Source organism: Larimichthys crocea, chromosome XIII (assembly GCF_000972845.2).
Source record: "Larimichthys crocea isolate SSNF chromosome XIII, L_crocea_2.0, whole genome shotgun sequence".
NCBI classification, from domain to species: domain Eukaryota; kingdom Metazoa; phylum Chordata; class Actinopteri; family Sciaenidae; genus Larimichthys; species Larimichthys crocea.
The window spans coordinates 36496557-36640112 of NC_040023.1; the positions used below are offsets into that span (position 1 = coordinate 36496557).

The 143556-nt window shown below is 42.4% G+C and overlaps 7 protein-coding genes and 2 long non-coding RNA genes across 13 annotated transcripts in view; 6 read left to right on the forward strand and 3 right to left on the reverse strand.

Annotated features, from left to right (window-relative positions):
- ctsk (cathepsin K) overlaps window positions 1-11539 on the forward strand; it is a 13490-nt gene extending 1951 nt beyond the window's left edge. Inside the window, exons 3-8 of the mRNA XM_019259752.2 lie at window positions 3029-3151; window positions 5537-5689; window positions 8248-8466; window positions 9371-9536; window positions 10471-10579; window positions 10765-11539. Coding sequence (XP_019115297.1) covers window positions 3029-3151; window positions 5537-5689; window positions 8248-8466; window positions 9371-9536; window positions 10471-10579; window positions 10765-10864 — 870 coding nt within the window. The 3' untranslated portion in view covers window positions 10865-11539. The remainder of the gene's footprint in view (window positions 1-3028; window positions 3152-5536; window positions 5690-8247; window positions 8467-9370; window positions 9537-10470; window positions 10580-10764) is intronic.
- LOC109138723 (uncharacterized) lies at window positions 7103-8241 on the reverse strand. The gene is made up of 2 exons (XR_002041998.2): window positions 7320-8241; window positions 7103-7287 (listed from the first exon to the last, which is right to left on the reverse strand). It is a non-coding gene; the product is annotated as an uncharacterized LOC109138723 (long non-coding RNA).
- A 1804-nt stretch (window positions 11540-13343) lies between the features above and the next one.
- Window positions 13344-23755, forward strand: ctss2.1 (cathepsin S, ortholog2, tandem duplicate 1). Its single transcript, XM_019259751.2, has 8 exons — window positions 13344-13482; window positions 15509-15633; window positions 15772-15894; window positions 18213-18365; window positions 19734-19958; window positions 21814-21979; window positions 22178-22280; window positions 23306-23755. The coding sequence occupies exons 1-8, from the start codon at window positions 13464-13466 to the stop codon at window positions 23403-23405; spliced, it is 1014 nt and encodes a 337-aa protein (XP_019115296.1). The 5' UTR covers window positions 13344-13463; the 3' UTR covers window positions 23406-23755.
- A 1294-nt stretch (window positions 23756-25049) lies between these two features.
- On the reverse strand, window positions 25050-41310 carry onecutl (one cut domain, family member, like). Of its 2 annotated transcripts, XM_027287346.1 has the most exons (4): window positions 41007-41310; window positions 38602-38729; window positions 36755-38167; window positions 25050-30312 (listed from the first exon to the last, which is right to left on the reverse strand). In XM_027287346.1, the coding sequence occupies exons 3-4, from the start codon at window positions 37791-37793 to the stop codon at window positions 30002-30004; spliced, it is 1350 nt and encodes a 449-aa protein (XP_027143147.1). In that variant the 5' UTR covers window positions 37794-38167; window positions 38602-38729; window positions 41007-41310; the 3' UTR covers window positions 25050-30001. The 2 variants fall into 2 exon arrangements, with proteins under 2 accessions (XP_027143147.1, XP_019115294.1); XM_019259749.2 differs by lacking the exon at window positions 41007-41310 and having other exon boundaries at window positions 38602-39151.
- Window positions 41311-62987: 21677 nt separating this feature from the next.
- Window positions 62988-70446, reverse strand: hormad1 (HORMA domain containing 1). Of its 3 annotated transcripts, none has more exons than XM_027286718.1 (16): window positions 70428-70445; window positions 69361-69408; window positions 68121-68265; window positions 67985-68048; window positions 67402-67438; window positions 67259-67279; window positions 67142-67168; window positions 66974-67041; window positions 66463-66617; window positions 65746-65903; window positions 65526-65591; window positions 65216-65276; window positions 64632-64684; window positions 64159-64242; window positions 63654-63707; window positions 62988-63382 (listed from the first exon to the last, which is right to left on the reverse strand). In XM_027286718.1, the coding sequence occupies exons 1-16, from the start codon at window positions 70428-70430 to the stop codon at window positions 63284-63286; spliced, it is 1143 nt and encodes a 380-aa protein (XP_027142519.1). In that variant the 5' UTR covers window positions 70431-70445; the 3' UTR covers window positions 62988-63283. The 3 variants fall into 3 exon arrangements, with proteins under 3 accessions (XP_027142519.1, XP_027142520.1, XP_027142521.1); XM_027286719.1 differs by lacking the exon at window positions 70428-70445 and adding an exon at window positions 69575-69635; XM_027286720.1 differs by lacking the exon at window positions 64159-64242 and having other exon boundaries at window positions 70428-70446.
- Window positions 70054-79285, forward strand: ensab (endosulfine alpha b). Its single transcript, XM_027286721.1, has 3 exons — window positions 70054-70300; window positions 73944-74066; window positions 75664-79285. Exons 1-3 carry the CDS (start codon window positions 70244-70246, stop codon window positions 75832-75834), a joined length of 351 nt encoding a protein of 116 aa, XP_027142522.1. The 5' UTR covers window positions 70054-70243; the 3' UTR covers window positions 75835-79285.
- Window positions 79286-80987: 1702 nt separating this feature from the next.
- mcl1b (MCL1 apoptosis regulator, BCL2 family member b) lies at window positions 80988-83070 on the forward strand. Its single transcript, XM_010737136.3, has 3 exons — window positions 80988-81683; window positions 81795-82045; window positions 82166-83070. Exons 1-3 carry the CDS (start codon window positions 81200-81202, stop codon window positions 82280-82282), a joined length of 852 nt encoding a protein of 283 aa, XP_010735438.1. The 5' UTR covers window positions 80988-81199; the 3' UTR covers window positions 82283-83070.
- Window positions 83071-87607: 4537 nt separating this feature from the next.
- LOC113747492 (uncharacterized) lies at window positions 87608-114282 on the forward strand. Of its 2 annotated transcripts, none has more exons than XR_003463658.1 (2): window positions 87608-88543; window positions 113137-114282. It is a non-coding gene; the product is annotated as an uncharacterized LOC113747492 (long non-coding RNA). The 2 variants fall into 2 exon arrangements; XR_003463659.1 differs by lacking the exon at window positions 87608-88543 and adding an exon at window positions 110703-111403.
- Window positions 114283-131340: 17058 nt separating this feature from the next.
- The window catches only part of tmod4 (tropomodulin 4 (muscle)), a 12986-nt gene continuing 770 nt past the window's right edge, over window positions 131341-143556 (forward strand). Inside the window, exons 1-8 of the mRNA XM_019270579.2 lie at window positions 131341-131494; window positions 137623-137799; window positions 138115-138271; window positions 139124-139243; window positions 142718-142810; window positions 143012-143142; window positions 143311-143418; window positions 143547-143556. The exon at window positions 143547-143556 is cut by the window's right edge and continues 134 nt beyond it. Of these exons, the coding sequence (XP_019126124.2) occupies window positions 137698-137799; window positions 138115-138271; window positions 139124-139243; window positions 142718-142810; window positions 143012-143142; window positions 143311-143418; window positions 143547-143556 (721 nt within the window). The 5' untranslated portion in view covers window positions 131341-131494; window positions 137623-137697. The remainder of the gene's footprint in view (window positions 131495-137622; window positions 137800-138114; window positions 138272-139123; window positions 139244-142717; window positions 142811-143011; window positions 143143-143310; window positions 143419-143546) is intronic.

Here is a 143556-nt window from a genome sequence, read left to right on the forward strand (position 1 = left end):
AAACTGTTCAGCATGTGGACGTCTTTGGGTTTGACTCACTGTCCGTCTCCAGCTGACTCAGTTGAACGACCAGTCAGTTCAGCGTCTCCTCTCTTTGTCTCTCTCTCAGCTGTCTCCAGTCTGTCGGTGGATATTTATTCAGGATGCAGAACTGTTTAGAGAACATTAAACAGAGCAGATGTTTACTGTGGGAGTTTGAAGCAGAGGTGGAAAAAGATTCTCTACTCAAGTAGCAATAAAATAAAAAAAACTTTGGTAAAAGCAGAAGTACTGATTTAACTTCTTTGCTCAAATAGAATTGGTACAGGCTCCTGGAGGTACTCTAAGGATAAAAGTAAAAAGTACTCCCTGACAGAGAGCTCATTTTGTCTCGTTACATCTTATTGATTAATTTAATAAATAAAGTCAATGCAAGTCTATCCTGAAAAGTTAAAAGTATATGTACAGATATTCAAATAAAAAGTCGGGTTAGAGGGTAAAAATAAATAAAAACTAACAGGTACCTGAAAAAACTAGTACAGTAACAAAGTGCTAGGTGGCGTTATTGTTCTGTCTGTTATTAAAATAGCCCATCATTTAATTTGATTTCAAAAATGAAATTAGAGGTGGGTGGTTTATTGTTAAGTGTAAAACCAGTCAGTCCAGATGGGAGAGAGTTTGCTGTCTTTAGTGTTTAGATCATTACGGAGGATGTAATTCACACACATAAGTCATTACTTAATAATAAAAACTATTTTTATCCATTTCATTATAAACTAGACTTTCAAAAGAGTGCTGACATAATAAAATGTTCAGATTGGTGATTTGGTAAATATACTTTAATTTACCGTATTTAAGTCGATAGTAGTTTATCGTCAGCATAGAGACTGATTTTGTCATTATTGGTATTTACTTTTCACCAAAGCGCCAAACAAAAAGGTGAATTAAAATCTATATATTTTATTCAACATACTCATATTATAGGCCTACTACTAACTTGTTTTCCATGGTAATTTTATTGCAGTGTAGGGAAGCTGATTGGAGATGACCAGAGGCAGGACTTTGTGTGATTTAGGACAATTAAAGCACTTTTTGGTTAAGGTTAGGGAAATATTATGGTTTCAGTCAAATGTTAATGAAGGAAAACATTTAGTATATCATCCTCCATACCACCCAAGTGGTAAATATAATTTGTAGGAGACAGGGTGGAGTAAAAAGGTGCTGTAATAGCTAACAGCAGCATGGTCGGATATGATAATACCATGTTTAAATCTTTCTGTTACTCAGTGTGGGACAAAAAGCCTGTAAATCTGTTACAGAAAGGATGATTAATAAACAAAAAGTTACTTAACCTGGTTCTACTTTTGTAACCTAGTTCTCGTATTGTTCTGTTCTATTACACATGAATGAATGAGGAGTAGAAATAAATGCAGTAATAGAGAAGAAGGTGGCTTCACCTTTGAGCATTATCCACGTGATGTCAACATATACACGTCAACTGATAGATATCATTTACCTCTCAAACCATTTATAGCTGAACATCTCTCAAAGACTTCTTTCTGGACTTGGTTCTGACAAAACCAGTCTCAGTGCTGACCGAGCGTTATCTAACATCATTAACTGTGAATCTTTAACACACGAATCATATCATGTTTTTCTTTCGTTATATCTCATTGGCTCTTTACTGTAAACACTGGTTGCTCTACTTCCTTGTTTTGGCCCAGAGGAATAAGACAGATGGAGTTAGAGAACAGAGAATCAAAAGTAAAGCAGGACATGCACAATGAGAATTTACACTGACTTCATCTCTGTCATCCTTAGCCAGTGATTCAGAAAAGTTCATTCCCAGAAGGCTTCAGACACACTTTTACCAAAACGACTTTGTCTGTTTATTTACACTGATTCAAGAAGTGGTGTGAAGGAATATTAAGCAGGGGTTTCCCACTGAAGTCACATCTGTACTTGGTTCTTAATTAAGCTCAGCCTTAGTTTTTACTGAACTGTATTGCATACAGCAGTCGGCAGGTGTCAAAAATTTCCAACAGTGGAAACTCCTTTGACCTTTCCACGTATTTTTCAGTTTCCTTCTCACTATAATTCCCAGTATCTTCTTTTTTTGTTCCGGTTTCTGTCTGTGAGGTAAGAAGGAAAATGTAGTTTAGTTGGTGTTAAACCACAAACTGAGCATCTGTTCTCCCTCCACTCTTCACCTCCGGCTAAAGGTCACCACTCCACAGCTGTGCATTGTGTTTGTGTCTCCGAGTACAGTACGTTACTATGTTTGATGTTCTTTTTATCTGCGTCTGCATGCATGTATTTATTTGAACGTGTACGTGTTCATATAATCCTCGGTGGTGTGTTATTTACGTTCCCGTGCAGCCGTCAGCAGAAACGAGAGCATCTCTTCGCTCTCTCTCTGATTTTAATCAGTATTCCTCCAACAGTTCCTCTAATTCAACCCTCCTTGAACTGACATCAGTGTAATAGAATCAAAGTCTCCTCGCATCATTTGCATTTTCTATTACTGGAATGGATACAAGTAATGATTATAATTATGCTAATGTGTGTTAGGACCACGAATACTAAACATAGCATGGATGTTTTTAGGTGCACTTAGCTGTATCTTATTCCCATATTATGACCAACATCAACAATTTGCATATGAACGAGAGACACTCTTTCCTAGCTCATAACAGACACATAGAGAGATGCAAACAGTCTAAAAAACAAAGGATGGAGCATTATTTTAACACAACTTGCAACTGCATTGGACTTTGCTGCATTGGCTGTAACATCGCTATGTGAACGTGCACTGGTTTAATTGGCCTAATTAATGAAATGGGGCTGTAACACAGACACGCTCCCTTTCCTTGCTAATTAAAACGTAAATTTGCCCTATTTGCCCAGATTCATTTCTTTTAGCTGTCAGGTGTTAGAGCAGGAAGGAAGGGAAGCAAAAGTTAAGGCTGAAATATCGGTGATCTGCATTCGTTATGACCTCCTTATGAAGCCCCATGTGATGGCTGTGATGTTTTCTTGTTTGACTCAGGATGAAGAAGGGATCCGCAGGGCCATCTGGCAGAAGAACATGCTGATGATCGAGGCCCACAACCAAGAGGCTGCACTGGGCATGCACTCCTACGAGATGGCGATGAACCACCTGGGCGACATGGTGAGTCTGAGGCGGTCATGCCACCACATCTTGACCTACGTAACGCCAGATTCCATGATATCAGCCCAACAACAGCCCAATACAACAGACACAGGGTGGTTTTATCTTATGTAGGGTGTCATAGTGGTAGACGTCAGACCCTGTTTGTAAGACTCTGAAAGAAAGGGCAGCATTTCATCATACGTTTGCCTTTTCTTGGATACTTCAGCTCATCTACAACACACAAACATTCTGTGATGTTTCCAATGGTCGCCATGGTTTTCGACATTTCTGCTCCAGCGAGACCTTTGCACACGAATTGGGAAAAGCCAAAAAAGAAAAGAGGAAAGGGACAAGACATGTTTATCACCAAATCATGGCACTATATTCAACTAATTTGGCATAGCGACCATATTGAAAGACATAAATGTAATGTTGTCCGATTCCATATGGCACATTGTGATCAATTAACAGCAAAACACACCGTAACCAACCACATTTAAGTTGCAGCGTGTTTCCAGTAGTTTCGAGGCCATTCATTTATCATTTGTTTTCTCCATGATACCATTGGCTCAGCTCAGCTGAAACACCAGACACTTGTCTGGGTTTAATGGAGTAAAACGTTACCAACTGTCATGGCTGGATTGCCATTCGCATGCCTCAGGCACAGATTTTCTCAGAATTCAAGCTGTGAATTACTTGTTCTTTTCATTTTTTAGTTATTTTCTTGGTTCAAGTATCACAAAATTCTGACTTTTATCTTCAAATGTCTTGTTTTCTTTCTGACCTGCAAAGAGATTCAATTCACTATCATGAATGAGCACTGTTCGACTTATGCTGTGGCTTCCATAGGAGCCCTATTTTTCGACGGTGGGTGCATACTGTGCACATAAATGAATGAGTTATTTCTCAATCATTCTTTGGGTTCTCCACCAACGATGCCAAGATGACGGTTGGGTCACACGACGACTCTCTACACCGAGCTACATCTAATCCTCACTTTTGAGAAGTTGGGACATTTTTGTCCACGAATGACTGAAACGTTTATTTGATTGAGAAAGCAGTTGCCAATTAATCTCCCGTCAATCGACTAAATGTTGCAGCTCTTGAAATCAATCAACAACGAGCCACTTTAAGCGTTTAAGTGTGAACGGACTCGCCGTGCGTCCGGAGCACTGAGACACAACCGTCATTAGTAACTGTAGCGGGACAATAATTGATCTCCTGTTAAGTGCATTCATTTGTCAAAATCCTGTTTCTTTTTTCCCGATGTAATGTCTTACATTATAACAAAACACAACAATACCATGGAGTGTGTCGTAAAACATCAGCTCCTTAGTGTCAGAGATTCATGTTTTCTACAACAGTTCTGAGGTTTAACTCCCGTCATCTCGTCATTTATTTTTTGCTGCAGCCAATTGAGGTAAAACTAAATGGAGGGGGGGTTGGTGTCTTTAAATCAGCTGCAGTCAGTGACATGTATGTCAATGCGGGTCATGAATGATGGCTGTTTTTGCATCAGGATGCCGGCTGTAACAAGCCGTACATCAAATACCGGAGCGCAAAAATTCATAAAATACAAGCATGCCAGTACTTGGGGCTCATTTATTAGTGACAGGAACATGCACACACATCTGAATTCTGGATAAATGGCCAATTTTTATGTTTATGTAGAAACAGGTGGCCTGAAAATGAAGGATGTGTTTCCATTTACATTTTTGACTGGAAGCAAGTTGAGTGAAATAAAAAGAAATGAACAGATGGTCTGTATTACTCAACGATCGTCCTGCTCGCAGACTGAGCCGTAATGCACTGGGGGATTCTGTTAATAATAAATATCACGATTTAAATGAAAAGAAAAACAAACAGACTATGACTGGCAGTTTCACTGTGACAGCATTGACTTATTTTAATTCCTCTTCCTCCTCTTTGTCCTTGTCTGCTTCTTCTTTCATGGCCCTGTTTGGTAAACCTTGTAGTTTCTTTCTTTCCCCTTTTTGGCCCCTTCTGGTGTCACTTTTTGAAATTTGTACAGTTCAGAAAAATGACATTTCACTTTGGAGTAAACTGTGTTAAACCGTCTATTCATGAAATACTTTTCATCCCCTGTCACCCCGCTGAATCAAATCCTCCCTCTCACATGTCTTCTTCCACTTGTTCTTGTCTTAAGTCTAAGAATAAATCCTCTCTGTCGCTCTTGACATGTTCCCGTCTGAAAACATTTCTGTCTCCTCAGATTATTCCAGGAACAGAGAGGTGTTGACCCTCAACTTCTGCAATTTGTTTCCCGTAATGTTCTTGAAACTCAATCTGCTGTTACATTGTTTTTTTAGTATCTGAATAAGAGAGTCAGAAACATCCCCGACCCCCAAACCATGGTGTTAAACTGTGTCTCTGTTCATGCAGACATCGGAGGAAGTGTCCCTGAAGATGACCGGCCTGCAGGTCCCGTTGACCCGTGAGCCCGCCTTCACCATGGATCTGGACGGCAAAGTGAACAAGCTTCCCAAATTTCTTGACTACCGCAAGAAGGGCATGGTGACTCCAGTGAAGAACCAGGTCAGAGGTCATGTTGCACACGTTTAGAAAAACACAATAATGATTCAACTTGTACGCCCACTTCATGAGAGCTGTGAAATCAATGAAATGACTTCTGATAAAGGATAAATCTCAACCTTATGTGACTTTTTCACATGATAAAATATCATAAAATACCATAATACATAAATCACTCGATGAAAGAAAGAGTGTCTGTTAGACAAAGCTTGTTACGCAGCATGTTTTCGTTTTACAAAAGAAATGAAACTTGTTGGTTTGGTGAAGTCACATCTGCTGAACTCCCTCGCCTCCAAATTAAAAGCAGTACAAAGCAAAATCTTACACGAGAAGTTCAAATGAAATCTATGGAGCAGGAAGTGAAAGTTTGTTTGGTGTTTTTGTCGTATTCCTGTCAATAGTTTTAGAGTAACTGAAGTAGAAGATGGGTTTAGACGTGCGAAGGAGTTTGTTTGAGGGGAAAAACTGTCTAAAAAAACTTTTTCTCAAACATAAAGCTTCAGTGATTTCTGTGGGGCAATGTGGCCGTCACAGGGAAAAAGCAAAAATAATGACATCAGCTGGGAACATAGAGAGAGCAAGAGACTCAAAGGAAATTCATAAAACATGATGAACATGATAGAAATACAGTTATTAGCAGATCAAAATAACCATGCACAAAGATTTAAAGATAATATGTTGATGTCTTACTTCATATTTTCACCCTTAATCTTCTTTAGATGTTATGAAATCCTTACAAATATAACTGGAACACGTCCGGGAGATACAAAGATCTCAAGAACAACATGTGTGATTATGTGACAACAAACAAACTAGAACATTCAGTAAAATAACTGAATAAATCCTCCAGTTTAGACCCAGTTAGAGCAGCCTGTCCTCACCCAACAGTTCCCACCATGAGCGAGCACTTGTCGACGGTGGCAAGGAAGATCTTCCATTATTAAAAGATAATTAGTGATTCTGAGTGTGTGAGACATTCAGGCTTCATTCAAGGTGTTTCATCTTTAGATTTACTGACTATAGAATGTGAATTTATTATGATCCGGGTCCAAATCTGACAACAGTTGACATGGTTTTAGAAGCAGTCGAACAAACTGAAGCCAGCTACAATAAAAACAATCTGTGGCTTGTGGGTGCATGTGGAGGGCGTAGTCGCCCTCTGGTGGATGAAATCAATCTGCAGGCGTAAACAGGATTTATGGAGCTTCTCCTCCAGCTTCCTGCTCTTCATGAATTATGCAGCAGACTGGCTGCATGCTTTGCATCCTAACAGCTCTGCTGCTTCCTCTCGTCCACTTCCTGAATAGTGTTTTGATGTTTTGTTTGTTGGAGGCCAAATTCTTTTTATACCGGAGCTGGAAGCCACATTGTAGAACATCCCCCCCAGTGAACTGATGTGATTATACATTTACAACCTTTTTTTAATTGGAGGAACGTCAGACTGTTTTCCTCCAGGAGGAGCAGAGGAGGCGTTCAAGGCCATGCAAGGGTTTAAACTCAGACACTGATGGAGTTTCACCGCTTCACGACTCAGAGAACATTTCCACGGCAGCTTCTATGAAACTCGAGAAGCTGCTCCGACATCCAGTGTGATGGTTTCCCTGTTGTTAACTGCACATTACAGCCGTGACACCTGATTCTGAACATGTAATTCTGGTTTTTCAAACCCAGCTGCAGGAATTTCTTCATTAGTGAGCTCCCATGTGGTGTTGGACTGACTCTGTTCCCTTTGCCACGTGTGCACAATTAAGGTTTTATTAACTTCAATAAGAATTGTTCCCACTTCACATCCCCTCAAACTCATCCTTAACTGTTAATAAGTGCATATTAAAGGATTTATTAACCATGATAATAATCTTATTGCCATATATTAATGCTGCATGGCGCGTGTTGTCATGCTGAAACAGAAACTGTTGGAGGAACACTGTTAACACTGAGAACTCCTCAAAACAAAAGAATGTAAAGAGCGATTTGTTTTATTTTATATTTAGAAAATGATCCTGCATTTGACAAGAGACAAAGATTATAGGGACAAATCTGTTAGTTTAAGTTTTGTTAGTTTGTGTCCAAACGTTTAAAACATTGAACATTCATATAGAAGTTATATTTTATAGTTTATTGTCCTGATGACGTTTTGCTGAGTTAAATTAAAACAGTATCAGTGTCACTGACATATTCCATGTTCATCATCCTCCCAGACTGCACCGCTCCAAACTGCTGATTTCAAATCATGACATCGTTTGATGACAAACAGAAAATCTCTTTTGAATCAAGGTTGTCGAAGTCTGCCACCCGGTGGACGAACAGGAGAAGATACAAAAACTAAAACTGCTTCTTATGTTTTATGTCTCGTTCATCGGTTTGATTTCCTCGAGGCCGGTGACAAGATGTTTCCATCTGTGACTAATCTGCCGGTTATTTTCTTGATTCATGCATCAATCATTTGCTCTGCTTGACTTACAAACAACCCAAATATATTCAGTTTACTGCAAATAAAAAGCAGCATCACCAAGCCTTCATCCACATGCATTAAGCTTAAATCTTTATCTCCCTCCTGACAGGGTTCTTGTGGTTCCTGTTGGGCCTTCAGCTCGGCCGGGGCTCTCGAGGGCCAGTTAGCCAAGAAGACAGGTCAGCTGCTGGACCTCAGTCCCCAGAACCTGGTGGACTGCGTCACCGAGAACGACGGCTGCGGAGGAGGATACATGACCAACGCCTTCAAGTACGTGCAGGAAAACGGAGGCATCGACTCCGAGGAGGCCTACCCGTACATCGGACAGGTGAGAAGAAATCTAGGAAATATCATTACCCCAGGATGAGTTCTTGTATTCGGTTCTGTCCTGTGAAGTGGAGCATCCACAGGAAGTGTCATGTGCCAACACTTGTGCCCTTTGCTGTGTTACATCCTGTTTTGTGGCCACAAACCGCAGTGACTCGCACTTTAAATATGTGTTTACACCTTCAGCTCCTCGAGTCACAGCACAAAAACAAGACCCTGTCCACAAGAGATGAAGTCTGGAAAGCTTGTTAAGCAAACAGGCAGATTTCATATTATATATATGGTGTTCATAATGATACTAAATACTCGGCAGTCTTGTGCACAGCGACTGTTCACCGCAGTCTTGCAGACACAGACTGAAACCAGAAAGGTTCCTCTCTGGGCTGTCAGGATGTCACACTTGGTCCAGTCACATGTTTCAACACACAAAGAAAAAAAAACAAAATCATAACCATTATTCCATGCTGACGACCTCAAAGCATCAGCAGATATGTGATTTAGGAGAAATGATGAGATTGAAACTCGCCCGCTGTCATACCGAGCGGACGCGGTTTCCTCTTCAGTCATCTGTAGTCTATAGTCTACAGACTGCAGCCTCACCCTTTGTTTGTATGCTGGGAATGTGCTGATCAAATGTGTCACGTGAAATTTGTGAATGAGGCACTAAAGTCACGTTATTCATTTGGGCCATATAACGTCATAAATTCCAGCTTGTGCCCAGACCCCCCAAAAAGCAGAAAGTTCTCACATTTGAGAACCTGGAATGTTGATTTATTGTCGCATCTTTACATTAAAATACATTTTCTTTTGTTGTTTAGAAGGTATTTGCATCATGACAGAGGAGAGCACACAGAAATCTGTATAGTATTTTAATTTTTCTTCCCGCCTCTTTGTTTTGTGTGCAGGATCAGCCGTGCCGCTACAATTCCTCAGGCATGGCAGCCCAGTGCAAACGCTTCGAGGAGGTCCCGGTGGGCGATGAGCACGCTCTGGCCATTGCGCTGTACAAAGTGGGTCCGGTATCCGTGGGCATCGACGCCACACTGAGCAGCTTCCAGTTCTACAGCAAAGGTCAGTGAACGGCTCAGACGTGACACTAACGTTCACAGATTGAATACTTGTTGTGCACATGCTAAATCCTCCTTGTTGGTGGTGTGTTCATGGAGGCCCAGATATTTAGGATTTATCTGCAGACTCTGGTCGCCTGCAGCTCCCCGTCTAACAGATCACTGCGGTCGCCCGTCTTGTTCCATTACTCCCTGATGAATTTCACGCTGATCCGCTGACAAAATGACCAAACTGACTGCCCTTCTTGTTTCGTAGATGCATTTTTGATGACAGACCGCGGTGACAGATACTTTCAAATTCAGGCCCGTAGGTTGGTTGCATTAGCAGTAACTTAATCCAGCTCTGACACAGTGTGAAGAGAGCAAGCGGCGAGGCTTTTATCAAGCAGATAATATTATGTTGGATTACATGCTTGTCTCCTGTGAGTCCCTCATGCTTAGGTGGGTAATTTGAGTACTGAGCGGGATGAGCGGCGGACTCTGCCACTACCAATACAAACTATAGAGAATTTCTTTGCCTGGCGTTATGGGAAGACGTAGTGTCCGTGACGTTTTCTGGTTTCTGAAGAGCTATTGTGAAGCTCAAAGTGTGGTGGCCATCTCGTCTATCCTGCCAAAAAAATAGGCAAAGATGTTGAGTTTTGGTGGAGCTATGGTGCGATGAATGAAGACAAGCCACCTGTAACTTCACCCACCTATCAATCAAAGCGGCCACTGTCTTGATTATGTGGCAATATGGAGATTGACTCGTTTTGGAGCAACCCTGGTTGGATGTTGGCTTCTCTTCAGAGGTTGCCACTTGTTTAAAACAGAATTCATGCTGGGAATTAAAACTGAAGCTGAACACATCAAACTGCCCTGAACGCACCATTGTACCTGCATGTTAGTTCAGTGCTGCACTTCCTCCTCCTCACTCTTCCTCTCCGTCATGTGCCCAGGTGTTTACTACGACAGCAACTGCAACAAAGACGACATCAATCACGCCGTGCTGGCAGTTGGATTTGGAGTGAGCGTCAAGGGCAAGAAGTACTGGATCGTCAAGAACAGGTGGGTCACGTCGCCCGTCTGAACGGCACCAGGTGGCTCATAAAGGCCACCGAAATGAAACGACCAGGTCGTCTGTTGGCGCGGCCGTGTCGATGACAAACTGATGAGCTGGAATGCTTTGTTTGACTCCCGGCGTTCGCTCAACCACTCTCTGTCGTCATCCTTTGTCTTTTCCCTCCTGACAGCTGGAGCGAGAGCTGGGGCAAACAAGGCTACATCCTGATGGCACGCAACCGTGACAACCTCTGCGGCATCGCCAACCTGGCCAGCTACCCCATCATGTGAGGAGACGAGCGCGTGGAGCTCAGAGGAACATGAGGGAGGACCAAGGGGGCTTTGCTTAAACTACTACACACAAAGAAACGTTCATTCCAACAATCACTACAAAACACAACAGATCTGACTTTGTTTATGGGGGTGTATATTTTTGAATTTGAACTTTTTGGAGTGACAAAAAGGGCTAAATGTTGTGGAGTCTTAAAAAATGTCTGAGGGCGTTTGGTTGTCTTGAAGTATCTGAAGCACTTTGCAGTCTTTTTTTGTTTTTGCCTCCACAGTGTGGTCTGCTCCATTAAGAAACACAATCCAGGGCGTGGTGCCGGTCGGTTTGGTGACAAGAGTGTCGCGTTAAATACAAACCCACAAGGCACAACCAACATTTCGCAGTGTTTTGCAGGTAGTGGGTGATAGTTTTAGTCCCTAGCTTTCTTTTTTTTTAAATACAGTTTGTGTGAAATGTTTAAATTCAGTGTGACGGGAAACATTGCTGGGCAATGGGAGCTCTTCCTTTCCTGTCGGTGCAGAGTCAGTTTAAAAAAACAAAATCGTAATCAGCGTTTCTCTCGATCGTCGTTGACTCATGTCGTCGTCGTCGTTGTTGTTGTTGTTGTTCTGTTCAGCACTTTTCTGATGATCAAACTGTAAACTCATGTTTTCTATGAAATTGAATAAAGATTTGATTTTGAATTTGAACGCTTCGTTTGGATTCTTCAAAGAAACGAGGTAGAAGCACCCAACAACGTTTCACTGGTGTGTCTGCTGGTTTCAACGAGCCTTCTCACACCACGAACAAGTTTAACTGACATCATCTGTAATAAGCTGTATTTAGTTAGTTTAGGGGAACTATTTGAACGCTTCACTTTGCTGAATTAAAGTCTAATAAATACTAAATAGTCTAAATCTAAATAATATAATTCAGCCTTCCTGACGTGAGAAGTTATGGGAATGAGTTTCTATCGTGTCCGGAAGATGACGCTGGAAAGCATTTGACTGTGGTTGAACTTTATTGCTGACCGACGCGACATTGTTTCACCATTGTTTTAGTAAGTCGTCATGTTTTTAATTCACATATTACGGTTTCTCTTTGAACACAGCTACATAAGATAGTGACACTTTATTTGGTATTCAGATCTTTAGAGTGTACGTACAACTCATGAACAAACCAAACAAACAATAATAAGCTGTTGAAATGTTACAAATACTCTACAACAACAGACGTTTTGGCCCCACCTTTGTGAAATGTAATGGTGTTGAACAAAATATCTTCTATTAGGTCCTTAAAATGTCAATTTACAAGATTCTAATTAATCAAAAATAATATTATAATGTACGATTCATAAGCTTTGTAAGAATAAATCTGATCTGATGCAGAAATTCCGCTTGTCGTCCAAATAGTATTGACGACTCATGTTTGTGTGGGGAGCAAAATGCAACGTCAGAATCTATTTCCAATCATCTGACGATGATTCAGCTTTTTTTTTTTTATGAAGTTATCTGCGTTCATATGCAGATATCTGTTTATAGAGATGAGCATCATCGTTCTGCATCGTGGACTGCAGAAGAAGGTTTTTCTATCTATATCTATGGATGGCTATACCACAAACACACAGAGTGCACAGTCTATCAAGAACTGTTAAATAATAGTTGTAGGTAAAACATATAATACAGTTCATATTCACAGCATTTCATATGAGTTTACCCACCCATCCGTCCGTCCAACACTTTGGTCCAGTGACCTCAACAACATCTGGCTTGCCGCCATGAAACGCGATGACCTCCTGACCTCTCCATCCAGCCTCCTGACAGGTCAAAGCTATCTCTTGACCTCCAATTTGATCCAGAACCAGAGCAGCACATCACAACACATCCGCTCCACCGCCACGGACGCCGAATCTTATCATTTTTTGCAGCGACCTCGCTGACCTCACATTACAGCGCTGCCATACCAAACCATCCCCCTTCTACACGAGAAGGATCTTAAATTTATGAAGCAGCCTGCAACATGTTCATCCTCCCTGCTGGAGGATTTCATTATTTATTTTATTTGTTTGTTTTTTTTGTTTTTTTTGCAGCAGCAGCCTCAGGAGGAAATTGTCAAATTTGCACACAGAATATTTCATAATTTCTCTCCCTGTTGCCAAAACATTTGCAGTGTTAAATCTTTCCCTGTTTTGTTGCTTCATTCAATAATTTAAAGGCTGTGAGGTGCATTTCACATCACAGCCTGCAGGCTGTGCTAGTGGGACTACTTCTATTTTATTTTATTTTATTTTATGTATTAGAATTTTATTGTTTTACTTTATTTAGCCAGATAAGTTAACAAATCCTCCCCCAGATGATTTTCTCTGATTCTCTGTTTTAGTTTTGATGCTTTCAGGTTTTAAAAAGTAGCTCAAATAAAAATAATAACTTTTATAAGCGCTTCTGTTTGTCACACGTTTATTTTACAGTGCATTCATTTTCTTTCTGTGAGAGGCAGGTTTTCAATTTCTAAAGAGGAAGAAGTGAGACCAGATCATGTGACATTTTCCTTTATGAATACTAACCAGGAAAACGCAGTGAGTGTGTGTGTGAGTGTGTGAGTGAGTTCAACACAGAAGCAGCGATGAGTCCGACAGACCAAAGTAAGTTTTTAACACTTTTCACCCAGAAATGAAAAACTGTGATCAGAAATATTTGTCTCTTTATATCAAACTCGACACATTAATAAGAGCAGAGTGTGTAATAATTATATTAAGAACAATAAGAAGCTTTAAGGCGGATTAGTTTTTAGTTTCGTTTTTGTGTTTTACAGGGATTTTCCTCTGCTGCAGGTGAAGCTCTGAGTTCATGTTTGAAACTTTATTACACCGAGCTGAGTCTCTGATATGACTTTAAGATCTAATAATTTATCTATGTGTTGAGTTGGTCGTTAAAAAGATGTTTAATATATTTATATATTATTATATATATATATATATATATATATATATATATATATATAATATATATCTCTCTAGATTATTGGTGTGTCTGAAGTGACCAAAGTTATCTAAGAGTTTCAGCTTCTGGTGAAAGATGATTTCTTTGATTTCTTGTAGTTTGATTATACTTTATTCCCTTCACATTAACTGTTGTTATGAACTCATTCAGGGGTCTATAGACAGACATTAGTGCAGTTTTTAGGGTTCAGGGTCTTACTCAGAGTCACCTGAGCAGTGGCACCTCTCCGTTCAGACTCCAGGCTGGATTTGAACTGGTTGATCTGGTTGATCTTGTCAGGCTGATGCATTTGATTCATTTCTGAGGTCGTTCATCATCAGGTGACACATGAGACGTCATAAAACATGAATGATATGTGACCTTTAGACTCAGCTTTGACATGAACTTCTCTTTGTTTCATGCTGACTCTCGAACACCTGCCGCTGTCTGAAGCTGTTGTAGCAACATGTTTTAGAATCACTTGATTAAACTGTAACTCATGTGTTTGGACACATTTCTTGCCTGTTCATTAGTTTCAGTTCTGGCTTTGTGACGGGGAGCTGTGCACAGTGTGATCGCTTTGTTTCATTTGTGGAAGTGATACTGAGACTGCTGCCGACCAGCAGACACAGTGTTATTTATGAATGTGACATCAGAACACACACATCTTTTTATGGGGATAAATTGATCTTAGGGTTCTGGTAAATTTCTGGAAACTTTCCATGGGAAGTTAAGCTTGGAAACTGAGAAACTAATTATGAAATTTATGGGAATTAACTGTAAACAAACATAAAAATAAACATTTAGTTTTGTCATCAGCAGACGTGCAAAATAAAATAATTTAAAAAGCATTTCAACAGATTTATTTGTGAGTAGAACTTTATCAAGTTTGAATTATTTTATGTAATCCACATGTGTCTTCAACAGTCTCTGTGTGCTCTGGGCTCTAAAGTGTGGTCCAGGTACAGAGATCACCTGTGCAGGTAGGGGGCGTGGCCTCAGTAGCCCTGCGGTAAGCAGTGTGCTATGTGCATGTGACTGAGGAAGTGTAGCTGCAGGATATCTGGTTGTTTTAGTCACGAGATGCTAAAATATATTTTCCCACAACTATATTTAAGTTCCCTGTTAAAAGGCCAAACTTCAACTTTGTAAATTCCCGGTTTATTCCCATAAATTCCAGTTAATCGATCTGTAAAAAAAACGACTTTGCATTGCATATCAGAACTTCTCAAACCTGAACATTCAGACGTGATGTTCTCGTTCATTTTAGACTCAGTTCAGTTTAAATATTGTTGATTTTTTTGCATCTTTAACTTAATCTTTAAGGTATTTGCTAAACTTTGAACCTTGTGGGTGTAAAAACGATGTCGATGTGTCGCTGCTGGCTTTTACCTCACTGACGCTGCACGCACCTGAAAACCACTTCCTGTTTTTACAGCAACCGTTGCTGATTCTTCTTCATCTTAGTTCCTCGTGCTTTGTTTCCAGAAAACATTTATTTAGATGCAAAGTTTTTAATCCAAGTTATGAAAATGAAAACGAGTTATGAGACGAGATATGAAGATTAAAAACCACAGCCGTGTCATCAAAGGTCAGACGACTTCCTGACTTGTCATGTGCTTCACGCCTGTGTGTGTGTGTGTGTGTGTGTGTGTGTGTGTGTGTGTGTGTGTGTGTGTGTGTGTGCAGGCCTGATGTTGGGGAGCCTGCTGCTCTTCTCACTGTGCGCCGGGGCGGCGGCGATGTTTGACAGAAAGCTGGACGTTCACTGGCTAATGTGGAAGAAGACGCACGGGAAGACGTACAAAAACGATGTATGTGATAAAAAAAACAAACAAACATGTAAATATGTACGAGTTTTGTTTTTATGTTTGTAGGCGCAAAACCCATATGTGAGATTTATCAATAACTTATACAGAGTTTGACCTCCTGCACTCTTTGTATGTCTTGAGGTGGAGGATGAGAGCCGCAGGGAGCTGTGGGAGAAAAACCTGGTGCTCATTACCATGCACAACCTGGAGGCTTCCATGGGATTTCACACCTACAAACTCAGCATGAACCACATGGGAGACCTGGTGAGACACTCGCTCGCTCAGTTCTTTCTTATTGATTTGCGATCGTCACTTTTATTCATCAATGGCCGCGGTATTAATAACGGTCGAAGGTCGGATGGATACACACTACATAAAGTATGACTAGTTTGGACTTTGAAGCTCAACAGCTAATCATTAGAGTGAAGTATAGTTGGGTGTATTTTTAGATATGCTGCCGTATATCTACTGGCAAGGTTGCAGGCATGTGACCCCCCCAAGAGGCCTCAAAGGCTCCATGTTTGCCTTCTGTCAGTGGGTTTGTGGGGATATGAAACATAAAGGTATACTTAGTATTAAACGGCTGGTAATAAATATTCATAGATCACCAATGCATCTTGAAATAATTCCTGAGACATCTTGTAATGTCAACGGGGTTGCAAGTGGCAACAGTACGGTCAATGGAAACCAAGTGATGGTGAAAGAATAGCTCAGATATTACGTCAGTTTTACACTTTCATAATTAGTAAGTATCTCACAGCAGGGCCATTTCTAGCTGTTTGGGGGGCCCTATGCAAGGGGCCCCTGTTTAGTCAAACTCTCGAACCCTTTCAGATAATCTGTGGTGATGCAACCGTTTGAAAACACGTTAGAGTCCGTTAATTAATGCAACAGATGCAGCATGTTCCTGAAAAATGTTCATCGTAAACTTTAAAAAAACAAGGTGACATAAAAACTCTCTCTGCACTGATCCAGAGCAGTAAAAAATAAATAAGTTAACTTATTAAATGAATAAAAATACAATGGACCAGTGTTCATATTAATGTGCAAACTGATTCAGGTAGTAAGAAACATTTACATGTTACACTGCAATCTGTTTCCGTGAACTCTGACGTTTGAGGCCACTGAATAAGATCAACAGATATCAGCAAAAGCTCTGATCTATTATTATTTTAATGTCATGATGCAGTTGTTAATGCTGCCTAACGTTACCCTCCTCACTTAGTTTTGCTTATGGGTGTGCCTGGCTGCAAAAATAAAGACAGGAACTTTTAATCATAGAGGCTGAACTTGCAGGTCGGGGGCCCCACGTGGTGGCAGGCCACATATAGCAAGAAACGGCCCTGGTCTCACAGTTTCTGTTTTTTTTTTTTCTTTCCATGAATCACGTGATCATCGAGAAAATGTGAAGAACAAAGCTACAAGAAGCCAAATGATGTCTGATCACCTGAGAGTCCAAAAAGTCCAATATTTTCTTTTTTTAGCTCCGATTTTGGTCTCCACCATCTCCTGTAGGAAACATCTGCAGCTGAATATGCAGCTTTGTTGCCCCAGCTAGTTACTAAGTGTGTGTACACATACGACACTCTGGTTTCACTGTGAGAGCAGCGAGGGTGAACAATCAGCTGAAACTCAGTATCGAGTTTCATGAAGCCAAGCGGCGCTGCAGATTCAAGCCGTAACTTTCCTCATCACCTCTTTCACATTGTCTTTGGATGCATAGTTATTATAAAACATGTTGATTAGAGACACTTTAACTTCCAGAACTTTCATAAAAAAGCTTGAGGAGATAAATTACAGCGAGTTGGCTTTAACCTCATGCAGAATGTAAATGAGTGAACGCTGAGCTTCATCTTTTTTCACCCTCTGGCTCTTCCACTGGTCAAACTTTACTTTGCTTGAGAAACTACAGTTTTGTGGCTCAGGCCTTTTTAGACTTCACTGAAGTAATGAGATGGTTTCTGCTCTCAGCTTGACCACTGATCCACAGCTCCTCCAGGACGCGTTCAGCACACTGCGAGTAGCCTACAGCGGTCCAACTTAATGAGTGACTAAAAGGACTCGGGCTACGTGCTGGAATATATAATATGAAGCTGCTGTTTGGTTTGCGTCCTTTAACCTGCTCTGCCTCGGTTTGTGTCAGAGATTCTTTGGGAATGTATTAGAAGTTTATTGATCTTTATTAACGGTGGAAGTTTTGCTCATAGGACAGAAACACAGGATGCAACATGTTTATCTGGTCGTTGGCTTCGCTGTTTACCGACAGGAAATCTGCGGAGTGCTGATAATCCTTCAGCTAGTTCACTCATCGTCCATGAGGTCACCCTACACGTTATCATAGGCCCAACTTAACATGTAGCACAATTTTATATGTAGTCCTGGGTCTGTGCTCCATCTCTGAGCTACGAGGAGCCCCTTGTGTTTACGCTTATTTATCATATTCGGTACCTTATGTGACTTTTCTAATGTTTAGACTGATTTGTGACATTAGATGATGAATTTTAGTCTGATTGGAATAAAAACTTTGTGAACTGAATGAAACTGTGCAGCTCTCTTCATCAGCTGTCACTGCTTCCTTCCAGACACCAGAGGAGATCATGCAGTCTTTTGCCACCCTCACTCCTCCCGCTGACATCCAGAGGGCACCATCTCCCTTTGCTGGGGCGTCGGGCGCCGCTGCACCGGACACCATGGACTGGAGAGAGAAGGGCTGTGTCACCAGCGTCAAGATGCAGGTAGAAAAATGAATAAATAATAATAATAAAATCAGGATTAATCAGTGCTGTTTGTGGTTAATCACTTCTGGTTGTGAAAGCTTCACACTGATGCAATCATCCCACTTGTCTCGTTTGCCACATTCCTCCTGTTCCTCCATCGTTGAATCAGTTCTCCTTCTCACCGGAAGGCTTCACCACAGCCGCCAAGTTTTGCAAGTTTGTTTGCCACATCCCTTTTGTTTTCGTGCTGAGGAGGAACGTTAGGATCATCAGCCTCTTTTTTAATAACTGAGCTTTCAAATGGACTTTTTCTACACAAACGTGTGATATCAGTATGATTTTTATCGTTATTATTGGAATTATAAAGTCGTGTTTGTGTTAGGACTGATTGTTAATACCCTTAATACTTATTAAGGCAGCTTAACTAAGACTAATACCCCCCTTAAAACACAATTCAGTCACTGTGACGTACACATATATAAAATGAATCCTCGTTTTGTCTTTATAATTTTATATTTTTGTCAGCTCGGTCCTGAAGATAAAACAGACATCAGAAGACATTTTTTTTGCATTCTGAGATGGAGCAATGTTGCTAATTTAAACTCTATATTTATCGTCAGGAATATTTACATTTATTTTTGGAGCAATATTCTGATTTTTGTTGATTTTGCAGGGACAATAAGACAATGCACGATACATTGTATTGTACCAGATATAGCTAAAAGCTCATTTTCATCTGTAGTCCCTGGGTGGAGGCCAGTAGTGATGCACAGTTACTGCAGAAGAGACGAAATAAAACACAATACTGAGCTCACGATACCAACAGAGCTCATTGTCCTTCAACTATGCTAAAAATAAATATAAATTGCATGTATATAGAAATAAGATTTAAATGACAATTGATTTGTCTCTTGCCGTTGCACAGGCAGATACCAAATGCGATGATCTTGTTGTGAAAAGTCAACAAGAAAAATGTGGTGTTTAGATTTTTAAAAATCTTCTTTCAAACTTTTCAAAGGAAGTTGATTTAAAATGCGCAGAAATAAAAAAATAAAAAGGTCTCATGGCTGCTTCAAGAGAGAAAAAAACAGATTTTCAATTTATTACAAACTCGTGTTGTGCTGATGAGTATCATTCAACCAGAGACAAACAAGTATTGATTCTGGAGTTCCTTCTGTTCTGTGCAACATGTTAAATATAATTGACAAACAAGAAGAAAATTCCCAAAGAGTCCGTCGACTTCTTTAACCTCTTCAACTCTTCGACCTCGTCTTCCTCCCGCCTAGTTACAAACTCGAGCTGCCAAACATGGAAATGTGGAAAAGTGTTTCATCTAACTTTGAAGCGGGTAAATGTATTTTTGCATCGTGTGTGTGTGTCATTCAGGGTGCTTGTGGCTCCTGCTGGGCCTTCAGTGCTGCAGGGGCCTTGGAGGGCCAGTTAGCCAAGACGACGGGGAAGCTGGTGGACCTCAGCCCCCAAAACCTGGTGGACTGTTCGACCAAATACGGCAACCACGGCTGCAACGGCGGCTTCATGCACAAAGCCTTCCAGTACGTCATCGACAACCACGGCATCGACTCCGATGCTGCGTACCCCTACACGGGAAGGGTGAGTAACTGGTTTAATAGGGGAGGGAATGGGAAAATCCATTAAACCCGGACTATAGGGAGTCTGTTTAGGACACGTGGGGACCGAGTTTTATCACTTTGCGCTTGTAGCTGGGTGAAAACAAGTGGAGAGCCATTAAAAACAGTAAGAAAAGGTCAGCTCTATAACCTGCATGCAGTGCGTTACATGACGTCTCGGATCTCTGGGATATTTACGAGCTCTTTGGATGTTAAATCACAATCCTCGCTCCCAAGGAAGAAATAACTTGAGATGGCACAACGTCAGAAGGACAAATCTGAATTCTCTGGTTTAAATTTGTTCCTTTGACAAACACATTTATGCAAACAAGACACCATCAGAGCACCACAGAGAGAAATCCTCCTTTGATTAGACAATCAACCCCAGCCGTGTAGGGAAGGTACTACCAACGACCAACAGGTGTTTGTAACTGTTTGAGTGCACCAGAGACCGGTGCTGTGAGAACATAAGTGTGTTCAGGTTGTCAGTTATTGCAAAAGTCAGTGTGCTGTGCAGTTGCATGCCACAACTTCAGTTTAAACTGGAGGCACATCAGTTTAAACATCAGTCTTTGTTTGCAGCTCCAGTTCTGGAGCTTTCCATCATATCAGTCTTTGTCATTGGAGGGAGGAAAAGTAACTTTAGGTGTTCAAATCATTTTTTTTCTGAGCACTAAATAGATTTTGAAGTCGAAAAAATTCAAATTTGGACATAAAATATAAAACCCGTTCCATGATTGCAGTGGATAACCAGAACCTGGTTCGCCTCAGTGGAATTTATTATTTATTTGGCAGCAGTATGACTGCAGCCATCCATTCCTGACATGCAATTAAACATAAAATAAAGCTGAACGCTCGAGTCTAGTTCGATCCTCCACAATGTGAGCTTGAGTTGAGTTTAATCATAAATCTATATTCATCTTTGTATATAGAAACTACCAGACCTGCAAAAATCTTTCTTGAAACTACACCTCCACATCTGAAGACATTAACTTGGACTGGGAACCTGTGACGGACATTTAAAGAACTAACAATAAAAAAAATCATGGAAAGATTAATTGATAATGAAATAATTGTCAGTTGCCATCCTAAAAACGGCATTTCCCGAGATGTGGTAACGTTGTCATTGTAAGTCACACATGATTGCTTATTCCCAATAAAAGAACGAAGATCTGCCAAAAATAAAAACTTGCTGAACAGACAACAGAGTGTTATCTTAGTTTACAGGAAATTAAAACACTGTTTTCTCAAGTTGAAACAGGAAATTCTTTGCAAACTCAGATTTACAGTTAAGAAATCCCTGTATGAGGCAACAACGTGGGTGTACGAGAAGTTAAGTCCGACCCTTCAGGCTGTAGACAGCAACACTCTTCTCACTTGTCTGTGGTCTGCTGTTAATGTCTCTTTGGAGCAACAATAAATTAATCGGAGCGGACAACGCGTTTGTCCTCCAGGCTTCATCTTGTTCGTTGTTGTTGGTGTTTGTGTGGAGGAGGAAGGAGGGCAGTTCTGAGCAGATCCGACAGACTGTTCCAGCCTCGCGGAGGTGTTGTGGCTCTAATTCACCCCGAAAAATACATAAAAACTCTGTGATGTGAAATATTCTGCTGATAAGCACAGCGACCAGCGTCTACTGTCTGAACTTTACTTTTCGGCTCACCTGCCAAGAGATGAATGTAAAAAAAAAAAATCAACTGCTGATCCGATAATAATAGGTTAATATTTCTCAGTCTGGTCGGTTAGTTCGGTTGTGCCTCGGGCCACACTGGAACACAGGAAGAATTTAGTATTCCTATTATGTTTCACATCAGTTTTAACCCCAGTTTCTCTTACAACAGTCACAAGAGTGCCGCTACAGCCCCAGGTTCCGTGCCGCCAACTGCTCCCAGTACAGCTTCCTGCCCGAGGGGGACGAGGGAGCGCTGAAGGAGGCTCTCGCCACTATTGGACCCATCTCAGTGGCGATTGATGCCAGACGGCCCAGATTTGCGTTCTACAGCAGCGGTAGGTTACACACCATCAGCTGAGCGCACTCACAGATCTACACGGGTGGATGTAAAATGGTTGTTTGTCAGTAATTTATACAAAAAGCTCAAGTTAAATCTTGTGTTTGCTGACTCCCTGTGTTTTAACTTCTCACCTTGGCTGCATTAGAATGCATGGAGATGAATTTGTAATTGTTTTGACCCCCTGCCATTCCAGGCGTGTACGATGACCCATCCTGCTCCCAGGATGTGAACCACGGCGTGCTGGCCGTGGGCTACGGCACGCTCAACGGACAAGACTACTGGCTGGTAAAGAACAGGTGAGACCCTGAAATCCACATCGAGTCCATACATACATGCACACGTATGTACATCATGTACTCACGTTTGCACCCTTTCTGGTCCCCTCTGTGGTGTGTACCGGCTGAAGGACACAGGGGGAAGTGAAACAGAGAAGTCAGCTCTGCAGGGTGTTCACTGTGACGAGCTGTTCTATTCCTGGTTTTTGGTATTTCGCTGACACCTTCTGCCTCTCGTGGTTGGTTAAACTCAGGCGTCACGACAAGAAACAGAGTCATTTCTGGTCACTTACTGCATGACAAACATGAACAACTTCCCATTTTTCTACTGCTGACTTGTTTTAGATGATTATATTCCTCTTTATGAAGGTCTCACCGTCCTTTAATTTAGAGGTTAAATACCTGAAACATTCGTAGATCATTGACTCTGTTGGTTTTAAAGGGCTAGATTGTTTTTTTAAAAGAGAGTTTCTGTCTTCTGTCTGTTTTAGATCCACCTTATGGCTGATAACATGCAGCTGTGATGGTGGGCGGGGTCGACCATATAAATACAGACAGGTTGAGTTGAGGACTGGACTTGAGGCCTTAACGTGTTTGCTTTTTTCATCCCACAGATGGAAAATAAAAATCTCAGTATCAGGAGACTTTAAGTTTCTGACCCCTAAAATGAAGAAAATCAACAAAACAAACAAACAAGGAGAAACTGTAATGCAGTTTCAGTACATAAACACAAACAAAAACATACATGCAATATATATCCACTTTTACGCCCTCTGCTTTAAGGACCCGTACATGTATTCAGATGCAAGTTGTACAGAAGAGAAACACAACAATCAGCAGTATGTCCATAATTTATGATGTACTCATGACCAAAAGGGCTCAGGGCCAGCGGCACATCCATTATGGATAACCTCTCAAAGTTTTCCAAGGAGGGAAAATAATATAAACCAAAAATCCTCCCTTAACAAGGATGCTGATGAATCACTGTCACAAAGTCTTTGGGCTATGCCTTTAATTATATTTCTGTTTTTCTGTTCATTGTTCAGCTGGGGAGTGAAATTTGGAGAAAACGGCTACATCCGGATGGCACGCAACAAGAACGACCAGTGTGGCATCGCTCTGTACGGCTGCTACCCCATCATGTAGCTGCAGAGGGAGCTGGATTCAATATACTGTAAAATTTATATTTCATTCTTATTTTTTTCTTATGTGTACAATCTTTTTACAGTTTTAACAATGGTTTTAACAGCTGCACTTTTTATTCTTTAAATACTACACTTTAGCATCAATGAACTTCGCCTTGTAGGACGGTGCGCTTGTTTGTGTCTCGACTGCATGTGAGTGTGTGTTTGAATCTATAATGAGGAGACAGATTTACTCTGTCACAGTGAGACATGCCAGGTCTGGATCGATAATCGATCAGTCCGATGTCGGCCTTTCAGTAAATATCAGATGTGTTGTGATGCAATAAAGCTGAAGATCTGATTTTTACACCACCGGTTTCGAGTTTGTCAGTCTGTTAAATCTGCCATGAAAACCGCCTGAAAGGATTCCATTGACTCTTTGGGAAATTGGCTTGTTGGTCAATTTAGCTTTTACATGTTACGACAGACAGGAATGCCAAAATCAATATCCGTGTCTCCGGTAAATATCTCTGTACCGTGCTCATGCTGATGTGGTAGCATGTAGCAGCTGCCTGCAGGCAAGCGTCATCGTCCTGAGACTTTTAGTATGACCCTCTCATCGAACACTGAGCTACTTTTCCAAAAAGAGAATTGAATCCTCAAAGCAATAACTGGAAAATGTTCTTTTATTTAGGTTTGTACGAACAAAATGCAAATTTAAGTGTCACAAAATTCACCTACAAACATCTCATCTATCATTTTAACCTTTGAACATGGCCACACTGTAAACCGGTTACTGTGAAATTCACAGTAACTAACTGGCAGCTGTTGACAAGTAACTTACTGAAAATATAATCACAGTAACTAACTGGCAGCTGTTGACAAGTAACTTACTGTAAATATAATCAGTAACTAACTGGCAGCTATTGACAAGTAACTACAGTATTTAGAGTAGTAATTTTCTACAGTACATCACTGTTTACTGTTAACTTCACAGTAACTCTATAATTACTGTAGTTTTTGACGGAATACACAGTATACTACTGTGAAATGGTTTACAGTAATTTACTGGGCACAAACACAGAAAATATATATAATATATATATTTAGCAAACAAACTTTCTCTGCAAGAAAGCAAATAAGTATTTTAGTATAACGATCTCTTTAAAAGCTGCTAACCAAAGAGAGTCAATTTTATGGGTTCACATTCTTCAATCAATATATCGATTGGAAGATTTACCGTCTAACATTTTGAAGGATTCTTGATCCTGAAAAGAGTAAAATAATGAATCATTTTGATCTCTTAAAAATGTTGCCTGTTCCAGCAGTGGTCCGCCATCAAGGATGTACAAGTTGATGGTGTATAAAATCTAAAAGTCAGAAGATCATCGTAGCACTGAAAGAGATAGATACTAAATATATGTAAATTTGTTGTGCAAAAAAAAAGAGTAACCAAAGCTTCTTGGGGTCGACTTTCAGGGGAATACGGCTGTTCACGAGGTTAATATCTCACATGTTTGTTGGCTGCGTACAATCTAAGGGTACAGTTTAAGACTGCAGTGCATTGGGTAACAGTCAGCGTTGGCCTTTTTGGAAAAACCCAGAGAGCTCTGCCCGCTAACACCTCCACGAGGTCAGAACAAAGTCAACCGAGCACAGTGTTGGGTTACAAATGAGTCATTTTTATTTTTTTAGTGCAACATCACAACAAACAATTTTCACATGAGGTATTCAAAGGGATTTTCTTTAGTTGTTGATACAAAATGTCCCACCATGATTGACGTTTAAAGTGTTGTGTATTTTTTTTTTCTTCTTAAAGCCTTTGGTTGGTTAGCCACATTCATTAGTAAGTCTAACACATGGACAAGAATGGCACGATAAAGCATGGTGGGTCGAGTCCAAGCTGAGGAAACTCAGACTCAGTCAAATATAATATTTCCCTCAGCTCTTCCCCGTTTAAAGCTTTTTGTATGGATTTCATTAATTCCTACTTACAACAGTGGGATCAAACAGTATTTCAACTACACTAAACATGTTGGAAAAAACAGGGGTGGGAGGGGTGGCTTACAAATGTGGAAAAATAGCTTCTGTCTCCTCCGACCTTTATTTTATTTTGGGATGAGTGCTTGATTCTTGGGCTTTTCTGTTACAGCATGTCACACGATTCTAGATTTCGGAAAAACAAGGAATAGGCAACGTTGATTACAGCAAGATCCTCCTTGCTTGGATTGTCACCTCCTTTTTTTTTTTTTTTTTTGGTCTTGAGAATGATTTTTATTTATATACAGAAAATGGATCAATGGGACACTCTAGCATACTGGATTTTTAAAGCTTTGGCTGGACGGGGGCCTCGTTCGGGGCTCCTGTTACGGATTGATTCCAGCACATTTGGTTTTTGAGTTAAAAGGCATGAAGAAGAAGACGGATGGACAGACAAGATAGATAGATAGTAGATAGATAGATAGATAGTTAGACAGACACCCTGACAGGATGGATTCTTTGGTTAAGGAATATCTTTGCCACACAACATCTCACACAGTTGAGGTAGATGGGTAAAGTCTTCATGTACACACAGGGGGTGAGGGCGAGGGCAAAGGGGGACAGACAGGGGGACACTGGGTTTACAGAGTCAAAAGACTTCCATCTGAAGACACTGCCTCATGTCAGTTTCTCAGTTCCAGCTCAACATAATACTGTTTTATGCAAACATAAATAATCAGCACGCGGAATCCCACTGGTGCTTTTATTTTTTGAATCCTCTGAGTGCTACGGTAGCTCTGATAGGGAACTGCTAAAACTACCCATGATACATAATGATTCAGCAGTTACCCATCAATCTTTGGTTGTTTTGTTGGTTTAAACATATCAAAAAACTTTTTTTTCTCTTTTTCTTTTTTTTTAATTCTGAAAGTAATATATCAGCTTTCAGTTATGCTATTTCATTATTTCCACTACCCTCAGAATTGCTCTGCGATGGCCTTGGCTTGTTTCAGGGTCAAGTTTCTATAAAAAGCCACTAGGGGGTGCCGCAGGCTAAGATGGCAATGCAGATCACCTGCAGCAGCAGCCGACTGAATTCACTCCTCCCTCTCTTCCTCCCTCCATCGCCTCTGTACAGAAAGGGAAGAGCTTCCCCGCTTGACAGGAGCAGAAGGTGGCTCAATACAAAAAGCTCTGTCTCCATTTTAGGCTCCCAGTCAGAGAGACAAAGAGAAACCTGAAAGGTGTCACCTCAGCTTTGATACAATGACAGTAGTGAGCAGGGGTCAGCAGAGGAGTCTCCAAGCTCTTTTATTTTTTATTCCCCCCCCCCCCCCCAACCACCACCACTCCTGTACAGACTCAACCGCACACACCCACCACCGCCCCCCTTTGCTCTCAGCATGCTTACAATTGTTGCTCATTAAAGTTTAATTCAGCTCCATGCCCTACTACTCCAACACCTCCTATTCCTCAAACAACCACCACCCCCCCACTCCCCAACACACACACACACACACACCACTACCACCATCCTCATTCTGGATGATTCAGCCTCCTCTCTGATCTCCCCCCGCCCCCTTTGAATGCCCCCTAAAGCCCACAGGTCTGGCCGAGAGCGGACCCCAGACCAGATACCCAGAGAGAAGACGGGATGAAAAAAGCCTCCCCTTTGAAGTCTGTGAAAAAGTCGATGGCCTCTTTCATGACCGCCCGTCTTTCAAGTGCACGCTGTGAAGGGGGCCCCGGCAATCCGCCCCCTTCCAACGTTAAAGACAGAGAAAGAAAAAGAGATAGGATGGAAAATGGCCAAGCAAGCCTCACCGCTCTTTGGCAGCATTTACACAGGGGTCAGAGAATCAGATCTTAGGTGATTTTCTCCTGATTTAGGCATCCACAATGCAAAACGCTGGCAAATCAAATCACTTGTGTTTGTGCAAGTTGTTAGGGGGAACCCTAAGAATCTCAAGAGAGTCTGGAAAAAAAAACGCCTCCAAGAACCCCATATACTCAGGAACTGACCCCTGTGCCCTGCAAGGGACAAGCCCTACAAGTCCCAGAAGCCTTGCAACAAAATCAAAGATTCTTACAAGATGAGGAATGAACTCTTAGACCCCTAGAAGTTCAGGGACAAAGTCTACAAGCCTAAGAGGCCTCATAACAAAATCAGATATCCTTAGAAGATGAGAAACAAATCAGAAGAACTCCAGAAGGCCAGGGACAAACCCTGAGACCCTAAAAAGGCCAGGAACAAATCCCTAAGTCCATCAGAACCTCTGGCAATAAACTCAAGATTTCCAGAAGATGAGGAACGCACCTTAACAACAGCAGAACACCAGGAACAAAGACCCAAGATCACCTGAAGATGAGTTTAACAATGGTTAAGGAACAAACCCTAAGAATCCCCCTTGGAACTGAGACAACTGGCAGAAGGGCTTGGCATGTGGGAGGACGGTGAGATCACACTGACTTGGACATAGACAGCAGTGTCTGCACTGCACTGGGGTGGAGGGGAGATGGGCGGAGGTCACAACCATGCATTTCCCCCAGGCAGACACACAAGTACGCATGTTTGCATGTGACCCTGAAGGACGCGCACTCTACGAGGCCTTCAAGACGGCGCTTTAAGTGGGGTCCCTGGACACTTTACACACTCCGTCAGATGGCATTGGTCTGAACACAACTTTACAAGCAACCTGTGAACCTATGGGATGCCACATCATAATCGTCATCATTATTATTATTATTATTGGTATTATTCATAGTATTATTAATTATAAATATTATCACAACATTCAAACAAGCTTTGGCCTTGGCATTAAGAGCTGACCGCAGAGACATTTGCAAGAGTAAAGAAATCCCCGTTATTCTACAAAAGGAAGAAAACAAAAAAACAAAGGCCAGGCCTTGAAGATAGAGAGAGATACGTAACATCACTGGGTGGGTTGGGCTGGATCGGGGGGTACTGGGTTTAGGGATTCAGGCCGTACATTCAGGGAGGCAATGTTAATCTTTGGTATTACGATGGGATTCTACAGCTAAAAGTGCCCATCAGAAAAAGTCTTCAGTTTCACACAGACATACAGAGCATCGTTAAATAAATACTTACAGTATATAGATAGCATAAATAAATAACCAAATAAATAGAGAGAAAAGAAAAAAGGTGAAAACAATAAATACACAAATGCAGTAATAAATACATTGATCAGATCAGCAAATTGCATTTGAAACGTTCTCGGTTTGATTTAAACTATTGGCTATAAGGAGGCATGTTAAAGCCGTTCCTTTGTGGACCAAAAAAATGACCTTGTACGTCACAGCGGGGCTGAAACAAACTGCCCCGCACTTCCAACGTGTTTCTATAAATAGAGCGATGTGCTTGAAATCTGTACAAAAAGGGCTGAAAGAATCACATTCCTCCATTTTTCTAGACATCTGTAAAAAAAAGATTTCGTAATGGAGCAGAGGTGTGTACAGTTGTCTGGAAATGAGTGAGAAAAAATACTACAATGTCACTATACATTGTGTCAGGTGTATCTCTTCCCCCGTTGGAGCCTTTGTGTTCAAAGGTTGTTTTTCATTTTTTCATTTTTCGTTTTTTTTTTTTTTTTTTGTTTTTCGTTTTTTTTTTTTTTTTTGGCTTGATTTGGAGTCAAAAAAATGGCCGTGGAGCTTTCATTTGGAAGCTCACTGAGTCTTAAAGCTAGACAGTTGCACACCGGCGAGTTCCTGTTCCTGCGTCCTGCTTGCGTTTATTGATTCTGTCCTGGCGTACGGCGAGATGCACTGCGGTTCACCCCCACCCCCAACCCCCGCCTTCGAAAACTCTGATTCATTCAAAGGCGGGGACCGTCTTCACGAAATACAGGGGGGAAAAAAGGCTCCTGTTGATGGTAAATGATTGACACCTGGGAGTCACGGACGCTTACAGAACCCTCGAGATAATTCCTGGCTCCGAACTTGGAACATCGCCATACAGTCCTGGGAACTATCACCATGGAAACACATGCTAAGAAAGGGGAATTAGGCTCTTCAGGAAAAAAAAATGGAAAGTTAAAAAAATGCCTTTTTTTCCTCTTTCACCATGATTCTTGAGGAAAAGCAGGACCATAAGAACATTGGGGAGGGGGGATTAACGTCTTTGGATGATGGTGAACACTTTTGATTAAGTTACACAATGGAGCTCTCCAGATGTGAGCAAACGGCACCTCTTGATTCTTCACGTTTGGAGAGATGACTATAGATTTGAAGGTACACCAAAATATGCTTTCTCCTGATTTGTAATACCCTCATTATCTCTAATCTAGATAATCAAAATAATGCAATGAGATGGTGTCTATGTAAGGGTGTGACTCTTCTTTGAGTCAAATCATCTTTTCACCCTTGACTATACAAGCAGGACCTCACGTCCTGCGATCATATCACTCTGGGTATCGCCCCCTTCTATTTCAAGGGAGCGATCGACTTTGGTTTGGGAAAATGCTTCATCTTCATAAAATCATCTATAATAGCTGGCTCCGTCGCTCCTTCTGATAACGAGGAGGACATTTATTACGGCTGATCTCTGCCTAGACCAGTCTATGTGCCCCCTTGCTCCCTCAGCGCCCTCCCCAACCGCACCTCCTTGGCGGTCCGTCATCATGCCGTGCTGCAGGACACTGCGGAGGAGGAAACGCTGGAGCCCGAGGAACCCGTGGAGGAAGGGCGGCCCTCGTCCGCCCACTTGTTGACGTTGCGTCGGCGGGCGTTCATGAAGAAGTTGCTGACGGTGGACAGCTCCAAGCCCAGCTGCTGGGAGATGGTGACCTGCAGCTCTTTGGTCGGGCGATGGTTCTCCCTGAAGATGGCCAGGAGCGTGCGCCGCTGCAGATCCGTGAACACCAGCCTGGTTCGCTTCGGGCCCTGGTTGCGCTCTAGCTTGCTCTGCTCCTGCTCCTTTCGCTTGCAGGCTGCAGGCAGATGGATAAAAGATAAATTAAAAAAAAGGAAAGGGGAAACAGGTTAGCTAACAGACTGGATGGCTAACTAGGACAAATGGATTAAGCTGAGGGAAAGTGGATTTGCTGAAAGAAAACAGATTAGCTAAGCAACTTTGATTAGTTAAAAGAGATGAATCAGCAACTTGTTTCATTGTGCAGTAAAGGAATCAAGATGTTCAACCCATCACATCTTATTGCCACTGAGCTGCTGTAGGCTGTTGGGATAAAACAGATAACTATATCCAGGCCAGAGCTCTTTGTGGTTTTCATTACGCTTACTCCCTTGTATATTTTTACATCTAATCAGACAAAATCTGGTGTCATCATTCGCTGTCTTCCAAAAAAAAATAATCACATTCAAGCACACACACACAACTGGTACAGGACCAGTAAACGCATCATTTTTAGCCCAAAAAGACGTGATTCCTGTAACTTATTTGTCATAAGAGATCAAATCTTTTTAAGAGTGCTAATGGACGTTGGCTTCTCGTCCGTGTCTGCTCTACATTTCAAACTGCAATTTACATTCAGTGGCATGAGAGAAAGCAGCACCGCAAAGGCCAAAGCAAAAGACAAACTCCAGAATGATTAAATCATTCGCTTACAGATTAGACGCGTGTGAATTTGATATTCAACCGATCGCCCAATATTCCGTATATCAGCATCTGTTATTCATACCGAGGTCCACAGAGTCAGAATTTCTCGCTAAATGAGCTCCGTGTCAGAGTTGGTCATATTCAAACTTTTTAAGCGGGCGATAGAGGTGATGAAGTCTTTTGATGTTTTGTTTTGTTTTAATGTCAGTCTTGCTTACACCAACCCCCAAAAAAAAAAAAGAAAACCTCAGGGCCCGGGTTAAACACCACTGTAACTGCGGCAGCCAGTCCAATTATATAATCAATATTTCCTCATGAAAAGTCTGAAATTTAAAAAAAAAAAAAAATTACCCTGCAAAAAAAAAAAAAAAAAAAAGAGAGGCAGTTTTGTTCAGTGAAGAGGAAAAATAGCCTGATGTGTGTGGGCTGCGAGCTCAGATCCATTCTGAGAATCAGACGAGCGTTTTTTGAATTCAGGCTGCGTGTTCCTCTGCATATCCATCGCTGAGCCTTTCACCTCTAACACGCTGTAATTCTGTATTTACAGGAAACACAACACCAACCTCTGCCTTTGTGTACCGAGCCAACTTCCCAACCCCCCCACCACCACCAACCAACCAACCACCACCACTCTCTCTCTCTCTTTCTCTGTCCATCTCCGTCCACTTCCTCTCTTCTTTTTTCCCTTAGTGGACACTTCAACATCATTAGTTTCTCATAAAAGTCATTTACATGTGGCGGCAGTGAGTGAGCAATAATCACTTTAGGGGGAACTAATTTATTTTCTGTTAAAGGCGGGTTACGTCAGGGGGGAGTGAAACGAGCAGAGTTGGCATTGCCCAGGGTGTTTAGAAGCCTTAAGTGAACTAAAACATATTTGGGAGAGTCGTGCAATTACCTAAATGCACACTTTTAAGAGGTTTCAATCAGCGCTGTGCGGTTGAGCGACTGTTTTGCTGATGGTATCAAATGCGTTTCTAAGTGTAAGCATTGGTGCATGTGCACACAACACACCAACACACACACACTAAGGGTGCAGATGCTGGACTTTTACCGAACGCTGGCCTGGAGGTCTGGAAACAAAGTGTTTTCTTTGTACGGTGCAATGGTAGTAGTAGTATTATTATACTGTTGTTTTATTTAGTATATCAATAAATCAGGACTTGTGATCATATTTGCGCAAAAAAATGTCAATTTATGTTTTTAAAAAAAGAATCGAATGTCTTATTTTCTGGCAAAAATGTGAAGAAATCCACCAAACGGCGAAATGTTTCCTGCTCATGTCAAGATTCTCCTCGAATGAATGTCTGTGTTTTGAAACAAGACACAAAAAAAGGCAGAACTCTGAACCAAAACCAAGAAAAACAACACTTGAAACAAGCTGGTTGGAATAATCCAAGGGGACATTTCTTCAACATAAACATTTTTACTCTGTTATTGACAAAAATGACTTGCTTAGATGGAGATATCAGCTCACGATAACCTTGATATCCCCAACACAGAGAGAGACACACAATCAAACCCACACAAACATACATTATATAAACCACAGATGCTGCCTTGCGCTCTCAAAACACCGCTGACAAGTTCAATTGATGGTTTGGCTTACATCTTCCCATTGAGAAACATCTCACACACACTGATGTTCAACTGTACGACCCGGCTCTTCACTCCTCAACACAACTCACAGCGGCAAATTTCTCTCATTAGCCCGGGTGCTTGAGAAATAAGTGTGACCTTACTGCCGTCTGTTCCACGCGAGTGCCATCGCAACAGCAGCATCGGAGCAGGGTGGGGGAGCCATGGGTGTTTGTGTACTGTCAGGCTTTGATTGCTCTGACATCCAGCTGAGTTTCTGAAACTTAAGTACTCAACTGGACATGAATAAATCTCGCCCCGTGATTTCCCCGCGCACGCCCTCCTCTAAAATCATTATCAGAAGGAAATGTTTTGACTCGGGGATGCACTCCTTGTCAACTTGAGATTACAGGTGCCTGTTAGCTTTTAGGCATCCAGAGCTCGTTTGCATTTCTGAGAGTTATCGAACCACGTCTCATTAAAATCTGAACAGGCCGAGATGTCAGCGGCATGTCAATATCACTACAAGTGCAATTTTTTTTTTTTTTTTTTCCAAAAAATGCTACATTTTTCACGGGCGTTACACCATCCGGACCATCAATATTTCTGAGTTGGGGGTTGGTGAGGTAGGTGGGGCTGCAGCAGCTATAGAGGGGTATACACAGCGGTGGTGCACTCTCAGCTCATGTAGTAATGAAAGGAATGACATGATAGTGCCGGCTAGCTTGCTTGTAGCGTTGGATTTATGGCTTGTTGGAGGAGTCAGGGTGTCCTGCCGCTCTCCTCCTCCTCCTCCTCCGTCTCGCCTCCTCCTCCATCCTCAGCCATCTCTCCCTTTACCGACGATCATAACGCCGACCATTAAGTAAATGCTTCCTTATGCTGTAATCATGTGTAAAAGGCTCACAATTACCATGCTATAAATCCCCGACGCCGGGGCGACTCCTACAGACATAAATATTCCCCTATAGGCTTCTTATGATCGTGGGAACAGCCCCTAATCATGATGTATGCCCCTGTCTCGTGTTGCTGAAACGTGATCGAAAGCCCTTTCCCTACCCCCCGGCGTCTCAACCTACACCCCCCCCCCCCCCTCCTCTCCCAGCCAAGAACACCCTCCCTCCACCCTCAACCCCCCAGCCCACCCCCTGCTGATTTCTTGGGCCAGGGGCTGATAGAAATTATTGATTAAATCTGTGCAGCTCAGACTCCTCGACCCACAGAGGCTGGTTAACCCCTTCAGCGCCGGAGTGGGGGTAGCTGCAAGAGCCAGATAAAAAAAAAAAAAAAACAAAAAAAAAACACAAAACAACAACCCCGTTGGTTTTAAGGTGCTGCACAGCTAAGGCCTACGTCAGCCTGCTCCACACAATTCCCCCTAATATGCAAATGGAAATCGGCTTTGACCTTTGAGCCTCGCAAGTAGAATGCGAACTGTACGCGGCAGCGAGAGCTGGACGAGGCTTTGTGGCTTTCATTACCGTGGGGGTGGTGCGGGCGCTGGAGCCGACACGTAAACCGCATTGACCTTTCTTATTCATTTAGACCTTTAGTCAAGGGCTTCGGCCATCATCTTTAAAGTTATAGTCTCTGATCCCCCACCACCACCACCACCACCACCACCTCCTCGCCACTCCTCGACTTTAAGTGTCGGAGCATGGCTGTGTGGTCTTTATCCTTCTTCTTCTTCTTCTTCTTCTCCTCTGACTAAATCCTGATTGCCTCCTCCACAGCCCGAGGTTGGGCTAGAGATGCATCTCATATACAGCGCAGTAATCCATAGAGTACACACACACACACACACACACAGAAAAATAAAAAAGATACTGCGGATAAATCCCAGGGATCACCTCCTCCGTGTTTAGCAAAACGTCTCAGCAGAAAGACAATTATTTGAAGAGACAAAATGGCAGCAACCACACTCCATAATTACCGAGCATCCATGCTCGCAGAGTGCTCTGCAGCACCTCCACACACACGGTTATGGAAATAACACAGCGCTGTTGGCTGACACTGAAGGGGGGCCTTCTATGTATTTAGGTGAGTGCTGCATTAAGGTGGATCATCTTAAAACTCGAGGCGTGAAGCAGAAGAGAGCACTCGATCTTCAGACGTGTGTGATGGGTTGGGTTGGGGGGGGGAGCACGGCACGGCACACGGGCACCGCGCATTCTAATTCCAGTCTCGATTCAGGCCGATGCGGGCCGAGGTGTGTGTGGGCAAGGCGTGCTGCTCTTTCCCATGGAAATCAATAGAGGCTTGTAATTAAACAAAAGGGGGGTTTGGCCAGGAGGGGGGAAAAAAACACACACACACACACACACACACACAACAACCCCCTTCGGAAAGTAGGTTATGTAGAAAAGTGCCGAGCTGTCCAAATTGTGGCTTTGCCAAGAACTAAATATGCAATTTCAGAGTGTGTGGGAGCAGAGAGAGAGAGAGAGAGAGAGGATTGTCAAACATTAGCACACTTCTCTGTGTAGGGACTTCAATTTTTTATGAGTCTGATTGATCGGCCTGTTCTGACTGACTCGTTAAAATGTTTGTTTGTTTGCAAAGGATGCCGCGAATAAAAGAAAAGGATGATTGATGATTACAAATCTGCTCAAATGAACAAAGGTGCTGTGTTTGTATGATGAGGAAGATTAGCTCTGTGACAGGAAGGAGGCGATTTGCATACAAAAGCAGGGCTGGGTTCATCAGACGACGTTTTCTGTCAAATTACAGAACAACACCCTCGAGATAACTAATCTTCAGATGAAGAGGTTTTCGGGGCGTGATTGCTGTAACGTTTTGCTGAATGGAGGATGTACACATGTGCTCTCAGAGCCAAACAATCAAAGATCAATAATTGTGAAGGGATTGCAAGAGTGCACAATCATTACCTATGAACCCTATTGTGTTGTTGGGCTTAATCAGTCGAGGTGCTGACAGAGAGCAAAAAAAAAAGCAGTGATCAACCGGGCAGGCTCAGCACACACGTACTGCTCGCAGACCCCCGCAGTGAGCAAGACCACTTGCAGACACACACACACACACACACACACACACACTCGCCCATGCTCGTCTCGTATTACTGTGTTCACTTGGATCTCTTTCTGTGCACCGTGTATCAGATGGGCCCCTCGGTCCCCACGGAGGGACAACACTGTAACACGGCACTGTACAGCGTGCTGCTGTCGCGTCTTCAATCCACATTCCCTGAAGAATATTAAATGTCAGGCAGCAGATTACAATGTGCCTTTCAAAATAAAATAGAATAAATCTACCGGGCCGGGCCTTCGACGACAAATTAATTTGAGTTTAGAAAATATCAAAAAAATATTGTTTTGTCTCAACAACAATCCAAAAAAACACAAAATTTACAATTCTATAAATCATAAAACTGCAGAAACAAGCTATGGAGAGAGAATTTTGATTACAAAACAGATTCAGTTAATTATAACTGATTCAGCACTGAGGATTACACGTTGAGCAATCACCTCTTGTTGTTTTTTTTTCCTTTCTCTCCCACACGTGAAGAATCTCACAAACCCTCTGCGAGGTTGCTGCCTTCTCTCCGAGCAGAGCAACATTTGTATTTAGCCTCAGCAGTAATTGCCTCGGTGACGACGTTGATAAAAGGCGTCTGGCGAAAGCTCAAGTCTCATTTGCATCAGCTACCTTTGCCAACTCAACTTCGGCCGTGCGCTGAGCAGATATAAATCACTGCTCGGATTAATCAATCGCTCCGGAGTGGCATATCTGCACAAATTATTTTGTGGGCTCAAAAGCGATTAAATCGCCAACCGATGCTCACGCTGATCTTCACGGTTCATTTAAGAGGAGGGCAAATGTCTGTGGCTTTTTTTTTTTTTTTATTGTAGCTACTGTACAAATCAATAGGAGCTGTTTGGGAGCAAAGTAAACAAAGGAATGGCACATATGGCCCTTTCTTGCTCAAACTGTCCTCAATGTGCTGCTAAGTTCTTATTATCCAGGCTGTTGAGACAATAGACAAACCAGGAGTACATTCACAGTGCTGTGAAGGAGGGAAACATCAGTATGATGCTTTTGCTTTTCCTCATGTCTCAACCTGAGCTGCATACTGATTGCTTGGAGAGGAGGATTTTTTTTTTGGAAGACATGGAGAAGGAAGGTGTTTGGGGAAAACAAGAGGAGAGAGTGTGTCTGTTTGTTGTTGTGGTTTCTGTATGAGTGTGAGAGAGCAGATAGAGAGCAAAGCCAGATCTTACCCTCCAGCCGAAGCGAGGCCATTCTTTGAAACTCGGGTTCCTGGAGCCAGCGGGACATCCTCTTAAAGGTCTCGCGGCCGGACTTGAGCTTGCCCCAGGGCTTGGGGTTCCTCAGGAGGTCAGACAGAGTGCCCTGTGACCTACACAGAACCCTCTCGGCAAAGATGGCCTGGGGGATGCTGTACCTCTTCAGCTCGGTGATGATCCTCTGGGCCACATCCCTGGTGTTGATCTCCTCCCCGCCGCCTCCTCCGCCGCCCGGCAGCATGCCCTCGCCGGGCGAGGACGAGGCGGACGATGAGGAGTGCAGGTGCTCGCCCATCTTGGAGGCCTGCTGGCTTGGGTGATGGTGGGGCTGGTAGTGCTGGCTGTAGATGTGAGGATGGTGGCTGGGGGCGTGCTGGTGAGCATCCATTTTGTTCAGCTGATGCCCCACTGACACATCGCCTCCTCCTAGGCCTGGTGGCGACATCTCACGGCCAAAATCCGATGTCCGGCAGAAGAGGCTCCCCCCGTGGACGTCGTAGCCACCGTGGAGCATCTGTCCACCGTTGCCATTTGGGCTGTTGCCCAAGCTGCCATAGCCGTGCATGGATGAGCCCAGGCCTGAACCCGTGGAGGGGGGCGACAGACTTTGGGACATGGCCAAGTCCTTGCCATAGGGGTTGTAGAAGTTGGTACTGAGGTGTGCCCGGTCCTCACGCATGAGGGTGAAGCTGCCGATGACATTGCTGACGGGGAGGCAGGGGTGGTGGTGATGGTGGTGGTGGAACTTGTCGTCAAAGGGCTGCAGGGGGGTCAGGGTGGTGTAGGTGCTGCCGGAGCTGGACGGGGAGTCGCCGCTGTAGCCCAGTGCGGACATGGAGTGGTCGAAGCCCGGTGGACGGGGCTCCGGCTCCAGGGACATGGAGGGGCCCCCGAGGGAAGGCCTGGGGAAAGCAGCTGAAAGGTCCCGCGAGTGCAGCATGGCTCTGCCGTCCTGGGTGTGAGCCAGATCAGAGTGGCTGTGGAGGGACATCTCCCCTAGACCCCCATCCATCTTCAGCTTCAGCAAATAAATTTCTCACCCCGTGTGTGTTGTTGTTGTTGCTCTTCTTCTTGTTATTGTTGTTCAGCAGCAGGGCTAACAGTCTGGAAGGTCTCTCGTTACACCAGACTATGGATTTATTGATTTGTGAATTAATTGATTTCCGGGCTTATGGGGTGTCTAATTAATTATCTGATAACGTTAAGTACTGTCTTCAAACTCCCTCAAACTCCCAGAAAACCAGTTTGCAAGAGCATCAGGAGCTTTAACTGCGATTTTTCCTCTTCTTCTCCTCACTTGTGCATCAACGCTCTGCGCTCTCTGTCTCTGTCTGTCTGTCTCTTTGGTGCTCAGCTGTGTTCCTCGGCAGAAGCCTCGCTTTGTGCCTGCGAGAGACAAGACAGGCGCTGTTATTTAAACTTTCATCGGCACAGAGGAGCCAAAGGAGAAACCAAAAAACAAAAAAAGAGACAGCCTAATAACAATAATTCACACTCGGAGCATGCTGAAAAATCACAATAATAAACGCACACACATCGTGGAGCTCAGCACAAACCGTGGATATCTGTGTTTAAACAAAAAAATAGAAATTAAAAATAAAATAATGTGTTTTTCCTTCTCGTGCAAAGTTGTGGATGCAGAAGTAGCGCGCACAGCGAAGCGCTTTGCATATGTGCATCACATCTCATGAATCCGAACGCGTTAACTAAACTATCAGACACGATGGCGACCCGCAGAGAAAAAAACACGGGACGTGGAAAGAGCTCAAAGACAACAAGAACAAAAAAAAAAAAAAGAGAGAGAGAAATATAAATCCTACCTTTTTATTCTCCACTTCTCAGAGCGCGTCCGCGGCTGTTGTCCGTCCTGTGCATCGTCTCCGATTGTGTCGCCGAGCAGCCTCTCTCTCTGCAGATTCACACAATTGGTCCGCTGCGCCCCGGGGTGCTACATTCACCAAAACCAAAAAAAAAACCATCTGCAGGTTTACGGACCACAAATCTCTCTCTCTCTCTTTCTCTCTCTCTCCGTGTCTGTCTGCGCTCTCTCCGTTTGTCTTTGTTTTCTCCACTCCAAAAAATCTCAGGGTCTAGCCTCGTTTTCTTTTCTCTCTCTTCCTTTTTTCCCCCCTCCACTAGCAGCAGCAGCAGCTCTCCTCTTTTTCTTTCATTATCTCGTGAGATTTTCCTCCTCCCTCTGCCTGCCACTTCATCGATCTCACCACCAACTCTTTCTCCTTCTCCTCCTCCTCCTCCTCCTCCTCCTCCCCTTTTTGCTCACATTGACTCTCTGCTTTCAGTGCGTCACGGCCTTAAAAATCTGACAGATGTGCGATGAAATTCCTACTCCAATTAACCCTTTCTCTCCGGGGGTGGGGGTTGAGGAGGGGATGGGAGGGGGGGTTGAAGGAGGAGGAGGAGGAGGTGGAGGGTAGGTGTGGAGGTGGAGATGCTCCCTTTCTCATAACCCCACAGGTTAAGCCTCCTTCAGATGATTGCATGCATGCACAACTTATGAATTATGTGCGCACGGCGCGCTCATCTCGTTGTGCTGCGCTCGGCTTGTTCATTGTTTCTGATCACAGGCTGCAGCTCCTGTCTATTACTCCTGAAATGATGCTGCTGCTGCTGCTGCTGCTGCTGGTGTCACTGTGAAAAATGATGTGGAACATGGAGATGGAATATACAGCTGGATGAAACCCAAACACCTCCTTCTATTATTATGATTTTATTTTTATTAGAAAGTTTTATTTCTAGTGTTCAGGGCTGGATTAGAGGCCTTGAGATTATTTTAAAGAAACGAATTAAGGCTGAATATGCAATTATGTAAATCGCCTCACTGACTTATTGACTCCAGGGGGGGAAAAAAAATCTATCCATTTACGCACGGCTGTGCGCCATCTCCACACCACCCAATCCTGCATTTATTTGAATTTATTTCAGCACCAAAACATCCAGAATTATTCTTTGCATTCACGCCCTGACTCGTCAACCTTTTCCTCAGGAATAAACGCTGTCAAGTGACGCTCCTGTTTAGTCCAGCTCTTAATCAGCACTCAGCTCGACAGCCGACGACACTTCAGCCTGGAAAGTCCCTCAACAAGATCAATGCGACCCCCTCTCTTTTTTTTTTCTCCTTCTTCTTCTTCCAGAAGACCCTCGACCTGCTGCTTCAGCTTCTGCTGCAGCACCGAGCAGGCCCCATGCATGCAGCCTGCGTGTACGCGTGCACAAGTGTCCACTGATTGCAATTTGGTGTAAATTGGTGATATGCGTCCCCCCCTTTTTTAATGTGCGTGTCCATTTATAAGATGCATAATTATACATCTGGTCTGCGTGATTCTGTGCGTGGCCTCAGAGAGGAACACGCACAGACAGACAGGAGCAGATAGAGAGGGAGAGAGAGAGAGAGGCAGAGCGCGCATACTAATCATATCTGTCTGTCAGTTTAATTTTCAGAGATGAGCAGTTCTGGCGTTTGGAAAACAGCGGAGCGGTGCACGGCGGTGTGGGACCGCCGGCTTCCCGGAGCAGATGCTGCCCTATCGATCCGCACCCGTGCGCCAGCCAGCACGGAGAGGAGAGGGATGCGTTGTATGGATGGCGAGTAGCTGGAGGTAAAAAAAAAAAAAAAAAAAGAAATGGTCAACGGCTGTAGAGCGAAAATAAAAGGTCCTTTTTTTTTTTTTGGAGGTCGGGGTGAAAGTTCACCTTCTGTGGCTGGAAAATCCGAGAAGCAAAGGGCTGACACTCGAGCTGTAAGCACCCACCTCCTCCTCCACCTCCTCCTCCTCCTCCTCCCAACTTTCTACAGTGCGGGCCTTGAGGGGAAACTGACACCCAGAGGGGCTGTTCTGGATCCAGGGTTTGTCAACATGGAGCTCAGCCACACAGAGCCACTTCTAATTTAACAGCAGAAAAAGAAGCATCCATCCCTGCGTAATGATCAGACATATACTTCCTCCTCCACCTCCTCCTCCTCCACCTCTCCAGTTTATCTGATGAATTTAACTGCGCAATAAGCTCCAAATGTTGGAGGCCAATTTCCATTTGAAGCATTTAGCCATCCGGAGTCACAGCAGCAGCAGCAGGATCAGCAACATTACAGCCAAAACATTTACATTTCAGCCATTTAGCTGATGCTCTCAGAGGGACTTACAGTGAGAGCAACAGCAGAAGCCTCCATTACCCAGCACAGGCCATAAATATACCGAGGAACACTCACATTCTCCTCATCCAAAGTGACTTTCAATGCGGCGCCTGTAGAATAAGCTTTTAATCTAAAGCCAATACGCAGTGTGTGTTTCTCAGATATTAACCATTTAAAGCTGATGCGCGCTCATCCTGAGGGACGAGCGTCAAATCCCGCATCGATGATATTACAAGCAGCACGATGGCGGAGAGGTTAAAGGTCAGAGGTGGACATTGGAGTGACCTTAAGGTGACCGTGCATGCGCCAGGATGAGGAAGCAAGCAGCTTTTATTTTGAAGGTGGATTCATAAATTCATATTTTTATTTTAAGATTTAAAATAAATAAATAAATGAATAAGCAGGAGTGTGTGTGCTGCTGGAAGGCCTGCACACACACACACACACACACACACACACACACACACACACACACACACACACACACACACACACACACACACACACACACACATCATTCATCCGGTACTTTAAAGGCTCTTTCCGCCTCCTCCCAATCTGCTGTTTAATCACCAATATAAATGATAACTGATGAGGCGCACGTGCGGGTTGCAGTTATTATTTATTTATTTTTTGATGAGATATTGACTTCATGTTTGCAGCAGAAGAAAAAATAAAAAATCTAAATGACGAGTTTTTATTTTTTACGCAGCGACAGAAAAAGAAGAAGAGAAATAATGAAATAAATCAATTATATTTTTAATTTATAAAAAAATATGACATCATGTTGAGAAAACAGATGATGATGGTTCACCACACACAACTGTACAGCACACATAAAGACAAAACACACGTTTCATTTCACACATTATTTATTATCACACATAATAACACACACACGTGATCTCTGACAGAGTTTACACAAAAAAACAACAACATAATTTTCATCAGTGCTCATGTTTGTTTGTTGTTATGTCACCACCGTCACCTGTTGTAGCCTCCAACTGGTTGTGTGTGTGTGTGGTGTGGTGTGTGCCAGACGTGTGTAACACAAATGATCTGATCGTGTTCAGTTAGATCAACTTGAGTGTATGTGTGATGCAGATATTACAGGTAACACCACACACACACACCACACACCACAGTCTTCTCTTAAATTGAATTTATTCCAAACTCACATCCGTTCACGTCAGACACTAAATCATGCTGATTCTTATTTTTTTAATATAAATATAAATTTATTTTTCTAAATTCAGAAGCCACCTTTTTTTTCCCGTCCCTTCAGAATAAACTTCACCCAGCAGTAAAAGTCCAAATGAAGTCCTGTTGCTCTCAGCGTCTCTAAAGTTGATTTATTTATTTTATATTTCATAATATATTCAATAAAGTTTGAGACTTTATGGCTCGTGGCAGCGCTTTGCTGCTCAGTCTGTCAGTTTGTGTGTTTTTTTCTTTCTTTTTTTCAAAATAAAAGCAGGAATAAAACTTTAAACTTGAGAAGATTTAAAGAAAACTTTATTTGTGCAGTGCAGGTGTGAAATGAAACTCCACAAACATGAACCATCTGCCGCACTTTTTACTATGAGTATGGTTTTTATTTACAGCTCAATTTTGTATTTAAAGTCACATTTTGTGGCTATAGTAGATAATAATAATAATATAATAATATTAAATAATTAAGAATAATACTAATACTCACACATTTATTATAGAACATGCAGTGCTAACATGAATATGTAAATAATATTTTGTTGTGTTTTACTGAAGAGACACAAATAAAAACATTTGCTAATGCAGCAGTAAATAAAAATAAAATAAAAAAATCTAGATTTGGGTTTAACAAATAAAATTATTAATAAATTATTTTATCATGAATTATTGGCTTTTGAACAGTCCCCTCATCTGAGATAAACACTCGCACATTATCTCATGACGTGTTTCTGTTTTTGTCTTCACGTCAACTATCTTTTTTTTATTTTTTTTATTTTATTTCTCTCCCACCTCTAACCAATCGATGAAATCAATTATTACCACGAGAGCTGGGCGTTACACAGATCACAATGTGAATAATCGATAACTGAATTAATTTGACCGGATTAGATCTGAGAGAGGAGGGGGTGAATAAAAAAAATGAACTAAATTAATAATAACAATAATGAGAGGAATTAGCATTAATGTAAAAAAAAAAACCGCAGCAGAGTGTGTGACACAAATATTCATAATTCTGAGTTTTAAAATGTTTTTTGGGATCTGATCTGTTGTGCAACATAAAAAATAAACTGATGAACATCTAATGAATCTTTTTCATGAACTCCAGATTTTTCTACATAACCTGCAGGCACATGTGTGTGTGTGTGTGAGTGAGTGTGTGTGTGTCCATGCAGGCCTGCTTTATCTGCATTAACAGCGTGTGGCCTGCTGCAAACACACACAGATTTCTCACAGGACACACTGTTGACTAACAGCAGCTCTGCAACGGGATTATTCTGACTTCACACTTTATGTCAGAGCAAAACAAATGATGAGATGTGTCATTTTATAAATCCACACATGGCAACTTATTTATTTTATTTCATAATTCAGAATGCACGCAGTGTCTTTGCTGCTGCTGCTGTAAACTTTGAGCTCCTCTGAGTGAATGATAATCACTTCTATTCGTCCATTATTTGCAGGTTTGGCTCGCAGTAATGATCGTGTACGCGCGCCGTGATGTGGAACTCCACCGACTTGTGCAGCGTGAATAATGTAGCTATCGATCATATCTGGATGAATGCAAATTCACCCTACGTCTAATTCACTGGATTCCACCTCCTCCTGTGCAGATGAGCCAATAATGCGCCACAGCAGCAGCAGCAGCAGCAATGCACTGAAGGTGTGTGTGTGTGTGTGTGTGTGTGTGTGTGCAGATACCTGATTTCACCTGCAAGAATCAAACATCACATGAGGGGAAATATTTTTGAATATTTTGTTTTGTTTGATGCTTTTCTGGAATAGATTAAAACGCTGCAGGGATTTTAATTCTTGCTATAATAAAAATAAAAGCTTGTATTCTTATTAAGTTAATTTAGACTTTGTGTGTGTGTGTGTGGGTGTGTGGGTGTGTGTGTGTGTGTGTGTGTGTGTGTGTGTGTGAACGCGCATCCAAACATGAGCATGCGCCAGCCCAGTATCGATCCGTGCATTTTTAAACAGCCTCCTTATTTGCCCTACAACTATTTTTCATATAAAATGTAAATATCTCCTGTCTGTAATTGGCCCCGCATTCTTTATGCAAATGAAATTATGTGGTGGCCCGAGCCGCGCGGGGAAAGGAAAAGTGTTTAATTTAAAAAAAAAAAAAAAAAAAAAGAGCTCAAGGGGCACAAAGGTCGATAAGTTCCAACTTATCTGGAGTTTTTATTTCTTTTCTCTCCTCTCTCTCTTTCAGCTCAGAGTCAGAGCTCATTAGAAGTTTGTTTTTTTAAAAGTTAAACAATTAGTTGTTTGCATCATTAGTCATACAGCAGCAGAAGTAATAATTCAAGTTCTGTGTTTTGGCTGCAGGGGTGGAACTTTTATTTTTTTTTTTTGCACAGGTGGATTTTAATGTGAAAATCCAGATGTGAAGTGAAGTTCACAGTCAGCTGAAGCTGCTGCAGGGATTCAGATTTTTATTTCCCTCAGCTCATATTCAGGATGTTTTTATGTTATTTTGCATTTAATTATATCTATGACACCCTTTTCCAACACTCTAATTAATCATTAAACATTAAACTGTTGAATCTGTTTTGTTGTTCGAAGGGATTTGAGGGTTAAAAGATCATAACCATGAATATAATTAGCATAATTGAGTCTCTGTTTGATTCCAAGCAGTTTTCTTATATAAACATTTGATCTGGGCAAAGTCAGTTTAAAAGATTGCTATTTTTAAATTAAAAAAAGGTGTAAATAAGCAAATAAATTAAGAAAAAAAAGCAGTTTTTGTCTGAAATCTTAAACATTTTTGTTGTTTTCTGATTTAAAACACGAGCAGCTGATTTTCACATTACAAACACACGTCATACTTATAAACATGACCAAGACGAGGCCTGTACAACACCGTGGCGTGCATGCGCTCCCAGGCCTGTGCTGTCAACACTGCAGGCTTCAGCTTCACCCTCACAACCAGCACGAGTCACCGAGGCTGCCACCAGATTACACAGCAAACTGCACGAGCTGCATCTAACTATACTTTCTCAGGTGTTTACTTTCTGCTCAGTCTGGTGAAACATCCCTCCTCCTCCTCCTCCTCCTTCTCCTCTTCCTCTTCCATGCAAAAAAAACAAACACAAACATGCAGACACACCCACTCAAAACGCTTCGACACAAACATACAAATAAACAAGTCTGCATCTTCCTGCATCTTCTCTTCCCTCCTCCTCCCTCGCCTGCATCCATCCATCCCTCCCTCCCTCCATCCCTTCTGCACCTTCCGGTCCCTCTCGGAATAAAAAAGAAAAAAACGCCTTTCTCGGAAAACCTTGGCGTGCATCTTGAGAAATCCCTCACCGCACGCTGCTTAACATGGTCACTCGCTGATAAAAATACAGTTTAAAGCAGCCTACATATTGATCACGCGCACACAAACACTGAGCTATTTTCTGCCCTGATAATGCATGCTTCTTTTTGCCTCGGCCTGTCAGCCTCACAGCATGTGTGTGTGTGTTTAAGTGAGGATGCAGGTGTGTGTGTGTGTGTGGGTGTGGGTGTAAGTGTGTGGGTGTAAGTGTGTGTGTCTCACAGCCGAAAAGTGTGTGTCAGTCTCTCCAGCCAGTCAGCCAGTGTAACTCGGTGGGGGATCAAAGGCAAAGCAGGGTTTCTCTCTTTTTCCTTCCTTGGTTTTCCAGTCGGTCCGCCCCCCCCCCCACTCCTCCACCTCCTCCTCATCCTCCTCCTCTTCCTCATCCTCCTCCTCCACTTGCATCTTGCATCCCTCTCTCCTCCTCTTCCCAATTATTCCCTGATTTTCCTTCCTCGGCTCGGCTGTTAAATCCACTCTGCATCCTTTTCCCTGATTCTCGGCCGTGGCTGCTGCTTCCTCTCCGTCCGTCCGAGGCGAGGCGAGGAGTGTGTGTGTGTGTGCAGCCTCGTCCGCCTCTCTTTCACTCCCTCTCCCTCTCTCTCTCTCTCTCTCTCCCTTCTCTCTTTAATCAGCATGTTAATAAGAAAGGTAACTAATCAATACATTCAATGGCCTGGCTTGGCGATTGATACCATCTCCATCCACCTCCCCCTCGCTCTCCGATGCTAAACACACACACAGGCTGACACACTCACACACAAACACACAGCTGGAGGATTGTCTTGGGTGCAGGGGGCCTCGGCGGTAATTTAGTCAAGTCACTTTATTTAGAAAGCACATTTTAAAAACACAGCGAAAAGTTGACCAGAGTGATGTAAAATCAACAATTTTCAAGGCAGCGTTTAAAAATCTGCTGTGTCAGAATAAGCAGCACGCTGCGTGGCGTGCAAATAGTGACGCAGGTCCAAATACAGAGGCGTGAAAATGGCCTCTGAGGCAGGACTTCTAACTGAGGTTGTCCCACAGTTCAGGGGACTGCAAAGGCTCGATTCCCTCTGCAAGCGAGATTGCCCACAAGACTGAATCCACAGTGCTGATCGCTTGTTGAAATGCCTAAAAAAACAACCCAGGTCTTCCAGATAAAGACATCTTGTGGACATGCAAAGACGCAGAAGCAAAGGTGGAGATAAGCATGATGCGCAAAGCCTTCTGAGTTAAGTGGATGGGTAAAAAAAAGTGTGAGGCTTCATGCATCATTTGAAGGATGAAAGCAACGACTGGATGAATTTTGTTCGTCTTGTTTCATCAAGTCTTCAGGACTTTTTAGTTCGTTCAGTCTCATGAACATGGAACATCCAACGGTTTTAGATCTGAAGACGAGCCCTAAAAGAAATTTGAGGAATTTCAAAGATCAGAGACGTACGAGGAGATCACTGAATTCCCATAAAACAAACAGTAAGATTTTAAAAATCAATTCTATTCTCCAGTGAAGAGATTCCAGCATGGCGGTAATGCGGCAAATCGAGCAGTAGCATATTGAGCAAGTTGTAGCCGTGACGAGGAAGAATGACTAATACCGACATATAAGGAACAACATATAACTGCATGCAATACTCTGTGCGATAAGAAGCAAAGGGTTGGATAACTTTCTCCAAAACGTGGAGCGAGAGGAAAGACTTGTCCACAGCTGAAGGAAACTGGATCAGACTGCCAAAACTGATTTTCCTCTCAAAGCTGAGACCAGACCAGAATCAAAAATGACAAGACGCCTTTTTGGCAGAAGATTTAACATTTATAACCAAGCCAACCTGTCAAGATTTCTAGTTATTTCGATGGTTGAGTCTCGAAGGCCAAAGTTCATTTTCTTTGCGCAAAATAAAATGACATGTCTCGAATGTTTGGGACAGAATTCTGGTTTGTACTTTTTCCCCTTTTTTCTCCTCTTTCGCTCTTCCTCCAGCCATCCAGGCCCCTAAATCCTCCCATTTGAACATTTCGGTTGCCAGTTGCTGTTAAAGGTATGTGGATATTTTGGCCAGGGAGGTCCATGCAGCCCTTTAGGGCAAGAGATAGTTTGGGAGTCACAAGGGAAGGGAATATTTAAGAGCTGAATACTCACAGCTTAGGGCTGCAAACAGAGAAACATCTTGCCTTGTACCAAAGCAAACATTTACTTTCTCTCTCTCTCTCTCCCCAATATTATTAATAGATAGCATGGAGGAAAATACACAAGCGCACACACAGACACATAAGTCCTCCCTCCTCGGGATATGGAACTCCAACAGACATGAAAACGCTCAGGCTCCTTCTGAGGAGGACATGAGAGGCATGGCACAGGATGAAGGGAAATCCTTCATACAGGAAGAACACAGGCAACAGCCGGAATGCAAGGTGGCCTTTCAGGGCCGACTGGATGGGTTTCTCCCCGTGACCCTCAACCCGACGCACACACACAAACGCACACAAAACCTCCCACCCCCTTCTGTGCTTTTTTTTTGCCTTCTGGTAACTTCTCTCAGTGCAGAGCTTACAGTGTGATGTAGATCCTTTTACATTTGTCTCCCAGTTTATATCCACCCCCCCTCCTCCCCTCTTCTTCTTCTTCTTTTCCTCCTCCTCCTCCTCCTCCTCCTCCTCCTCCTGCTTCTTCTTCTCTTTTGCCCTCCGTATCATTTTTCACTCGCACAGTGGAACAATCGATATGTAGAAAAGCGCCACGGTATCATGTATCATTGTGGAATATGTGATATAGATTATGGCCAGTTCATGTTTACAGTATTTTTCTTTTGTACTGTTCGGATCACAGATGGTTTGTGAGGAGCCGGCGTTCACCGAGGGTTTATTCTGCTTTCAGATCGAAGGATCATTTACAACAGGAGACTGTATATGTAAAAATATAATTTCTTTTATGAGGGGAGGTCTTGTCATGAGTCATACTTGAATAAAAAAGCTGTAAAATGTTCTGCTGGTACACCTCTAATCAGTTTGTAACCCACTTTTATAAATCTGTAGATATCTCATTAATAGGAATAAAACAGTTTCTTTCAAACATTTAATTTTATTCAATGAGAATGAACAATTCACACCTTTCTATTGACCCTAACATCTCAGTGCTGCGTATTTATTTTGACAGAACTATCACAATAAATTCCTCAGCTTCTTTTTTTTTTACGATTTAGTAAATTGCATATTTCAGTAGATTGCTTTGGTACTGCGACGAGGACCGTCACCGTGAAAAGACGACATCCTTCATCTTCAAATTTAGGCAATACGTTTTGGCCGATGACTATTTGAATAGCCCTTTTGTTTGTCAAATCAATATTTTCATATATGGTCAACGGCCCCTTTGAAATGACACGGGTGTGATAAATATTTCTCAAGGAATCTATTTTTTTTTTTTCAAACTCTGCGACCAAACATTATCTCCATAAAACTGACACGACAGCTGCTTTCCAATTTTATTTTGCCGTTATGAATGTCATAAACATGCATGCGGCTACAACGCGATTCACAGACTCGGCATTGATCACAGCCGAGTAGAACAAAGATGGTGGACAACGCTCCTCTCTCTGATATTGTTTTTTTATATTCCGGCTTTGCTCGTCTCCCCCACTACCACACCGAGAGCCGAGGTCCAGTTTCATTGCATTATCTGCATGTCCGGAGCGTCCCAAAGGGGCTGCAGAATGACCAGTGGCCCCGCTGACCCTCAGAGCTGCTGTCACCCTTCATCACCCCACTCTCCATCTTGGATGGTGTGGTCACCTAGCAACCAGGGCCAGGGTTCGCCGCTCATGGACCAGAGGCTATTGGGAAATCAATCGATACGCCTCGGCCCAACCTAGTGAGCTGCCTGCCTGGCTGGCTGGCTGACTCTCCCCCTCTCCCTCGCCTTCCCCTCCTTACACTCCTCCTCCTCCCCCTCTCCCTTGTTATGGCCAAATGAAGACGATGCAGTTCTCACTTTTCCACACCTCACTGTATGTGGATATCCTGTTACAGGATAAGAAATGCCTCTGCTTGCCAGGGGCTTGCAGCTCTCGAGGCTGATGTATCTGTCCTGTCAACCGGCCTTCATTTCCACCAATGTTTGGATTGAGAGGCGGAGAGACAGCAATTAATCAAATTTCAGAAGAGGATTTCTTTCCTATCGCAGTATCGGCCATGAAGAAGTGCTGACCAAAGATTACACCGGTGCACAATTGCAGCCCACCCCACCCCTCCACCACATTTATGAATTTCTTTCAGCACATTGAAGCACTCTGGTGTTTCTGAGAGCAATAACTCCACCACTCCAATCCTCCCTTGGCTCATCCTTTGGATAATTTCCACATGGGTCTATGTGAATCTAATTAGAAACCTATCAGACATGAACGCAAAGATCACTTTCATTAGCAGAACAATGATAAATGTTAAAGGGATTACAGAAACCCCAAAAATAAAAACTGAGATTTTTCTAAGCTCATAGAAATATCAAGAAGGTCAAATCTGTTTAGCAGGACCTCTATTTATTATGGAGGTTCCCCTCTGCAACCTTTACAATCAGGCTGGGGTCAGCAACCCTTGATCCCCTCCGACCACGTTGGGAGGATGGGCAAAATTCGATCACCTTAAACAGTTTAAGACAGAAGGCTCGGGGAAGAAGAAGAGGATGATGAAAGGATGGGGGATGAAAGAAGGTGGAGGAAGAAGAAAGGAGGGGAGGAGGAGGAGGAGAGGTTAGAACCGACAACAAACCAGTGCTAATCTGTTCTCCGATCAGAGCCATCAAACTGAACAGCTCAGCTAAAAAAAGGGGGGGAATCTGGCGGTCCATCTGGGTTACTGAGTGACCCTGTGTGCTCTTCTGCACTTTAGAGGAGAAATTTAAAAAATACCTTTAACCTTTGGTGCAGTCCAACAGATATTTTAAACTACAGTCATCTTTACCATTAACTGGATATTATTTATATCTTGCCACTTTATGTTCTTTATAATTTAATAATACGATTAACCGATTGACAGAAAACTAACTATTTTCATTTATCAAGCAAAATATTCTAAACACGCTCTGGTTGTTTGCTGGTTTTCTGTTTTAAATCATTGTAAATTGATGATTGTTGGAGATCGACTATTGGTCAGACCAGAAATCTGAAGATGGTTTAAAGTAAAGCTCTAGAAAACGAGAATTTGTCACTATTTTTTGGTGCTCTATGAAGTATTTGAAGGATTCGGGTTAGGGTAAACAAGCTGCAGCCCAATGTAAGAGAGCAATTGAGTATATCTGCCATTGATCAACAAGATCAAATCACTTGTGAGGTGCAAACACTGCACTGGATTGCATTAAACAGCAGATGCGCACCACACTTGATGCCAAACAACAACAGGCAGCTGCAGTGCCCCCGCCCTCTCCCCTCTCCAGATTAGGCTGACAGATTTCTTGACTTTTGTTGTTGTCCTCCACACAACTAAGAAGATGATGCTACCTCTGTTGTAGGGGTTTTGCCAGATCCCCAGATGGTCATCCAGCACGTGGCTGGAGGTGGGCCATGAAATGACCCCCCAGCTGGACACTGTGGCCAGGTCACTGATCTCTGAGTCTCCCCGGACCGCCCTCCTCCTTCTTCCTTTTTTGAGGCCAGCTGCCATCGCAGCAGTCCCATCCTAATGGTTTTGGATCCCCCCCCTCCTCCTCCTCTACGACCCCCACATCAGTGGCTAGCCAGGCCACAGGGAGTGTCCAGCTGCCCTCTACCCCTCCCCTCCATGAATCCACTGGCCTTTCACTGGACATAGGGGAGCCTGGGGGGGTGGGGGCAGAGTGTAAAAGGATGGGCTTGTCTGATTTGCACCCCCACCCCAGTAAAAGATAGGAAGAGGGGCAGATGAGAGCAATAGCCACGAGGGTGAACGATGGCCACAGAGGCATGACATTGACACGGACGAAAGAAAAGAACCTTTTAACCATAAAAGTGGAATAGTCGCCTCTGGAAATCGGAGGCGACAGTAAATGTGTTTGTGAGTGTCAGGGTGTCTCACTCATTGTCCCCATTACATGTCCCATGGAGTGCAGGGGAGAAGAGGGGGGACAGACAGAAAGTAGAGGGGCAGAGAGAGGCGGGGGGGCTTGATGCTTAAAAGCATTCTCAGTGACATACGCAGACATGCATCCACACGAAATACTGTTCGGTTGTGTGCAGCTAATGCGCTGCTGCTTCCAGAGAGACTGGTACAGTTGGATGACTTGGCATGGGCCCACCCGGCACAGGGGGAGGTACGCCTCTGCTGGGCTGGAGCCTGGCTGCCTACTGAGAAAGGGGGCTTCTGGGTTCGCTTGCCTGGAGTAATGTCGATAAATCAATAGGACACACGTCACTGCAGGCCCAGAGAAGCCACATGAAACTGTCATTGATCGGCATAAGGTGGAGTGTGTGTGTGTGTGTGGGAGGGAGGGCGGGGGGGAGGGAAGGGGGGAGGGATGGATGGAGGTGTTGGGATGGGATGGGAGGGGTGAGGCTATGGGGGAGGGAGAATCCAAACACAACAACCTAAGGTCACCCCCCCCCCCTTCTCCCTCTTCCTCCTGCTCCTCTTTCTTCCTCCTTCTCCCCTAACAATGAAGGCCGGTGCTTGGATAGAGTGTCAAAGGTCAGTGCAGTGACCAGTGGCCCCTGAACAACACTGCAGAGCCACGTGCCCATCAATAGCTCACTGTCACAGCTCACAAAACACAGAGTGCCTCTGGTGCTAGAGGACGACCGCTGTGTTGTCCACAGTGGTGCAGCTTGCCACTCGCCGACATGCTGCGTTAGTGCTCGTGTTTCACTCTGCTGTCATTCAAGTAAATCCATTGCGGTTTGTGATTTGACATTCATGACTGCTGCATCGATGACAATAGACAAGAATACACCAGTACAGAGGGGGGAACCCTCAAAGATATGAATGCGAGGCACTCAGGGTGTACGACACTTTCTGAAACCGCCATTTCCTCCTCTGCAGCAGTGTTGGCGACCACAGCAGCCTGATACAGGGCCAGTGACCGTAGCAAGAAGCCACAGCTGATTGCCTTTCCTCCCACTCTGTCTCTCGCACTCTCTCTCTCTCTCTCTCTCAATCCTGCGTTTTCAGCAGTAGTTTCGATTGGCGATCAATACGGCACATGATCAACACAGGCCTCAGATCATGATATCCATCCCCTTCACTTAGGGCCGACCCAGCTCCAGCGCCAAGGCTCTGGAGCCAACGAGCCTCTGGTTCAAAGCGGGTTGGAAGTTCAATGCCCACCACAGTCAGACAGACGGAGATTCAGTGATTGTCTGGGTGTCAAGTTCTCCTGACAGTCTGTCTGGCTCGGCCTGCTGGGTTTTGATCTGAAGAAAGCTTCGGTTCACCTCGAACCAGCAGCGCCGCTCCCTCCCTTCATTCCTCACTCCTTTTTTCTGTACGTACCCAGCTATATTTCTCCGCTCTTGTGCCTACAGTTGCTCATGGTGAGCTAATGGCCAGCACATTGATCATGCTTGCTCGACCTCCAAATTGGGGTCAACCACAAAAGAGGCCCCATCTCCACTGTCAGGAAACAACTGCCGATTTCTAACTGTCATCTGTGCATGTTTTTCTGAAAATAACCCAGAACCCAGACACCCGGATTTGCTGCAACCTAGTTTGCCTTCGAGCATCCTTCAACCCACAGCAGGGAAAAGGAGGAGGTCACCAAAATCCCCCCAGAATCCCCCTGGCCCTTGCTCCCATTTTTCACCTCTCTTTTCCAGCAAGCTATTAACCTTTATGTAATTTCTTTAATTGTGGAAGTTGACGCTGGGGCTGGAGCGCCACGTCACCTTTGCATTCATTTTCCCTGACACTTTCATTATCACAATAGGTATATGAAATAGACAGGTGCAAAATGCATGGCAGCCCTCTGTCCTTGCTCGGTCGGTTGCCATGGAAACGGCTGATAGAGTAGGTTATCGATCGCTGTGTCCAGTCCCCCCCCTCCGCACCCCCACCCCCTCACCCCCTGAACTGACTTTTTTTCTGCAGTGATGGGCGTGGATCAATAGCCTGTATATTGTATGCTTTTCTCGCCATTCGTCCTCCATAATAGCAAGAGAGAGAGAGAGAGAGGGAGAGAAGAATTGTAAAAAATGTGAGGAATAGTATTTAATGAGAAATGTGAAAAAAAGATGATGAAAATAAAAGAAAACCCTCTGGAATCTGGTGACATGTAAATACAGTAAATGTGTTTTTGTATTTTCAGCACAGGGGATCCCTTTTATTTTATGAATAAGAAAGAAAGAAAGAAAGAAAGAAAGAAAGAAAGAAAGAAAGAAAAGGGGCTTGCAGGGGGCCTCAGCATTCCTTCTGTCAGCCCTTTTCTTTTCTCTGGCACAGTCTTCATATGTACATGTCATGGCACATTTACCCACATATGTAAGTTTTAATATCAATTTATCTAAATCTTCTCTTTTTAATTCAAATAATTTTTTACAATCAACCATCACAGAGGGCCAATTCATGTCTTTTAAAAAAAAAACGGGACTGTGAATAGAGGAGCCGCCGCTCAGACCTGGGGGAGCTCGTTTAAATCTCGCCTGAGGGATCCCTCCAGCGAGGGGTCATGGTTGAAGTCATGGAGCAGCGGATTTAAAGGTGGGCACTCCTCAAGGTGTCTCTGTCGCCCCGAGGCACGGTCATCACAATTCCAAGAGAGAGGTGGAAATAAAAGTGCACTGAGGACACAAAGGCTTTTGGACACTTCTGGAGAAATTAGCCGGCCAGCTCACTGACGGTCAACAACCTTGGCTTAGCAGCGAACAGCCCCCACCTCCACACCCCGGTATACCCCTTCTAAACGACTTGATCCCATACATCACAATTCATCTCGCCATTTCTCCATACAGTATTGATATTACACTGACAAATGAATGTGAAACAGACAGTTTAGCTGTAATGATTCCTGGGGAGCAATCTTAAAAGCAGGAGAGCAAAAGAGAAAAGGATATTGCATACATTTTTACTCCAACCTGCCAAGCTGTCCATACATGCATCATCTCAGCACTCACATTCTTAGATTGTATAGCCATATTTACAGAAAATGGGGAAACACAACACATGTAGACTGAAGGTACCAAACTATATGGAGAGTCACATTGTCCATTTTTCTCTTTCAGCATCAGGCTGATATTATATACAGTCTTTCCCCCTACACACATATGTCAATATGTTTGGTCTTCACTGGGAGGAATGTGCCCTGAGGCTCCCATATAAAATTAGCAGACCATTCCCATGTTGGCTGCCTTTCATGCCCCCACTTGCAAAGCGGCCGACGCCACTGTATCAATAATTCAGCCACAATTTAGTTGTAGTTGGGCCACATGTTACGGGTCAGTTGTAACAGACGCTATATGCCATGGGATGCATCATCCGTCTGATGGGGCTCGTTGGATGTTTGTGGTCAAACGGCCCGATGTCCTACCATTATGGTTTCACTGTACAGGCCTATGTGTAATCCTGCTCTGCCGAGAGCTTTTCAATTTAATATGTGGTTTACAGGTTTTGGTGTGTATTTAAAATAGAACAGTGCATAATTCTCAGAGATATAGCAATAACCCAATGGCGACTTGAAGTGTCAGCTCACTCTAATAAGTTTTAAGATTCATGGTACATGCATGGAAAAGGGATTTTGTTTGCGTGTGCTGAAAAAATAGCCCCTATTAAAACATTTTGGAAAGGGGGGCACAGATTCTGGAAAAGAAAAAAAAATGTTGTGATAAATTTTTTAAAGTGCAATTTCAGTGCTTTAAGAACCACAAATGAAATTGGATTCAGCTAAATAGTTTAAAAATGTAGACAGGTATCTCAGAAATTGATAGGTCAAAACCTGGGCAAATAAAAAAATAAAGTGGTTCATTAAATCTTTTACAATTGGTTTAAAGCAGGTTTTTTTCTTTTCTGGTGCGGAGAAAGTGATGTGTGTTCTGCTCCAGTTCATTAATAATGATTAGAGGAGGACGAAAGGACAAAGAAATGACAGCACTATTTAAACATTTAAATAAGTACTGGCACTTTTGAGTCACCTATAACCGCCTCTATTCATACCAATATATATCTTGTAGTGTCAAGAGTTTCAACTTAATCAAACCATTCAAATTCAAACTCATTCAAATCTACAGTACAGTAGTAGTCAACACTTTTACATGTGTCTTTTTTCACATGCAGTGCAGAGCTAGCTGTATGTGGGGGCATGAAGTTGACAACAAATTGATACTTCACAACACAAGCTCATCCTAAACAACCACATGTGCGTTTTGAGGTTTCATCCTCCACAGCGGCCTCAAACAAGTCTTCAGGGATCATCTCCCCCGCACGCATCCCACCAACACTGCTGGATGTCTGCCCTCCCTGTCTTAAGCCAGCCTTGGGGTGGTGGAGCTGCTAATCTCACTGCTATGGCTAAAATGGAAATCCGCATGTATGTGCATGCTGGATGGGAAGAAGGGGCTGGGAGAGGAGAGAAAGTGGCTGCCCTTGCACCTTGGCGAGATGAAAAGCCCTCAAAGCCTAGAGAGGAGGAAAACACTGGCAGGGCAAAAGTCAAACTCCCAAGGCCGTCTGAGAGAGAGCAAGGAAAATATACCAAACTTTTTCTTCCCTCCGGCAGATTGTGTATGTGGTCAAACCGAAGACCTGGTGTGGAAACTCTGAGTTATTGTATATGAGATGTACATTCAGCGCCATTGCAAACTTCTGTGAAAAGCTTCCAGACTGCAGTGACCCGGTTCTGCGTTTCAAGAATGTCGAGTCTTTTTTAAGATTTCAGTGCTGTTTTATTTAAGTCTAAGTTATTGCATCATGTAGTACTTTTTATTTAAATTTGGTGAAGTTGATTATAGAAAAAAATGTTACTGTACATGGGCGATGCATCTGTTATAAGTTGTATGCTGTGTGCACCAAAAAAAATGAATTAATTATTATGGCTGGAAATTACATTATTTACACAGTATGATACGATAATAAAATTATGGTATATGTGAGATCGCAAGACAATCATCTCCTGATAAACACATGAATCTAGTACCATATTTATCACTGACAAAAAGATTTCAATGTTGTATAGACACAAAGTACACAAGTTTAAAGGTCCCTTAAAATGTATTTTCAATATCTGCTTCTCACCTAAAATTCAGAATCAGAAGCACTTTTATTAGCCAGATATCGACACATAGAAGTCAGACTTCCTTTTTACATTCCTCTCACAAAAATAATGCATAAAGCAAAAACAGATATTTATTCATATGTATATATTTGAAGTGGATAGGGCTCTGTTGAGAAAAGGTGAAGTTAGGTTTCTAAACGCACCAATCTGAATTTCCTAACCCTAACCACACTTACACAGAGCTAAAGAAGTTTGTTTTTTTAGCATTGAAACGTTATTAATTCATAACTGACAATATTGGACTCTATTGCTGATTTAATCACAAATAGTTAATGTCCTCAAAACTGTGTTATCCCTCATTGTTCCCTTTAGACATCTGACCTTCACCGTCCAGAATGATGCATGTGCAGAGTTTGACACCAGACGGCTGTTTTTATATTCATCTGCTGAAGGGGAGAAACTGTCTTTGTCCTCAGTTAAGACGTGTATGGGCGAGATGATTTTCTGACATAACAACTAGTTTGAAAAGCTGACCGCAGTCTAATATGAAACCTACAGAAATGTGATGTGGGAAAACACTGAGAATGGACGTTTCAGTGAAGAAGGAAACATCTTTGTCCATAAAAATATTTGCATACTCTGGATTCATAGGGGGAAAAAACACAGAGTATATGGAGCAGAGTATGTCTTGAGTGTCACTAAGTTTCTACAAGAAAGTGAGAAAGTTTAAGGTTCAAAGAAGGAAAAACCTTCCACCTTAGTATGACACGGGAACGTTTAGCAACACCCGGTATCGATACCATCTCACAGGACAAATCATGACATATCGCGTTATTGATTATTTGTCACACCCCTTTAGTAATTAAGGTTAAAGACAATAAGTGAAGATTCATTATTTGCTCATTCGTTTTCTGGCATACTTTGAATTATATATTTTTAATTTCCTTTAAATTCGTGTAGCTGGAATGAATCAGGATGTCATTAACTCACTTCTGTTTGGATAATTGCTGAAGACGGTATGGTCTTCTAGTCAAAACTGTCTCAATTTACCAAGTCAGTTATCACTGCAGCTTAAAATATAGATAATATAGATATAGATAAATAAAGGGAACTGATGAGATACTGTTTCTTTCCTAACAGAGCCCTCAGTGTACTATAACTAGAAAAACACCCTCACATTTTTAGTGCTTATTCTGTGCCACTCTCACAAATTACTTCATGAATACTTAACCACTAATTGCTTTAGTGTTCAAACTCCTAAAATTTCGAATTCATGCCTCAAGCTCTGGCAACGTTGACCATAATAATTTCTTTGTCCATTTTCTGTGGGATTTTTTTCTAGAAACTACAGTAAATTCACCCATTTACAACGATCAATACAGAGTCAGAGGGAGAGAAAAAAAAAATACACACTGCAGATGCCTGAACAGCTGATGCTGGAGGTTAAGTGTTCCTGAGTACACGTAGAGGTATGTGTGCTAAAAAAAGGAAAGAAAAAGCGTAAAGCACAGGAGTGATCTATGTCCTTAAGCACCTCGCTGTGCTTTGCTGGCATCTCTTGATGAGTTGTTGCTATGATTGGATGGAAAAACAAGTCTAAGTGATGTGGCCCTCCAGTCACCTGACCATCAGCGTGCCGTGTCTACCGTTGCCGGGGCCCCCAGTCTGCATGGCACTGGCGACGAATTGCGCAGGTATACGGCAGTCAGTAGTTATTCATCATCCATAATGTTAACGATTACAGCATGTCGATAACAAACCTAGGAGTTAAATGAGTTTGTGCACTCAGCTACGCCTGCGCGTCGGCGGTTCAAGGTCACTCCCTCCTGTCCCTGACAGGAGGGATGATTCCCAGGCCAGGCAGTGAGCACACACATCTTGACTCAAGGTCAAGTGTGGCACTATTTAGAACAAATAGATACATAAAACACTCAATCTTGTTGGGTGGGTTAAGTACGGGCCAGGACCTTGGGCTGGGATAAAGTTGGCCGGCAGCTCGTATATTTCGTCCTGTACTTGTATTTCAGCTTGACACTTTGTCACCCCACACTTCATCCCCCCCTCTCTACCCGCTTTAACGTTTCCAAGTCCCTCTTATGTGACTGAACGCAAAAAGTTAGCATTGATTTTTGTCATGTAAGAGCTCACCGGAGTGCAATGTGGACGGATCTCGAGCGTCTCAGGATGACAAACTGTGTTTATCATTCAGCCCGGTGGCCAGCTGAATTTAGACTCTGCAGCCTCCTTTAAGCTGCTCTGTCAAACATACCATGACCAAAGCTGCTATTCACCTATGGATAGTTGAAAAAAAAACAAAAACACAGAGGGCCTTTGTGTTTGAGCAAGAGCAGGACAAGGCTAGGGCGCGTGGCGAGAGGATACACTTGATTTGGAGTCAGTTAGCAGCTCATGCCTATCGTAATGGACAATGGGGCAAGGGCAAGTGTCTCCCTCCCCTTAGCTTTCCTCTCTCCCTCTCCCTGTCTCTTGGCGTGCTTCCCCCAGGAGACACGAGCCGGGGGCTGGGCGCTCTGATGGCCAAGCGTGACATTTAAACCCCTGCCCTGCGGTAGCTTTAGGGGGGCTTTGTGGAGGAGTTGGTGAGAGGGGGGGGGTGCAGAGAGGTCCATCTGAGCACAGAGAAAGAAAAAAGGGGGTACGGACAGAGGCTCACCCTATAAACCCCCTGTCCCTCGATGCACTACCCTCCCCACCCTCCCCTGCTTCCCCCTGCAGAAATCCTCAGTGTGTCAGTGCGGTGGGGGCCCCCATTGTGCGCGGGCCTGCCGCTGAAGAAAAGGGCCCTTTGGTGGTAAACAATTCAGCTGTCCACTCTGATCACAATGGGGGCACATCCCATTGCTTTGAGCATCTGTTTCGAGTAGGTATCGGTCCCCCTCGCCGCTCGGCAGCGCTGACCATACATACCCAGTGAGTGACTAAATCCCTGAATCTGCTGCCCCGCTACCACCTGCTCTCAGCCTCTCCCCTCCTTTTATCATTCCTTATTCGGATCAATACTGTTGACTCTGCTGCAGTGTCTCTCAAAAGACAAGTTGAATAGCCTCGTGTTGGCTGTTTAGGAGGATCGCATGCTTTTTAAATTGTGTACAGTGTGGAGGCCAACTGTATGAGCTGATTAAGGCATGCATGAGAAAGAAGATGCTTGTCATGACATGCGGCAGCAGGAGTTAATCTCTGAGGACCTCATTCTCGGTGCTCATTCCGTGGCTACTTATCGCCCCCTTGTGGTTGTTTAAGAAATTCCATCCCTGCTTGGAAATTCATCCACTGCTGTTAGTTACAGTCAGGTTCTTTTACTCTAGATTATACAGTGGTGGAAGAAGTATTCACAGCCTTAGGTAAAAAATAATAAACCGTACCACAGTGTATAAATGCTCCACCACAAGTAAAATATTCTGCAACAGTCTGCTCCAAACTCTCGGATCTTTTGAATCTAGGCTTAAAACTTAAATCATATTTAGCTCTTGACATCCTTTTTATGTATCTTTTATTTTGCTTTCTGCTTCTTTTGTGTCTCATTTTAATGCCTTTTTTCTGTCTCATGCACAGCACTTTGGCTGGCCATTGGCCGGTTGTTGAAAGGTGGCACACCAATAAAACGTACCTTACCTCATCAGCAAAACGTACGTCAGCGTTAAAACTGAAAGTACTCAATAAAGCACAATGGACGTTTCATGGAGTGTTGTATTATGATATTATTAAATATTTATACGTTAAGATCTAAGTAGAATTTTGATGTTGAGATGGAGATTTTATCTTTGTTATTATTTGGATAATGTTAGTCTATAAAAATGCATCATATTTGATGATTTGATGAGAAGAGTCACATAATCTGCAAAGTCAAGTAAAATAAATCAGCAAACTATAGCTGTGAAACAATGTGGTTGAATAAAATGTATAATATCACCCCCAGAGCTAAAGACATAAGAAGAAGTATAAAAAGTAAACTTACCTCAAACTCAAATGCAGCTCTTAGTTACTTCTAACCTCTGGTAACATACAGTGTGTTGATGTTTTATGTATGTTCATGAAACAGTGCGAGAAGGTTCAAACCTCTTGGACATTTATTATAAATTCATTTAATCCATGCTCTATATTCTTCCCAGAAAATATTTGAATGACATATTTTCTGGATTTCCTCCAACACCTGATTCCAAAGGGTTAACAGTGAGCGAGTGTGCTCTGCTGGGGAAGCGCTAATCAGCTCGGAAACATTTGCTGCCCTTCTGGCAAGGTCAAAGGGGTCACGGTCCCTGGGCTGGATGTCCACTCCATCCCTCGCTCCTCCCCCCTCCTAGTGTAAAGCCCAGCCCCCCCTTGGGGCCTATAGGCCCTGCAGGCACAATCACCGCACCGCGACTATAGGCTCACAGAAGCTGGCTTTAATCTATACGGAGCCCAGGGATGGACTGCGGCTGTCTGTCCATCAGTCTGGCAGTGTGTCTTGCCTCGACCGTAACCGGGGCGGCCCTGGACCTAAGCTATCGACTCAGACGGGCCGAACCTAGATTTCTGATTGGTCTTCAGAGGCGTCCAGCGGGCCCCCTCCTGCTGTTTGGCCAACTGATTGATCTGTTAACACTGGCCGCTGGACGTGTGTCCCTGAATTTAATTTCAGAATTCATTTCTGGGAGACGTGTGTGTACAGAAATGATGTAGAGTCCCACGACAAGAGTGAAGGATTGAGCATGGACGCGAAATAAAATTGCAATTTAGATTCCTCACCCCCGCCAACCACCACTATCATTAGATATTTGGAACGTGCTTGATGGTAACGCTTAAAACATGTTCTTATGTTATCTTTTCATTTTCAACTCAGATGTGATGGAAAGTCTTTGTGTCCCTCAAGTGTCGAGACAACTTCTCAATATATGTTTTTCCCTTTTTTATTTTCCATGCCATTGGATACATTTTGCCTTTTGGGTGCTATTTATCGGTTCATTTCTGTGATATAGTGTTGTTGTAATGTCTGTAAGCAGAAATACTGGTTATCTACAATACATGACTAAACCTGCAAAGGTGCCTTTACCCTCATTGCATTTCATCACTTATCAATACCCAGAGAACCGCCCGTTGCTGTCAAAATAATAAAAAAAAGTGTTGAAAAATGCCACTGGAGTCGAGCTGTGAGGGGTTAGGTAACCCTGATTCATTTCACAGCTCATAAAGCGCGTCAATTCTCTGGTGTGTGGGTATTGTCCACCATGGATTCCCCAGTCCATTCTGCTTTTTTTTTACACTTCTCTGTTATCAGAAATAGCCATAAAAAACACAGAGACAATGAAATAAATGTGGTGGCCAAGACAATGCCCGTGTAGGAAGTAAGGGCTGATTTGATGGAGTCTCTACTCCTACTACTCCCCCCCCTGGCCTGCTGCAGACACACAGAGGTGGGGGCTGCTGCTTGGATATGCATCACAAAGGCTTCCTGCAGTATTGATCCGCACTGGGTTAAGGCAGTCTATCAGCAAATGTCCCTCTCTCTGGGAAAAACAATAGGAGATTAAAAACACACAGCTTGCCGGGCGGGAGGCTGCTGATGGGCCCTTATCTGGGCCCAAAGGTCACTGTGTACAGATATAATCCACTTTCACTTAACAGCTTCATTTAAAGCACCTCACATGCAAATGGTGGCATTTCTAGGTCTTTTTTTTTTTTCAAGAGGTAGGTGAAGTTGTCTTTCCAAGAGGCTTTTTACTGACAGGAAGCTGAAACTGTTAAATCTTTCAACTGTAGAAGACGACTGTATTTCCTCTTTACAGACCGTAAAGCGGGCACAGGTGTCTGATGGAAACAGCTGCCGAGCGTCACGGCTGCATTTTTTGCACTTAACAATAAATTCACTTCATTCCAGCCCACGGGCGCCGTACTTAAAGAAAGATTACGTTTTAAAAATCAAAAATCGCACACACAGAAATGCATAAACACATTCATATCGCAGAAAACCTACACTCAAAATGTGTGAAGTCTCCTGCAGCATTATGCTGGATCTTCTGCACATTTATACGAGGTTCCTCATAACTGCCTGTTAACAGCTAATAAGAATATGACTCATAAAATCCAGGCGTGCACCACAGCATCCTCACACATGACTGCATGCTTTTATGTTTTTATACCTCGAGAAGACACTAACAGACACGTTTCTTCTTCTCTATCATCCATTAGTTCATGAGTAAAACGATGGCCAGGACATTTGACCTATATTTCATATAAAAAAGTCACGATGCAGTAAATAAAACCAAATCGTCTGTATAGATTTATAATTAAAATGATATTGACTTTATCTGCACCTGGTCTGACAGACACGCCTTGTACTTTCATATAAAAGTGTCATAAACTGCAACACCAGACGACACTGGGTGTATTTCTTTTTTATTATATTCAAGTATGAAATCCTTTTTTTGTAAACAGGTAACTCAGAATGGCAACAATAAAACAAACATAATCAACTTAAATACTTAAAACAAATACATTTAACGGTTTTCTAACTTCAAACATGTGAGTTCACATTTTAGATCTGCATTCAAACAAACAGTTATATCACCCCCGCAGAATTCGTGCTAAAAGGAGGTGAATTCCCTTTTTAAAAAAGAGATTTTTTAAAAACATCAGTGGAAATCGATGCAGCGGCAGCAGCGTTGAGGTGTGAGGTCAGAAGCGCTCTTTGGGCTCGCTGAATTTGCGTTTCTTCTTCGGCGCCGAGGGGGAGGACGGAGTTTCCTGGCTGTTGGGGATGTCATACTGCGAGACCTGAAAACGGCAGAAGAGACGACCACAGAATGAAGTCTGCTGACAGAAACACACCAGCCTGAGAAACCAAAGTGATCAGCACTGACTCATGTGTGAAACAGAGTTCCCACACGTTTTTTTCCACTTCAAAAGTCGTCCTGAACCTTCTGTGAACATGCTTCTGACTTTAAAGTACGTAGAGTAACAAGTGTTTGTTTATTTTCTGGCTGTCTCGATAACTTCATATTTATATATTTAATTATTTAGCTTGGTTTGAAAAGGAGTTTCTCACCGTTTTGTCTTTCATAGTTCTCGGTTTCTTGTTGTTCACAGTTATGTTTGTCTCCTGTACGTACACACACACACACACACACACACACACACACACACACACACCAAAGCAGACATAAGAGAGAATCATCCGCCCTGCTACTGCTATTCTCTTTTTATTGTTTTCAACATCATTTTCACTCATTTATCTGCTACTTTTACATACACAACACTCAGTTGTATGTCAATGCATCATAAATGATTTACGATAACCTGAGTGAGCTCATATTTAATTGACAAAAAAACCTCGCTAAGATGTCTGGCTTACCCCATTAATAAAACACTTGCTGCCTCAAAGAAACATGCAACTGTTATGAACTCAAAGGAGCATTGTGGGTTCACATTCTGCCGCTCGGTTAACTAACACGGTAAAGAGAGCCAATCACAGAGAGTAAAGGTCTCAGGTCATCTAGCTGTTAACAGAGCACTGAGGAAGAGGCTGTTGAGTTTTAAAGTGGCTGACTGACCGTAGTGGACCCGATGATCCGTCCACTCCTGGTCCTCTTCAGTCCCACCTCCATGTCGGAGGTCCTCTTCACCAGAGTGTCCATCTGAGAGGGGAGGGGGGGGGGACAGATGGTCCGTAACGCCACCGCGCCCATTAAGTGCACTCAAAGTGGCCCTTTGGCTTCGTGTTTACACAGAAACGGTCACTGGGCTTCTTCTGGACTCGTAAGAAAACCCTGAATGTTGTTTTGAACGCTTTGAACTTCGTCTGTACATCGGTAGTTAAACCAACCATCAATTTATTGTTTAACAGTTGAGAAGAAGTGTTGAATCCCCGTGTGCCCAGATGAAAAACTGATTTTTCTCTTTCTTTTATGATTCTTTACCACCAATTTTAAAGAGGCAACAGGTTATGTCTTAATGTATAAATCAACCTTCAACCTTCTGCAGCAGAAGCTTGAGCTTTTCTCTGTGTTCTTCATGTCACACCTACCTCTGTGACTTCCTCACAACTCTCGATCTTCTCTTGACAGCTCAACTGGATCTCTTGAATTTAGAAAAAAAAAAAATCTGAATTATTCTTTGTAGATAATGAGGATGTGTAAGTTTCAGTGTGTCAGATTTAGAGGTTTCTATTTAGAGAATATGACAGAAATGATGTTTTCTTTAGTGTTTAATCACCTGAAAATGAGAATCTTTATGTTTTTGTTACCTTAGAATGAAACTTATATCTACAGATTCCACAGCTTCCGAAAAATGTGCATTTTTTATATCTACAGATTCCACAGCTTCCGAAAAATGTGCATTTTTTGCACATTTTTGCAGCCGCTCTAGTTTTTTCTTCAGCTACACCGCTGGATTCCACTAAATCCTACACAGTGACCTTCTAACAGTGAAGTTCTAACAGCAAATGTTGCAGCCTCTTCTGAATGTCATTCTCAGTGTTATTACAGTTCATCCACCAGCCTTGAGTGACGTTTAACATGTTTAGGAAAGAACACTTGCAGTCACACAGACAGGCTGGTAAAGTTGACTGTGTACACAGCTGAAGTGAAACGGGGTGAGTGGAGGATTTACCGGTGTTGTCCAGGTCCGTGCTCTCGTTGTCAGGCTTCTCCACGTCTTCAATCACATGACTCTGCAGATTAAAACACGTTATCAGGAACGCCGCGCTCATACAGCGTCTACATACTGACAACAACAGCACACTGCTTTTGATAACACACACGTCTGACCTGCGTGTGCAATATTTAAACATTTCCCAATTCAGCTGTCAATAACGAAGCTTACATCACACCTTGCACTTATCTTAAACATATTGATGTGGAGCATATTTTCCTGCTTTTCCATGATCCTGCTCTGTGTAAACAAATGTTTGTGTGCTGACCTGTGACAGGTCGCCCTCCTCCATATGCAGAACCCACTTCTCCGTCATGTTAACGCTCTCCTCCACCTGCAGACATTTTGCAACATGCACAGCTGTCAATCAAAAAGCGGCTTGCAGAACTGCTGACTGCAGTGAACCTTGTTGGTAAGCAGACAAAGGGCAAATACATTGAGGTGATGAGTTCTAACATATTTATGAGCGCACGCTTCCTTTCATTCACCTGCTCCAGTCTCTGTCTCTCTGTGGCCATGTCCAGCTTCAGAGTGTGGAAGGGAGTAACCACCTCGCCCATGTTGAGCTTCACCGGCTCCCTCTCAAATATTATGGTGTTGCTGTCGGCCTCCTTGAAGCCTGGCGGTTGGTAGTCCTGAGGAGTGACTGGGAAACAGACAGAGAGCAGACGTAATGAGCAAAATAAAAAGCTAACAGCGGTTATGTTGAGCACAAACATCCTGGCCTTGGTCTCTGCAGCCTAACACTTTAAATCCTGTACACAAAGGCTGATAACTGTGCAGCCACATGTGGAACTCTGTTAACTTATAAATCAAACAAAAAGTCTAAAAATGTGAAGAGAAATTGCCAATATATAAACTGTGGCCTAAACATGGAGATATAAAAGAAAATAAAGACCTTTTAATGTCCCCCCATTTATATTTAAAATACAGACGTCTCTTTTAAAAGTGTCTCCAGTTGCATTTGCACATTGTGGCTGTATGAGTGTTTTTAAATGCCGTCTTTCTGCATTGTGTCACCTTTTGAAACCGGTTTAACCAACCTGCTCTGCCAAACTGCCAATCAGCGACACGCTGAACCTTTAATTAAACACTTAAGTCACAAACAAAATATGACACCAATGCAGGTGCACTCATGTTTAAAGTCTCTGAAATATTTCTATGTTGTGCTTGCAGGAAATAATAACTGTGTGTGTGTGTGTTACCATCGTCATAGTAAGCCAGCTTCATGTTGAGGCAGACGTTGTCTGGCAGAGGACCCAGGTTCTGCATCAGAGTGTAGAGCTTCCTCACCAACAAGACGCTGGCCTTCTTGGTGTTTCCGCATGACATCGACACCTTCTTGTCGTTTTTGCTGACTCTGAAGAAGAAAAGACGCCGGATGAAAAATATATTCAGGGATTTTGGTACGTTTTGGGTTAGAAACACACTTTACGGGTGTTTTACAGCCTGTTTATGACGGAAATGACCTGTTAAATGCTGCCGGGCCACAGTTCTGCAGTCGCTGAATGAAATATGACCTTTTGAAGTGTGCCAGGTCTGTCATTCAAACGACTGAGTCACTGTTATACAGAAAATCAAGTTTCTTCCTGCAGTGTGAGTTTAAAGCCAACTTGATGACGATGATTCACACTTGAATTTCTCTTCCGTCTGTTTGCTGCCCTGAGGTCTGCTCATTCTCTCATGAACTTATCAGAAGTGTCAAGTCAAATAAACCTCTCTATGTCCATCTGCGCTCCTTCTGCAGTGTACTGGATCCTGAACTGGTAAAACTCAGTCACTTTCTGAAAGACAAGGGAAGACAGATGTTCTGTATCCGATATTACCAGCTAGTTATCTGTAGACTAATCATCAACAATGGTGAAAAGACGACCTGCTCATTACCTGGGGACTCTCTGCGTCAGTGTAGATCTAAAAAAGAAGGACAAAACATCAGAACCAGAGATATTTCTTTCAGGCCTGATAGAAAACAATAAAGTCAAAGATGAACAAAATACTCACAGACATAATAACTGTCCGCAGCTGGTGGGGAAAAAAACATTTGAGCACATTAGTTATGAAAGATACTTAGCAGGTTCGGTCTAATTTTTAATGACTCCATCAGACATGATGTATAACAAATATTCTGATTGAATATGACTCACATATTTCTTCTGGATGGCCTCAAAGCAGCCCTGCATCCTGCAAAGGAACACAAAGTCAGTGACACATACATCGATGTGTTAACTGTTGAGTGTATTGCATATGATGACATGATATGAAAGGACAAATCACTGCCTTTTGGATCGTTGAAACTGCAATCGTAAAATTACTTTTTTTTTTTTAATTTGTATAAATTCTGGGATTTATCAATGATTTCCAACAACTTTGACTTTGATTCATTTTTATTTTTTGTGCTGTGTCAGATTTTTTTTGTTGTTGTTTCATCCCATTCCTAAAACTGCTATAAAAACACTAGATATTTATATTATATTTAAATGTATATTTCCAGCTTTCACTTATTATTTGTTAGTTAAATCTGTATTTTCTCAAATCTTATTCTTTTGTTCTTGAAATGTGTTATTAGGTGATGTCTGAATAAATCATACCATCTCAGTTATCATCAAAGATATCGTACAGTTATGTATCACAACTTTCTGAACATGCATTTATTCTTGGCTGAAGATGAACAGTGGGTGTTTTAACATGTTAACATTACACTTGAACAGTATGTTGATGGTCATTTACCACTGAACAATCTGACTTGCACCAGGACAGTTGCGCTCCTCTTTTAGGATCATCACTTTTTGATCTGTAGGAAGAAAAACAGACAGGTAAGATTCTAATAAAATAAATATATAAAAGTTTCCATGTATCATCGCACCTTCAACATATTTGCTCCCGTAGGCTTTCTCTGGGAAAAGACCCCGGAGGTACGTGATGCCGGACACTGCTATGGCCAGAAGCTTCTTTATTACCATCAAGGACTGCTGCTCGGACAGAACCTGATTCGGCAACAGCTGAGTGTCCTGCACGAGTGAAACAAATGGATCACAGACTGAGTAAAGAAATCAACCAACAGCTGCAGCTGAACAAGCGAGCCTACAACATGACATGTAAAATACTCTCACAGTTACTTTCTCTCTTGAATATGAGATAACAACCAAGATATTAATAATTAGAAGGTTCCATTATATGATTTTTGATGATGTTCATACACCTAAATATTTTGTGGATCATCCTTTTACAAAGTCTGAATATTAAAAAAGATTTATAAGATTAATATTTGGCAAAAATTTAAATATTTCAGTCCTGTTGTGACATGACAAGAATATGATAATTAGCTCCAGTGAAACACAAAATGATTATTATTATGTTTTCTGTATCTAATCTGAACTTTATATGTAATCTGAATATGCAGAGTAACTAACTCAGGTACACACATTTATAAAGCTTACAACTAGATTTGAAACGTAGCATAAAATGGAAATAAACATAGATTATCTAGTTATAATTACTAACATGATACAGCATAGATCAGGGATGTCCAAAGTCCAGCCTGGGGGCCAATCACAGCCCGCGGTCAGCTTAATTTTTATAATATATTACTTTTTTTGTTTACATAACGAAGCATTTGAACCTGTAACGACATAACTGCTGGTGTTATATATCTGTAGATACATGATGTGACACAAAAATATGACTTTCTGAATTATTTTTGGTAAAGATAAGAGATGTTTTAAACTTAAATGTTAACACACTTTGCATCACTCATAATAAATCATGTTTAAAATGAACACGAGGTTCAGATTTGTATCAACTTCATGCAAGTTTAATTTATTCTTTGTTATCTGACTTCAGGTGTTTGTTTTTAGATTTGCTCACACCTGAACGGCTTAGATTTGAGACAAAATTGTTACAGAATTTGTATGTAACTTTTATTTTTTTATTTTATTAATCTCCTTAAAGTTAAAAGTTTGGACACCCCTGTCACAGATAAACATACATAAGTCTTAATAAAACACGATACATTTGTACTAGCCGCATTATTATATCACATTATATCTTACCGTGTCCGTTAACATCACAAAAACACTTAAAACTAAGCTCATCTGTAAATTTACCTGTGAACTTCTCACTTGTTGTAGACATGCCATTGCAGGAAATAAAAGCTGCAATAAAAGAAAATAGAAAGATTATGTGAAGTTGCCCCAAACATTGCTTTGGCTTAGTTTAGTAGCAACTCCAACTCGCTTGGTTGACGAGTTAGCTGCTAGTTACAAAGCTCTTTATAAACAGTTACTAATAAAACCTTGTTGATAATAAGCTCGTACTTACATGGCAGGAATAAAATATTATTTAACTAAAACAATTAAACAGTATTAACTGTTTTTCTTTTTAAGCTAGGCGTTAACGGGGGGAAAAAAAAACAACTTTTCCCGCCAATTGTTAAATTAGCCAATCACAGAGCGAGAAGCCGTTCGTACCGCTAAGAAAAAAATAAACAAAAAAAATATCTGCCTCTCTTAAACTACTTTGTTTCATTCAAACATTACTATAACAAAGAGTTTATCTAATTAAAAATTTGATTAAAAAACATATATGTATCTTTTGTGCTGCGTTCAGGTGCTTCGTGTTGTTGATGCAGTGCGGGTCTCTTATAGCGTACGCTCATTGGACGACGGGCTTGTCAATCAGAGAAGAACCGCGCGGTCGCTGGCGTCTCATTGGTTCTACGAGGAGCGTACTCGCTCGCCTATTGGTTACTGTATATGTCGCTCAGGAGTAGAGGCGGAGGGCGCCGCCCCCCTCCTCCTCCTCCTCGGCTCGGTGATGTCACATCTCGTTAACGCCATTTTTGTTGGGGAGCAGCAGTCGTGTCCAGAGAAGAAGGAGGAGGATTAGCTTCAAGCACAGGTACATGAACCCGCCGTGCCTCGTCTATTCGTCTCTTTGAAATCGTCCCGGCGGAACGTGACACCTGCTCTCTCTCTCTCTCGCGCAACAATGTCGACGGAGCACCTGGACTCGGACACTCAGGTGGACTACGAGGACGAAAAACAGGTGGGTTTGATAGCCTGAGAGTGGCTAACAGCAGCTAGCACAAGTGGAGTGTGTGTTTGTGTGTGTGTGTGTGTGTACACAGCGCTGCACCAAGCCAAGCGAAGGCAGGGCAGACATGTAGCCCCACCATGAGCTGCTCTCCCCGGGTCTTATCGTGGCTGTCCCCCCTCTGTCACTTCTGTTTTGTCCCCTGCCTCCTTGTGTCATTGGCTGCTGAGCCCACAGCAGCTCGGGGCCTCATTGGTCTGTCCTGCAGGGAGGAAGGAGGGAGGAGGGAGGGAGGGGGGTCTCCAAACATGACAGTCTCCATATAAAGACTTGCATGCATTAAGGAGAAATTAGCACTGGCATGTGTTGAGATCTTCCTCCACCTCCTCCACCTCCTCCACCTCCTGACAGTGACAACAACTGCAGTGTGACAGTGCTTTCCATACGGTGCCACAACAACAACGGCAACACTTGGATCAATGCTTCAGCTGTAACATCTGCTGACAGCAGTGTGCGTGCATCCGGAGTGGATTTGTTTTTCGCGGCTCTGGAGGCCCAACGCTCGGTTCTGGAACCACGATATCCGATTGATTGATTGAAGTGTTTATTTCGAATGTGCAAAACGTTTAAACGTAGACGAAGAAGAATAACTCCCACCCCTTCTCTTTAAATTATGAGTCACAATACCAAGCTTCCCTGCAACTTGTTTAAATATTCCTGATACTTATAGATAACTAGAATATATCCCTGTATTACAAACTAAAATAAAACCTGCACATACACCAAATACAATGCACACATGCACGAAGAGAACAATAAACAAAACAAAGGAGACGATAACCTCATAATCCTTAGTGCTACCCAACAAACATAGTGTCTTTGTACCTTGCTTCAGCTCCATGGTCAACCTGTTCCATGGTCTCACCCCACTAACTGAAACATATACAAAATAAAAACATGTCATGACGTTTGATCGCCTCACCACGGTGCACACGGTGATTCAGAGGCAAACTGAAGCTGTTGTTTACTGCTCCTCATACTCAACTACTTTAGGAAGAATTTAGGGAGTAATCTGATTCAGCTGCTTTTAGATACCAAGACCACTGGTTCTCAAACTGTGGTACGAGTACCACTGATGATACTTGACTTACTACTTGACTTGTAATCTCTTAAATTATTATTATTATGTTTTTGAAGATGAAATGAAATAATATCAAACATATCAAGTGATCTACAACATTTTGAAATTAAACTACAGGGATCGCAACAAATGCAATTTTAAAATAAGTTTTTTTATTTCTTGAAATATCTTGTTTCAATATCAGCCTGACACACATTTACGCATACACTCATGATTAGTTAAAATGTGACGTGAGAGGGTAAAACACTGCGACTGTGGCTCCAAACAGGAAGCATCAGGAGAACCCCTCCAACACCAAATGTTCTTTTTAGGAATAAATCTCCCTGTTGCATAAACTGCCTGTAGCTGAACAGGGTCAGCCTATGCTGCTGGATTTTAATGTCCATCATGATGGTGGTACTTGGAGAGACAAATGTTTTCTGAGGTGGTACACAGTAACGCTGATCTAGACTATAAAAATCCACAATGCAAGCAGCAGAATGGAGCATAAGTGATTATTTCTGTACGAATAATGTCCCGTACCTGCTCGTGATTGGCTGACTTCTCTTCTCCAACAGACATTAAGTTGCAGTGAACAGATCATGTGTAATGTCTTTGTACAAACACGGTGTTACACATGTAGTTACTGTCACATCAGGGGCCTGACCCCAAAATCAAAACACTGCCGTTGAAGCAGTGGTTCTCAAACTTTTTCAGGTCCATCCCACAATTTTAAATTGCTTATTAACAATGACGAGGGAAGACACTAATAAAGAAAGGATCAAAGTTGAGTTTTAGTCAAATACAGTTCAGCCACAGAGCATTAAAAAGTGTTTGTTTGTTTTTCCCTACATGAATCAGAGTTATCCAACTTTGTTTCACCCCTGATCATCCTTTAATCTGTAAACCTGCAAGTCTGCAGCAGTAAAACACAATATATCATTAAAGCTTCTGCACAGCATATGCTGATTAAAACCCGTTAATGTAAATAAAAGCCCAAAGATGACATAATCACAACTTGGGTGATGTATTGCAAACGCTACATCACCCAAGGGAAAGCCAGGTGGAGTAATAAATCACTCCCCTGCTCGGTGAGTTTCTGTTTGGACACAGATGTAAGAGCAGAGTGTGGACACCTCGCATCATGATCTCCATCTGAAATCATCAGCCACCTCCTAGCCTGAACCCACATAACTTTTATTTTTGTGATTTTTTTTTTTTAATATGTGATCCAGCTCCAGCGAGGCACAGGAATGTTTAGTCAAACTCTGAAGCTCCCTGCAGCGAGCCGAGGGGGATCCACACGGTTTCAAGCAGATCTCCAGGCTGCACGGAGAATGTGTTCTTGGATTCTGCAGTTTCCCCGCATTGGCGCCGAATATAGTAGCTCATAAATTTCTCGTCATGAACTCAAGTGAATCAGCACACTTGGTGCCACACGTCCCCTCCCCTCCTTCTCCTGTGGGAATCTGTTCACCGGCTTCTGTGTCCTGAGTCACATTTTATCCCTGCCCCAGCAAGCTTTGCAGGCTGACTGCCCTATCTTGTCAGCGTGCTGGAAGTAGGTCTGTAAGCAGGTGCACAAACGGCCTCTTGGAGTTTGTCCACTTCAGTCTTGCATGAACGTCACACCTACTATTTCCTCAGAGAGGACACGCAGTAAAAACACACTGTGTACACAAGCAAAGGTGTGCCCTCGTGGCCCAAATAACTGGCCTCAATGTCTACCTGAACGACAGGTATCTGACCAGTCTGGCTAGTGTTAGTCATGGAGGTGAGCGCGTCCTGGTGTCGTAAGAGTGTTTAAGCTTCTTGACCTCAATTCCCAGAATATTTCTAAAATAGCAGAAAATCAGGATATTTAATGTAAACGTTATCTATGTCAGCCACGGCAGCGTTACGTCCACGTTAACTGAAAATAACAGCATGTACGAACCTGTGATTTAACAACCGAGCTCACGGCGCTCAAAGCGAAGATTGAGAATTCAGCCGTGAGCATAAATCCTGCCTGAAATCCTCTAATGTGCAGGACTTTATTGCTTAAGAGCGATAATTTAACATAAGTAGATCTGCTTAAGAGGGCTTGTATAGACTTGCTACAGACAGTTCATTTTCATCGACTAGTTTCAGCTTTAACAGACGTGTCCGCGGCGACACGATGGCTTGGGTTGTGAGCAGGGTAACCTAATAAAAATCATCGTTTTAGGATCTCTGTTTGTGCCCGGCCTTCTGGAGTTATTTCCTCTCTGGCATGACGGTGATATGAGAGACTGTAATAGAAGAACATTCATGCAGTGACTCACACTCATCATAAAGTATGTTCAGTTCCCACCAGTCATAGTCATCGACAGTGTTTACCACAGTACAGTTCAGGACAGTGAGTTTCTGAGCGATTCTGGAATAGTCCAGTGATTGTAAATGAGTGGCTGTCACACAAGCAGCTGTTTGATTTGAGATGTATCAGCTGACTCTTTGAAGGGGTTCTGTTTTCAGCAAAGGAGGGGTGTTTACATCAATTTTTTCTCGTCTCCGCAGGACTCCCAGGAGAAGAATGCGAACCCGGTGAAAGCAGAGGAGGCCAAGCTGAAGGCCAAGTACCCCGGCCTGGGCCAGAAGCCCGGCGGCTCAGACTTCTTGATGAAGAGACTACAGAAAGGGGTAGGTGATCACAACAAACCCCACAATCCCTTTCTGTTTACACATAAACAAACACATCGCAGTCACTGAAAAATCAACTTGGAAAGCAGCTACTTCAGTCGTACCTCCATGGAAGCATCGTGTTGAGATACGTAGGTTGATTTGTGTCATCTGAAACGTGACTGACAAGAGAGCGAGGGCTTCTGTCCACAGCTGCAACAATCCTGTGAGGCTAAATCCACCAAAGCTGAACCACTGCAGACCAGAATGCAATGCAGCCCACATCGGTGGCATGTGAAGTCCAACGGACAGTTTGACGGATTATTTTTTATTTGTAATTTGAACAGCAGGAGCACAACACACACACACACACATCTCTCCTCGCTCGCTTTGTGCTCGTCTGGAACAAACTGTTGCTCTCTCCACCTACACGTTAATGTATATGTTACAGAGAACTTCCACCTCTAGAGAGCGGTGAAAGTCATTCTGGGGAAATCACTGACTAGGAGTAGGAGTGTGTGAGGCCGGCAGAGAGGAAATCTGAAAAGTAAAATTGCAGCGTTTAATCATGAGAACTCCCAGAATGAACATCAGAGACTGCTGAGATCAAAACGCTGCAGAATGTGAGAGTTACCTAACGTTTTGTTTGTTTCATATCTATCTTAGATTCCTTTCTAATGAGAATCCAGTTCAAGAGACACAAGGGACAAAATCTACCTTCCTCGTTAACGTGAAAATATAAATAATTCCAGGAATGAATTACTAAAAACAACTTGACTTGACTGAAGCACACAGGATGCTCCTTGGCCATGCTCCTCCAGCTGCTCTGCGATCATGCGCTCACAATGATTATTTGCCGCACATTGTTTTTATCGCGGACAAATGTAGCACTCAGGAAGGTCACTGTAGAAGAAGAAAGCATAAGAAGCCACACACCCCAATGCTCTGTTACATTTAAAGTGAAAGTAAATGTGTGTGTGTTCATTGTTCTTCTCATCTTTAGATTAATAATAAAGTTTATTTATAGGGATGAACGAATGGGAGGTTCTTATAATGAAATCAGTTTAAAAGCCTTTTGATAAAAGTCTGTTTTCAGAAGTACAGAAGCCCTGAACATTTTATTTCCTCAGTTTTCTCGTGATAATGAGTTAATGTCATTTGTTCTCATCTCGATTTATTTATGTTGAAATAATAAATGTTATAATAAACATCATTCATTTAAGATCTTGAGAGAACAAAAGGACAGGATAACATTTATTACTTTGACGTACTGACATAAATCACTTGATGTCAAGAAAACAAATGAAATGAACTGCTCAGGGCTTCCGTACAGAAGTGAAGAGATACTTATTTTGTTTGGAAGCAGTCAGAATAGTTGGTTTGGTTCGAGGGTACCACATGTCAACGAGCCTAACTAAGGCTACTGAAGCCAGGAATCCATCACACATGCACAGAACACGGACTGTCTTCATCTCTTAGACTAGGATTGTGTCTTGTTCCACTTCCAGGAGGAACGTTTGTGGGGACTGATTCCTTTTTAAATGCACCTATGAGCATGTGAGTGTTTGAAGACATGCCCACACTTCTTTAATGATCTCTTTTTTTGTCCCTCACACAGCAAAAGTACTTCGACTCGGGCGACTACAACATGGCCAAGGCCAAGATGAAGAACAAGCAGCTTCCCGTGGCAGGGCCCGACAAGAACCTGGTGACCGGCGACCACATTCCCACGCCACAGGACCTGCCCCAGAGGAAGTCCTCCTTGGTGACGAGCAAGCTAGCCGGCTAGCCTCCACCATCCGAGAAGCACCCTCGCGCCCCTCTCCTGGGGCTCCCGGCAAACGTCCCTCCTCCTCCTCCTCCTCCTCTTCCTCCTTCTCCTCCTCACCCATGTCCCCAATATGTCCCCTCCCTCCCTCTCTTCCCTTGTCATCCCCAGGCACCACTGGCTTTAACATGTCGGGCAGAGTTGTATAAGTTAAAAAAAACTACATTTGCTTGTATGTGGGTGGAGCGGGGGTGGGAAGGGACGGAGGTTTTTAGGGGCGACCCGCGAGGTCACCGCCTTCTCTGCCTTCTCACCACGCACAGCTCTGCCCCTCCCTCCCTCCCTGCGCACTCTGCTCTACCGCCTCCCTTATGTCTTGGTTTTTCGGTGTTCCAAGATGCATCACAGTAGGTGTGTGTCATCGTGGCAGGGGTTGGATGGGGTGAGTTAATGCACTTTGTAGTCTGTATAGTACGCTTTGTTTTGTTTTTTTGCATCCGAATGACACCAAAATAATGTGTGAGGGAGTTAGGAACCATGATCGCAGTGCGCTGTTTGATTCTTTCTTTATGTTCCCTATCGATGCTGGTGGCTGGCTTCGGCGGGAGGGGTGGGAAGACGTATGTGAAGAATCGCTTGCATACCAAATGTGTGGGGGCGGCTGCCTGGCGAGTTGTTTAGCAGTCACAGACATCAGATGGGGGAAGTGAACGGAGGCTTCCTTTCGTCTCGTCCTTTTTGTCGAACAAAAAACCCGACGTCATCCACTGCCGCTCGGGGATTCGAACCGCCGCTCTTTCCGCTCATGTCGCTTTAATTCTCGACCCCCTTCGCTCCTGTTCTCTCTAAATATGCTGCATGATTGTAACATGTAACAAAATTTAAAAAAAAAAAAAAGAAGTTTAACATGTTTTCTAAAACGGGAGAGGGGCATCTGCTTAGTGATAGGAGGAATCAAAACAAACACACCAAGCCCTGAAAAACGTCCACACTCACACTTCCTTCCCTCCTTTCCTGTTTGCTGTCCTGACAATCCATGTACACACACACACACAGACACACACACACACACACACACATATGCTCCAGTTAGGGGCCCAGGGCAAGAGCCAGCTGAGTATATCCTTGTATTATTTTTAATGGCTGGGAACTCGGCCAATCTCTGAGTTTAGTCTTAGTTTGGTTGATGTTGAGTCGCGTCGAGACGTGTGTTTACTATGAGCCTAAAAGATTTGTGGGGTGGGATTGAAGCACCCCGCGTAGAGTATATGCTTCTGTAAATAATACTCAAACGAGCACGTAATTCGTGATAAGCTTGGCGCTTTGAGGACCAGAGCAGCGAACATGCTCGAGAGAGAAACGGCAGTGCTGAATCGACTCGCTCGGGATTACATTCTGGGATTTTCTGGCTTGGAAGTCGTGCGCGCTTTTAGTAACCGAGCCAAATGTCACACTGTGGCTATCAGGGCTCAGAGACTGCGGGGACGCTTGTCTTTCCGATGTGACTGTTAACCATCGAATCATCTGGCTCACGTTGCGACGCGATAAGCTGCGATTTGACCGCCGTCCCAGACATCTCACCTCCCGGCACATCTTCAGAACACAGATCCAGACGCCGCTATAGCATCTCAGTGTCACACTGTGACCAATCACATTGAAAAGACAAAAGCAGCCACAGTCATAGCCTTCATAGTCGTGCCTCTTCATGACACGTGCAGTGCAATTATTCAGACGTTTGGGACCGGAGAAGAATTCTTCTTCTAGCTGCTTGTTTAAAAAGAACATTGATTTCTCATGTTTTTGTGGGAGGTTGTTTGTTTTCTCAAACACTTTCAGAATATCAGTCAGACGTAGTGGTTCCCTCGACATGTCGCCCTCTTAAACACTAACTTTAGTAAAAGAATACTACGACCTGAGCTGGAGTATAGATCTGCTTCTACTCCCAGTGCCCTATAGAGCAACCTTTAATTTCTTCAGCAGACTGACTCACTACACAGACTGACCTTTGATCTCAGGGGTGTCGGAGGGTAAACAGCAGGCAACCTGATAACCACAGGTGTCAGCCCAAGCTCCCAAGATCGTCATCACGGGCTTAAAGTGGGACACTGCGTGCCTGCAGGATGCACTCACTCCCAACACTTGGCAAAGCAGAGAGAGAGAGATTTTTATAACACATGGTGAGGGGGCAAAGTGTGAGCCTGCGCTCTGCTGCTCTCGTCTCCACCTGTTTGTTAATGTGGTGGTGGTGGTGGTGGGGGCCTCAAAAGGCGCGATCAACAGAATCCGCAGACTTCTTTCGAATGTCGGCACATTGGAGAATCTGAACTGGACGCCGGCGCTCGCTGAGAATCAGCCTCCTTGTATAAAACTGCTTCAGGGAACCTTCACAAACGCACACTCCACCATGTAGGCTAAGTGATAGGGTGCATGCACCATCACATTCTCAACCTCACTTGTTTTGTTTTTTTGTTTTGTTTTTCTTCTTTTCATTGAGACTTTAAAAATGTGTCAAATCTGCAGTGGGCGAGAGAGAACTGACCTGTATGTGTGTGTGTGCTCGTTATGGTGTCGTATGAATGCACTGCTTCTCTCTGTTCCAGCCATTGTAAATAGACTTCAACAGGAAAGGGATCTTTGTGTTGTTTCCCACCTGCTTTTCACTCTTTTCATAGCCCGAGCTATTTTCTGATTCAATGGTTCCTCTCTCCTTTCAGTTTAACACTACTTCTGCTCTATCGTATTGAACTGCAGAGGCTATGTGAATCTGTATCATATGAAAATATGTGTAAATGCTGCTGATTCAGTCAAAGACAAATCTAAAGAGACGATACCCTGGAAAGAACACCTGTCCTCTTGATTCTACCTGTCCGACTCTCTTCTCCCGCGAGCGTCTCGAGTTGCAGAGCCGTCTGAGCTCCCGTGGCAAAGTCCATTCATTTGAGACGATCGTAAACCTCCACTGCTAAATTTAGATGGCAAACAGTTTGAATTGGATCCGGCCAGAGCTCAAAAGAAAAGTCCGGAGCGCCACGTGAACTGACCATTTGGCATCGTTTTGTGTTGAAACGCACCACAGTTTCCTGTTTTTTTTTGTGTGTGTGTTTTAAAAAAAGAAATGTATGAAACATCAGTGGACAGGAGTTCTCTCGAACGCTGCTTGATGTTTGGGCTTTTTGCGTGAGGGTGTCAGAGAGGGCGTCTCTCATCCAGCTACGATGAACACGTGCCAGAATGTATAAAGAAACGACAGGCTGTGTGCTCTGAAGTACTTTTTGTGCTGCTTTTACCTTAATCTTGTTTTTTCTTGTTGTTTTGCAACTAAATGTTTCTTTTTTTCGTTTGTATGTTTGATTGATTGATTGATTTTTCTTTTTTTTCTTGTGTTCTCTTATTGCATAATTGATATATTTCATCCTGGCCCAAGATAACTGCAGGGAAATCAGAGGCACCCTTGCTTCCAAGGAAAAAAAAACAAACTAAATAAGGGTTTACATGATGAAGAGGATGAGTGGAGAACACAGGAATGATTTTAAGACTTCAGAAAGTACCGGAGTACGTGGAATGTTTCAGTTGTGTGGGAGTAGGTGAGAGGATTTTTGTCAGTATTTGAAATAAACTTTTACATTAATAAGATTTCTGTGATTTTTAGTTGATGTCACGTGTCGGTGACAACACCCTGCACACACATGGACTCACGGGAAAACGTTTCAAGTGTAAATAAACACACACACACACACACACACACACACACACAAAAGGGAGCACGACCTCCTCCTGAACACTAGGGGGAGGCACTATCATTAGTTTGGAAGGAGCAGGTGGAAAGTTCCGGATATTTCTTCACATTCTCTCCCCAAATAATGGAATTTTTTTATTTTATGTAATGAACATAAAAATATTCCACAGGAACACAGACTGTTCTTCATATTTATTCTTTATTAGACTGGAATTAGAATGACAGCAGCTCAGGTGTTCATCAGAACTATTAAATAACTAACTAATGTGAACATAATACACATTTAGTGTGTGTGTATATATATATAAAGATTGATAGATTGATGACTATTTATTCCCGAAGGGAAATTAGGTCATCATAGAATAGAATCCTGAGGTAGAAAAAATAAGAACAGAATGGGACAAGGACACTTAAAAAAGATAAACAGGTGGATGAGGTGCAGTGACAAGATGATGGTAGTACTGATGACATGATGGAAATGTTATTGTTAATAACAGTATATAATAACAATATAAAATACCCTCATGTGAAATCATAAATGTTGACTGTATCAGTGATATATCCATTTTTTTGGTGATTTACTACAGTAAATCAATTTATTCTTATTTATTCAGCATATCATAGCATACCATAGATGATATAACACACATAATACACGTTTTGTGTATATAAATATACATATAAAACATGATAGATAAGATAGATCTATAGAGATAGATAAGATAGATAGATAGATAGATAGTAGACACAATGATATGATATGATATACAGTATATGTATATACAATCATAATAAATACTTGCTATACAAGATATACATTACTATAATATACTATTAATATAATAGATGTATAGAATTGTAAAATATGATATATAATATAAGATGGTTCAGAGTAGGACATATGAGTATCAAACGTTTTGTGTATTATCAAATTATATAATATAAAACACAATAGATAGATAGTATATGTTACAGTATTATATATGCACAATAAATACCTACTATAAATAATATACTATTAATATAAACAATTATTTATTATATAAACAATATTAAATATTCTATAGTAAATAGAATACTGTATAAATGTATGAAGTATCAGAAACGTTTTGTGTTTATAAATACCTATACATATAAAACATTATTACTATTATTCATTGTAATAGTATTTTTATTGGCGTCATTATCATGATTAATGCTTCCGGTCGTCATGGAAAAACACAAATATATAATATTTTAAAAAATGACACAGACCAGTGTGAGTCAGTAGATAAATAAATATTTATTTTTTATTATTTTTTATTTTTTTGCTTTTGAACGGTCTCCAACTCTGTTTTGGTTTATTTCTTTTTTTTAAATTTTATTTTGAAAACAAACAAACAAACAAACAAGTTTGTTTCGGGGGGAAGTGGAGTGACGTCGCGGTGACGCCCGTACGTCATCACGCAGTGGGTTAGAGCGGGCGTGCCGTGCCTCGCGCTTCACTTCCCTCCCTGCAATGGAGTCAGAGTGACCTGTCGCAGCTGCCGCTCACACCCGGGCCAGCGTCTTTACTCTTTATTCTTTACTCTAACTTTCCTCTGTTTCCTTCACGACTTCACCGGAACCTTTACAAAGCTTTTTAAGAAAGAAGAAAAGAAGAACCGCGCCATGATGAACGTCTTCCAGAACCGGCCCTTCAACCTGACGAACGGAGTCATGAGCTGCATCTGCCCTCAAAATGGAGTCCTGGAGGGAGGCCCGCTCTGCCGCGTCGAGACGCCGCTCACCATGCCCGCCTCTCTGGACTCTCACAGCGGGAACGTGTCGTCGAACGGCGGCCAGAGCCGACCCAAAATCCTGGACGTTAACCCCGCGAAAGGATACAAGCCCAAACACGTCTTCGACAGCGGGGACACCGACGAGCAGGAAGGCTCGCTGCCGTGCACCCCGGAGCTGGAGTCGGACACCGAGCTGGACGTGTCCCCGGCCGGGAACGAAGCTTTGGATAACGAAACCACGCAGCTGATTAGCTCGTTCCTCAGACACTATACTGGACTTTCAACGCGGAGGTGGAACCAGAAAAACGAACCTCTTGCTACCATGAAGAGAGTCGTGGATGGTCTTTTGGAGAAGCACAGATACGCGTACAATGGTGAGTGTGTTATACAATAGGAGACACCTCACAGAGACATCACCTGTGTTTGATTAAACTCCCATAGAAGTCACCTTGAACGACTGTTTTTATTTCATTTTCTCCACACAGGTATGATCACAAAGCTGTCACTAGACGACAGAGGGGACGATGCCAGCTTCGTCAGCGCCGTAGCCAAGAGCCTGTTCGGGGACGGGACCACCAACTGGGGTCGCGTGGTCAGCCTGGTCGCCTTCGGCGCGGTGGTGTCCCAGTACCTGAAGGAGAAGAGCCGGGAGAACTGCGTGGAGCAGGTGGCGAAGGAGATCTCCACGTACCTGTTGACGGAGCAGCGAGACTGGCTGGTCAAGAACAACTCCTGGGTGAGTTTTTTTGTTTTTATGACTAATGGCTGAATGATTGGGGATGTTGCGTAACAAGCTCTCGTTGTGTAAGGGGCCTACGTGTCCCTCAGAGCCTCATGTGTATATTTTTCTTTTCAGGACGGATTCGTGGAGTTCTTTCGAGTAGCAGACCCGGAGTCGACGGTGAGGAACACACTCATGGCCTTTGCTGGATTTGCTGGTATCGGGGCAACACTGGCCCTGTTGATCAGGTGAATTTACCGGACTCAGAGACTTTTTTTTTTCTCTTCTTCTACTCCTGGTCAAATATTTTTTTTTGACTTCACACGAAGGGACACTTTGTGGCACACCTGTGGCGCACACGTCCTGTTTGTCTGTCTTCTGGGCTCCCCATCCATCCATCCATCCACCGACCCACCTGCAAAATAAGTCAAATCTCGCTGTTGATGTACATGGAAAGACTTTTTAAAAAAGCAGCAGCGACACAATTAGGTTTTTATTTAATTCACAAAGAATTTATTTTTCTAATAATAAATGTAAATGTGTATGTATGTATGCAAATTAGTCGCTTTAGACGGTCAGTTGATCTGATTTTAGGTTGATTGTGGGTATGTATTACACTTGTGCGTTATTATATCATAGTTTCAAAAGGTGGTGATGGTGTTTGTAGGCACGGGCCAGGTCAAAGCAGAAATGGAGAGCTTTCCATAATGGATCTTTTTGTGTGGACTTTGCAACCAGAGAGGAGGAGGAGGAGGAGGGGTGGATTTGCATTGGCTCTACTTCCGATGGAAGAGAGGCGACCACATGCATTTGGGACTGTTTGGCTGGAAAGTTTGAGGCTGTTTTTTGGAGGAAGTTTGAACACGGACTCTCTTTGATGGCGTTACTGGAGGATGAAGTTTGTGTTGCTTGACTGCAGCAAAGCTGACTGCGTGGCGAATGATTCGGATCCATCGGAGAGAACGCGGGTCTGTGAAAGTAAAGTACAGGCGTACAGAGTTGTAAGATTCATACGAAATAAAACAGAAATATAAATCACATTGGTTTTGACCTTTTGCTATGGTCTGTCCGTGAGGTGGAAGGACAGATGTCACGTCTACACTCACTCTGCTTCTGACTCGTCTCGCTCTAAAACTAAAAGTTTTAACGCCTCTGCACCCGTCGACCTGTTTGATGTTTATTCACACCACAACCCCCAAAGACTGCGATGGCTGCTATTTCCTAGAAATTTCGACGAGCGCCTCCTTCGCACTCAGCTGCATCCGCAGTTTTTTTTTTTGCAGTGTTGCAGTGTTAGCGTTTTTATCTGCAAAGCGCTCATGCACAACAGCTGGATGCACCAGCAAAGATTGTGAAACTGGGGTAAAAAACAGTTCACAACATCCTCAAAATTGCATAACATTGTCTACTTCCTGTGTTTGAGCTCCCTAGAAACTGATGACTTAATCAAATCCATCACATTTGATTGGGTATTCACCACCTGACACGAAGTCACAGCCATTTTCTCTTTTTAACGCACCTACACCTTTTTGATACGGTTGCAGTCAGAAAAGTCTGCTGGACTACAGCTGCAGCCTGAATAAAGTCCTCTGAATGAAATCTTAGCACACATGAAGCCTGCAGCGGGGGGAATCCTTGGTGATGATGTGCGGCTGCGCCCTTGTTTGTTCAGATCCTCCCGTTGTCTCGGGTTACAGGACAAACACAACACTCGTCCCAGGTCTTAGGAGGAAATGGAGTCGAGCCTCTCTCCATGGTGACGATCCACAGCAGACCTCCCCGCGTCCTCTCCTGCCACCACCCTGGTTACCCCCTGCACACGGTTCATTGTGAAGAACAGGCCGTACGGCTACACAATGGGGAATTGAGGCTGAGGCAATTTCATAGAGCAGTTTGCAGCATACTCAAGTGTATTTTTTTTGGGGGGGGGGGTGCAGAAAACAGCCAGCACTGCAGTGTCTTGGGGCTGAATATGCAAAGTGCACTCAGTCTTTGAACAGCCTTGATGTTGGAGTCTAGATTATTGAAGCAATACATTATTTAAGTGTGTGTGTGTGTGTTTCCCTTTTCTAAATTAAATTAATGTTCTTACTTAACAGATCCACCTGTTTGCAGACGTGTGTTAATGTTGGCTTGAAGCGGTGGACACATCAGAGTCCAGCGTGTCGAGATATGCAAATAACAACAGCAGCAGAGAGGGATGTGATATTTTAAACACACAGGAGCCTCGGCTAAACCAAACATGCAGTTATTGACTAAAAGAAATGCTTCAAATGTTCTAAATTCTGCAGCCTGAGCGGAGCTGAAAAAGAAACTGTCGGTGGTCGAGCTAATAACACAGGCTGGGTTGTGTTCTCACCGTGGTTACGACCTCTGCGGTTCGATGGTCACTTATCATTCACGGGCAAAGAAACGAGCTGATGAGGAAGCAGGCTGCAGAAAGTCAAAACTTGCAGAGCTCGCTCAAACTCTCCAGTTTTATTGCACATTTTTCACATTTTTTTTTCCCCCCCAGTTGTTGCTGAAATTATCTGTTGTGGTCGAACAAACTTCAGCTTCAGTGCAGCTGGAACAAACAGGAAAAAAAAAGAGCCCAAGCAGGTGAACACATTCCTGTCAGGGGATAGTTTAAGGAGTGGTTGAAACTATTGTCTACTCACATACTTTCAGATAAGTGAGTATTGATTATATTCAGCCAGATCATTGCCCAACCCAGGAACAAAGTGTGAGTCAGGACTAAGTTTAGCTCTGCTCAGGTAACCTGTGGATTTAGTGTGTGTCTGTTCAGAAACTTGAACACTTGTTAGGTTTTAGGTAATGAGAGTCTGGTGCTCTGTTGACCTTTTTTGGGACTTTCTACTGGCTCCAAACGAGGAAGTTTTTCTTTACACACATTTTCAAACTTTGCAAAATAGTTCAGATTGGTTTCAGAATCGTTGAAACGTTTCATAATGTTTCATTGCTCAAAGTTTTTTTTGTTTTACTTCATGCAGAAGCTTTCCACATAAGCCAGCCGTTTGCAGTTTGTAACCTGATCTCAGAGGCACGGCCTGTTCTCGGCTCGAGCATTGGTCGTGAGCCTCTTCACTTCCCCGTAGCAACAGACCGCCCACTCCTTTTTAAAAAAAGCAACAGTTTCTGGGAAGTCATATGACGCACAAAGTTTATCTTTAACAGGAGTACTACTTGCTGCAGTTACTCGTTAGAAGCTGTGAATACTCAGAATTAATGCCCCTGAGATGCAGAGATAGGCCTTCTTCTTCGCAGTTTGAAGCGTGTAAAAGGGAAATACAGTTTGAAGAGAGCACGCTCTGCACGTCTCACCACCAAACAACAGAAAAAGAACAAGTACTGAGAAAGTTTCTAGGGCTGCTGCACTGCCAAAGAATTACAGACTTGTAGTCGTTTTGAGCTGCAGGAAGAGTCTTTAATTAAATCTTTGTCTGCAGTCTTTGCTCTGCAGTTTTAAATATATAGAACTTGTTTATATATGTGTGCAGGAGAGCCCGAGGGGAGGGTGAGGGTGTCTGCTCAACTCTTCCCCTATAAGCAGATGAGACTGTACAAAACACGTCTAAATGTGTCTCAGGACATTTCTGTAAATAAACATGTAAATCCTATTTCTGGTTCAATGTTGCCCCCCTTCTCCACCCCTGTTTGGTGCCAAGCACTACACTTCCCAGAGTCACCATGCAGTGCAGCTTTTATCTTCACTTTGAGTAGGTTTGGTTCTGCAGTTAGACATGTAAAACCATCACATCCTTCTTTATGGAAGACACTTCTGTCGGACTACAGGAGCCACATTCATAAAACTTTATGCAAAAAGTGGACGTTTGCATATGCAGTGCACGCTGGTTCCAAAATAATAATAAAAAAAACCTACAAACACATCCTTGTTCCTTGTTGGTCCTGCAGTCCTCCCACTTATTCCTACAAATATCTATAAATGGACATCAGCGCATTTTCCTGTTTTTAATCTACGTCGGATGTAAAGCAGCCTTCTCTCAATGGTCCCGTTTTGAATTGATAAGCTCTGTATGTGTTGACGCATAACACATGAACATATGTAATCCTGCTTTAAATTTATATGTAGCACTTGTGGAGTTGTTTTGAGAGAAACTTTGTTTCACATAAAGAAGTACTTGAGGTATGACAAAGAAAAACACTTTAATTAATCAGATGTATAATAAAATAAACTTGTATAGGTTAAATCTAAAACCTTTTTACAGTGTCCTTTTTGCAGTACTTTACTCCTTGCACAAGAAGTCGTTGCGTAGCAGGCAAACGTTCAGAAGTGTTCACATAATCAGATGACGGGTCGAAGGCCTCTTGTTCACCAACGCCTCAGTCTAAACTCTGAACATTAAGTTCTTGGTGGTGCAATGAAACCTCTGTGGATGGATCATTGATCAGATTTAATCCACTGGGTGATGTGTCATGTTCCTTTCTGAGTTGAGTCATTCTGTCTTTGAAACTTTATTCTTTGATCGATGACCACAGTGCAGTATTAATAGGCAGCTCATCCACGGTGGCAGTTGTGACATGCACTATCAGCTCTGTACTGCTGCATGCGATCGCTGACCTTCACTTTGTTTAAATTGTGATCATAAATTCTGATAAATGCTAACTCAAAGAAAGACACCTTGAACTTTTATTCTTCACTGTTCCAACTTGGATGACGTGCTTCACTAAGAGCAGTTTCATGTGCGCATACAAGCATCATCTGTGACCTATCATGTACAAATTACACTAACAAGTAGTCAGGTCAACGCAGGTGTTTCCAGGTCCTGTTCCATTTATCGCAGCAGAGAATTTCCAGTGAACCAACACGCACCACAGCAGCACCCTGACTCTGTTTGACCTGAATGGAACTGAACCAACTAGTATCATTGGTAACACCTGTGTTTCCCCCTACTGTTTCATGTCAAAATGGCTTTACTGTACAGGTTTATGTTTCAGTCAAAAGCCAGGCATTTCCCCATACTAAAGAAGGTAGTAGTCTAAGAGTTGCAGGGTACATGCGGAAAGATCGAGGCTTGCTCAACTGTTAATGAGGCAAAAAAGGGTAATAAGGGCTGAAAGTTTAGGAAGGGTCAGTTTGATCAAAGTAATGGATTCATGGTTGAAACATCCAGCTTCTGCTCATGTCAAAGCAAACTTGAACAACTGATTGAAACAATGACAGTTGAACGACGCCTGGCTCTGCCCCCTGTTCGATCCAGACACCTCTCGTCGTGTTTCCCGTTGATGTAACACTCAAAAACCTCCTGAAGACCTCCAGCTCTTCAGAGAGTCTCCAACACTACCAACAACTTCTTCTCCTTTGGGCTTTTCCCTTCAGGGGTCGCCACAGCGAATCAGTTGCCTCCATCTAACCCTGTCTTCTGCATCCTCTTCTCTCACACCAGCTACCTTCATGTCCTCTTTTACTGCATCCATAAACCTCCTCTTTGGTCTTCCTCTTCAAAACTCAGCATCCTTCTACCAATATATTCACTATCTCTCCTTTGGACATGTCTGAACCATCTCAGTCTGGCCTCTCTGACTTTATCTCCAAAACCTCTAACACATGCTGTCCCTCTGATGTACTCATTCCTGATCCTTTCCATCTTGGTCACTCCCAAAGAGAACCTCAACTAGACATGCTAAATCCTAAAAGTACTTATTGCTGCATGTCATAGTCGCACTGTACCTTGATTGTTTCCCTTTTTTTGTAAGTCACTTTGGATCAAAGCTTCCGCTAAAAATGTAAATGTGAGTCCTATGAAAAATAGTGTAACAATATCTTAATCAAAAGCTTGGGAGCCACTAAAGTTATAGCGTACAATTTGTGCTTCCAGAAGTTTGTGCAAAAGTCAGACCCTGGCAGATCTGTTGTGTACTTGTCTGAGCACAGATGTCTGTTGAGATGTTTTTGCTGAAACCACAAAGGGATGTTTATTCAGAGGTTCTTTTATCTGTCTACATGTCTTGTCTATACAGGGAATGAAATTATTATAAATCTTACAATATTTTAAGAAGATTTCTGATATTGCACGTCACCTGGGCAGCTTGAATTGTATATTATTACATATTATATTTGATTTACCAAATTTTTATGAACATGTGTGAACATTGGCTGCTGTGAGACGGGCATTACGTGTAATTTCTTTGCTCAAGCAGAAGTTGTTCTAACTGCCTGCGCTCTCTCTCTCAGCACACAGTGTACTCTGACGCAGGTCATTGACCCTGCATTAGGTCATTGGAGGCTTTCCATGTTTTGTTTCACAGAGGAAAGAACAGTTTAGTAACAAGGAAAGCATTGAGTCTGAAAAAAGGGGAGTGATGTTCCCAGCAAGATTCTCATCTTATAATAGACGGGACGGAAGTAGCAGGATAAATACTGTGCCCTGCAGTGTTTACATGACACTCCTGGCTTCAGTTCAGTTAACTCCTCACCTGATCATGACTTGACATGCAAGTATTTGTCTTCTTCGTTTCTCCTTTTGTGGTCTTCATTAATTCAGCTTGCAGGTGAGAATGAAAGTGAAAGGGCAAAATAAAAAGAAGAGCAAATAAGACTTCTTAACTCACAGGTGCAAAAGGTACAAATGATCCGTCTGTTCACTCACAGACAAAAAGAGAAAGAGCTTCTGTTGAATGTAAAATGTAAGTGAAAGCTCCAGAAAAAACTGGATCTTGACGTAAGATTTCTGTTTGTTTGTAGTTTTGCAACTCTGTGTGTTAAAGTGTGAAGTAACTGACTTACTGTCAGGTTTCTATAGTAACCTGATTTCCTAAAAGTGACAAGAAAGGGGGCGTGTCTGGATCAACTTGTTAAGGGGTAAAAAGTTTCCCCTGTTGCCCAGTATCATGCAATGCAAGACCCCATGAGGGCCTGATGTCCTAGGGCTGTTGCCCAACTTGCCCAGTTGGCAATTCAGGCTTAGCAAAGGGAGTTAAAGAGTCCCTACTGCTGTTATTTTTCTGCTGAAGAAACCTGATTTCTTGGAAACGTTAAAGCTTAAAATAGTTTATTACAGTATAGTGGCAGCGGTGTGGTGGCGCAAAAACAAACATCACCATTTGCACAAGCTAAAATGAAAACTTAAGTCTAGACAAGGTGAACAGCAGACTGAAGCTTGACTCTGTAACTACTCCTGTCCTGTTTTCTTATTACAACCTCGGGCACATAGGCGTCACCCAGATTTTTCCTGTCGCCCCGGCTGATGGTCATAATAGCAATAATTCTCTGCTTTGAGTGGTTTGTCACGAAGGAAGATGGCAGTGTTTTTATTTTATTTTGTACCTTCAATAAGGGAACAGAGGCAGACTCACAACAGAGAGTGTCTAATATAACCCTACAATTCTGTGGTTTATCAGCAGAGCTATAGTCTAGACCACCTTTGTCGAGTCCAAGACCAGGACTAGTTGAGACCGAATTAAGGCTGAGTCCTATGAGGTTCAAGTCTATGTCAAGTCTGAGTTCAAAGAGCTTTGAGTCAAGTCAAAACTGAGTACAGAGAGTCAAGTCAGAGTGAGAAAGGAAAGAAACCTCTTCAAGACCACTTACTTGCCCGTTTTATAATTTTTGTGACTCTTGAGACGGTATATCTTCTATTTCAAGATGATTGATCAAGTGCAGTGAAACACCATTGTAGGATCACGTTAGGCCATATTCTTTACTTTAGTGTGGCTATTTCACTTCATATCATACTGACCACTCCCTAAAGATGAAACCGCATGTAACCCCAACCCAAGAAGGGTGTTGTACTGTATTCATGATGCTCAAAAAGAAACCGTAGTGTAACCGCAATGTCACATTAGGCAATGCTTTTTACTCAAGCACGGAGAGGACCTCTAACTAAAAGTGAAACGAAACTGAAGTTCAATTTGACGTGTTCATTGACTCAGAAAGAAAACATTTATTTCTTGACTCGGTTGAGACCCCCTTTGGCAAAGTCTGAGAAAAGCATGAGTGCAATAACCAATGAATCCAAGCCAAAACTCGAGTTCTGAAGCAGTGTTTATCAGTGAAGTGTACACAGACAGAGCGATATCCACATTATGAAATGTCAGTACTGACTGCACAGCATTATTATTAACTATGATGAACTGGCCGTGGATCATTCAGGTCTTCTACGTCATCCTGAGCAGTTCTCGTGCATTATGTCCTTGTTGTTGAATGTGTAGTTGTCATGACTGCTTTGATGTAGGATATAAATTATCCTTGTTGCTTTATTTGAATATTAAAACAAAAACATCAATGTAATGTAACATTTAGTGTGAATTCATATCATGAGTAGGTCCATCAGCAACGACTTTGAAACCAAATCGTGAAAGGCACTTTGAGTACTTGGCTGTTTGCAACTTTAATTCATGGAATTGTCATTGTATTATTGGTTTTGAAGATTTTCCATAATACAATGGCAAATTTCCATCATGTAGACCTTGTAATAATGGTAGCAGGTATCTGATATGACTCTAGATTTTGGTTTGAGACATTTGAGTGGCTGGAATATTCATGTAGATTACATGGCAATTCAAACGCAAGCTCTTCCTTCTTTCACATCCTTCCATCCTTGTTTAGCGATCACATGCAAGAAATAATTCTTTATTTAACCTACATTTTCAGAAAAAGAGAACAGAGTCTCTAAAAGTCGCCAACAGTCCTGCTCAGGCCAAACACTCTGACCCAAAAAAAATAGAATTTCAAAGCCTCAAACCTTTCACGTCAAAGGTTTGCCCACTGTGGTTGAGGTAAAATAAAAGTCCTGACGAGCATGGAACCACAGGTTTGACAGTAACTAGGTTAATGCATTGCCAGTAAATGGGTTATGATTTTGTGCCTTAATCCAATTTCTCTCAACAACCGGGCTTCTTCAGCACATGTAAAGGTACCAATGAGCTCATTCAACCTTCAAAGTTGATTGAAAAACAGAAATCTAAAACCTGCAGACAACCAAAGTAAGGATTCCTGTTCCAACCTTTCCGACACATTGTGTCCTTTTGTTGACGACATGCTTGTTGGGGAAATACGAAACCATGAAACTGGGTGACAAACATGTGAGAAGTAGGTCACCCATTTCCTTGTCAGTCACTGAACCGACATGAACTGTGACAGATTATGTATATGTACTTGCTTTGGAGCCTGTGCGTCGTGTTTGCAGAAGCATCGTGACTTCGCTGTAAGGCGTCTCTTTCCATTGACCTTTGCTATTCGGGGGTCAAACTGTGGCAGGCCCGGGCTTGTCTGAACTCAGTTCTCCAAGGTGTGATGTTGTTGTGTCTGGATAAACCCTCAGGTGGGTGGAGGGTCAGATGGTCAGTGTTAGTTACAGCTTGTTTGCCCCCTTTCACCTTTTGTTCGGAGAGCTTTGCCGAGCATTGATGCTGGTTTGTTGATGTCTACAGCCTCCGACATTTCACACAACAATCTGTTGAGCTCAAGGGTCAAAAGCCATTGAACCCAAGCTGAATGGGAAGCATTGTTTCTTAAAAAAAACAACAACAGTGCTGCTGATAGTCATCCGTTATGTGGTCATTTTGGAGAAGCTCAGCATGCGGCTCCACGTAATTCATATGACCGATTATCACTTCGCCATTGCCAACTCGGAGTCATGCATCTTTGGATCACGTGTTTTAGCCACGATGCTGGCTGAATGGGTGAGTGTGTTGAAATCCTGGATTTAGCTGGAGGGTGACACGAGAAGATATGATCTCATCACCAGCAGGATAATTATACCCCCTCGTCTTCCCTCATCTGAAGCTGGGATCAGCACTTGGTCAGCAAAAAAGAAACGCAGACCCTTGTGAAATGAATCATGGGGATCAAAAAGTCACTATTCAGGCAAAACCACAAATTCTTAGATGGTAAGGCAAAAGTGCTGGTGGGGGAACAAACATGATGACTCATACCCCAATAATTCGGCTAAAATGACTAATCAGACCAAGCTGGTCGAGACTCTTCTAGTCTGTGTAGTTACTGATCAAAGTTGGGAGATAAAGGACTTTGTCCAGGCACTGTAGTAGCAAGCATAAGCATGCCAGCTTCACTTTGTAACATGGACACAGCATTTTTAATCTGCTGTCTGAATATAGTAGTATAGTATAGTCTGAATAAGTTTTTTGGAGTCAGGTAAGCCTTCAGATTCAAGGATCTTCCTGTATTGTACTTCATTATCTCATTAGTACCTGAAGCTACAGTCAGTGCAGACCCCTGCCTTATTTTAACACAGGGCTGTTTGTTGGTCTGGAACAAGGCTAGTGTAAAATATTCATGGTTCTTCATATGAAGTGGAAAGAAAAGCAGGAATGTGTCTTTAGTTCCTATGTGTACTTACCTCGTACCATGAATTCCTGATACTGTTTTTCTATATGTTTAAATGGAAAAACTTTTTTGCTTAACCACAGATAGTAAATGTTAAATGCACAGTGTAATTGCATAAAAATAATGACATCATGTGCCTTAACTTATGAGACTTACAGACTTAACAAATGAAACAAACAAGTGCTTTTTCTCCTTGTGTCTTCTTGTCTTAATGTTACTCCACCCTTTGTGCGAAGCAATAACATTACTCAAAACGATACTCAATCAAATAACCTCTCATGATTCTTTCTTCTCTCTTATTTCTAAAGTGATGTTGATCATTTCAGAATGGAAAGCAGCCCCACCTTTGCTACAGCAGTACATACAATAATACCACTTGGAAACGCTAATGTTAAGTGTACTCCGAATCGAGATGTCAGTAACGGTAAGAGACATTGGCTTTTTGACTCAATAACACACTGTTTCTCCATCCACAATTTGAGTTGGATTTTTTCCCCTTTTCTTACACCATCTATTCATTATTTCGGTATAGTCACATGAGAATCTGTGGGTATTTCTCATTATTTCGGTATAGTCACATGAGAATCTGTGGGTATTTCCTTACCACTGTAGACAGGAAAACCAAAACTAAACCCAAAGAAAACAAATAACAAATGGTACAAAAAACAGCATAGAAGTTTCTAATTATATGGCAATATAGTGTAGACAAGTTTGACTTGTTGCACATACAAATTTGCTGTGCGGGTGATTTAGCAAAAGGTAGGCTAATGTTATTCACAGCAGCAGTGCCCGAGGGAAGATCTCACAAACACATATACAATATTAAGGTCAAGTCTTATTTAACCTATAAATCCTTTTTCTCTGTACCTGCTGATGTCTAGTTATTCAAGAGTTTGCTTAGCTGCTTCATTCATTACATCTAAGTGGGACAAACTGTGTTAATAGATTAGCTCGATCTCGTTAACCTGACCCGTTGACAGTCACACGAAGTTCAAGAAGGGATTTTCACGTTAGGCATCACTTTGTTTTTAGCACATAGTGTGACTGCTCTTTGGCGTAGATAGAAAATGTTGATATTTCCAGGGCTACACCGAGCATCAGACACAGTCAACACGGAAAATGACATTCATTTAACGTGTGGTGTGATCACACCTACGGTTTGTTTTCTTTGATCCAAACTAGAGTTGAAAAGTTGACTTGTTCCTACTTGTGTTTTTCAGTTCACACTCAGAAACCACATGGAAATAAATCTCTGTAAACAAAAGACTCAATAATCTGTTTTTGTTTTTTTAAATGCGATTTCATACATCACGTAGCCAACCACATTTGCTCACTGGCGTAATGTAACCTTTTAAATGCATTGTGTTTATTCTCTCCATCTCCATTTTTACATTGATTGTACTGTACTTGTATTGTAGAGGCCAAGTCACTAGACTCGAGCTAAGATAAGAGTGGCCTTCAGAGATCTGGTAAACTCCATGGCGAATTTCACGGCGTGTAGAAGAGTCCCAGTAGTTGCTCTCCACTCCATGGAGAAATCGCAGCTGTTCTTGTCGGACAACTATTTAACTATGTAGCCTGCTTACTCATGGTAGAAGCACATAGCAAGTTAACAAACTCTGGTGGGCAAAACGATCCATTGGTGGAGCGCAATTGCTATGAACCAGTGTGGAGAACGGGTCCTACTGGGCAATGTCACGAAAAGCCATGCCCAGTAGGATTCAGGGGTAATGTAAGTAAAAGGCACGTTCTGGCAGCACTAGAACCAAATCCACAGAATCCCTGTTGTTATTTCATGAGAACACATGTAGGTCGTGTTACTTTTTAACTAGTATCCTAACTGTACCCTTCTTCTTGCAACGGTGTAGTTTTTTTTTACAGCTGGTGAGAATTGCATTTGGACTGTTGAGACATGTTATGGTTCTTTTAGGTACTTTCTTAAAACCATTTTCTGCAACGTTTATAGTAATACACAGGCGCACCCGGGAGCTCCCCAGTTAAACCACAGTCTGTTGGAGGAATCTGATGGGCTGTCCCAGATACAAGTACATTTCACCAAACCGACACTAGCTCAGCGCAGGCTGTTCAACAACGTGTGGGTGTAATCTGCAGACCATAAAAATGACCTGTTGTCAGAATATTAGGTGTTGTCCTGGCTTTGATAAATGTTTTACTAAGCAGATGAAATGACTGTTTACAGTGTGTGGTTCCCCTTTCGCCTGCCTCAGACCGTACCAACAAATCTATAAAATACGTTAATTAGGGGCTTTTCTATACGCCTTGCTATTGTTTTGTCTCTCCGTGCTTTTCTGTGAATTTGGGTCATGGCTGAAGTCTTTCATCCTCCCCCATGGATGACGATAGGGGGGGATTACAGCACAGACAAAATAAGCGCTCAGCTGATAACCAAAGACACAAAGAGGCCTGCCAGCTCCAGCCTGACGCCTTCGTGTTACCAGAAAGAAAAGCTGTTGGTTAAAGTGTTGATCCCCGTGTTGTTAGTCTGTCATTTCACGGAGACAAAGAAAAGGTTGTGTTACAAAAAGATAATAACCTCAAAGTCTGCCATGAATCTGATGGATTTTCAGAATTATACTAAATATTGTGTGACATTTCATACAGTTAGTCACTGGCCTAATCCAGTATTTTATTATCTAAATCCTGCTCTGCTAGAATTCAATCAAAGTCCCTTAAAACCAGCAAAGAGGTTTAGTCTAACAAAGGGTCCAATGGACAGCCAACATGCTGTTTTTGTAAGTTCCTTTGAGCAACATCTTAAAGGATAAGTCATCTTTACTTTTCTTATTGTCAACAAAGCTCATGAACGGAACAAAACCAACAATTATTTGATCCCACAAACCCTCACCTGTGCAGCCAAAGCCTGAGCTCAGCCTCCGCTGTACCACAGTGCTTCATTGTTGCATTAAAAAATAAAGAGTCACACTGTTGCATTGGGTGACATGTTCCTTTACGACCATGAACACACTGTTACTCACTCTATTATGAAATGGGAATTAATCAGGTAACAGTGGTGATTAAGACTGAAATAACACTCCATGACTGTCCCATGACGATGAGCAACAAAGGAGTCTTCAAGAGTCATTATGAATGTTCTCTATCATATTAAGGCAAACGCCTTTGTTTGAGATGTCGTCAACTTGACAACATTAACCTGCCTGATTTCCAACCTTAAAGAAAATCATTTATCTTTATGTGTTAACATTACAATATATTATGTGGTTTGGTTGATAAGTCATAAAGATGTCATTAAATGTTCTTTGTCATGTCAGACTCATGCACACTCCCTTCAAGTGCTGCCATTAATCCACAACAGCTGAAAATAACCTCCAACAAATGCTAACGGTGTTACTATGATCCATTTTTAAAGATGTATAGCTGCAGCAGAAACCAGTGAGTATTTATGGATTGACTAACACATTGTTGATTGTGATGTTTTATGGGATTTGTAGGCAAAAAGAAAAATATATTCTGTACACATTGTACACCTGATGTTACATTAGCCAAATGCTGGAGTTGAATAGAAAAGTAATTTCGCGGATGGACTCTAACCTCTGTTTTAATAACCGCTCTGCAATAACAACAGTAATTTATTGGTTCATTGTGTCAAATTTTAATTGAATCGAAAAGGAGTTAATGATTCATATTTCCCCATGATACTTACCGTACAAACACTGAGAAAATTACCAGACTTCCTTTAATTTTATGATGAATTCTGTGAAGTGCTTATATTTAACACACAGCAGGTGTGATTAACTGGTGCCCCCCCCGCCCTGGGACAAACATAGAAAACCGTTGGCTTGAATCTGATATAGGGAATTTTTTTTATTTGTCTAAATGAAGCGGAAGTTCATCAAGTGTGTTTGTCATATCAACAGGGCGTGTGGGGATCAAACTCCCTGAGAAATGGCTGCGTGGGCGTTGAAGATAAGGCAGTTATGATGGATCGGTATCAGATAACTAATTGGATCACTGATATGCTTCTTGGTGTTTTGGGCTCTGTTGTCTTAGCTTTCCAAAAATATCAGTTTTCTAACGAAGGCCTCTGTCTGATGGGAAAACCAGTCCTAATGTACAAAAGTTCATTATGCAGTAGATTTGATGTGACATAATAGCACCTGCGTGTTTTCAAAAGCACCAGAAGCACTTGACTAGTTTATGTAACTTGTGTGCATAATGAACAGTAATGAAAGTCCCTGCCAGCTGCCAAGTACTATCCGGTGTACAGTATCATGAAATGTGCATATATACATGCATGCCCATGTTTGCCATGGGCCATATACAGTGTCATCTGATCTGAGTCTGTTTGTGCAGGAGCTGTTTGCATTTCAGTGTTTACTTACAGCGAGCGAAGGTGCGTCCGTCCGTCTTTAGAGACACATCACAAGTGTTTCCTCAAGCTGCTGCACACATGATTCTTATTTAATAATTCAGGACATCGGGTGCATTGAGTTGATTTAGCATCATCACTAATGCACTTACTCAATGTTCCCAGAGTTCATGTCTCCATCTTGTATGAGGAAGCAGGAAGTCAAAGAAAAAATGAAAAAAGCCTCGTTAGCCGGGTGATGGAGAACATGTTTGGCACCCACGTGTTATTTTTTAGACTCTTCTAGGGGAAAATGGAAAGATCGGAATGATTTTCCGCATGACTAACATAACTGGTTCTTATCACAAGTGTCACAAGTTGCAGCAGTGGAATGGAAAACAGGAAAAAAAAGGTTCCACATTTAAACTTCAGACTATGTAATTGATTTTTAAACTTGTTTTGTTCTTTAATTCGTTTTTAGCTCGCTACTTGCATGATTCAATTCTTCAAACCGACACAATAACCTTTGAGAACGAGGTGGAAACACCTTCAGAATGGTGGTCTGTGACGCTCACATGACCTGTTGTGTTTTGTTTCATCACTTTTTATGTTTGCATGAGTCAAAAACTTCACATAGCAACAACAACACAAGACATAGCAGCCAGCTAATATCACTGACTTAGGCCAGTAAGCTGAGCCTGGCGTCTGTCTTTCAGCCTTTTTATTTCTGGTCAGTCCCCGATTTACTCTGGCTCCAGTTGCCCACCCAGCGGACCTTAAAACACCCCGCCCGGCGCTCTGAGCTCAGTCTAGGCGGCCTGGCTAATGAACGGAGCTAACATTAGCTAACAGTGGCTACAGTTGGCACACAGTGTTGATTTTAAAGGGATAGTTTGACATTTTGGGAAATATACTTGTTCACTGACTGGAGCCAGGAGGCGCTTAGCTTAGCATAAAGCAGGGGTCCCCAAACTTTTTTCGGTGCGGGCCACATCAACTTGCCTTTCTGTAATGGGGAGCCGGGGTCAGTCTATAACCGGAAATGATATCAGTCCCACCAGGATTTCACAGGCCTTTTTTTAAATAGTTGCAGCCTAAATCCCTGATGTTGCATGAAGTTTTCAAAAAAATTTGTGGTGAAAGTTGCTTTTTACATTTTTGTTGCGATTTTGTTATGGGAGGAAGTGAAAGTTGCGATAAGTTGTGATTCGACAGTCGCGGAGAGGGCGCAGCGAAGTCCACAGCCCCGGGAAGTGATGAGGTCCGGGCAGGAGGGCGCTGTAAAGCTCGCAGCCGGAGCCGTGAGCCACCTTCACCCCCAAGCCTTTCCAAGTCGACCCAGAGCCGGTCGCGGCGCACCGCCACGGAGGAAACGTGCCCGGTGGAGGCCAGCCAGCGCCGGGGAGAGGTCCCCCGAGTTGAATCCCCCGGGCAGACTGCACGGAAGTTGATCACGCGCAAAGTCACGTCGGAATATACCATTGTGTGAGGGGATGAAAATTAGCTAGTACTGTAAATAGTTCATAAATAAGGTAGATTTTAATTAGAATGCCAAGCTTAATCATTAAGTGTGGATATTTTATAATAGGAAAATGCAATTTAGAAAAATAGGCCATGTTTAGAGGGATTGTTTGGGATCGTTAAGTGGGCCACTCCAATTGTTTAGGCGGGCCGGATGTGGCCCGCGGGCCGTAGTTTGGAGACCCCTGGCATAAAGACTGAAAGCAGTGGGAAACAGAGCCTGGCCCTGTCCAAAGTTGATACAGCCATAAAAACTCACTAAAATTCCAAGTATACAGGTATATTGTTTGCTTAATCTCTCATTTTAATTACCACAAGGTGTGTTTTTATGAGGGGTTATATATCTATCACTATTTCTTGGCAGTGACTTCTTCATGACTCTCACCATGAGATTGAAAATGCATCCATTTGTTGTTTTTACACCTTATGAATAAAGTGTTAGTGAGCTTTAGAGGTTCTGGTAGGTGTGTTCTGTCAGGGTTTCCATCTTTATACGAAGCTAAGCTAAGTTAACCACCCGCTGACTCCACCATAAAAAACGAGCCTCGAGTTTGTAACGGTGGTTACACGGGAGGCACGAACTGGTGCTGTAGCTTCACCGCCAACATCACAGAGGCACCTTCAAAGGGGCAGCTGATACACTGTACAAACGCTGCCTGCTGATTTTGCTCTTTTAATATTTGATGGCAGAAACGAGGCAGCGAAACTCAACCCCAGCGGAGTCGCCTCAGGGGCTGCAAGCTAATACTGTCATAACATTTGTTTTATCTGGGAACGTTGGTGGGTTTTTTGAGAAAGTTTTACTCAGTCTGACAGAGTCATAGGTAGTAAATAAACTCCTACCTGACACCAACACAGGAAACTGAGTATTTACTGGTTAAAGTGCAATGCATGGCGGAAACGGGCTATAAACAACAACCTCCCACTCATGACTACACGTGAGTAAATAGACTGTTCCCCCCAAACAGACACACACACACACACACACACACAGAAAGACTGAAATTCAAGGACACAGGAAGAGAATATCACACCTCATTAAAGAGTGATGTCGTTCCTCCATTCTGCTCAGCTGTTTTAACATTTTACGACGAGAAACAAGTGTTCAAATCCCACGATGCAAACTATTTAGCATCTAGATACCCAACTATAGGATTGTGGGATGATGTTTCTGATCCAACATGTCTATTTTATGTGAGTGTACACAATACAGTTTGACCTCAGTTGTTGCTGACTGCATGCATATCTCTGATAACTGTTTGATAGCTTATCTGACCTCTGTGAGAGACAAACTGCTGCTGCTGTGCCTGCGTTTGATGTCGAATGTGCTGCACGCTGCATTTTCAGCCGCTCTGAATGAACACCACGCTTCCTGTAAGCCCAACTTAAATCCCTCCGCACAGGGACTGCTGATACTTGTCACCGCTTGTCTTCCTGCTTTAATTTTGATGAGCAGATGAGCCGATTAGAGCTGGAACACATTCCTGCATGAGCTAATGTGAAACCGAAACAATCCAGAAAGAATTCCCGGTTTATTGTGCGTCATTTATTGATTCGGATTACCGTGGACTTACCCAAGAAAAGTGAGGTTTTCAGGGAATCACCACTAATGTTTGGACAATGGGACAGATTATCATTAACCAAGTTATTTCGAGGTAAAACTGAAAATAAATCAAGCAATAACCCAACAGCAAGTACACTAGGCCAAAGTTAAAGGTATAGTTTGGGTTATTTGTAGAGGGATTGGATGAACTTCTTACCCATAGTCAGTGTGTTACCTACAGTGGATGGCCGTTGGCAAACCCCCATTTTGGAGAAGCGGACACAGTATGGAAGCTGCAGCCACCTAAAAAACAAACATCAGTCTAAGTGTAGGCTGTATTTTTAATAACTTCACTGCTTCATGTTGCTGGCAGACAACCCTTTCCATCAAGAAATGGTAGCGTTTATATCGAACTGCTCCATTCATTGACAAAATCTGTCATTTGTACCAGTCCATCCATCTTCCATAACCGCTTATCCTTATCCAGGGTACTGGAGCCAATCTCGGCTGACATTGGTTCATCACGGGACAATTTAGCGTCACCTATTAACCTGCACGTCTTTGGACTGTGGGACACGCAGACAGGCCCCAGCCGGGTGGAGGATTCGAACCAGGAACCGTCTTGCTGTGACACGACATTGCTAACCACTAAGATATGTTTGTATCGATACCGCCGTCCACAACAGTGCATTTCTAAGCTTCCCTGCTGATCCACCTGTCTGCTTCTCCAAACCGCCGTCTACTGTAGGTAACAGACTGACTATTGATAAGTTTCTCATGCAACCCCACTTCAAAGAAGCCAAACTATTCCTTTAATACATCCGTGGTGAAGTGTGACGAATAGTTTGAGTAATAATTTTACAGTTCTTCTTTGTATTCTCTTCTCCTGGTGAACGTGGTGGTTTGTTTGTCTGATTGTCTGACTGTGTGTCTGAGCAGTCAAGTTAGTGAATATAACTGTTTTGTTATTGATGGACACAAAACTGCAGAACCAGAATTATCCCATAGAGCTGAAATGAAGTGGTTTGCATGCTTGTGTTTTTGTGCTGTAAACCTGTGTCGTGTCCTTTGTCCTGTCCTCTCTGTGCCCTTTCTTTTCTTAAATTCTCTCCCATGTTCATACAGCTATTAATCTTGGTCTTGTTGACATCGGCTCATTTTACTCTGCAGCAACATGAGCTGATGTTGTGTATCATTTGAACCGTATCTGCAGACGAGGACAAAGATCTTTTCTGACCAATGAAATGTCCAAAGTTCATCAGCCCGTCGAGGAGAATGGCTTTTGTTTTATGTGACATATTTTGTGATCAACTCTCCATTGATTACGGTTTGTTGGTCAACAAAAACTCTGCCTCCAGCCAAAACATCCCGGTTTCACAGTGCGACTTGAGGAAATAGGTGTGAACTGACACTTCATCAGGTTCTGGCGATGAAACATGATAGGCGTGAGATAGACGGGAAAAAGTGTTCCTGAGGGAACAGTCCCACGTGACGACATGGTGTAACATGCACTGATTAATAATAGAGATAAGTCAGTTCTCAGGCCAGAGACAACATGTGATTCAAGACGCCCACTCAAGGTCAAGGAAAAACTCATGCCTTTATATCCCCACATGTCTATTTCTGTTGTTTTCTTGTTTCCCCTTTCCTTGTCACATTGGTTTATGTACAGAACAGCTTACATGACCTGTTTGTGTTGGCAGAGTTTGCATGAGTTGAACTTCACTGAGCAAACATTTTGTCACATAATCCTTCATTTGCATTGCAGATGCACAATGAAGTTCAAAAGTTTATGGTCAGAATTTTAAACCACCATTGGGCACCTAAACAGAAAGCTTGGAGTTATTGTGACTGGAAAATATTAGAATTTACTTGCAAATAGGCATCAATGTGCATTTAATTCAATGAAATGAACAACAAAATTGTTAGCGTCATCAAATAATTCACTGGAGCCAGAAACTGTTTGGCATTTTGGCGTGTAAATGGACGGTACTGTCAGTCGTTTGGACGATCCGTCACATTGGGCCAGACTGAAATATCGGATATGCAGTCAATCGTGGTCTCCAGAGGATGAATCCAACTACCTCTTGGTGATCTCCTGACTTGACCTGTAATGCTGGTTTAAATGTGTTGTTTTTGAGTGAAATGTCTCAACAACATTTGGATCGATTGCCATCAAATTTTACACACATTCATGTTCCCTTCAGGATGAATCAAGTCACTTTTTGCTACGTGCTCCAATAACAGTTGCCGTTGGGCAGAATACTCTATATATAATTGGTCATATCTTCTTATTTTTAGTTGTTTGTGGTGTTGGTAATGTAGGAATTAAAGTTTGTTGCTGTTTGGAGATATTCTCTGCCTCTTCTAAATATCTGAAATCCAATCCGTGAATGGACAGCTAAGTAGCTGTCCCTGCTGGTGCGATGACAAATGTCAGTGTCATCTGTGTCCTGGACTTCACCTGGCAAGCTCAGGTGGTCACATACATGGGGGGGCCTGAAGTGCACACAAACTGCACTGCATTAGCTCAGTGATCCGAGATGTTGTCAGGCTTCGCTGACGTCCAGCCATGCCCTTGTGAGTCCAGAAAAACAAGAGCTTAGCGCAAAGGAATGCAGAGAGCACTCCAATGGACCCTGAAGGGGCTCCAACGCTTACATAAAGAGAGTTTGAGTTTCAGTTTGCACTCCTCCCCGGTCTTTAAAGTTTGTTCTCTCTTGATCATGCTGGTTTTTCTACTGTATCTTTTATTAAAGAATCACACACAAGTATTAGAGGAAAGCAAACTACTTGAACGAATGACATGAAACACAACTAAACCTGAGGTACAGACCCTGAATCTGTTTAGAGAGCAGGATGTGGTGCAAAAATTATAGAAAAGAAATCAATTTCTTGCAGATGACCTGAGGTAGGAATACAAATGAGTCCTCTTTCTGTGTCTGGAAGAACATTTTCTGCCCCCAGCAGTAAAAACAAACAAACAAAAAGATCATTTATGTGGTTGGTTTGGTAACACTCTGTGCCGAAGCCATGTCTCAAGAATAAGGCATGCGCCTCAGGCTGCCAACATGTAAATACAATGCATTTAAGACGATTTGTTTACTGAATGTAGATCTGTCACTCAGGTTTCAGTCATTTCCTCATCGTGGCCTCGAGTCATATCCAGAAGAGCATGTTTTTCTGACAGCTTTCCTGTCTGACTTTGTGCCTTATCAGCCCCCACAGAAAATTTCCCATCCTTTACCTGCGAAATAAAACCAAACCATCACACCTTCAGTGTTTTGACTGAAAGACTGGCCAGCTTTTGCCTCCCACACAACATCTGACTTAATTAAAGGCTCTGACAGTGGAGTCTGTGGACCGGGGAAATGCACGTCTGAGGCTGTGTTGGCAGTCTGTCCCACATTCTTTCGCTACTCGCCCACGCTCTTAAAGAAACAGTGCTCTCAAGTTTCGTGTATTGCAGCCTTACACTCCTACACAAGTTTCGGTCCTTGACTTTGATGATTAGATCTGTCTTAAATTTATATTCCACCCAAAATGAGTCCCTTTAATATGATACACTGAAACCTAGCTGTTAGAAGGTTTTTTGTCAGGTGTAGTCAGAGATATGACAAGACCTCTGACTGGAATCCTTCAGAATAAAAGCTTAATCTCCACGAATGTCAGCTGAATTAAATAAAAACAAATGAGCGGAGCCACGCTCAGACTCGATGATACGGTGTGTCGTGATCATTCCAGACAGATGCACAGTGTAAACCGTGAATCGCAGGACAAATGCACTGTGAAGCATTCAAACACAATGGTTCGTTTTTGGAGCGTGTCGGTGTCCTCGAATTCCTTTTTGCACTGTGGCTCTTTCTTTGTAAATGGAAAGAACAAAGGGACAAAAAACACACAAACAGAATATGATGAGAATGTGTCAGTTCACTTCTGCATACTGTTTTTAACTGGTAATGCCTGTATCAGTCTAAGGATCCATCAGCTGTTGTTTCATGTAGATTTAGTCTCTGTGGTCAGCAGATATCCCGACATCGATAACAAGTTGAAGCATTAGTCTGGGATCAAGGTAGCTTCAGGTTGCAGTGGCAGGATGAGCTGCAGCATTTTGTATTTTATTTTGAATTTCCCTCAAAGAGGCAGCGAGCTCAAAAACTCGATTTTGACTTTTATTGAAATGACTGTTGGGACAGTCAAAGCTGTTTTCACTGTTACACAGTCTGGAGATTTAAATGGACACTGACGTATCTTATCATGCAATGAGTATAGTTTTGTATAAAGGTCAAACATGACTTGGCCTGGCGTGGTAATAAAGTTTAACTTTACTGCTTCATGTTTCATATGTGGCTTATCGCGGCCAGCCGTGTGGTCGGGCTGTTGCCATGACGCAGACTGACGTTTCCATAGAGCCGCGATGCTGCAGCGCTGCAAGATTTACATTTAACTACAAAACGTCCGTCAGCTGTTCATAATATATGCGTCTGTGTGAGGTGTCCCAGCATGCATTAAGACTTGCTATCTGAGAATGATAAAAAAAAACATATTAGCTCATCTGTATGAACCGATATCTGCATATGAAGACAATAAATTAATTAATGAATTAATAAAAACCTGCTGGAAAATAGTGCCTTGCATGGTCACACACTAAATAGTCTCTAAAAACATCTGAAAACAAGAAATGCAGCAACAGATTTATATTATTATTCCATTTATATTAATGGACTGTCCAGTTTGACAGTTTAATTTGCTGAATAACCATCACGCTGCCTGGAGGAAGACTTGAAAATGACCATAAACTTATGAGAAAACTGTTTACTGAGCTAATAAATCAGTGAGGGGGGGGAAGTAGGGTCATTTCCCCATATGACTCCATGCAAGCAGACCTAATTGTTGCAGCCACTGGAGGATTAGGAAGAATTCAAATTCAAGAGACACAAAAAGTTGGTGTCAGACTCTTCGCTCTGATTTATTTGCCAGGACGAAGCAGATTTGAACAGTGGAGCCCATCCACTCTCTGTCTTTATATAGTGGAGCTTCAGTCAGGTGGTGTTCATGTGAAATGAAACTCTTAAAGATTCCTCAGTTCTAATCTGTGGTGATGTTATTCTGTGTCACTGAACTTTGTCCAGACTTTCTCCCCCCCTCTTCCTCCTCCTCCCCTCGGTATATCTGATTAGCCAGCGATGAAGAATTCAGCCAAATCTCGTCGAGTCAGACAAACACAGGAAACGGCTGACCCTTTAGTTTCATTTGACTGAGCGAAAGAAAAAAAAAAAGCTAACCTGACTCATCTGGCTGAGTTTCATTTCTGTTGCTGTGACACAGAACAAAAATTGAATGAATTTAAACTTCCCACTATTGTCTTCTGTTCCTGTTTTCTGACCTTTGATTGTCATCGTCATGATCATCTGCTTTTCCACAGAACAGCACAGCACTTTGGACGACTTTGTCACGCTGACAAGTTTCCATATTCATCCCTCATTTCACCGATAAACTCCCAAACACTGATGTCATTGACTGCGTGTGTTGCTAGGCTGTTTGCTCTTTTCCTTTTTTTTTTTTTTACCCCTGGCTGTCGATCAGCTGACTGTGTTTGCTTCCTCCTAAAGCAAATTTGCTCCAGCGACGTGTTTGAAAGTCAGCTTCACAAGAGCAGGCTTGTCTTTGGCAAAGTCATATACCTGTAAACACACGTCAGCCCCGCAGTTTCCCCCCTTTCATCTCTGCACGCCAAAAACAGCGCTGCACTCTGCTTTTTGCTTTTAAATTCCAGTTTTGCTTCTTCACTCTGCAGAGAGCTGCACCAGTTCGACTTTTAAGTACAGCGAGCGGAGGGAAGTTTGTGGCTGTGTTTGGGAGGAATGGTTGGAATGAGGATCAGTACACAGGCAAGGCGTCGATTCAAAAGCCAAGAGAGAGAAAAAAAAGTCCTGGGAACATTGAGTACTATACTAATATAACTCATATGAGGGCGTGTGCGGCTGGGACTAATGTAAAGGGGGATTGTGTGTTTGTTTGGAGGCTATTCGAGGGCCTGCATGGTTAAACAGGAAGAGCGAGGGCTTTTTACTTCAGCTGCGATTCATTAAAGCTTTTCAGCCTTGGCCTTTGTCCCTCGCTTTGAATAGCAAGGTAGACTCTGAAGCACTCGCCCTGAAAAAGACAATAGAAAGCCAACAATCAACAGCTGGCAACGCAACTGCCGTTAGCCGTCTCCCTCTCTCGAGTCAAGATCCAACCTGCTCTTCTCATTAGAGTCACCCACAGTTTGGTTTTTCCAGTTTTCCTTTTGTTTTGGGTACACAGGAAGGCGTGTGTGTGTGTGTGTGTGTGTGTGTGTGTGTGTGTGTGTGTGTGTGTGTGTGTGTGTGTGTGTGTGTGTGTGTGTGTGCAGTAACTCATGTGCAATGTGAGGCAACAGCCGGTTTACAGCAGAGCCCCAGTCAATAATATTCCCACGCATTTCTCTGGAAAAGGAGCCTTGTAAGCAAGTCTGCTCCGTCGAGATAAACAAAGTCAGCTGAGGCGGAGTGCAGCTCCGCGCATCGCAGCACGTCAGCCTGCAGTTTAGGCCGTGTTTACTTCCAGGATTAACTTCATCTTCAGCTCAAGACGTTTGAATACATCCACGAAAATATGTAAACTCGGAGTGTGCAGAGGTACACCTGCCGACGGGCTGGGCTTGAGGTGCTTGCACTTTAGTTTAGTGTTTAGTTTGAAGTTCTTTTGCTTTTTGCATGCAGTTCACACAAAAACACTTATGAGGCTTATGTAATACAGCCTTAGTGCAGCAGTGTGTCGTTATTAGTTGTGCCACAGAGACACATCCCATGTAAACTTGCAAACACGTGATTTCATATCAATTTGTGCACAAAGAGGTGAAATTATAGAAAAGCCTGAAACAAGAATACAAATCTGTGCGACAGAACTTCTTTTAGACTTCTTTCCTCTTTTATGAATCATATCACGTTGCCTTGTTGCCCTTTGGAGGATCCTGACCCATCATATAACAATATATCAGTCACAGAGAACAGTTTACTGCTTTACAGTGGTGGGAAGTCATAGCTAATAAAAGTGCTCAGTTAACTGCATGTTTGTTACAAAGAACCATAGTCCTTGGCAGACACTTTAAATGTAAACAGATTAAATATTATTATTATTTACAGATCGTGATAGCCAGCCAGATCTTTTCCATCAAGAAAAGTCTTCGGTGTCGTCCTTCGTGGCCGCCGTTGTCGCTTTCAAACGAACAGTCGCCTTCTCCATGTTTTCACACCCAGGAGGACGTGGACGGATTTCTATGAACCGCTGTGATTGGTCCAGCCTCAAGCGCATAACTTGAAGCCTGGCAAGATGGGTTTGTCGTGTGGTTTCGGGATCTTGCCAGTCCAGCTGTCTCGCAAAGTAAAACCGCCTGTGTTCACACTGGTAAATTTAAGGAAGTAAATCTTTCAGCGCTGATTCTCTGCCCTATCATTTGATTACATGAATTAACCATCAAAGAACAATTGATCTAAAAAGAAACTTTAATTAAATACTAAATTGTTTCCTGGCAATAAAGCAGGTCTAGACCTTTATAATGTTATTTACAGATATCCAACAATTCCCACCACGAGCAAGCAAGAGCAAGCACTTGGTGACAGTGGCAGAAACCTTGAGCAGATCCCTACTTATCTTATATTTAACCGAGTTCATATCATCATATTTCTTTATAAATTAAAATATATTCATGACTTCTTAAGCAATAATTGGAGTTAATGTTAAAAACAAAAGCTTCACATTTTGTTTTAAGTGTTGCTGGACTCTCTCATGACAAATCTCTCAAAGAAAATGATGATGTCTTCATCCCGACGCTCAGAGTGGCAAACCTTTAAGTACCAAGTAAAACAAAGTTTGCTTTTAGGTTTAACTCCCTCTGAACCACAACAGTTTGGAAAAACACTTGCATCACTGCTGACGCTGCTTCACGATGCTCAGCCACTTCTTTCGGAAACATGTTCATGCTGCACTTGTGGGTGAAACTTAATAGCCTTAACCAAAAAAAGTCTCACATCCCACCTCAGCATCGTCTTTTTCTCAGCATGGGGATAAATCGTGCTGAGGAAGCGGTCCGTGCAGGTTTCTTTACGAATGTGCATGTGACTGATGCTAACACAAGGTATTCTCTAGAAGTCTGAATAGGCTGATTTCCAACACTAACACTATCCTGATCTTTTGCAAGACAAGATTTTCTAATTATAATAATGTGGTGGTAGCCATACCAACACGGAGTCAGACTTCAAAGTGCTGACTCACACTTGGCTGCATACCACCCCAATGCATGTCTGAGCTCACAGTTTACAGTTAAGCAAAAAGAGCCACATCGTCAGCAAAGAGTAGAGAATAATGCTGCAGCTCAGTTGTTTTACTCGGCCGCACAGGCTGAGCTCAAACTACTCTAATGATTTCCTCTTGTGCAGCTTCCAGACTGACCCACACACTGAATGTTCCCACGTTAACTCATGAAAGCACCAAGGAAGAGGAACTAGAGGAAATGGTTTCTATCCCAAGTTCAGAAGCTACATGTGTGGTGTGAGCTCTCCAGGGAGCCCGAGAAGCATGACTTAACCATAAAATTAAATTATGCAGAAAACGTGCAGAGTTTTAAAATAAAAGAACAAAATCCCAACTCAAAGGAGGTTATATCATTATGAAAACAGAATTAAAATGAAAGAATGTGTCATTTCAGAGGTAAAACAGTGAGTGTACTGGACTGTTGAAAGATGTTTCGATTTAGGCGCCACAGAAAGTGTTGGGGTGGAGCGCCTGCCTGGTTAGTGGCCCATATCAGCTGGTGCTTTATCGGAAAGTACCTAAATGTTGCGGCAGTTTAAAAAAACCTGTGCACAGAAAACTGCCACCAAGAAGAGATTGTTGACCTACTCTGACCTCGGTTTACTGATAAATTTGACTGAGTGCAACTGAGAGTGTTGCAGCTGTGGCCTGATAGACGGCCTGCTATTATCAAAGGTGTGTCTCTTCCTGTCAAGTCGAAATAAATTCAATAAAAAGAACGAGGCAGGAAAGGGAGTTGAAGGGCTATAAAAAGTGTCTTTGTATTTAGCTTGTTTTGGTTTTCTCGCCATCTTTTGTTGCTTAGCGCTCGTCGCTGTGGGGCCTTCGCAACGGAGTTCCCAAAAGATCCCCTGCAAACTCAAAACAGTTTGTGCACCGTGGTGACGTCCATTTCCTTTGAAACGAAAAAACTGTTGCAGCTAGAAAAATATTAAACAAACCACAACTTACTACTTCCTGTTTATGAGAAGATTTCCCTGAGACAGAGGCACCGTTATCATTTTTGCATCACAATAGTGCCATAGTCCAACATGCCCAGCAGGGTTCTCTTAAGGGAAATCTTAAATGTAAATTAGACACAATGGATGCATCTGCAAGACTTTCATTCGTGGACAGGGGAAGTAAGTAATAGGCTCATGTATGCACCATGTGGGAGGGGGGCAGGGCTGGCATTCAGGTGTGAGGAGCACCAGGTGAGTTGATTGACACAGCTGAAACCGGTTGTCCAATCACTTTTTTCCTTTCTTAATGCAGCAGTGAACTGGACCTGAGCAACAGAAGCCAGGTCGCTGCAGCCGTCGGTCTGAGCTGAACTTTCTGTTTCTATATTTGGAAGCCGTGTGCACAAGATGCTGAGCAGCTGGGAGCACACAAAAGATATTTATTTACTGTATTAAACTGTGCAAATTCTGCAAAGTGCAAACCCACAGTGGCAGCGAAACCTGCCACACAACAACAGCTAGAAAGATTACTAGAGTTCAGTGTAATGAGGTAAAATCAGTGGCTGCAGCTCATAGAAAATATAGATTTATGAGAATATAACACAATAACATGTAAAATATTTCAAACTAACCACTCTGGGTAAATAATAATTTCCCAATGTCCTCCTGAAACATCTAACTTCTGCACGTAATCATTTTAAGTCCTTGTAAGGACCTGCGGACACAAGTCTTTCCTTTGGAAAATAATAATGATGACATCAGCCTTTACTCACTGTGATTAATATCTCCGTTTGTCTCAGGCAGTTTATTTTCTAACTCCCTGCCCGTTGTGTCACTGCAGCTGTCTCTGACAGCTGAGAGAGGATCACTGCTCGGGATGACAACATGTGCTCTAAAATAAAAAAAGGCTTCATGAGTAATTGAGATTGCACAACAAGTTAAAGACCACTTGTGTGAATTATTGGCTGTCATCCCGTGTCCCTTTAACCTATATTTAGACAGGGAAGGGTTTTTGCTGAGTACTTCTGCTTCTGTCTGGTGTTTTCTTCTTTTTTTATATTCACATTTAGCCCACACAGCAAATACAAAAAGCAGCTCCGGTGGGTGAGGAAGTTTGGCATTAATGTGTCTTTTCCGGTTCCAGTTCTCGCACTTAATTTTGGACTGTTTGAAGCATTTTCACCAAAAATAGGTTGGTTTGAAATGCAAAAGTTGGTTGGTTGGTTTCCAAAATAAATAGCAGGTTTTCCTTGACCTGAAGTGACAAATGAGGTGTGTGTCTCAAATTATAAAGGCCCTTGTACAATGACTGTACTTCCACCTTCCACCTAAAACTTGTGGAAATGCAGGTTAATTCGCTAGATAACACCAAAGTTCCAAGAGTCTTGAATGCTAATTCATGTCTTGTTCAAGGGCACCTGGTCAGAAGCTGTTGCATATTAAAGGCGTGATCAATCTCATTGCTCATTGATATAGAACACGTTTCACTAAAAAACCCACAAATGTTGGCACAACAAGAGAAGTCAGTGAGTGAGGAGGTTGGGAATTTGGGAACTCGCACTTAAATTTGGACTGTTTGAAGCAGAAAATAAGTCTGTTTAAACTGCAAAAAGTTGGTTCCCGAAAATAAAAATAGGTTTTTGTTTTTTACCTGAATTGAGAGACAAAGTAAGCCTGTCATATTCTACAGGTCAATGACCGTTGATGATGCATCCTCTGATTATATCATTTACACCTAAAACTGGTGGCAGGTTAAACAAGTTAGTTCACATATCTGGGAATTCCTGGCAAGCACAATCAATCTGATCGCTTCCTATAGACCACATTTCAGTCAAAGTAGTACTGCAAGAAGAAAAGTCAGTAAGTGAGGAGGTTTTGAAGGATTTTGACCAAAAACAAGCAAAAGATGGTTCCCAAAAAAAAGCTTTTTTTTTCTTGACCTGAAGTGAGAAACAATGTTTCTGCAGGTCATTGTACATTGACCATTTTGTGTAAAAGTGTCTTGGTCATGTGCATCTGGTCAGAAGCTGTTGCATATTCGAGACATCCAGGAGTTCTTGGCAAGCAGCATCAATCTTATTGCTTTATACAGACCACGTGCAGAAGAAGAAAAGTTAAGTGATTGTCAAATTTTATGGCAATCAAATATTTGCTGAGATCGCCCATCAAAGTGGTGAACTGGCTGACATTGCCAGATCCATGTCGCTTGCATGGCGTCGGTTGTTTGTTCAAACCTCTAATGCCCGGATATTTGCCTTCCAAGATGGTCATTTAGTCGGATAAGGTGATCATAAAGTCATAAACTCCTCCTGTGACTTGGCCTGAAGACATGGCAGACTTTATGTTGGACTCTGACCAATCATCGCTCGCCATCTTTCAGGAATTGCATGATATAGTAGGTAACAGACTTCACCAACTCGGTCTTTCCTCTTTCACTTTGCTGTGTTTTGCCCTTCATGTATCTCCAGAATGCATCTGAGGAATTTGAGGTATGGCGTCCTCGAAGTCTCTCATAATGAGCACTTGTTTTGTTGAATGACACACCTGCTGTAGCGCAGTTCCAAACCTGAAGTCCTCGAAGCTTCGTCTGAGGGTAGATTTGTATTGTCAAGGTCAACGGTGAGGTCAGGAAGGAAGAAAGTGTTCAGGAGCCTCTGATGTCTTATGCTGTATTATTTATTGACTCTTTGCCAAGCAGAATTAGAGACACTCTCAAAGTTCATCAGAAGTGCCTGAGTTGGTCTCACATTCTGCCCAACTCATCCTGGTGGATCGACTTTAAACCCCAAGATAACACCACAAATACTACACTCCCAGAATTAGTCACAGAGAATGTCTTTACCCATGGAGGTGTTATTGTCAGCATGTTCTAGTCTGGAGACACAGATGTCTGTTTACGCAGATTGGAACGTCAACGACAAACTTTCTATTATGTCTATGAAGGCAGCAACAGGTCTCTGTGACCCTGGACACCACAGTGTTGAGATAGACTGGCACCCAGTCAAAGACAAACAATACATACTGCCGAGGACCTCAAGGCCCACACGTGACCTTGTGTAACATTTTGCAGTAACACCTACAGGAAAATTCAATGCAAAGCTCTGTATATAAATGCATTCATAAGTGTGTCAGCTGTATTGATTGAGGGAAACTATGTATGTACACACTGTATGTCAGTTTGCACATGCATCCATGCACAGAAATGTCAACTCCAAGCTTCTTCTTCTTTTATTTTTTAAGGAAATGTAATGTTTGTCTGTCTGTGTTTGCTTTGATTGCTCGTAGTTCAGTTGTTCTAAGCCTAATGTTGGGATCAATTCTCCATACCAGACTCATTTCTGCACACACCCTTGTTGGAAGAACATTTCAAACATGACCACGCCAAGTGTAATTTGGCTGTAGTCTAACTAAAGCAGCAGCAGAGACAAGAACAGATTAAACAGTGAAGGCGCGATGTGTTGATTTACAACGCCAGGCCGAGAAGCTGACAAAACAAAAGTGTATTTTACATACTGTAAGGAGTGACAGCGGGTCAGGGTTGGTGCTTCAAACCCGGATGTTTACAAGCCTGATCAGCTTGATAACTGATTGGCAGCGGCGCATTTCTTTTTAGTGTGGCTGCACCAAAATGGGTGCCAGTATTTTAAATGAAAACACACCTAACATCTTATCTGCCTGGTCAAAGTGTCGGCGTGGTGAATCATTTCTGTTTTTTTACTGTTTTAAAAACAAACACTATGCATGGCTCCAGTGTGTGATCAGCTTCTGACCAAAACAACTCTCAAAGGAAATAAAATGCACATTAAAAAAAACTTTGAGCATTTAAATAGTGAAACAGTGTTCTGCAGGTGTTCAGTCCATAAGTCAAACTTTATTTCTTTAACACTTTTCATACAAACAAAACATAACACACATTCTGCACACAATAAAATAACCCCAATAAACGCTATCTTATCATTCTGTAGGCAACAGGTTAAAAAAATAAATAAGTAAATGACTAATTATAATAAAAACAGACTAGCTGCAGGGCTGTTCTTCTACAGATGTGGACCACAGTAAACATCGATGCATGATGATGATGATTGTTTGTAATAACAGTTTGTTCTTTGTGTTTCCTGACTTCTGCAGCTGCTGCGACGTAATGTGAGAGTGGAATGAAAAGCTTTTCCCGGAAGGAAGTCATCTCGTCTTGGAAAATACACAAAGACCGTCGACCATCAGCGACCGAACACTGTGCTTCTCTTAACACTCTGCGACGTTCCGCATGTTATTCTTTTCTGGGGTTTTTTTTTGTTAGCGTGCACTTCAGTAATGTTTTATCCTGCCGTGCACTGAGCACCTCCGTTAAATCATTTGTGATTACAGAGTCTCTCACTTATCCTTAGTGGTGTCTAACCATGCAAAGTGTTTTATTTGCTTAGTCTTGAGATATCTGTCTTCAGATTTCAGCCTACATCCCAACATAACGTCCCTGCAAGAGCCAATTAAATGGCTGTTTGTCTTCATCCTCGGCCAGGAGCACAGTGAAACCAAAGTTTCTAGCTGTTCTTTCAAATTTTCTTTATATCTGCCAAAGTAAAGCAAAAACAAACAACAATAAAAAACGCCTTCAGATTGAGCGAGTTGATCTCAGTGAGAAAGAAAAGTCTTGATTCTTGTGGAAAAGAACATCTTCCCGTCTGTCTTTGATTGAAATGATCGGTGAACTAAACGAGCTGTTTGCATGGATGAGTTGTCTCCTCCTCCATCCTGCTTCAGGCTTCATAATCAGTTCACCATCATGTGTCTTTGTTATGAACAGGAGGCACCACACAGTAAGTCAATATTGGACTTTTAATGTGAAACAGTATCCTGATTACTCTGAATAGTTCCTACTGATTAAATAGTTCCTCTGAAACTTGACAGCGGTTGAGTTTTGGATGCCGTGAGCTGCAAAAAAACCCAGAAAAAATTAAGTTTTAAAGACGGATATTTATAAAACTGAAACTCTCAGCGTGGTTCAATCTGATTAGTTTTAGGTAGGAGGCCAACAAAATTAGCTTTTATTCATTTCCCCCCACACCTGCAAGACTTTCCAAGACGAATGCGGAAACTGAATTTCCGTGACGCGTTTTATTGTTTTACACACTGTTCAGCCAGCTCCTCATATCCGAATGCAAATGTTCTTTTTTTCATGCACAACTGATAAGTCAGTGGTTATTTCCTTCATGCACAGTACATTGTGGTACAGATTGTGCTTAAGGCTATGTGAATAAAACATTACATTGTAACATTTTCAATGTTAAATGAGCTTTATAGTTTAAAAAAATGGATTGAAGGGAGATTCTTGACTTCGTTTCCTCAAAATTGTGAATTTTTTTATCTGAAATTCTCAATTTGGGTTATAATTTTATTGCACTTGTTGACAACAAATGTCTAATTGTTCTTTAAAGGTGCAGTGTGTAAGATTTGGGGCCTTTATTTTCAGAAAAAGGCAGACATGGAATATAATATTCATAACTATGTTTCCATGCATGTGTAATCACCTGAAAATAAGAATCTTTTTGTTTTTGTTACTTAAAAAATTATCCATTTATATCTACAGTGGGAGCGGGTCCTCTTTTCATCACCGTGTTTCTACAGTAACCCAGAACAGACAAACTAAATAGTGACTCCTTTTCAAGTGTTGTTTCTCCTTTAATACTAGGAAGGTGAGGGTGATGTGAGGAGACTGCAATTACACAACTAGATACAACTAAATCCTACACACTGGACCTTTTTAAATTTGCACATGGTCAGTCTGTTCTTTATATAAAATACATACCGACAATGTCAATCAAAGTAAAAGTCATGATCCCGACTTGTGTTTTTTTGTTCACAAAGAGGAACAAATAAGCTAGAAGACTTGCACTTTACAAAGTTATATATATTTGTATTATTGTTGATTTAAATGTAAAGGTTCATTCCAGAATGTTTTTCTGTTGACAGTGAAACCTGCCTGACGTTCAAACCTGCAGATTTACAGGCTACATTTTTCTGCCCATGAAGGCGTTGTACATATTTTTTTTGTATATACAGAAGAATAGAAACAGATTGCACTTTGAATTTCACATCCATGTAGGTGTAGGTGTCACATTTTGTTATGAAACTCTCCAGCTCTTTGTTCTCATGGATGTATCTGTACAAATGCAAATAAGCTTTTATCCTGACTTTAACACTAACCACACCATGTTGTTCGCTTCTTACAAATGTTCACCTCCCTTTTTAAATCCCTTTCCCCGAGCTATGATTTTGGAATCAGACGTGTTGTCCAAAAGCTCTTTGTATTGCCTCAAATGATTTCAATAGAAACGAAAGCTTGTGGGCGGGGTGTTTTATTTTATTTTTTTTCCGCTCTACAGTTGTTGGATGTCTCTGGGGAGTCGGTTGGATTATGGAGGGGATTTCTGTTGGATTTCAGTGAAATAAAGACGACTGTTTTTTTAACCACTAAGGAGCTCTCCTGTTGCTTTAACCAATCACAAAGCCTGCAGACATGACGTACCCTTAAGTGCTGTTTATATGCATTTTTAACAGCAGACTCTGAGCTTTGTTTAATGGAGTATTGCATCATTTAAGTGGTAAGAGAAGGTCTGTGAAGGGATAAACGACTTATACAGCGTTGGCCTATTTTGTTACCCAATCTATGGGACTCTATTGTCTGTGATGAGTTGTCCTATCTGAGGCCGATGATGCCACACGCTGAAGATAATGTGATAGCCACTGCCACAAAGTGATACAATCATTTCTGTGAAAAGGACGACAGAAAGGCAGCAGAGGAGGTAAACAACACTTCCAAGTAGAGCACATTGATTAAAGTCTTTGTCACGTCAAGAGTTTTTATCGCATCTATGACCAATACTCCAGTATCTGGACCAACAATGAAGAAAAAGTCAGGGTATTTTGTTAGTCTGAGGATGCCAAGAGCCAAACCTGGCAAGAAAACCACCTAGGTAGGCTGGCATTCCTTGCAAAATGGGCCACCAGTGGTTTTTCGGAGGTTGTGCCCGGTTGGCTTTTTCTTCAAGGAATCAGGGGCGACGCTAACATCTGGGTTAACCTACAAAAATGCATCATCCCTGAAGACTGAGAAAGTCCAGCTGTATAGCTGAGGCTGATGGGGATGTCAAAGGTTTTGCAGGTTTGCTCATTAACCAGTGTATTGGACCTTTAGACAATGGTGAACTAAAACCCACAAACCTCATGGTTGTGCTTCAGGGAAACAGTCATGGGATCACTATTACACTATACTACATTATACTACAGTTCTTGGTAGATTTTGCGGATGGATTTAGATAGATTTTACCTTGGAGCATTAAATATTCTTACAAAAACTTGAAACCAGGTCCAAGAAAAACAGAACATGCCTGTCCTACACAGCATAGCATGGACTTTCAAAGTGTATGTTTACCAAGGGTGCAAAATGAATTGATCCTAGTATCTCTGTGGGTCCTCCATATGAGGGTCCTGTATACTCAGCCCATCTTCCTCCTCAGTCCTAAGCCCCTTTAATCTTTGAACTGTAAGACTCTGTGTATACGTTACTGCAGACATTACTGCTGCATCAGTGCTCGGGAACATCTTGTTCTGAGCTGCAGTCGTGAGGCAGATTCCTGAACTGGGCTGAAATATCTGGTTTAAAAGTGCATGTCTGGACTTGCTGAGCCTTACATAAGAGGTGCATGTAATCACATCAGACGTGACTGGGCCTTACAATAACATGGGAGGTACATGAGATGGAAGGAGGTCAAAAGCTGGCCCGACTCCAAGATTTGCTGATGACACACAACGGCAAGAACAAGGCAACAGTGCTGCTGGGCATTTTCACACGACACACACAGATACACTGTATACAGCAGCCCAATGGTATGTCTCATAGGTTTTTAACATGTCTCAGCAAAGTCACATTCAGTCGTGATGTGTTGTTGTTGTGTTGTTTTGCCTTTTGACTCCACATAGTTCCTAATTTCTATAATACAAATTCTTAAACTTGTAATTTTCCTCTTTTTATATTGTATATTTCATCCACAGTATATCATGACATATCATATTTCAGACTTTTAGTCTCTTTGTTTTCTGATCGGCTCCTTTTTTGAATTTGCAAACTCAACATTTCCATCATGTTCAGCTGTTACTCAGTGTACAGTCAGTGCACACCTCTCTGCTGCCATTCCTCCACAGGTTCAAAACAAAAGCAAAGGAGCAGTCAGTACTTGCACAGCTGCTAGAAGATGCTCGTTCGGAAAGCAAAAACAAAAGTAATATTAATCCTCATCTTTTATCAATCAATCAAACTTGATTGGTATAGTACTTTTTATACAAAAAATGTAACACAAAGTGCTTCACATAAAAACATAAAACATAAAAACAATCCACCTCTACACCCACAGCTGAACCCCAATTCTCCACCCCGGACCCTCCATCCCACCCATCCCATTATAAACAAAGAAGAAACTGAGGAAAAAAATAAAAGTAATAAGTAATAAAGCTAGATAAAAAGTAAATAAAAATAATATAAATAAATTAATAAATAAAATATTATATAGCCACAATATGATTAAGATGCCCTTTTACCTTGACACAGTGATTGTGTTGCTTATTTCCAAATCCAGCAGTTATGAAGCAAATGTAAATCAATATTCATTCTCTTTCAGCAACTTCGGAGGGAAATATCTCTTAAATACTAAATACTTCTATTTTCACCAGCTAGTTGCTTTGGTTGAAGAATGAAGAAAGCTCATTCAGTACTTCAGATTTAAAATTACTTTTTGTTTTTGACACTATACTTTTTCTTTGGATTCTTCGAAGTTCGATGACAACTTTGCACACTCTTGGCGTTGTTTCAGTCAACTTCATGAGGCACTCATCTGGAATGGTTTCTAATTAACAGGTGTGTCTTGCCAGGAATTAAATTATTGGAATTTCTTGGCTTCTTAATGTGGGTTCTTTAGAGGTAGTGTTAATAGCAGTAATCTAACTAATAATATTGTGGCAAGAATCAACTAAATAAAGAGAAATGATTACTTTAAGACATGAAGGTCAGACAGTCCGGAAAATTACAAGGACTTTGAACGTGTCTTCAGTTTCACTCACAAAAACGATCAGACACTCTGATGAAACTGGTTCTCATGACCAAGAAGTTCATTACAGTTTAGCAGCTACAGAAAACAGAAAACAGCAGATGCATATCAACATCAACTGTTCAGAAGAGACTGTGCAAAGAAACCACAACTGAAGGAGACTGTTGGGCCAAGAAACACATTTAGACATTTAGACCAGTGGACAGCTTTACATTGGTCTGATGAGTCCAAATTTGAGATTTTTTGTTGCAGCCACCATGTCTTTGTGACATGTAGAAAAGGTGAATGGATGGTATCTGCATGTGTGGTTCCCACCCTGAAGCTTGAAGGAGGTGGTGTGATGAGAATTCAAAACAAAAACATTGAATAAAAATGTGTGTCCAAACCTTTGACTGCATGAAGTAGTGGTATTAGTAATGTTCAACAAGTCTGTCTAAAAGTACATTAAATGTCAGTATGAAAGTCTCTGTTGACGCATCGGTCGAGAGGTTGAGAAACCCTTTCTACTGTAGCACTGCAGATGTTTGGTGACACATTCTTTCCCAGGAATGCGGCGGTCATTCATGGGACATGCCAAGACGGGTGAGGACAGTGTGTCTCATCAGTGTGTAATTCGTGGGCACATTGTGTTCCAGACAGGATGATGTGTATCTGGTTCTGTTTGATTACGTAATAAAAAGACACCAAGAGGAAGACATCAAGCTTTTTCTTTTGATTCTGGTTGTTAGGTGTTGCCTAATTAGACTCTCCCTTAGCTCAGTCATAATTTAAGGTTTTTTCATAATTTCATTTTCATGATATGATATCATCTTGTTTCTATATCTCAAGTTCTTTCATGTGGGTTGGGTAAATTCTGTTTTGACGTACTTAATCTATCTGCAAACCTTATCTAGATACTTTCCGTAGGCTTTCATCTCACTTTATTTCTTTAGAAAACTCTTGTTTGCAGAAATCATAACAAGAAATGTTTGACTTGTGCTTTGGTACAGCCTGCCGGGCTTTCCTAAGCATTTTCTTACATTTGCATGAATTGAACTGGGATCAAGAGCATTTATCCTGTCAAACCTGTCACCTCCGGGTTGCCAGTGGCTGTGCTTTGTTGTTTGTCTTTTTAACTGTCCTCTTCTTTCACTTTCGTCCTCCCTTTCACATTCTGAGTCAGTCTGGTTCATTTAATCTGGTATTTACCGTGCTGTATCCATTAACTCTGTCAGATATGATGGTTTGTCACCTGTGTCGGTGACATTTTCTGTTTCTGTGTCATGTTATTCTATTTCCAAAAATGGTTAAGTAATGTTCTCGAAATACTGTGATGTAATACACATTATATTAATAAGGGCTGTTTTCACCAGAAACCAAACCAAACTGGTTTAGTTAGGGATAAATTAGTCAGTTTACTGACTAACTGATGTGTCAGTAAACTGACAGTCTGATTTAACTCTGATCACGCCCCCCCCATGTATGTTCTAATGCAATCTTGAACCACACCCAATTGTGATGTCACAGTGTACTGACGCACCTCCGAAGTACGTGACTACATCACTGCAATTCATACCAGGCAAAGAAATAAACCTTCAGCTGGTGTTTATTTGCTCTTTAAGTAGGATTTGATGTCCATGAGACCATTAATAACATTTTTCATTTCAGCTCTTTAGTTTCAAGGCTACAGGTAAATCGTGGTATCGTCAGCATACAGGTGTAGAGAGATAAAAGTACCAAATACGTACATGGATACTTGGAGGAGCTAAAAAAACAGTTTAAAGCAGAACCAGAGATAAATCTAAGTTCTGATGGTAATGAGTTATTGATTATAATGTGATGTGCACTACAGTATAGTACAGATGTTGTAGTTACTAATTTTACCTGACTACAGGCTTGAAAGAAAACCATTGATTTTCTTTGCTGGTGTCACACTGTTCCTCTTAAAGTCTGGCAAGTATGATATTTACTTTCTTTCCCAGTGTTGGATGAAAACATCGACACTACTATGGTGCTGGAACCAGGAGACAATGAGCAAACATAGCCTAGATTAACTCTGTCTAAAGTTCAAGAATAAGAATAATAATTCACAATGTTTAAAGTGTTTTAGATACTAATTAAATAGAGGCATGCTAAATGATTCAGGTTAGCAAATCCACCTAGTTTAACTGACCAGGCTCATTCTCATGTGGTTCCATCTGTTGTGTAGCCTGTCATTGATTTACAGACATATCACAACTTCTTCACATGATGCACAGGGATCAGTAAAAGTTTACACAGAGCAAATTTCATAGGAAAGGAAGTGGTCAGGTTTGTACTTATGATCTATGAATATCTAAATGCTTTGCAATCTGTTCTCTGTGCCACATTTCCATGACGTTTAGCAACATCCATCAACACGACTGAAGAAGGAAAAGTCTGCTTCCTGAGATTTATCTTGAAAAGCTTATTTTTACTTTCAGGATGACTCTGCCTCTCTCAGAAAGTTGTTACAAACACATTTCGACATGATTCCAACAGTGTGCCAAAACCTCTTGGTGCCACATCTTATCTCTCGCATATTTCAGACCGTATCACCTCAAAACATCCGTTCATTTACGTATGTTTTACTTTACCAGAGAGTCCGTTTTCTGTCCTCCCTCCCCAGCCCCCTCACTTCTTCTCAGGCTGTGTGTGGCATGTGGTTTGGATTCTTGCCCAAGGACTATTCACTGTGGGAGAACAAGGCCCCCCAGTGTGCTCTGTTTTCTACATTCCTCGGCCCTGACATCAGCCCGACTGCAGGAAGAACGCCGCTTCAGTACTGAACCGGCTGTGTGCGGGAAGAGGCCCACCCTGACCTCGGCAGTCTGGCTGGCGGACCTTGGCAGAGTTGGGGGGCCCCGCCATCTCTGACAGCACAAGCCCCCCACAACAATGCAATCAAAGGGATGCTTTACATACCACATGTTGTTTTGTGGCATAAATTAGATGGAGATCGTTAAGATGGATTATCCCTCCATAGGCGGGCCATATGGAAATTTAGGTCACTTGCTGAATGTAAATATTTTGCTTTGCAAAATTGCAGCATGAAGACTGACGGGCTTGTTTAGTTTCTGTTTTGCAGCCTGTAGCATGTTTGTCCTTCATGGACCATGTAGTGCTGGAGTATATTAATACATGGGGAAGATTTCAAGTTTTCAAACTGCCAATTTTGATCAAACTCTTCACAAAGTTTGTCTTTCTCAGCTAACGTACATCTGTTCTTGGTTTTTATGACTAGGAGTAGTTGGGAGAATCACCACAAATGAACTAGCAACTAATAATAAATAAGACAATTTGTTTCTATAAATGATTTCTCACATTTCTCCTCTATAACGTAGATCTGTTGCTCTGAACTTCTTTTCCTTTAGAAGGCACTCAGTGTTTCCAGACCTCCCACTCTGTATTACCAAACATGGAGAAGGACTTGGGTTGGGGATTCAAAATTGTTTATTGTCAGTCCTTCGTTTGCTCAGAACAAAATATTCTGAACTCCAGCATCAAAGTCCGGTCGACCATCAGTCCTTTCATGGATTTATTGTACTTGTATCTTTTTCAGTGCACATAATGTCACTTCTACTTCAGCTGAAGTCCATTTACAGTACTTGTACTTTTCTCTGTACTCTTTCTGCTCCTTAAAAGTATGTTCTGTTCGAACATGAAGCTCTCTGGTTCTGCTCTAAGCTTCTTATCTTCTGTCCTGAATAGTTTCCACATGCGGTTATTCGATGAGGTATTCTGGCTCATGGCCACACATTCACCTCCAGATGCAGTCTTGTGTCGGGTTTCCCGTAAGCAGAAGGCAAGAGTGTGTTGGTGTGTGAGACTGTGTGTGTGTGCTGTGGGCTGGTATGTGGAGGAAGAGGGGGGTAGAGTATACGGGCTGAAGAGAGGAGGCGTGGAAGCGTGGGAGGAGGAGACATCAAAGACGATGGGGGAAATCGGATCCCCTCGTTCAGACAAAGCAGGCCGTGGGGTTCAGAGACAAAGGAAACGCGATCCACCACGTGACCGTGAACGCCACGCATGCCTCCCGTCTGGCTCCATTCAGCTTTTCACTCATTCAACTTTATCAGGCCTCAGCGCCACAACGAGCGCTCAGGCCGAAGTGAAAATGTCCTCTTTAATTAAAAGAGTGTGTGGCGGTCTGAACGTTTGTTTTCTTCTATCTTTAGATTCTTTTGTGTGGTTCTGTTTCTTTTTATATAAATGTTGGAGTTGTTTGTTGTTTTTGGGGAAACCACCATCTCTTCTTCACCTGTCCGTCTCGTGTTTAGAGTGATGTCACGTTATTGAAACAACAAAATAAATTCAAATGTTCAAAATAATGATTATGTAGAGTCCGACTTCACGTTGATTCTTATAATTCTGATGACCATTGTGATCCAGCTGACGTTCCCTTCCGAATAGTGTAATTATGCCTCGGAAAAGACTCATAGCTCAGCTGATGACAAAGTTTGGGGTTTCAAATCCTGTTATTAAAAACATTTAAAGGTAATCATTTGTCTCTCTTACAAAGATAGTGATTTCTGCCTCCCACGTACTCAAAACATTGGATAAAATTATTACCTGACAAAGAGCCGGGGGGGCTTGGATCATTGTTCTTCTTCTAATGTGATAATGTAAATAGAAATCTTAAAGGGAGCGTTCAACACTCCTCGCGAGGCAGAAATCACAATAACTCAATACTCTTCATCCTGACATCAACTTTTGTGAAATATAGGTCCTGGAACTGCACTCTCTGTTCCTGGAAATCATTGAAACTTAACTCTGCAGCCAACCAGGCAGTGGTGGAAGAAGTTCTCAGATCCTAAACTTAAAGGAGCAGTGTGTGGGATTTAGTGACATCTAGCAGCGTAGTTGCAGATTGCAGCCATGTCCTTCGTAGCGTGAAAGAGAAACTACCCAAGTTCCTGTTATGAAGACAGAGCTTCTTGTTGGTGAAAACTACAGCTGTGGTCGTTCTCGTGAGACGTCTGTCAACGCTGAAAGGACAATTACACCTTTTGTTTGGCATAAAACATCAAAAAGCAGCTGGCTTGGCAAAAACATGTTTTTGCTGTACGCTGGTCATCCTTTAAATGAAAATTGACGTGACAGCTGTAAGGCCTCGTCACAGCAGCATTAAAAATGGTGAAATCGATTCACTTCAGTGGAGTCACTGCGATCAGGTTTTGTTCACTGGGTCGAGGTACGTCCATGTGAATGTTTTTTTCCATGTTGAGTCACAAATTTGATACAGTCCCAACAATGCTGACCTTTTGAGGTAGCTGAGAGACCAACATGGTGGAAGTTATTGTGCTGGCTGCACCGTGCAGTCATATTTAACCCTGTAATCTCTGTCTGAGTATGAGTATGGATGTTATGTTATGTCTGTTGGGACAAATCCATTTTCAACAACTCATATTAAATGAGATCATGTCAGGAGATCGTCAGACAAACATACAAAACGTATGGATCCTGTGTACGAGAAAGAAAGTCATGCAAATTAAAGGAGGGTGCTTGAAAATGGCCTTGAAATACTGGAAAAGAAAACCTGGAAACGTAGGTCTTTATGCACTGCAGGTTTCTTGAGGGTGCAGAGATAAACTAAATAACTTCATCCTATATGTTTATATGTACAGAACTGGGTGTTTGTTGGGTGTTTTTATGCCAATGTGAAGGAAAATAATATGATATTGTACACTTTGCACTTTATTCTTAATAAAGATGAGTTGAACTTTGTTTCAACCGGCCTAAACAAACTTTCTTACTTTGTTGTTTCACCATGGCGACACTGACATCACCTTTACACAACGCTCAGCAATGCAGCAAAAGTCACGTAAAGAGGATGAGACATCATCAAAGCAGCGTTTGCCTCGACATGTCTGAGATGTCCTTTCTCATCCAGCTTCCATGATGCTTATCACCTCTTTACATTTCGGTCTCACACCCTCACCAGAGGGAATGCTAATGTGTTTACAGGTGCTTCAGTCATTTTCCCCATCACTGAATGTCTGCGGCTTTGCATTGTCATTGTTGTCAGCCGTCCATCCAAAACAACTCGAAATGGGTCAGCGATTCTCGTGTTTTTTATATTTTTCATCTAATGTTTAACTTCCCCTTATCTTTTATGACCTTTCATGGCTTCACCCAGAGGAATTTAAAAGGGATATTCAGCTAAAAATATATAAAAGCTGGCTGTAAAACGCAGAACAGCGGCTGTCTACAGCTTGAATTCATGCCATTCCAACTGTGAGAAGTTTCTCTGTAAACAAAAAGAAGTATCAGAAAGTCAAACCAGCCCAGCAGCATAATTCACTCCTCAGCTGTCCATCTGTATGATCAGTATGTCCCACTCTGTGCTTTGAGGTTGAAAAGCTTCCAGAGCTGTGGGGAAAAGTTGTTTTGGCTCCTTGGAACTGTTACCACTTGTTGTGAATCACATCCTATGGTCTTCACAATCTCCAGACCTAAACCCAAATAAACACCGGTGAGGAAATGTTGAAGTTATGTGTCACATCCCTCAACAAACTGAGGTAGAACTTTGTACAAATGGTCTTTCATCCCTTCATTCAGAGAGAGAAGGAGCAACACTTCATCTGATTTGTCATCCTGCCACGCCTCAAGGTGACGCAGCTGTTTTGTGTGGTCACAGGTGCATGTATGACCACACCTGGTGACGATTGGTGAACGTAAACCAGTACAGGTCATCGCAGTGATGCTGCGTTCCAAAAAAGTGTTTCTAACAACAGCTGCGATGAAAGGTAACTAAGGACATTCACTCAGGTTTGACTATTTCTACATTCTTCATAACGTAAAATCTATGTAACTACAGTAGAAATAGTTGATTCATTGAGTTATAACAGAAATTCGAGCAGGTGGGAGACCCAACAACTCCCACCATGGGCGAGCACCAGGTGTAAACCAGTGGCGAGGAAAAACCCAACTCATGGTGGTCGTCCATCTGCCACGACCAGTTATTATTGGTATTTTACTTTGACGTGGCGATTCCTCTCTATATTTGTGAGATGTAAAACATTTAGTGGGTGTTTTTAATCCAAAGCGTCACAGGCAAACTCAGAAAAACTGAAAAATTGAACAATCCGGTGATCTCTAACATAATCAAGGATCAATAAAACTGACTGGATAAACTGACAGCAGGTTAGGCTCACCTCCAAATCACAAAGAGAGTTCACAGGTGATTGGTTGACGTTTTATGTGCTTGTACTAAAGTGTGTTACAGTCAGCGTGAGTCAGTCTTTTTCCAGTATTAACTATAACTGTATATAGTCTATAGCAGTTAAGTATGGATGTAGAGATAAGTTCCGGTTGTAAACTGCAGTTCTCAGCCATAAACGCTCAGAAAGTCTTTGTAGATTAGCGTGAGTACACATGATGTCAGCAGTGATATGAGTTAACGTAATAAACCTCTTTGACCAACCACAGTATTAAAACGATGCTTACTTGTCCGTGAAGGCGTCATAACCCCTCAGTATCAAAAATCGACACTCTATATGGGGTCATTCTGCGTAATGATCACTTTCACTTCTACTTTCTTTTATAACCAGCGTCAACTGATGCAAATTTCTTTCACTTCCACTGACCGACCTTCCCCTGAAACTGGTTTGTGCCTCCAACTTCGGAAAACCTGCGGTGGAGGAGAAACTACAGGCAAAAACACATGAAAGGTCCATCCAGAGCCAGTGTTTGGTTTGTGTGTTCTGGGCTACTGTAGAAAGTCCATGGAAGAGGACTTGTTCTCTCTGTAGATTTAAAAGAGCTCTTACGAATGTTACATACCGGACCTTTAAACCTGCATTAGTAGCATTTGACTTGGCCGCTCAGCCCGCCTCAGCTCCACCTGTGATCCACCATGGTCTTCGCCCATTTTTTTTTATATTGTCATAGCAGCTTTAATCACTGCAACTAAAACTATTAACCTTTAAGACATGACTCTATCTGCTGTCCCACCTAGTCCTATCTTATCACCATTTATCACGTTTTAACCTTTGCCACGTTTAAAATGTAATCTGACTCTTTTATAACCTGAACACCAGCACCGCCCCTCTCTTCAAGCTGTGCTTACATTTAAACATTTTTAATAAAACTGAGTTTAGGTAAGCACTTCCTCTCTCTGCTGTTTGTTCGGCGGCGCGAGGCAAACAGGTTCGGGCCGGCTCTGAGGGCTGAATTAACCTCAGCGCAGTCTGACACAGTGGAATGTTTCTCATGTGGTTTGTTTGATATTCACTCAGTGTTGTTGGTGCCAAGCGGCATGAAGGCTTCTCCTCTGGGAACATCACAAACACAAAGTGAAGTCAGCAAAGGACAGGGCTTGTGTTTTCTGTCAACACAGGAAGATGTACTCCTGCTGTGATCACGCTGCACACGTAACACACACTCACACACTCACACACACAAAGGAGAAGCAGGAGAATGGCCCACATTCTTCATGAAACAAAGGCCTTTTGTCTGGTGGGTTTGAAAATGTCACTGGAAACACTCACGTACGCCCTCCAGTGGTCACGTTACCCACACAACAATGCTCTTGACAAGAATCCCACTTGTGTGTATATCCCCGTTTCGCTGAATGAGGAAGAAGGTACATCTCGTGTTAACATCCGGTTTCCAGTCAGCGGGCTGTCTGTGGTCGGAAAACAAAGCGAGAGAGAAGAGCAGGGAAAGATCAGTGATCATTTATCAGGAAACACACACACACACACAAAAAAAGCAGAAGAGAGTCCTTGTTGTTGAGTTTGTATCGTCCCCAGAGACCTCTGCGTTTGAATATGAGGGGAGAGCCCCGCTGACTCCCTGCTCGACTGGGAGAACCCCGCCTTTCCTCCTTCCCCTCGCTCTCAAATTCAAATGAGCTTTATTGCTATGGCAATAAAAACACAAGTATTTCCAAAGCTTCAAAATGTAAACATGCTTATTCAGAACTCAAAGTTATTAACGTGGCGTGGAGAATGGTTCTAATACAACAGCTGTAGCTTCATATTTACAGTGTATGAATAATGACATTTTGTGTGTCACGTCCGCCGTCACGGCGACAACATGCAGAACGACCTTTCTCGTCATGGCAACAAAAAACGAGCGCTTTGGTTTTAATGTTGTGAAACGGTTGCGGTTTGGTTAGGCTGAGGCAACAAAGCATCACCTACACTGGTGTCAATCGGTGACACCAGCCTGTCAGACGTGAGCATGGTATCGATGTGGCGCTCGACCGAAAAGCGTATTTTCCGAAATGTTGAACCTGTGACAGGGTGGTGAGAAAGATGAGTCAGATTTTTAAAGCAGTGTTGTTGTTTTGCTGCTTCACCCTCAGGCTCTGACATACTGAATTTCCTTCTCAAATAAATATTGAATTTTGCTTTGGTCTCACACACTTTGAGTTTTATTGTAGTAGAAAACTAACTAACCTAACGTGTGTTTCTACAAGCAGGAAGCGTCTCAGCAGAGCTGGCAGACAGACTTGTTTTGTTTTTTTCTGGGTTGCCACATTTCGTCTGCCCTGGCTCGGTTACTCAGACTCAGTTCATGTGTTCACGATTAGTTTCTGGTTGCTCACATCTTCTTGTCTTGAAGTTTACTTTCAGTTTTTGTCATTGGCTCTCAAAACATTTCTTTTTCTTTTCTCCCTGTTTGATTGCGGACGCCGTAAGGACCACGCTGACCCGTGTCTGAATATCTATATTTCTCTCTCTTTCTCAATCTTAGTCAGATCACTTTACACTTCCGCCTGTTTGCGGTGACTCATTAACAGGAAACACACTCACACATACGCATACCACAGTGAAAAAAATATTCCAGTAGTCTAAAAGATTTATGGATGTCCGACCAGTTTTATTTAGTTTGAACATGAACTAGAAAAAACCCACATATTTAATTCAGGTTTTTTTGGTTTGGAGTCAAACTTAAATTCAGAGTAAGAGGAAGCTGACCTCAAGGGGGAACAAACATTTGTCATTACGTACATGACTGCTATAAAACAATGTAGATTTTATTGACATGGATAAAAACATTTCAGGTTTTATAGGCCGTACATTGTTCAAACCGATGTGTGACTGTTTTTAAAGGGCGTAAAGCTGAAACGAGGAGCTGACACAAAAACACAGTTTCGTAAGAATAAAGAGGAAATTTCAGGCGTTCGCCCAAATGACAGAAATACGTAAAACACACCCACATAACACCCACATGACATATTCTCTTCTGAAAATTGCCCCTCCAAAAGAATTCACCTCAAGGTGTTTGGAAATTTTTAAAAGAAATTTCTCATGTCAACAGAAACGATGTTGTTTACTGCGGGTAATCCCTCAATCTCAATGTTTTCATTGGGACTACCTGTTTAGTAAGAATAAAGTCCAACAAAAAATGCATACAGTGACGTCTGGGGGTTATCCACAGTAACTGGGACTGTTGTCTTTAGACTAGTGTTGGGAAATTCGAGTCTTTTTACTGATTTCTGATCAGTCGGATGGGAAATTGAACTCATCTTTAGTCATTTTGTTTATTTTAACTAGTGTTAGTGCTGTAACCTTCTTGTAGCCAATTCAAACGCAACAAATGAACGAAAGACCGTTCCGTATGAACGAACCGCTGTGTGTACTGCTCGTCACACAGGCCGAGAACGAGAGACTCAAACTTGAGGACATATATTTGAGTCGTGAACTAATAATTTTAATTTCCCTGTCATGTGGTGACTCACTGAGACTACTCATTATTACTTTTGATGTGTTCTACGTAAATTCTATTTTCGGATTATGAGAGGCACAAACTTTATTCTATTCCCCTCGATTGTGGTGAGCTAGATCCATCAAAACCTGAGTGGATAATTTTTTAAAAATATTTTGAAAGCATCTGCATAATTTTTTTTTCACACTTCACTTCAAATATTTGAGTGAACCGACCCTTTAAGAGAGTAACTCGTCATGCAGAGGCTGCAGGTGCAATAGATCCCATCAGGACGTTGGGGAAAGAAATTGTGCAGACTCGCAAAAAACAGACAAACTGAACACACAAAGCAAAAGCTTATCTGACAGAAGGACAGGTGCGAGCAGGCGTGAGAACTCAGGTGCTTTTCTGTTCACACTCATTATGTAAATCTATACAGAAGGAAAACGAATGAAAGGTGAACACACCTTTGTTTGTTGTTGTCAGTGGTATCTCTATGGTACTGTACAGCCAGAGGAACAGAATGCCGTCGGATAGCATTCAAGTCCAGCTATGTGAAGCATCCGACAGGTATCGAGGCATTTTGCAATAATGTGTGTGAACAAACCATGTTTGTTGTTTTATTAATAGACATCTGTCAACATTACACAAATAACATTTTCTGTCGGCTCAAATCAGAACAATTATCACTTTAGAAATCCTCAAAACAAAAACCTTTTTGACTAGATGATTTATTCCCCCCTCAACACATAATGAGCTCACTATTGCTCAACTGAATGTCATGTTTTTCTCATGCAGCCCTTTGGCTCATTTATAGCCCGAGTGTCAAACACTGGAGGGCATTGTACAGTCAAAACACAGGGAATTGCCTGTTTCAAGGCAATGATTTCATAAGAAGCTGCCTCGGCTGCAGAGCCGCTGTGTTTTCCTGCTGCCATCTGGTGGTGGTGGAGAGGGAGGCTCAGTTGATTCCACTTACTTTCAAGGTATAACAAACACTATTTTGTTGCCCAGCTGGTCCCATTTCAAGAGAAGAGTGTAGATCGTTCTTTTGTACCATAAACAGCTCACTGCTGTGGTCTCCAAAGTGCAGAACAGGACATATAATTTCTCAGAATTTTAAATAAAGGAAGAGTGTCCTAAACAAAGCATTGAAACTGCAGACAAGGTTTTTCTTATCATATCATTTTCTCATCATATCATGTAATTACAGTAAAGAGTTACCGAGGGAAAACAGGGGAATTACAGTGAAGTTTGGGGGGGATTCGGTATTGTGTGCCACCTCATGAATTACTGTAAGTGATGATGTTATGATAACACGATGAGAGAGCTTTGACGGGACTATACTGAAGTACAGTGAGGAATAAAAAGACTGAAGGAGAAAGATGCGAGGAAAGTGGGCACATGGTTTGATGACAGAAGATGAGAGACGAGGAGAGACACTTTGTTTTATCTAATGTCTGCTTCACTTGTGTATTCACTCCATGTGTCTTCCTTCTCTGTCTGTCTGTGTGTGTTCAGTCTTTGTGCTTCTCTCTGATGATTTAGTTTGTTTTTGACTTCTTCTTTTTTTCCTGTCTTTAACATCCTGCATCTTCAACTAAACTGTAACAGGTTAAAACTGCAAGAACTGTATTTCAAAGCGAGGAGATCATTCATTCAAATCTATTGAGAACTGAGAGCGGCGGCTCACCACAAAGTTCCAGCTTCATGTTATAGCATGCAGTCTCAGATTAGAGGCCTTGCACAGTTTTGCTGTTTGTCTGCCTTCCAGCAAAACCTCCTCACGGCTAATCACTGGATTAATTACTTCATCGAAGGCTAATGTGTTTGCAAACAGCTCCATCCATCAGACGAGAAGCAACATTAGTATTTATTTGGAGTTTTGTGACTCAAGTGGAGCTTTAAAATGAAATGTTATGCTCTGTGTGCAGTGTCCTGTTATATCCAGTAAAACAATAATTCATAATGCATATGTAATACTTTTGTCTGTAGATTACTGTGGATATGAACACACAGTAGCATTGCTGACACTTGGTAATAATAATAGTAGTATACTAATGATATTAAACTTGGTTTCTATAGCATAAGTCATGCATAAAATGCACCACAAAGCGATTTACACGCAAATCAAATAATCATAAAGAGGAACCATGTTTCAAAGTAAACTCAGGACCTTTTGCATGTTTCCGTGCACTGTAGTTTCCCCGTCATGCTCGGGAATGAAGGGTGACATGTTGGGGGGGTTGCAGCGCCACTTGATGCCACTGAATCCCGACCCTGTATGAGGAACCAACAACCAGACGTGCGTTTGAGAATGAGGCACGACTCCACTCAAACCACTAGATGTCAGCCTTTCTCCTTCTGACTGCACTCACTTTTAATTGAATGATTAATGAACCCATGAGTTCATGCCTCTCTCTCTCTCTCTCTCTCTGTCACCCCCTCCTCACGCACATCCAAAATAATAAAATGCTGACTTCTCAAAGTGCCATCCGTCAGTATGTCTGTCTCAGCATAGCAGCCCTGAGGCCTGACACACAAGAGAAAGAAGGGGAGTGTGGGGGGGTGGAGGGGGATAAAGTGAGTGAGAGAGACAGAGAAAGAGAGAGAGAGAGAGAGAGAGAGAGAGGAGGAGGAGGGGGTGAGGAAAAAAAGAGAAATAACTTTCTCTGGTTTCTAACTGCAGGCTCTGCCTTGCCGAGGGGCTTCAGCACTGCGCTTCTGTGAAGGTAGGTGTGAGCTGCTTCCTTCTGTCTCTGTCAGTCCTGCCGACATGTTGGGGTTGGATCCTCAATTTAATCTGTCTGTCTGGGTTGATTGGTTTTTGTTTGTTTTTTTGGGAGGGGGGGGGGGTTCCACTTCCTTTAACCAGAGCTTCATGTGTGAGATTTGTGTGTGGAATGGGGAGGAAAAAGCTGCAGCATGAATGGGAGGACATGCCCCCCAAAAATCAAGTGTTTCTGTGCAGAAGTTTGGTGAACTAATGTCCAACTGGATTTTATTCGATATGCACGAGCAATAAGGCCGAAGCTCTCAACTTGTGCCACTTTGTGGGAGCCCAAATGAAGCTATCAGTGTGGTATGTGGAGGGGTTAAGCCGTCCAATAGCTGCTCATCGCTGTGCTGTTAATTCGTCACAGGGGATTTGGAGATGTTGTCTCATTGGGCTGTCGAGTTTGGGTTAAGTTTGCCCTCCAGTTGAATCCATTAGTGTGTCTTGTTGGGGATGGATGTCTTAATATTGGTGTCAGATGAAGTAGAGATGTTGCTCTTCATGTCGACGTGACCTTACTGCGGATTCAGCTCAGTTACAGCGTGAAAAAGTGGTTTCAGTGACAGTGTCTTATCGACATGAACCACATGCAAAACATCTGCATGCCCTGAGAAACGATTCCACTTGTTGCTTCTTTACATGTATTTGCACAAACTTTTAAAAATTCATCCTCTTTGGAGCAAAGGGGCTTCAAAATGGAGCTTCGATACAGTCTCAAAGAGCAACCCAAGCCGGGGAGGACTCACTCGGCTGGAAGTAGCTGACTTGTGAAGCTAAAATTAAGCTGAGGGCAGATTTGGGAATGTTACACTTGGGCGGTAAGACGTGGAGAAGGCGACCCGAGGATGGTGACAAATCTTCTGAGCTGTCGGTGGCAACGTAACTTGAACGTCATTGAAAAAAAAGAAACTGTTCTGCTACCAACACAGAAAAAATAGAACCTCTATCTACGAGCAATGACTTCAGAGATACAAACGCCCTGGCACAGAGGCAGAGTGTAAATCATTTAGGAGCATTTATGGGTGTATAACCTTTGTCACTGTGAAATCTAAACCCTTGTAATGGTCTTCGACTTATAAAACACATAGTAACTCCTCACTGTGCAGCCCTGTTAGAGATACTGGAGCTCCTTAATGGACGAGGACAAAAAGAAATTGTAAAAGTTCCCATGCAGTGAATCATGTTTTTACTTTAAGTGCCTTGTTTTCCCAGACTTCCACCAACCTCTGCTACAAAATCAAGAAGCTTCTTCAGCTTCTTCAACTCAGGCTGAGAAATCTTTACTGCAATCAAAGTGCTCGTGCACACGCTTGTAGAAACTTAACGGATGGTTGGAGGTGGAAGGACAACATGAGCTGATGGAGAAAGCATTTGATCGATGAGATTTCTGAGATGTTGGGTGTAATGTTTGACAATGGAGCCCAGTAACACCTTCAGATACAGTCACACAGTTGCCTCCTGTTCACTCATACATGTGTTTCCTGTTTGGGTTCAGTTGGCTCTGCAGGTCCAAACTCCCTCAATCGTGCATTATGTTTAGAAATATAGTTTTTCAAATGTTCCTGGTCTCTGATAATAATATTATTTTATTAACCACATCAGAGTTGGGCAAGCTGAAGATGTGTAATCTGTCCACCTGTGTGCAGCAGGACACCAACTCCTTTAAACCAAACCTAATTCTGACAGGTTGAATGTCTATCACTGTGTCCTGATTCGCTGACTCGTTAACTCATTCACCACCCTGTATATAATCTACACTCCATAGTTTACTCCATAGTGAGCAGTAAATCAAGGACGTGTCTGACTTAGACTTGTAGTTGTTGATTGCAACCTCCTGCAAAAGAAAGATACGAAAAGCCCAAACTAGAGCCGGTGTTTAGTTTGTCTGTTCTGGGCTGCTGTAGAAAGGTGGTGTGTGGACTCACATGGTGGATATGAACAGGTCGTTTTAAAGGTGCGTTCATTTTACACTCAGAATTCAGGAACTCAAGTAAAATGTTGGAGGTTGAAGTTGTAAAATCCGCTATAGAGTGATTTTGGACACAGTAAGTGGAAGTTACTCAAAACTGGAGACAACGAAGCACAATCTGTACGCTGTGAATATGATTCGTCGTCTTCGGCTGAATCTCACAAGTTGAGTCCTTTATTTCTTCTTCTTTTATCAGTAAAGAACAATGAACAAAACATTTAGCTATGTTGCTAAATGCTTAACATGGAGGAAACAATATTTTTATGTCCCACATTGTCTGAATGGACAGTGATATCATCTTGTCTTTCCCATTCTCTGCTGAAAGTTTGGTTCTCTGTCCCTTCTTGTGCCTTGCCGTCCTCCATAGTTGTAATCAAGCTAAAATATTGAACTTGCTGCTGTGGTAATGATGTCAAATTCTGCTCTGATGTGTTGAAGAAGAATCACACGTAGGTGTAACACATCTCTGGATCAGAATGTGTACGACTTGTTCCAGGTCAGGACTGAAGAAATGTGACTCCATGGAGCTTTTTCTGGTGTTGACACCATTAGACCTGCATCACGTATGGAGGGGGAGGAAAAGTCAGGCCTGGCACACTTCCTGTTGGGGTTTGAATATTTAAAGATAATGTGAAGTAGCTGTCATGACTCAAAGCCCAATAACATGCAGACGTACAGGCTCAGCTCATGTCATGACTCTCATAAAGACGCCAACTGCAGGTGGAGGATGGACATGGTTGAGATTTTAAGCTGGAAAAAGAAACGTCCGGAGCCAGCTGGCAGCGGCAGGTGACAAGCAACCACTCCCAGCTTGTTCTGGTCCATATAGAAAGCCTGCTGGGACTGCAGGGGACAGATGCACATTCACAAACAACCAGCCTGTTTCCAGCATGGTCGGAGAAATCCTGGCATGTGGAAATGAAGCCAAATGAAACGTCCAAACAAATGAAAACACAGCGTGGCTGTTTGAGAGTATTTTACTGCTGACAACAAATATTTCCTCCCAATTATAAAGTATTGATCTATTTTGGATTTGTAGGAACAGTGGAGATGTACTGTCGTACAGTAGGACACCCCAGTTGAGCTCTCACTCTCAGCTCAAGTGTCCGAATGTATTTAGCTCAACAATATGCGAGGCTCAAAGGCTAAATCACATGAGCCTCGTTCGGATGGACCCCCTTGGGGTCGCGTTCACTTCTTAAGTCTCACAGTGTTCCCTACATTAAATGCTACACCAGCACCATTACCCATGTTCTAAACTGGACTATACGTAGGATTAAAAGCATGCTTTCTTCCAGGTGAGCAGCTGATTAGTGCAGATTAAAATACATTCAGCCAAAACAAAGACATGACAGTAATGTTACACAACTTGCTAACATGCAATATATGTTTTTAGTCATATTAGAACATAAGGCAGTGGTGCACTTCGTCCTCCTGTGTCTGGAAAAACAATCCCTAATCACCGGTCGACATTGAATAATTTAAAAACAATAATATTGATTTCTTCTTTTTGATTTACACAACCACCCGTAGCCACGAGGCCCCAAAATGTTGCAATTTAGACATTGTAGCGAGACAAACAACCATAAAAACTGATAATACATTCTGTACAAGGCAAGTCGAGACTGTACTAGTCCCGACAAGTCCCACCATGAGCAAGCACATGGTGACAGTGGCAAGGAAAAACTTCCTTTACGTCATTATAAGAATATAAATCACAGAAAGGTCAGAGGTCAAGCCTCCATCATATCATTGCCTAGTAATTTTGTGTTGATGAAGTTTATATAAAGAGTTAAAGGTGGTGGAGTGTAGTCTAGATAGATTTATCCTCCGCCTGGTCCTTTGAGCTGCAGCCTCCTTCCCCTCATCCTTTAAATCTCCTCCATCTTCCTCGACACTCAGCCGTGTGATCCGGTGTTTGTGTCACTGGCTTTACGCATTAGAGCCACACAGCTTCAACAGGGAGCTGCCAGCCACGCACGAACATTCAAACAGGTGCTTTTTTAAAAAATGGTTTCAGCTACGAAAAAGCAGATTTGACGTGTCTGTGCCCAGCTTTGCATCGCTGTGGTTTATAGAAGTTGGAGGAAATGTATGGTGTACGTCTGCAAACACCTTCTGTGTGCATGTGGGTACAGACAATGACAAGGAATGTGTATTTTGTGTAGGGGTGTGTGTCCTCTCTAATAAAGTGTAATCTGATCAGTGACTCCAAACAAACAGGAGTTACCTCGAGCAGAACAAGGTTACGGTCACAGGAAAGTACAGCACCTTCTCTGCAAGTTAACCATCAGAAATCTGGTGTGTCTTTGCAAATGTCAAATCATTTCAGTCAATACTAAATCATTTCATTTTAAACGGTTTGCATAACGCAGCAACCGTCACCTGTGGACACAGGTTTATGGATTTCACCATCTACAATCCAGAATATTATTCAAAGATTCAAAGAATCCAGAGAAATCTCTTCACGTAAGCGGCAAGGCCCAAAACCAAACACTGAATGTCCGTGACCTTCGACCCTTCAGGCTGCATTAAAAAGCCACATGACTGTATAAAGGGTTTTACTACACGGGCTCAGGAATGCTTCAGAGAACCGTTGTTGGTAAACGCAGGTCATCTACAGATGAAGTTCACATCACCTAGAAATGCCGCAGACTTCTTTGGAAACCGAGCTCATCTAAGAGGGACTGACGGGAAGTGAAGTTTTTGGAAATCATGTCCAAATTTTACGTCTTACCCTCAAATTCCACCAGGCACCGCCACGTTGCGATGTGCTTGCACGCAGTGGGTGTTCTAGTCAATGTTTTAAACCCCACTGGCTCCACCACAGTCCGGTTCAGAAGCGTCCCAGAAGCGGGCCTCCGCATAGAGAATCCGGTGGATTTTCAACCAGGAAAATCTGAGCAAGTAAACAAGGTCTGACGGGCTTCTGAAACGCTCCTGGTGGGGTTTGAAGTCGCGTGCAGGACGGGCCGAAACAGTGTCGTAGCTGCGAGGTGGCTGAAACGTGTCCGGCGGAGTTTCGGGGCTACAGTGCCTCAATCAGAGTTTCTAAATATCCCTGAAATGAATCCCTGAGCCTAAATGTTGTAAATTATATACTTGCGTCACAATTCCCGTGTTGCCATCACAGGTCACAGATGTTAATAGTTCCTGACATACAAGGCAGGCTGGCTGAAGGAAACCACATTCTGTGACCTTAACTGTAGTGCGGGTTTCTTCTCTGGCCAAGTTGGGATGAAATCTGGACTGAAGATGAAAACACTGCACCTTACAAACCTGATAGCTGCATTACTCAAACTCCGGCCCTGCTGTGTCGTTTGCACTGTGTCAGAGACTGTTTGTCCTTTTTGTGTTTGTGCTTTTTCATCACCGGCTGCAGATATGTTTCGGGTGTGTCCCCTGTGAACGAGTGTCCATCAATGATAAATAAGGGATTGCACTTTCCGCCCTCTCCTCTCTGCATTCGGCTATTCTTAGTTGCTGCGTGGTGAGCTAAGGGTTTAGAGTTACAAAGACTTCGCTCTCTCTCTTTCTCTTTCTTTACTTGCGTCCCTCGCTCTGCTGCTTCCAGTGGGTGGTTATTCACCTCCTTGTGTGTGTTTTAAGGTGAAAATGAATCTTATGTAAGCGTGTGACCTGGAGCTGCATACTCATACAGACTCTCCCATCCTGAGTATTGCAGACTTATTATTGGAAATGCATCTATTATTATCATTGGCGTATTATTGAAGCGCTCTGGATAGGGCGGCCGATAAGCTCGATGAAGATCATGAAACAGTTTGGCAAGGACAGTGGTTCCCAAAGGGCCGGGGACCCCCCCCAATGGTCCTTGAAAGGATGCCCCCAGGTAAAATAAGGACAGAGTGATTTAAATGTTTTAATAATTTGAACACCTGTTCTCCTGTAGGTGCCAAAAAACAGATCACTGTACAATATGATGCGATATACAATGCATTAATATGAAAACCATAAGACATAGAAGAAGTTTGGGAGCTCCTGGGTCAAATAAAGTATTTTATTGCAAGTAAACTTTATTTTCAGTAAATATCTGAAGTGCAGATTCACCCCATACCTCACCATTCTCTCTCCCCCTTTCTTCCCTTGTCTCACAGCTGCCTCTCATCCAGGGGTGTGCAGTGGTGTGCATGAGTGAGTGTGTGTGTGCGTGAGCCGGAGCTTCAGGAGCCATGTCAGACCCCAGGGACATCGACGAGGATGCCATCCTCAAGGGCCTCAGTGCCGAGGAGCTGGATCAGCTGGAGTATGAGCTGCAGGAGATGGACCCCGAGGTACGAGGAAGCTCCCTGATGGATTCTCTTTAGTCTTTGTCCGGCCCGGGCTTCTGATCACTTTCGTTGGTGGTCAGATGTCAACAAATCCTGCAGGATTCAGGACAATCAGTCCAACTTTATTGCATTACTCTTGTCATTGTTGGACACATCTACAGCTAGAAGGATGAAAAATCAGGGATTTCCCTTTCATTCATAAACCGTGTGGCGTGATGCATGAAGCAGTTTAAAGCCGTCTGTTCAGTGAATCCACTCTGCCGTCTTCTCCAGTCTTAATGTCACATCAACATAGCATTTGACCTTTTGTTCTCCCAGAATGCCATGCTGCCCGCTGGCTTCCGGCAGCGTGACCAGACGAAGAAGAGCCCGACGGGTCCATTCGACCGCGACGCCCTGCAGCAGCACTTGGAGAAGCAGGCTCTGGAGCACGAGGACAGGGAGGACCTGGTGCCCTTCACTGGGGAGAAGAAAGGTCTGAGGAACTCAGAAAGTTCAATTTATATAGAGGAAATCTCTCTTTTTTAGTCGCACACAGTCAGTAAATGTTTCCATTCTTCATCATGTGATGGAGCTGTGTGTCTCCATCACATGATCCTGAGAAGACGAGACGTTCCCCTCAGTGTTTTTCCTTTTCCAGATCACACTCTGCGCCGTAAAACATCAGCAGAGGTCACATAAAATGATATATACTCGATATAAAGCACAGCTTTATACCGAACACTCACACAGCTGTGCAGTATTGTATTCTGCGATGCATCACTGCACTTCAGACTCTTAGTTTCGGGTCTGTGTGGGTTTTTTCCGGATCACTGAAGTTTGGGGCCATCGTAGTCGCACAGGCTGACAAATCCAGACGTTATTAGCAGGAAATGATGTGGCTGAGAATATTTGTACAGTAGTTCCTGTGCAACTCTTCTAATAAAACCAATAATGCAACAGGCATATCCTGTGTGAAATTAGTTTATTTTATGTGTGTGTGTGTTCACTGAAATTGTGGGGGGAAAAAAGCACGACAAAATAGTACCATCAAGGCTCCAGTGGAAAATTGAGTTTATTAGAGCTGGTCCTTAAATCCGTGATAAGTCGTGGCTTACTCGTGTTTTGGGAAACTTGAGCTTTTATCAAAACAGAGTCCAAAATTTATAGTTTCAAGCATTCCGACTAAGAAACTATATTAAGATTTTAAAAAGAAGAAAATCCCTCCGGATCTTCTCTCTCCTGTCGCTTTCCCCCTTCTTTCTGTCTGCCGTACATCAAACCTTTCTGTTCTTTCTCATCTTCTCTGCTTTCGTGTCTTAACTCGTCTTGTTCTTTCCGTCTCCAGGAAAGGCCTTCGTGGCCAAGAAACCAGCGGAGGTCCCCCTGCACGAGCAGGTAATCCTGGAGCCGGAGCTGGAGGAGGCTCTGAAAAATGCCACAGATGCAGAGATGTGTGATATTGCAGGTTAGACAAACACTGTTACTACTATTAGAGTTAATATTAGCAGCATGACAAGACATAACTACATTTTTCATTTGCACCACCAAAAATAAACGTACAGTTTCTGTCCTTATTAATGCTATTACACTTATATTTGGCTAGAAAACAGCGAATAGACCAGAGAATGCACCTTTTTTTTCGTGGCAGACATTTTGTGTCCCAGTAAGCCCAGTGTTACAATACCAGTGGAACCATACCATGATACTGTCGCACATGTCAGTACCCCGAAGCTCGAGCTCATCTAAAAGGAATGCAGTCGCTCTTATATCAATTACACCTGCGTGTTTCCTGCTATGCAAATATGTCTGCCGTGACAAAGGTCTATTCTTCAGTGTTTCGTCACAGTGGCTCTGACCCACATAGTTCTATTGTACAAACCCAGTTATCTCTCTGCCGTTAGTTTCACATTGTTTCCCGGCTCGGTAGTCCCAGGCTAATGGACACGGCCAGACATGCGATGGGGTCCAATTCCCCCATGCTCAGCAACACAAAAATAAATAAGCCTGGCCCCGGGCCACCACCAAAGGAAGGGTGGAGTAGACACGGGATGGTGGAGAGAGAGAGGGAGGGGGGGAGATACTGTATCTGTTTAAAACAGGCCAGTGGGAAGCTGCATGTTCACAGATAGGAAAGACTGTTTTTCATGTTTCCTGAGGCTCAAATTCATTTTACTGAAGCTAATAAGTTTTTGGAATGTGACCTGAGATTTGCACGTTTACATTTTATTAATTCACCCTTAAATTAGTTGTAGCTAATTATTCCTTATGTAGACATCAAATAAACGATAGAGTATGGAATGGATGACAGATTATTACACATCAGCCATTTGCTGCATCAGGTTGACCAAGAATGACCAACATGTTGAAACATTTGCTGGAGTGTGAGGAGCGGGGCACGGAGGACCAGCTTTCACACAGTGTAGATATACTACACAGTCGATGTGCTAGTCATAAAGTGAGATTTATTTTATATAACTTGGAATCCTACAAACTTATTAATGATATACAGCTGGTTCTTGTTTACTACGGTAGACGCTTTCGGACGGTTTGGACACGCTAATGATCGAAGCTTCCAGACAAATACATTGTTTCGTCCATTTCCTGAACTTCAGCTTTTGTGTTTCTGTTTTTGGAAACACCACCTCCGAACTGTTTGAATGTTGCAGATCCATGCAGTTTGGCATGTGGAGAAATCCAAAGATTGACAAGTGTGTTGTCCTGTTAAATCATTTAATAAGAAGTCGGACAATTTAGGCACCCAGCACCCAAACTTACCCCTAAACCTACAACTTCTGTATTAGAAATCCCACATTTTTCTAAAAGTTTCCAACTTTGCATGCCTGACATGCTGAAAATCATAAATGACTTCTCTGACAGGCCAAACACACAGGCAGGCATCCGGAAAGACAAAGCATGGGAGGCTTGTTTGTCCTGTCAGAGAGGCCGCCGTTTTAACCCTGGATGGAGTCCAGATGAGGATTAAACCTCAGTTAGCCTCTGTCAGTCTTTTGTGTGGGCTTTTTGGCAAACAGAATAAAAGGGGATGAACAGTTTCGTGAGCTCAGAGGGAGAACGGTCCAACAGCGACTTAATTTACACGTTTTATTCATCTTAACACGTTGCTATATTGAGCTTTTTAGTTATCTGCAGTCTAGTTTGTGCTGTGCAGCTACCGTGGGTTATTCTCAGGGCCACACCAGATGATTACGGGGTGTTTATGGTAGGTAACGCCGCCCTCCCTCTGCCCTCCTCCTCCTCCTCCTGCCCCCTGAGCAGGCAGCTGTCTCCTTGGTCTCCCTCTCCTCACAAGGCCCTTCCCATGGTTCCCCCACACCGGGTCAGGAGGCTGGCGTGGGTGGGAAGGTGGAGTGAGGGTGGAGCTGAGGGTAGAGTGGGGAGGGGGTTGCTGTCACAGCAGTTGGCGTGTGACACAGTTTGGCAGGTTACAACAACAAGAGGGCGAGAAACGAAGCTGCAGATCTGCCCCCTTCTGGTCACAACAGGAGAAAACAGGGAGGTAAAAATGAGATTTTATAGATGATGTAGAGACTAATATAGCCTCACTGCAGAACAAGACTTTCTGAATTTATTCTTTTCTTTCAATACATTGTCACCAAATCACCAAATCAATGAAATCAATCAATGAAAAATACTCAAATTTTAATTATTTTGGCTTGAAACTACATGGAAAGAACATTTAAACGAGCACTATGTAGTTTTTGTACATTTTACTTCATATCACGAGATTTATCTGACATCTGCAGTCATAATACTGCATATTTAGATTTTACATACATGGTCTGCACATAAAATATGACGCATTAGCTCCCTCATTAAAATGCATCATTAGTTAGATGAAAATCATTTAGCACTTTAAACGGGGGCGTTCTGCATAATGAGTACTTTTTAAAAAATGTAATTAGCTTTTTTTAAATTTGGATGCTTGAAGCTGCTCTAATCAGTCATGGCTTTACATAATAACATGTGAGTGGGGTTGCTTGGAGTCACAGATCCAGCTCTGCGAAGCGTTTTAGTGTCTTTCAGCCCGATCGTCCGGCAGCTTTGTTGTTTTGTTGTCGCTCTCTTCCTGCATGCCGCCTGCAGCTGTTTAAAAGATTAAAACAAGGCACGATAAGCCCGCTGTGCGCTGCCTGCTCAGCACCGATCAGCAGACAAAGTCAGAAGGTTGAGCAGCTAAATAGACATTTCCCTCAGGAGTTGGAGGAAACCAAAAATAGAGCCAAAAAAGAAAGAGTAAATATTAGACTTAGATTGACCAGGTGAAGCTCCAAATGAATGTTAATGTTGCCTTGTGTCTTCTGGATGTGTAAATAGATGCTTATTCTCAGATATATTCACATATCAACTCCCAAACAAAACATTTATTGCAGCTTTTTTTCAGCATCTGCTACCAGTGTGTGTGTTTTTAGGGGGTATGAATTGGACTTTCTGCTCTCTTGGTCCACAAAGATCATACTCTACCTAAAAATAAACAGAGCCAGAAATAAGAATACCTCTTTATAGTATGTAATGTTAACGCACCAAAAATGTACAGAAAGTCTCCAAAGGCAAATTTCATACGTGATTACATCAACGTCAACTCTAAACTCTGTCTTTAGAAGGAAGTTCTGTACAGAAATACTCCTGTGTGTTCTTTTAACACTGAGACTGTTAGAAACCCACCCACCGCCCCCTCGCCCTGAATCTTGTGTATAAATGTGCAGTATCGTTACTTCCTCGAGGGGCCTCTGCAAACTGTCAGATTCCAGCCAGTGACGGCGTTTCCTGCCGAGCTCAGACAATATCTCAATGTTTTGGTTTTAGACTCCAAATGCAGCAGTGAACATGAATTGTATAACGCTGTGACAAAAAGCACAATCCAGGACATGTGATATGATCTCGTTCCAACGTCACAGTCATTGTGTTCCTCTACTTGCAGCTATCCTTGGAATGTACACGCTGATGAGCAACAAGCAGTACTACGATGCTCTGGGCACCACAGGCACCATCGCCAACACAGAGGGCATCAACAGTACGTGTGACAACACTTCATGAACCATTTTAATCTTTTTATTTTAGTTACAAGAAGATGTTTGCAGCCTGAACAGGGCTGCAGCACGTCCTCTTCTTTCTTCAACATCAGGCTCATTGCAAGATATTTCTTTGAAATATACTGTATGGTGAACGTATTGTTCTGTGCGTCTCTGAGCTGTTGATGTTGTGTCTCCTGCAGGTGTAGTCAAACCAGATCCATTCAAGTTCTTCCCAGAGGAGCCGCCAAACCCAACCAACGTGGAAGAGACCCTGGAGAGGATCCACAACAACGACAGCAGCCTGACTGAAGTCAACCTCAACAACATCAAGGTCAGCTGCACAGGCAGAAAAACAGTGACGCGAACATCTGAACAGAACCTGCAGCTGAACTTAAACATCTACCGAATCTCTTTCCGAGACGACAGTTTTAGTCTTTGCTGTTTATAATCTCTGAAAATGTGCAGGCAAATCACTGACAGCCCTCTGTCTGTGCTGCAGGACATTCCCATCCCAACACTGAAAGAGATCTTTGAAGCGATGAAGGGAAATTCTCACGTGGAGTTTCTGAGCATCGCTGCGACCCGTAGCAACGACCCTGTGGCCTACGTGAGTTACAATATGAAATGATGTTTCAGTGAACGGCGTCAAATGCTACGTGTTTTCCACTGTTTTTGGTTCAATTTCTTTGGTATCAAAACGTAATACAGGTTATTGTGTGTGTGTGTGTGCACCAGGCATGTGCTG

What these genes read in the sequence shown, in the direction of transcription:
- ctss2.1 (XM_019259751.2), top strand. An exon ending in TCACCAGCGTCAAGATGCAG is followed by an intron (nt 18,366 to 19,733) that starts GTAGAAAAATGA and finishes TGTGTCATTCAG; the next exon opens with GGTGCTTGTGGCTCCTGCTG. An exon ending in TACTGGCTGGTAAAGAACAG is followed by an intron (nt 22,281 to 23,305) that starts GTGAGACCCTGA and finishes TTCATTGTTCAG; the next exon opens with CTGGGGAGTGAAATTTGGAG.
- onecutl (XM_027287346.1), bottom strand. Translation starts at nt 37,793, where the DNA reads ATGGATGGGGGTCTAGGGGAGATGTCCCTCCACAGCCACTCTGATCTG. An exon ending in GGCCTCGCTTCGGCTGGAGG is followed by an intron (nt 30,313 to 36,754) that starts GTAAGATCTGGC and finishes ATCTGCCTGCAG; the next exon opens with CCTGCAAGCGAAAGGAGCAG.
- ensab (XM_027286721.1), top strand. Translation starts at nt 70,244, where the DNA reads ATGTCGACGGAGCACCTGGACTCGGACACTCAGGTGGACTACGAGGAC. An exon ending in ACTACGAGGACGAAAAACAG is followed by an intron (nt 70,301 to 73,943) that starts GTGGGTTTGATA and finishes TCGTCTCCGCAG; the next exon opens with GACTCCCAGGAGAAGAATGC. An exon ending in TGAAGAGACTACAGAAAGGG is followed by an intron (nt 74,067 to 75,663) that starts GTAGGTGATCAC and finishes TCCCTCACACAG; the next exon opens with CAAAAGTACTTCGACTCGGG.
- hormad1 (XM_027286718.1), bottom strand. An exon ending in AACAAGTGAGAAGTTCACAG is followed by an intron (nt 68,266 to 69,360) that starts GTAAATTTACAG and finishes TCACTCGTGCAG; the next exon opens with GACACTCAGCTGTTGCCGAA. An exon ending in TGCGGACAGTTATTATGTCT is followed by an intron (nt 67,169 to 67,258) that starts GTGAGTATTTTG and finishes CTTCTTTTTTAG; the next exon opens with ATCTACACTGACGCAGAGAG.
- mcl1b (XM_010737136.3), top strand. Translation starts at nt 81,200, where the DNA reads ATGATGAACGTCTTCCAGAACCGGCCCTTCAACCTGACGAACGGAGTC. An exon ending in GCACAGATACGCGTACAATG is followed by an intron (nt 81,684 to 81,794) that starts GTGAGTGTGTTA and finishes TTCTCCACACAG; the next exon opens with GTATGATCACAAAGCTGTCA. An exon ending in TGGTCAAGAACAACTCCTGG is followed by an intron (nt 82,046 to 82,165) that starts GTGAGTTTTTTT and finishes TTTTCTTTTCAG; the next exon opens with GACGGATTCGTGGAGTTCTT.